Raw genomic sequence first — 138847 nt, forward strand, 5'->3', positions numbered from 1 at the left:
GGCCGTGTAACCCCTATTGCCTTCCCATGGCAGGGGCACGGGACGAGCTGAGCCCTCAGGGGACGAGCCGAGGGGCGGGGCCGCGCCATCACCTCAGAGCGCGGAAGGGGCGCACTGCGCCTGCGCGCGGCCTGCCCCGTACCCCTCCCCTGCGGGTCGGCGGTCACGTGACCCTCCCTGTGGGCCGCACCACTTTGCGGGGGTGGGGAAGCAGCGCCCCCTCCGGCTGTGGGCTCACAGGCGGCTCGGCCCGGCTCAGTTCTCCGAGGGATTCTCCGAGGCCAAGCACTGATGTATGTTCTGCACAGCGCGACAACAGCGCGGGGCTCAGCGAGGAAAAAGGAGACATCTTCCGGAGTTTCTAATGTCCACCCCCGTCCTTTGAGGTAATGGTTCCGCCCAGCCCTGTGCAGAGGGCGGCTGCGGGCCGAAGGCGTCGCCTGAACCATGACGGCGGGGCTGGGGGGGGGGAAGGCGGCGGCGGCGCCTGTCAGCAGCGGGGCTGCGCCGTGAGGAGACCGCCTGGGCGTCGCCTCACCACCGCCTGCCCCGTATCCTCTCCCAGGTCCTCGTTCCTCTCCTGCTGGGCGGCGGGCGGGCAGTCGGGGGGTTACCTACCCCCCTAACCCCCCCCCCGGCGTGGGTGGGGATGGTACAGGCCGGCGGGGCAGCGGCTGTCAGCTGCCCGCAGCCACGGGACGCGCCGGGGGGGCCGGGGCCGCGGTGAGCGGGGCCTGGGGGGGTGGGGGGGGGCCGGCGGGGGTCGGAACGGGGCCGGGCCCGCCAAGGGGGGGGAACGGGGCCGGGCTGGGGCCGGGCTGCCGAGCCGTGAGGTGTGCGAGAGCGGGGGGCTGGAGCCGGGGGGGGCCTCGACCCCGTCTCGGTGTGGGGAGGGCGGGTGGGCCTGGCCCCGGCCTTCCTCTGAGGCGCCCGGGGCCTTCCTCTGAGGTGCCCGGGCACAGGGGGGCCGCTTCTCTCTACCCCCATCAAGGCCCGAGGTATCAGAACTCCCCCAGGTAGGCTTGGGCCGCTTTCCCCCCTGGAGGGGATGAGCAGCAGGGTTTCACCCAGCCGAGGAGGGGTTCAAGGCCCGTTCGTTACGCTGATGTCCTGTGCTTTCTCCTTTACCCGCAGGAGGCCTTGACGGACGTGCTGAGCTCTCACTATGAATGCTATCGTTGCCCTCTGCCACTTCTGCGAGCTCCACGGGCCCCGCACCCTCTTTTGCACGGAGGTCCTGCATTCGCCGCTTCCCCAAGGGGCGAGCAGCGGGGACATCGCTGGGCAGAATGAGCAGGCGGAAGAGGAGGAGGGTGGCATTCAGATGAGCAGCAGGATCCGCTCGCACAGCCCAGCGGAAGGTGCCAGTGCTGACTCCAGCAGCCCAGGGCCAAAGAAGTCAGACATGTGTGAGGCGAGTGTGAATAGCTGTGTGTGGACATCAGTGGCCTTTTACTTTACTAAACCTATTACTTTTCTAAAAGCTCTTGGATTCTCTAATGCAAATTGTGTTGCTATTTGTTTGTTGTTTTTTTTAGCAGGAAAAAAGTGAACTGCACTTAAATTTGAATATGACTAACAGTCCCAAAAATGTCTAAGCCCTTACACAGTGCAGCTACCTGTGAGAGGACGTTAAAGGAGCCGTTGTTGAGGCTATCAACCTTAACAAGATTGTCTTTTGAGGTTTCTTTTAAGCCCTCTATGTGTTTTAGTTTTGTGAGGATGAGAAATGCTTCCCTCATCCTCCAAGAGTCACTGCTTCGTTAGATCAGGTTTTACCATTGATTGATAATAGTCTCTAACAGCAGTGTTGAATGAGAAATAAAAATGTCAAAGCAATGAAAATGGTGGAGAGGACGTATGTTCTCAGTTGTTCGTGTGCTTGGCTTCCCTTTAAGTTATGGCTAATGGTTTTGTTAGGCCAGACATTTTCAGTTGCTGTTAGCTGAATTATACCACTTGTAGAGCCATCATAAAGTTCATGATCAAATTAAAGAGTGGAAAGTTAGCATAGGCAATATATTCCACAGAGTGCTATTTGAGGAACTGGGTTCAAGTCCTGACCCTGACTCAAACTGCTTGCGTTCTGAATACTTGTGGTTTTATTTGTATATGTAAATAATAGTTCCATACATTTTGAAGGGAAAATGCAGAGGTGGTCAAAAACCTTAGATGACTGCATGTCCATTTACGTTGAATTTGCTTTTCTATCTTCAGGGTTGCCGCTCTCTTGCGGGAGGACATCCTGGGTTCGTCAGCCACGACAAGGAAACTTCGATCAAGTATGTCAGTCACCAGCACCCAAATCATCCCCAGCTCTTCAGCATTGTGCGCCAGGCCTGCGTCCGCAGTCTGAGCTGCGAGGTAACTGCCTTGAATGGGAACAAAGCCTGTGTAGGGCCCCATATATCGTTTCAAATCCAAAATACTACTTTTCTGATCTTAGCTGATCTGTGTAGCCTGTGAGAAGGATGGAATGGGGGTGGAAAGAAAGACACAGAAGTCTGTTTGTTCTTGGGTTGGTGGGGATTTTAAGGTTGATCTTTGATAACATTGGGGGTGCCTTCCTCTCGACTTCTGAGATGAAAAAATTGTCTTCCTTGTTTTCACTCCTACGCATTTACAGTTTTTTCTTTCTAAGATAAACTGCTTGTGTAAAAATGTTGGAGTCTGTTGCCTTTTATCAAGAAATGGGTTATCTTTGTAGACGATTAACATTCAGCATCTTATAGAAGTGAAGAGCCTTATAGATTAATGGTGTTTGTATGCCAAGATCAGCAATTTCTTGTGAATTCTCAGCAGTATTGTAGTTGAATAGATCAGAGTTTGTAAAATAAAGTTAAATTGAAGTTTATGTAGTATTTGTAGGATGTCTTTAGAGGTCTATTTGACCACAGGGTTTGGATAGCAGCCTTGAAAAGGCATGTTTTATTCATCAGATATGTTTTAAAGAGCAAGAAGCTTTATTCGAACAGTTCGTTACTGTTTTAGCTGCGTGATGTGCTGAGCTACTTTGGTGTATATGCCCTTCCAATTCAGGTCTGCCCAGGGCGTGAAGGCCCTATATTTTTTGGAGACGAACAGCATGGTTTCGTGTTCAGCCACACCTTCTTTATCAAAGACAGCCTGGCTCGAGGCTTCCAGCGCTGGTACAGCATCATCACTATCATGATGGACCGGATTTACCTCATCAACTCATGGCCTTTCTTGTTGGGAAAAATCAGAGGCATCATCGATGAGCTTCAGGGCAAAGCACTTAAGGTGGGTCAGCGCAGAGAGTCCATTTGGCTCAACATTAATCAAACATTATGATAGTTGTTTGGTATTTCAATCTAAAAGCTGATCTAGCTCACTGGAGCTGGAGTCTTTAAGGTTGACAGAAGGGACAAGAGGATAGCGTGTATCTGGGTGGGCAGGAGGGAGGGAACAGGCTGCCTCCGGCCTTTTAAGCCAGGCGTGATGTTTTTCACAGACAGAGCTGCTAGACAATAGCTCTGTTAGCAGTGTAATCAAAGCTGTGAAGGACAGTGTTTTGGGAGCAGATACATTGCTTAATAATTTTTCTCAATCTAGAATAAGATGTCCCTTCCCTTTCTTTTCCTGTAATTTACAGTGTATATTGGATGATTGTGTATGATACACAGTTTTCACTTCTTGGTGTTCCTTGGTGCGTTTTTATTTTTGATCTTTGTGTCAGTATTTTATCCTTTTCAGTGTCTTACACTGCCCTTCTTCTGTGTTGTAGGTGTTTGAAGCAGAGCAGTATGGGTGCCCTCAGCGCGCGCAGCGGATGAACACAGCCTTCACTCCCTTCCTGCACCAGCGGAACGGCAACGCAGCCCGCTCCTTAACGTCGCTGACCAATGATGAAAACCTCTGGGCGTGTTTGCATACTTCCTTTGCTTGGTAATGCCACTTGTGTTTCTAGCTTCTGGAACTCCTTCGTGAAGAGGATATTGTAATATTCTGAAAGGGTGGAAATGTGATTTGAGCGTTAGGGTAGTTCTTCTTGATGCAATAAGTTGAACTTAGCTCCTTCTAAATCAGAAACTACTTAGCAAAGCACAGAAGGACAGCAGTCTGATGATGCCTTTAGGGGAAAAAAAAATATCTGTCTGCTGATGGAAACAATGTATAAAAATAAGTAAGGAAAAATGCAAGAAAAGGTGTTCCTGTCCCGAGTGTGGTGGATGTGGGATTCGCACTTGGAGTACAGCAGCTGCTCACCTGGAGGTGCCTGTGTGTTGTGATAGGCAGCGGGGAGAGATGCAGCCATTTGGCACAGCAGCGCGTCCGTGGAAGTCCACGGCATGTTCGTCCAGTGCCTGACTTGCTCATCAGACTTCCCTGGAAAGCTGCCACAGAGAGGGTTGCAACACTGGCATGTGACTTGGATGGGGGATGAGTATGTTGCACAAGGTAATTGCAACATGGCAAAGTCACCGTTTGGTGACTTTGAATGGCAGTAGCTCTGAGACGCACTGATAGCTGAGGCACAGAGGAAAGCGTAGATGTGTTGATAGGGAATGCGTATCGGTTAGTGGTTGGATGTTTTTTTGAATTCATTACAACAGGTTTCTTTCTAGATTTTTGCACCTAGCAAGCTTAACGAATGCTGCTTCCACTTGTTTTGTTTTTTTTGATGTCCCCAGGCTTTTGAAAGCTTGTGGCAGCCGACTTACAGAGAAGCTTCTGGAGGGAGCACCAACAGAAGACACCCTCGTTCAGATGGAAAAACTTGCAGGTGAGATCAAAGTTTTCAGAGATAGAAGACCCTCTGAGAGTGCTTTGGCTGGTAAAACACCAAGTTCTTCTGTTATCATTGTAAGTGTAACCAGCTGTCCTGGACTGTAGTTTGCATAGGCACTTCCAAGGCAGTTTACATTCCTAGACAGCAATTTTTATAACAAATCTGCCCTTTTTTGCTAGACCTCAAAGAAGAGTCAGAAGGCTGGGATGGTTCTGAGGAAGAAGAGAAGCCTTCTTCCCAGCCGGATGTTGTAGAAGGACAGGAGCTATCTAAATGCTCTCCTGAAACCTCTCTGATGCCAGATTGCAGCAGCTGGAATGTAGCTCACAGAAGGTTGTCTGTCTTCCGCTCTCTCAGGCACATGAGACAGGTAAGAGAGGAACACAGTTCTTCAAAGCCAGGTGTTATTTGCTTACAACAAAGGTGCTTCGGGGAAAAAATTACAAACAAAACAAACGGTTCTGTGCAGATGTAGCTTGTCTCCAGTGCTTCCAGTTACCTGGCTGAAGGGGAAAGCACGGTGCGTCAGACCCACCGTCTCTTTCACGGTAGCTTGCTTTCCTGGACACTCCTGACAAATAGCTCTTATGTTTCTGACCTTGTGCTCCTTTATCTTTTTAGCTTCCTTTTGTTCTCCTTTCTTCTAATTTGGAATGCTTGAAGCTATGAAACTACAGCACTGTGTTGCAAGTGTGTGGCTTTGGAGGCTTGTCTAAGAATATAGTTTCATCTTTCATGACTGAATCGCTGTTGTGAACCTAACCCAGATCAGAGAAATGCCTCAAAGTTATCATCACCTAATAGAAGTCATTCAGTCCCATTCCAAACAGGCCTGTGTCCATCTTGCCAAAACCACTAACTCAGCCAACATGCAGGCTGATTCATGTAATCTTGCCAGAGAACTGAAGGATTTGGAAGAACCTAGGAATACAACTGTTCTCTTACTGTGCTTAATGCTGAATTGGATTGTTGGTTAGGCACGTTGGCGAGGTGATGCTGTGCTGCTGTTTTTGAAACCACAGGTGGGGGTGAAAATTACTTTGCATGACAGCGTGGCACCTTTAACACCTGTCAAAGAAATACTTGGTGCTGTGCTTTTGAACTACCATCTGTGCACACAAGTTGCTAAATTATTATGTTAATTTGTGCTGTTCGGTTCTAGACATTTTCTTATGTGGCAGTCATGTTTTTAACAGGGCAGACTGGACATTTCACCGATTTTCCTAATGAATGATATATGGTTTCATTTCAGGTTCTTGGGGCATCAGCATTCCGCATGCTGGCTTGGCACGTTCTGATGGGGAACCAGGTCATCTGGAAAGCTCGAGACATGGATCTTGTCCAGTCTGCTTTTGATGTGCTAAGGGTTAGAAACTTTTTCCTTTGTTTCCTGGCTGCTTGTTTTTCCATATATGTTCTAGTAGTCTGGCCTTCCTAATGACCTATCTCTAACATGTAATCTTGTGGAGAATGTGTTCTAAATTATGTGGCTGGGGGGGAATCCAACCTTTGTCTTGGTTGTCCACAGATAGCAACTGCGTAGTCTTTTAAGCTGAGTAAGATGCTTCTGATCCCCCAAATAAGCAGAATCTGCGTCAGCAGTTCTCCAAGTCCTGGCTGGTCCTGGAAGTCGTGGAGAAAAGTGTGCTTTACTGGTTTAGTTCCAGTGTTTTCTCTCAACATGTTTCCTTCCCTCTCTAGACTATGTTGCCCGTTGGTTGTGTGCGGATCATCCCCTACAGTGACCAGTATGAAGAGGCATATCGATGTAACTTCTTAGGGCTTAGTCCACATGTCCAAATTCCATCCCACATATTATCATCTGGTAAGAACCTGTAGCAGAACCTTTTCTTTTCCCTAAAAAAAATAACAAGGTGTTGTTTTTTTAATAAAGTATTAGCAGATGGTCTAAAATGCTGCATGAACTAAAACCTGTAGCACTTCCTTTGTTTTCCCTATATCCTTGTGTGATCGGTAGTTGAAAGGTGTGACACCTATGAGCACTAATTGTACCATAGCTGAAAGTCCTGCTTCCTACTGATTACAGCAAGGGATTCATGCTGGACCAAGTGTCGTAAGCTTCCAGAGCTGCGTTTTCCAGGAGCAGAGTATGTAGTTGTGTTTTAGAATCAGGGCCATTACGGTTAATGTTCTTTTGGTCTTTTCTTGCTCCAGAGTTCGCAGTCCTTGTGGAAGTTCGCTCTGCTACCCGGTCCAGTCTCTACCCAACTCTGTTTGATGATGAACAGTCCCTCAACAAGTACGAGTTTGTTGTCACCAGCGGTAGCCCTGTCGCAGCAGATCGAGGTGAGTGCTTTGAAAGCGGAAGAAACTCGTATCCCTGAGATTAAAACGAGCATCCTGATGTTTAACTGCTTTTTTTGCCACTCACATACTGTCCCTTAAGGAAGTCTGAGTAGAAAGCCAGGTCACTGTACAACTGGGGTTGAGAATTTACTGCTACTACTACCACAGGCTGTTCAATTAAATAGGGTTTGCTTTACCAAATCAGTGTTTTGCTTGTTAATTTTTCGGAAGTGAAAAACTAATTCTGTGACATGGGTATAGTAGCAATTGTAGGGAAATTCTTCTGTAACCCATGATGAACACTTTGTATCCTGAAGTACCTGTCTGTGGTTTTGGGTTGGTTTTGTTGGTTTTTTTTTGTTTTTGAGCGAGTCTAGCTTAAACTGGTAAACACATAAAGACCATGGCGTTACTCATCATCTCCCATACTCTACTTGATAGGCCAGTATGATTGATACAGACATGGCAGACCTTTTCTTGCCTTCTTTGTTCAAGAACTTAAACACTTGCATCTAGATGTGATTCTAGTCGGGCCCATCAATCTTCTGTTAATGGGAAGTCTTAATTTAGATACATTGGCCTCTGTCTATGACAGCACAGATAGCTAACCCTTTCTGCATTGTCTGCTGAAGATACAGGTGCAATGCAAAACAAAGGTTCGCTCCCTCTAGGTTTCTTTGTGTGCTCCAGCAGCTGTGTATCCTAGCAAGTATTCAGGCCTAGGTCATAGGATAAATGGACTTGTCCTTGCTATTACCAGTAAAGGTCTCAGTGGGTAACCTGCAGATTGCAAGTCCTGTTTCTCACCCTGTTTCCCTCCTTTCTGATCTTGTAGTTGGCCCTACAATCCTGAACAAGATTGAAGCTGCTCTGACCAACCAGAACCTTTCTGTAGATGTTGTGGATCAGTGCCTTGTTTGCCTGAAGGAGGAGTGGATGAAGTAAGTACAACTGTGTTGCTTTCAGAGAAACAGTTTTGGTGTTAATCCTGGAATGGTTACACTAGAGTACAGGCAAATTTGTAGTCAGGTAACCTTTACCTTAGCCTTGAGAGCAGTCAGCTTTACTGTTGGGAGCTGACAATATTGGAGTTATTCTGCTCTGATCCTCTCTGGCTTTCAGCAGTTCTTCACCTTTATGCTTCAGTTCGTGCATCTGGAGATTACCTACATGACAATACTTGTCTGCCTTATATACGTTATGAGGATTAAGTATGCAAATATATATAAGCCTGTCAATGTGCGCTATATTCCAGTGCAGATAACACGCCAAACAGATATGATGGTTGCACCCTCAGGCACCACATTTCAGAGATGCAAGCAGTTATAAAGGAAGGCCAAACAGTCATGTGAAATAATTCACAAAACATTCAGGTTTTGTAAATTTATCTGAAGGCCAGATGGGCACTACATGTGCCTCGCAGGGAGATTCCCAGTTGTCACAGTTAATCATTTCACTTTTCACTTGAATGAAAAAACAAACCGGAATTAGGCATGATACTGCTGAAACGAGTAGTCTCCATAACTAATCTCCCCTTTTCCTGTACTCTTCTTCTCCCCAGTTTCTTCATTTAAAGCTTGAGACTAGTTTCCTTGGAATATTGTTTGAGGCTTTTATTAACATGTAGTTGCAGTAGGTACTGAGAGAAGCTACAGTTACTGGTTGTTCCCTGCTTGATGCATGCAAGTCTATTGTAATAGTGACAGGAGTTGTTTTTTTTCTGCAGTAAAGTGAAGGTCCTCTTTAAATTCACTAAAGTGGACAGCAGACCCAAGGAAGACACACAAAAACTGTTGAGCATTCTGGGAGCTGCAGAGGAGGACAATGTCAAGCTTCTCAAGTTCTGGATGACTGGCCTGAGCAAGACGTACAAGTCTCACCTGATGTCAACAGTTCGCAGCCCAACGTCCTCGGAGTCCCGGAACTAAAGGGTGCCCAACCTCACTTGCTGCCTTCAGATAACTGCAGGGAACCCCAAGTTACCTCTGCTGAGCCTGCAGCATGTGTGTTAGGTGGATAGTGAAATTTCATCACTATTCTTGTGGTCCTAAAACTAACTTGAAGAGTGACTTGAGTCTTTTCTAATTGCTGTGAGTGAGACTGGACTAATAAGTGCTAATAAATATTGCTGCTGTCTGTCCTGAAACTCAACTCTAAATCTAGACCTGCACACTCAAGACTAAAATACAGCAACATTCAAAGAATCAGCGGGAATTATTTGAAATCCTGTGCTGTCATCCTAAAGTATTATGGTGCTTAATCAATTTTAGATTTCATTGGCAAGACTCAGATACCTGTGACAGCATCCAGAACTCCTGGGAACGGATGTAGCTAATCTCTCCGAATCTCAAATAAGTCTCTAAATGTCTGAGAGAAAAGAACCAAAAATAAGCGACATGTCACAGGGTATGGATCACATGTAAATTATTTAAAACCACTTCACGTTCAGATTTACGAAGAGACTATTTTCTGCTGTAGCGTTAAGTCAGGAGTATCCTGTTGGAGTCATGTCACTCCGCTTTAATTTATTTATATCTTAACTTGAGACATTTTCAGCATTTGCTTTGGAAATCTTGTCTGGGTGGGAGAACTGTAATACAAGAAGTCTCAAAATGCAGTCTGCTTGCCTCTAAAGGGTGAAATACTTGCCTTGTTTTGCCTGTGTTGCAAAACTTCCAAGTAATGAAGATAACCTCTCCAGGGTAAGGTCTCTGGTGTTCTGTCCTCAGATACAGTTTTCTAGCTTCCTAATTAAGCAGAAAAGATCCAACCTGTAGGTGCTCCATTCTTATATAATTCTATAGTAGCCATTTTGAATGCTTAATAGTTCAAGACAACATTGGTGCGTTTTTTAATTAACTAAATGGACGTTCCTTAACTGTATTGTAAGGAATTACTGTTTCTGTTGTGAAGTCATGTTTTTTTTTCCTCGATAATTGTTGGGAAAACTTGACGTTCCTATAAATGTTTTTAACAAGCTAGAAGCAGCTTTTACCCAGGTGACCTACTACACTCATTCAAACAAGAATCAAGCTCAGAGGGGGGTGTTCGAACTTGTCACGAGTTCTGTTCTTATGTATAAAATATGCAGGTTGCTTTTGTCTGTAACATCTGTAAAATGGAGACAAGCATTAAATCTCATTAAGAGCTATTTTTGTAAAATGGACAAAGCCTAATTCTGTCTTGATTTGTGTGTGTGTGTGTTGGGGTGGGAGAAGCAGCATCCACAAAATGAACAATTCATCCACAAGATCGTTCCTGCATCTCTTAGCCTGGATCTAATGTACAGCACTTTAACAGGCCTTTTCCTCTAAACTTTGTAGGTATTAGGGTTTTTTTATATATAGTTTGAGCAAGACATATTGATACATTGATTGAAAATGCTTGACTGGACATAACCACAGGATGTTCAAACAGCAAACCTACTTGAAAGAAAGGTGTTATTTAATTTCAGGGTTCACAACAAAGCTTACGTTTCCTAGTCCTCAATAAGGAAACGAGGGAAAAGAGAGGTGCTCCAGCTCTATCCACAGGGAAGGAAGCTCTGAAAAATGTATACATCTTGCTTCCTATGTGCTGGAGCCAGTCCTTGAGGGAGAAATAAAGATTAAAAAAATCACAAATAATGAAATAAAACTGACAAGTAATTAGAAAAGATCGGAATTTCAAGTGCTAAGTTGGCGCTTGCTCTTGGGGCTACCTTATATGTGATCCAGTATTTTTTATTTTTCTATGTTAAAGCTATACAGGTTCAAATCAGAGTTACATAATGTAACAGGTAACACATTATTGGGCATTTAGGCCTTCCTGGCTGCTGAACTGTTCCTTAAAGAATAGCTTATCTAAGCAATCTTGCATTAAAAGCTCATCTAAGTTCCTAAGCAGAAGTGTGGCTGCTTCTGAAATGGCAAAAGGGGTGATAAGGTCAAGTTTGAGGTTTTATGCTCTCCTTCCAGTGGAGTGCAGCACGAGTGGTAGGTGACAGCCATCGTTCTGCTCCTGTGAAACAGGGCAGTGTCACAGACACGACCACAGCCTCTGAATAACGTATTGTGCGTGAGCCAGGGTCTGGAACCCACTGACTTCACACTCCTAAAACGTCCCCAGGAAGGAAGGGGGGGAGTCGGTGAAGCCTGCGAACCCCAGGCTCCTGCTTTGCATAAAAGCAGAGCTGCGTGCCTGCCACAACAGATCTGTGCAGGGATTACCCAGCTGAGTGCCTGGGCAAGTTCCTGCAGCTCACGGCTTAGGCCACGGGCACTCATCTCGCTGTCAGTGGGAGCTGAAACGTGGGCAGTGCTCTTCGCAAACTTAATCAGCAAAAAGGCCACCTCTCAGCACCCTCCTCCCCTCCGAGCACCACCCCCTGAAGGCAAACCCTCAGAAGCAGGACCTCTCCTCGTCCTGGCAACACTTCCCTTGCCCAGGAACAAGCAAGCAACAAGCGCTGTGCTGACACCCGAAGCCTTTTAGTGCTGTTTGGGCTTAGATTCCCCTCAGCCGGCTCACAGCAGCCTAAGGGGAAAGGAGGAAAAAAAAAAAAATCGGTGCAGACAGCTGGTGCTTGGGTTGGGCCTCAGCCGTGTGGCCTGAGGGGGGGGGGGGCTTAGTTTCCAGACAAGGACAGCAGGCTGCCTGGGGCTGCTGCTGGGGGCGTCCAGCAGGGCCCACGCCGCCCCCAGGAGCCGAGCCCACCGAGGGAGCGATGTGGGCAGCGGGGGCACGGCGGCCAGGCCTGGTGCTGGCGGCCCTGGCAGCGCTGGGCCTGGCCCTGGAGGCGCTGGTGGCCCGGAGGCGGCGGCCGGTCCGCGAGGTGCTCTTCTTCCCCTCGAGGCCCAGCTGCACCGAGGCGCTGCTGGCCGAGGCGGCGAGCCCCGACGACACGCCGGGCCCCTGCCCGTGCCCGCTGCCCCACGGGGACTGCGCCTTCAGCCGCCTGCTGCGGCACCTCCTGTCCGCCCGCCGCTCCCTCGAGCTCTGCCTCTTCGCCTTCTCCAGCCCGCAGCTGGGCCGTGCCGTCCGCCTCCTGCACCACCGCGGCGTCCGGGTCCGCGTGGTGACGGACGCGCAGTACATGGCGCTGAAGGGCTCGCAGATCGGCCTCCTCCGGCACGCCGGTGAGGCGCGGGGCACCGAGGCCTCGCATGGCCCCGCCGTGTGCTCGGAGCTGCCCTGGCGGCCCGCTGAGGGAGCGCCGGTGCCCGTCACACGTCCCCGTTGTGTCGTTGTAGGGATCCAGGTCCGCCACGACCAGGAGAGCGGCTTCATGCACCACAAGTTCGCCATCGTGGACAGGAAGATGCTCATCACGGGCTCCCTCAACTGGACCACGGAGGCGATCCAGAACAACCGGGAGAACATCCTGATCATGGAGGACGCGGAGTATGTGCAGCCTTTCCTGGAGGAGTTCGAAAGGATTTGGGAAATATACGATCCCCTCAAGTACATGTTTTTTTCCAAAGAAAATCAATGATTAAGCTGCTTCCCTGAGCTGGAGGAGTATTGAGCAGATGGCATTCAGGGGTTTATTGTGTATAGACATCATTGTATCCCCCGCCTGGTTGTAATGTAGTTAAGCCCCTCCAGAACTGAAGTGCTCTCTACCCTGAAGTGCCACAGGTCCCTTGTGTGCTACGTTAGCAGGAGTGACCCAGCTATCGGTGAGTTGTTCTGCGAGGAGAGCTGCAACGGGGCTCAGTTCATAGAGCTTAAAGCTTCGCACAGGCTCAGTGCTATGCCCCGGGGCAGGTGAGATGGCATTTGTACCGTGCTGGGGACCTGAGCGGTGAGATGGGTGTTTTTCAACTCGTGATGCTGCAGGATGGAGTTTTACCAGTTTTACCCCAACAGCTCCCCTGTGTCGGTAACTGAAGGAAGGGGCTAGAGGGCTGTAGCAAAGCTGGGGCTTGTACAGAGAGAGTAAGCACCTCAGCTGCATTTCTTTTGTTGGCATTAATTGTTGAAAGTTTGTGAAGGGAAATCTGGGAAATAGGAAGTTTTGATTGTGTGTGTGTTTCCTCTGGTTTAAGATTAGTGGAGTTCCAGTGTGAATGTGTGAGAACAGATACCAGGGCCAGCTCATCTTCCGGCAAGCAAGGAGTCTCTGGAGCAAACAGAGAAATTGCTCTGCGGGAGCAGTCGGTCTTGTCCTAAAAGCAAACACGGCTGCAGGTGGGTCACCGACCTCAGAGAGGAGAGGCGGAGGGAGGCCCCGTTCATGCAGGTGGCAGGACCCTGTTCCGGTCTGGTTTGGTGACCGCGGCCACCGGTGTTGGCAGCAGCGGGGCAGGGGATGAGGAGGGAGCAGCGAGAGGAAGGCGAGGTGATCCCTGGGGATAGCAGGGCCAGGTCAGAGTGCTGCTGAGACCACCGCGTGTCCGCCCAGCGGGCATCCACGGCGGGGCTGGGGTGACGGTGATTTTCTTCTGGGACTGGCCAGCTTCTCGTTAACTTTTCTGTTTTACCTCTAGCGCATAAAACGAAGAGATTATTTTCGGTCAGCATAACTTGCGCCTTTATGTAGTCTTCGGTTCCCGTTGCATTTAGAGCTTTGCTGGCAGTGCCCCGGCGATGAGCCAAGGGCAGGTTGGGGAGGATGCTCGCGGCGCCCTTGCCGGCAGAGGGAGCAGAACATCAGATGTCTGCGGGGGATGAGGCTGCTCCCTGCTCCTGCCTGCCCAGTTGTACAGACAATTCGTAGAGGGAGGGTTTGTCTTTTGTTAGGCCGTTGAAAGTGGTGGGGAAAAAAATGTCTGTGTTTGACCATCCAAACCTGAAACACCTCTGTTTCAATCTGACTGCATTAGCTGGTCTAGTAAGAGATTAAACTGCTCCCTACAAACCCTGCCAGGCTAACCATGCTGTCCCAGCCTGAGGAATCTCCCTCCCTAGAATTTAAGGGGGAACAAAGGTGGATGGAAACTTGGGATAAATTTCCAAACGCTGAGTATTCAACTGTCTGTGTAAGAACTACTTTATACGGAATACAAAGTGATTTGAAATCTCTCAGAATGAAAAAGGGTCTATAACCTTCTGTAACCAGTATTGCGGGATACAGTGGTGCTGTGACTAGCAGTCTTAAACATGCCATTCGCTCACACAGGGTCAACATCATCCTGATTATTTTTTTTTGTACTCCAGTTCTTGTGGGTTGGTTGGTTCAAAGAGTCAAATAATTGAAAATGTGTTATTTAGGGTATGTGGAATAAGAGCCACAGATTACAGATTTGCTCTGTTCTGTTTGAGAAAGTAGGCATGGTGCTGGGGAAAAATCCACGTGTTGCTGTTACCTGTGATGTAACAGCTAGGAAGAAGCTGAGAAAGTTCATTCTGTAGTAAATCCAGTTCAGCAGCGTTATATTTATGCTATTTTAAACATTTTATTGTTATTCAAATGATACCTGTTGCATTTTGTTTGTGAAGTATGACTATAAAAGCAAACAGCGTTCTCGAGCTCTGTCCTCTGCTTCTTTCTTTCTGTAGCAGTGTCCTTGTTGAAACAAACACCTCACAACACAGCATGCAAAGGGTGGTGCAAAAATAGTTTATTACGATATAGTTTATGTAAAGTTAGGTAATTATATTTACAAAATTAAAATGATCAGCTACATCCATGGGAACCTAGCATGACACACGAGATTTTTTTTTTGTAAGGAATAAATACAGTGACCAAAAAAAGTGACGCTTCTATTACAGTGAACAGTTACCAGGAGCAGTGGCTCTTAAAAAAGCAATGAAATAAACTGGAGTGGAAGAGAGGAGGGAAGCAGAGAGGGACTCAAGCACACTGAGAAACAGGAGCCTCAAGCACACACCCCCCGTAGCAGAGGGAAATTAATCGCGTGCGATGTCTCATTTCCTGGATGGATCTCATGCAAGAAACGCCCCTGGAGAGAGGCCCTTCGGACCTGCAGATGGATGGGGCTTCGGCACAGCCGTGCTTCCCTGCCTCCAGCCACCCTCTGTGACCATTGCTGGCCTTGAGCCGCGGGGTTTTCCAGCAGCAGTGCGGCTGCAGTGGCCCCAACTGCACGGGCGCTTCTTGCGTGCTCCAGGGCCGCTGCTGCTGCGCAGCCAAACGCAGGTTGGAGGCGGCGAGCTGGCTGCTGCGCCTGCAAAACGTACCTCGCGCTCAGCTCCTGCTTTTGGGGCCACAACCCCTTTTTGTCATTTCCAGGAGGAAGGCAGAGGACCCCGAGTGCAAGCGGTGGAGCACGTGCAAGTGGTGTGTGCGCGTGTTAACCCAGGCGTCCCCTCTGGCTGCGGTTGGGTGGCTGAAGGCGTGCTGGAACACAGCTGAGGCCAGCCTCCACTTCTGATCAGGTCAGTGGAAGGACCGACCGCTAGTACTGACCACGAACGGCCACTGCCAGTTCTGTTACCACCCAAAGACTTGCAGCATCCCCTTCTCTTTGCCTAAAACTTTATCCCTCCGAATAAACGATTCCTTAAAATCGGGAGACATCCAGAACGCCAGGTCCCAGGAGGTGCACGTGGGTCAAAGACCAAGCGCTCTTATCTATCGCCTACCTACCATCACCTTTAGTATTTACGACATACTTTGCTCTCTCTAGCTTAGAACAAAGAGTTAGTGTTCTCCTCACATCCTGCACACAATCAGTGTGCGAAGAAAGCAGGAAGAATGAGAAAATAATTGTTCGTAATTGCACTAATTATTCACCAGTTCATGGCCAGCTGGCTTAGCTCGGTCGCTACCAACTTGACTGGCTTATCAGGTTTCCGTGAGCAGCTCCCACACCCTGGGTTTCTTTCAGTAGTCTCAAAGTGCAGGCTGCAGCGGAGTGAGCCACCCCACCCCTCCCAGTCCCCGCTCTGCGACCACACTTCTGCGTCCCCGGGGTCAGAAAAGGTTTGTGCTCCGTGGGAACTCAGTTTTACTTCAAATCGCATTCAGCATTTAAGCACCCTGCTTGAAATTGCTGCAAGGTAGTGTGCGCTTCCAGCCCGTTGCAGGCCGTGTGTCTGCACAGGGGTAAGTGGGGTCTGTCCGCCCCTTGCAAAGCCCACGCCGCCGCACCCAGCACCCAGAAACAGCATCGGCGCCTTAACGCACACGCCGCAAAGTCCTCGGGCTGCACCGCACGGCACTCACTGCTCCTCCAGCTGGCCCCTGGCGCACGCACGGTGTTAATGCCACCATCAAATACAAGATTAGCGAGTTCTCTGAATGGAAAAAAAAGAAGTTTATAGCGCAGGAAGGTTACAGGTCTCAAACAGGCTGTACACATTCTTTGGACACGGATCGTCAAAACTAAAGGTATAGGTCAGCAGAAAACGTCGGAAAAGATATTTATAACAGTCATCAGAAGCAAACAGTCTCTCCGGGCAGGCAGGGTGGGGTGGGCACATCGCACCCAGCGCACCTCTTCCAGCCCCCCAGCGGGACGGCGGTGTTAGAACAAGAGTTAAAAACCAAAACCACGACGTAGTCACAAAAAGAGAACCCTCCACTGATTTCTGAGTAATAAATATTTACATGGCGTGCTTGGAATACTATACAGGTTTTAAATTACTTCTGTTTAAAAGAGAATAACAAAGCTTTTTTTTAAAAAAATTGAAAAGGTTGCAGAGGAAAGGCAAGCTACGCTGAGCGTGCATGTGCTCGAGTGTTCACAACAAACTACATCCTGCATCTGAACCACGAAAAAAAATGCAGCAGTCTGGTGGCAGTCCAGTCGAGCACAGAGCTGGCACAAACGTGACACGGTGTTACAGGCGGGAGGGGACACTACTAACGCATTCCAGTCACCCTCTGTTACCGAAAGCAAACAGACTTTTTTTTCTGCTTTGCAAAGCCACGCACTATTCTAGTTTCGAAGGAACACAATTTGCGAATTTTATACGTGGGCAAAGGAAAGGTCACATAGAAAAAGACTGTTTTGGGGAAGACGGTGCAAAGGGTAGGAAAATTTTTCGCGAAAAGGAAAAGAAAAAAGCCTTGTAGTCAGTTTTTGCTGCACTTGACTTTTCCTAGCCCTCACACTTGGGAACTACGAGCAGTGCAGCGTTGTGCAAAAGGCAGCAGTGGCTTGCACAGCGTGTGTTGCACTGCGGCTGCAAGCGGGGAGCGCGCCCTCGCCTCGCCTTCCTCCCCTCGCCGCTCCCTGTTCTCATTTAGGTGGCCACTGATTTACTTTGGAGGATGGATGAAGCCCGGAGCAGGAAGAAATAGGATAACTAAGGAATGTTGCTATCAGCAAAACAATCTTTCCTGCCTTTTTTTTTTTTTTTTCTGTTCAGTAAAGCACTGCTCTCTGCAGAAATAACCCCGTTTTCGGCTCTTCTTGGTGCTGCCGGTCATCTCTCTGTCGTTAATGGGAAGGCAGGTAACGAACTGCCCCCTGCTTCGGAGAGATGCTTTGGCAGTTGCCACATAGCAAGTAAAGACCGACACCTGGAGCACAGCCTGCAGCAGCCAGTCAGAACCACCGTCTGCATGCGTTCTTCCTCCTCCTCCTGCTCTTCCTCCTCCTCCCCTTCCTCTTCGTCTTCTCCGTGACCTCCACAGCTCACAGCTCCCACCACAAGCACTTGTACACAGCGTTCCCATCCCCTGAAGTGCTGTCCCGGAGGGTGAAGTGGATCCTGAGGACGCCACGAGGCCACTTCTCAGCCTCTGACCCGCCAGCCCTCACAGCATTTTCCTTTATTTTGTTTTTATTTTTTTTTAATTTTTTTTTTAACTCTCCAGTGGGAGACGGCTGCTCCTGAAAGGTACAGCATCGAAGCCCACCACCAGTATGTTCATAAAAGAGCCTTTTGCTTAGTGATAAATATTTTAAAGCCACAAAGTTAAGCAATAAAACTAATTGATTTGGCTTGTTAGGCATTGCTAAAAGCACGACAAGAGTTGCCAGAGGCTGGTGCCTCCCTTCCCTCCGCCACACGGCGTTCCCACTGCAGTCCTCCTGCCACCCAACACTGTTTTTTTTTGGCCATCACTGTTACTTACTGCCAGCTGTTTTCTCAGTGAACCTGCTGCCTATTTTGATTTTAGCAGCCACTTGAAGGCCCCGAGAAGCTGGCCGACATGCATTAAATAAAGGCTCCCCAATATCAAGCCTCTGTCCCGCTGAGCCCGCAGGGTCTGATCCTGCTCGCACAGCAAACCCCAACTGCAAGCCTTTAACAGCCGATGCCGGGAGCCCGTAACGGGGGGTGATGAGAGCACTGACATCTGAACCAGGTAAAGGCAAACCAGAGGAAGGAGGGAAAAACCTCCAGCCTCCTTCCTGCCAACGCCAGCTCCCCTGCCAGCGCCCCATCGGCGAGAAGCCCAGCGCCGTGCGCGTTGCCCGGGGCGCAGCGCTGAGCCGTGGCCCGGAGGTCACCGCGGACGCCTCGCTCAGCAGCTGTGCGCCTATGCAGCGACGGAGAAAGGGCCGGACGAGGCTTCTCTTCACAGCTATTCCTGGGTGACTTCCCCCTCGAAGTTCCGAATGTTTTTATGTGTGTATAGAAAAGGAAGAACGCCTCTTAACCTCCCTACCCGGGGCAATTCAGCTTGCACGGCCACCGCATCACATTCTGCCTTCCCGCAGCCCACTGCCCAAGTGCTTCCACCTTGCAGCACCTTTTTGCCCCCCATCACCCATTTTTTTTTCTCCAAATCATATTAATGCGTTTACATACGCTGAGCCAAAAGCCGGGGACGGTCCCCCCTTTCCATCAGTTTCCCCACGCTGACCACCAGCCCTTCTGCCCGGCCACGCTCTGGGTCACATCAGCTGCACCGCATTTCCAAACCATTCTCTACGTTCAGAAACAAGGATCGAGGCAGCGAAGCAAGTAAATGCTCTTCCTCGGCTCAATACCTATTCCTGGGCAGGATGCTAAGCTGAAAGAGAGGATTTCTGGGTGTGATCAGGTGCGCAGCAGAAAGCGACCCTCCTTGGGGAGTCTCAAGGTGCTCAGGGGCATGGACTTGTGTCAGAAAGGGTCCGTCCTGCGTCCTCCACACCACCGACAGGCAAATGCAGCTGGATAGCAAGGTACATAACTTCTAGTCCTCACGGTTAAAATAACGAAGCCAGCAAAGTAAGATTTTCGAGGGGACACAAGAACGGTCAGAGTCCACGTGGTGAGATGGAGACCAGCACGTTCTGCTCAGTTGGCTGAGAAGGACAAAGTCCCACCACACTTCTTGAGAGAAGAGGAGGAGGAGGAGGAGGAGGTGTGCGGCCTCCTGCATCCCGCGCAGCCTTGGAAGGGAAGAGCAGTGACAGTGATGACGCCGTGCACCATCCTTGTTCCACGTCCCAGGAGATCAGAGGGCACAAAAGCAACCCGAGAGCAGAGCACAACCCGAACAAACCTGGGGCAGCCAGGGATGAAATCCAAAGGTTGTCTCTGCGAGAGCTGGACAAGTGACATTGGAAAGGAGCCGGAGAGGCACCTCGGCCAGGCAGCCATCTCCTGACGTGGGCAGGAAGGTATATAAAATGTACAAAATACAGTGGGTAGTCACCTTCCCACCAAGCCACAGCCTGATTTCAGAGAAACCTGGACCACAACACTGACGTCTCTGCTGGTCCGGCAAGGCAGGTGGCAGCGTCCCTGGTTTAGCTCGAAGACTGCTCATAAGTGGTGGTGGCTGCCACTGAGGTGTCAGGCTCCCAGCCGCTGTGGGCACGGGGAGCCACCACGCACCCTCCACCTGACCGTGGGGTTGTGCTGGGGAATCAGACCTCTCCCTGCAGTTAAGTGCAAGATGCCGACCGAGAGAGTAAAAAAAAAAACCAAACATGCACACGACTGATGACAAAGCCGCTCTTCCAGATGTGGACTTTGAAGCCCACTGGACGCACCCTTGAACAGGAGAAAGATGAACTTGGGAAGGGTGCAACTGTGAAGAGCTGCACTGATCACCTCAGCTGGAAGGGAAGCAGGATAACCCCTGCCATGTCTACAAAAAGCCATGGCTACACCTTACCGACATGAATGGCTTTACCAACAGTCCGTGCTGTAAATGGCCATCGGCTAGCTCAGCGTGGTGTGCCCAGGCCAGCACTGCGGTGACCACTTCCACACTGGGGCTCCATCACTTGCACTCCCGCCGTGCTGAGAAGCTGATGACGAGTAGCCTTGAGTGCTTTGGCCACGCTCCTCGATGGTGGGCCAGGAAGGCGACGTCAGGCTGATGGGTGAGAGCAAAAGAGAAGCGTTGAGACGCCTGGGAGTAGCCGATGGCTGGTGACCGGAGAGGAGGTTCAGGTGGGTCCTGCCTGGGATGGCTCCTGGCTGGCAAGGACACGGAGCTGCCCTGACACAAGGCTGCCAAGGCTCCTCCGACGCTCAGATGATGGAGAACACTACAGCGAGCTCAGGTTAGGGTGAGTGGCTGCACACCAGAACATCAGAGAGGGCCTGCAGCAGATGGAACAGCCTTCGTATCGAGCGGTTGAGGGTCCCTCCTGCCCTGCTCCCATCTCCAGGACGTCCACACGCACCCAGGTATGGAGTTACAGTGTCACAGCAGCAGAGCATCCCCATACGGCCCTGCCTTCTGCGCTGCGCTGGTGGCACCGCTGGGGCCTGCAGTGAACCCAGGGCTGGCAGCGAGAGCTTTCTCCTCACACTTGGACTTCTCAGCTGGCCAGAGACATGCCCTTAGGAACCTGAACTAGCCACAAAAGCACACAGACCTGCCTGCTTCGCCCCTGGGTGAAGCGCACAGAAGTCAATAGGAAGCTCGGATCCACCTCAAAAATATCTGAAAGCCGACGTGATGCAGGTTGCTTGGTGGCCACGTCGGGCTGGGGAGCGACGGAGCGATGCTTCAGCCCTGCTCCCAGCTGGGTGGCAGGAGCGGGGGGGTCTCCATGGATATCTCAGAGGTCTTTTCCATCCTAAACAATTCTATGGCTGTAAGCACGCCGAGATGCTCTCCTCACCCAGCACGAAGCCACCGTGATGTGGGCTGGCTGCGTGCGGCCTCTAGCGCTACCAGCTCTCTCCACTCAGCGAGCACCCATTTACTGGCCTCGTGGTGCTAAATTGTCTGCTCTAAACACAAAAGCTGTTGTGACTGAGAAGGTCTGAAGCACATACTGGTTTTGAGATTTTTATTTCAGGAAAAGATTAAGGAATTAAAATAGGAGCTGCCCTGCTGACAAGAAGAGTTGAATTCAAGAAGCCGATAAAAAAGGAGCATTATATGCATTGAGCACTGTGCATTTTCAGTCAATATTGGCTCTACTTTCTACTCTACTTTCCTTTGACTTGGAAAAGGGAGTTTCACATGCGCACAGACCCTAGGATACACGGGACTCAACGAGAGGAAGGGAGTAACAGCAAAAAACAGAGAGTGCTGGGCTTGATCGAGGGGAGGCAAGAAAGTGATCTCGCGGCTCAGCCCCAGGAACGCCTCCCTCCCACCGCGTGCCGCCGGCGAGGGGGGGGCCGAGGCCGAGGGGCCGCCGTCACGGTGCCCGTGAGCAGCTCCCTACCCAAAAACCACCACCCGCCGAGGCACCGCAGCTCGCCGGGCTCCGGCATTGCCGCCGTCACGGCACGGCCGGGGGCAGGAGTCACTTCTCCGTCCTCTCCCGGCCTGGCGTCAGCATGGCTCCTGCAGGCCGCTCGCACCCCCCCCGGCGGCGTCCCACAGGCCTTTCCCCCCCCCTCCTTGTAGGTGCAAGTGATGCAGTCGAGATCAACGGCTGATTAGGCTCCCGGTGTGCTCTGAGCACTGGGTCTCTTGACAGCAGTAAGAGCGCGGGCTGGCCCGTGCCACCCTGCCCTGCGCGCATACCAAGACGTTGGTACGACGGAGCTAGCTTATTCACAGGCTACTGAGCCTTAATACTGACACTTAGTGTAATGGTTTACAGTAAAGGAAGGATTCTCCTACAAAGCGCCGAAGAGGGGGAAAAAAAAAAAAAAAACAAACGGAAAAAAACCAAACACACCCCAATCCCTTCCTCTCCCTCTCAAGAGTCTCAGAAGCGTCTCACAAGCGGGGAAAGGAGCTGCGGAGGCGAGGGGGCGGCGGGGGGCCCGCCGCGGCGCCCCGAGCCGTCGGGAAGCGTCGGGCCGAACGACAGCGAGGACGGTCGTGAGCAACGAGAGACAAACGGTGCTGGTGCTGTGCTGCCTCAAGCCGGGAGGTGCGCGCGTGGTGAAGCGGAGCGGGGAGAGCTAGTCTTTCTTCAAGTCCCTGGATTCAAAAAGCTTCAGGCGTTCTTGCACGGTCAGGCCTTCCTTCAGGCTCTGGGAGAGACAAAAGACAAGACAGCGTGGGACGGGGCGGGCGGCAGCGGGGATCCGGGCGCCGGGAGAGGGGGACGTGGGCAGCAAAGGGCAGGGGGGTGGCCGTCCCAGAGAGATTAGTGGGGCATGCTGGAGGAAACACGCAGCCGTGGGGTGCGGTTACTGGTGCACGGCGCCTGGAGAGAGGGTGAGAGCGCAGGTTAGCTGGGTGGCGGACCAGAAGCAGATGAGGGAGGCACACGGTGCTGGAAGCGGGGTTAGCTCCACGCGGACAACGATCCCCGAGGCCTGCGGTGGCCGGGCGGTGTCGGCAGGGCCCCAGCGGCCCGGCTGGGACCTGCAGCCATAAACCTGCCTGCAGGGCTGCCGCACGGGTCGAGCTCTGGTCAACGCACTCACTTTACTCAAACAGCCCTGAAAACTCGTGTTTTGCTGCCAGCGACAAGCCCAGCCTTCCCCTCCCGAGTCGGAGCTGCCTAGTGCACGGGGTGAGACGCAGGCCTCCCTAAATGCTTGCTTCGGGGCTAGCAGGACCTGATGGCTGCCCCGGTTCAGATCCGGCGTCCAGATACAAGGCACAACACAGCCATCAAACAGAAAATCCTCGGCAATCGTATCTGTGAAATCTGCTGTCGTCTGTGCTTGGGGACCCAGGAAAAGAGCGGTGTGAGGCCTATGAACCCAGAAGCAAACAGCTGACCCAGGAAATTTGAAATTAGCCCTGGGAGACACACAAGGCTAAAGCCAGCCTTCCCTCCCTCCTGCAGCCCTACACTCTCAGCATGAGTTTCGGGGACCACAGCACCAGCCTGCGGCTGAAGGAGGCGCACACATGCCCCTGACCTGCCACCGCTGGCCAGGCCTCGCAGCTCACCTTGCCGCTTTCGGCCCACTCACCCCGCAGCCTGAACGGGATCCGTTACAGACCAACGCCTGGCAGCTTCGAAAGGCACAGAGCTGCATGCCGGAGCCTTACACTAACGGGCAACCCCGCTGCCTTTTGCCTTTATTTCCCTGACCGCGGTGTCAGAGGGCTGTCTGGTCATAGCAGCAGTTTGGGCTTTCGGGCCAGGTTTTGCTTAATACGTGTTTATCAGCAGGGCTGGGTGCGTACAAACTCGCCACAAGGCTGTGCTGATTCCCGCAGCTGCTGTTGTTTTTAAACACTCCTCCTCCCACAGGCTCACACACACAGAATGGCGCTGGGGGAGCAGCGTGGAAATGAAAGCGCCGAAATGGACTGCTCTGAAACTCACACATGATGTATTCTTTCTTTTCAGCCGACAGCAGAGCCTCTTGGGATCCGAGCCTCTGAGCACGCCCTTCCTGAAGGAAGTTAGCTTTGGGCCTCTTTATATTAGCAGCAACCCATGCATTCCAGTTTGTACATTTGATTTCTAATTATATGGAACCAGATACCAGAAGCCATTAGGCTGTTCTGCCTAATGGTACAAATTCCAGCAAATGCACCCCTTAGGGACTTTCACGACCCATTTGAGTTGCTGATGAGGGGAGTTTGATGAAGGGAGACTAATGTAGGGTGAAGTCTGTGATATGGGGATCCTCCACTAGAGCCCCTGAGGCTCTCAGCTCTCCCCCGTCACCATTCTCTAACCTCAGCCTTTACCACGGGCCAGTAAAATTAACTATTGCTCCGGTTACTCAACATCTGTGTCATTAGGATCGTGCTCATTTCTCATCAGCTCCCCCCTTCTGCTGGATGAGCTCGGAAGCCTCAGGCCAGCCTGTGGGATGGAGGTGTAGTGCTAAGGGATGAAGAGCAGCGGGGTGGGCACCAGGGAGCCTGGAGAGCAGGAGGAGGTCGTCAACAGGCGAGGAAAACATTTTGCTCAGGCACGGGTCAACCTAACGAAGCAGCAACTACGGGCAAAGGAAAATTCGGGGCAGCCTAGGACGTTCTTTCTGCAGCTGAGACTGGGGGCACTATTTTACATGGCCTAGGTGGGAAATGCGCGTAGAGGCATCACTGATCCACTCCTCCATCTGGCTAAACAACAAAAAGGTCTTTTTTCCTCCAAGACCTGGAAGTTGCTGAAGTTTAGTCTGAGGCATGCACAGTCACTCAAGCATGCACACTCGGTGTCCCGCGCTCCCAACACAGCAAACAGGAAAATGTGCCCCCACCGTGTCCAAATCCTCTCCGCGATGGTTAGCTGTGTTGGGGAGGGTGGGAGGAGTAGGAAGATGAGAAAGCCGTGTTCCCCGGGGAAGGGCAGAGAGAGACTGCATCTCATATAGCTCTCGGGTCTGCTCTCTTCTCCCCTCCCGTTCCCCCTCCCCCAGTAAAATCATTAGCCATGTATAAACCAGTCATTAAGAGAAGAAAGGCTCTCGTTTGCCATGGAGGTGTGAGCAGTGCATGCAAAAGTGGGCCGCTCCAGCGGGCAGCTGCGCTGTTTGGTGGGTGCCGGTTTGTTTACCTACGTGGCAGGGAACCTGGACTCGGGTTCATTTCAGTTATCCCATGAGACCTGCTCAATAACGGACTGTTGAAGGAGAAAGCAAAATAAAGAAAAACAAAACAAAAACAAGAAGCTCATAAATCCTAAATGCATTGGCATTCGCGCAGCCCTGCCCGCCCCCTCCCCGCGGCAGCAGCGCAAGCAGGCAGCGTGCCCCCGGCAGAGCCCGTGCTCTCCTCCTTCCCCACAAGACCTCCGGACAGCACACGTGGGGGACCATGAGATAAGCACTCCGAGTGGAAGTGGTGAAGGGCAACCAACCCTCGGAGCTGGGACAGCAAGGCTGCAAGCCTGGGCTGCACCCCGAAATGCGCAGAGCTGCTCCCTGCATTGACTCGGTGCAGCGCAGGCACCCCAAGCTGATGACCTGCCGCTTGCAGAGCTCGGCTGGTGACTGATTCCCCAGCTAGAAGCCTTTGCCTGCCTGGCTTTTCGCTTTGCCCAAAGTCCCAGCCACTTCAAACACCAGCATGAGATTCCCACTGCCCAGTGGGGAGAGGCAAAGCAAGTTTTGCCCATGCTGATCTCCTTTCTAACTGCCCTATGTTTAATGGTGGCTGTGAGCGGCTTTATTTGCCCTTTTTATCTCTGTGGTCCCACAGCAACAGCCAGCGTGTAGCATGATGCAATTCTGGCAGTCAGCAGGCCAAGCAGACGCACTTGGCACAGAATTATTGGGATCTGGGACCAAGAGCAAGTACAGAACGGCCGGAGAAACGCAGGGCCATCTGCACTGTGTTAACACACAAGAAAGTGTGTGTTAAATATGTCCAGAGCCAAGGCATCGCTGTTCCATATAAAAAGCAAAAATCTTGCAGTGATGAACACTGGAAAACCTGTAATGCTGCGTGCATTTCCACCCTTTGGTACCACCTACAATTCTACTAAAAACAGGGAGCAAGTTCTGGGAGAATCCTGTGAAAGACCAACGAACAGGGTGAAATTCCTCCTTGGCTCAAGCGAGGAGCAGCTCCACACCTACATCTCAGCAGGTTCAGTAACACGAGTGCCCCACAAGGCACCACCTGGCAGAGGGCTCTGCCTGGCCGCGCAGCAAACTGTTTCCCGTTTGAAAGCTTGGTTTTCTCCCAGTTGCCATCCAGGCTAGCATTAATGACCAGGGAATTCTCAGTTTTCTTCCCCTCCCAATTTCTCCCCATCTGCAACCCCCACTGCACGGTAACACTGGGCATCTGCATGGCAGGGGGAAAGAGATGCGGACTCACCTTTGACCTGATATTCCTTAGTTGCCGGCTAACACTGGATCTGTCTTTCTTCAAGAAATCAGGGTTGCTTTTTGATTTCATAATATCTGGAGAGAAGCAAAATGACCAGTATTAACGCAGTGCCCACGGATTCCTGCGAGGGGCACGGCAGGGGCTCTCTCTGCCTCCCGATGAGCCAGGGCAGAGGGCACTCTCTGGGGCTCCCTCGCGCCACGCACAGCACAAGGCTTTCATGATGCAAAATGGCAGAAGCCTTTCAAAACCACAAGCTTCCCATCCTCGGGCTGGAAGGAGGAGCTGCCAAGGGAGGTAAGCTCAGGCCGCCCGCTCCTTGCCACCTCTGTCAACACTGTCAGCAAGGGGCGGAGGTGGGATGCAACATGAAATGGCAAAAAAGCACCACGCAAAGTCCTACGCTCGGACCCGTTACTCCACGAGGGCTCGTACGCCAGGATGCACGTGCCAGACCAGAAACCCCAAAATTGCTTAGAGCAGCTGGAGGAGGACTGACCATATCCCGATACAGTGGTGTTCACAGGGGATTTCTCTCCCTGAGCTTCTGTGGCTGCTTTCAGCTGCTCTTTCAACCTGCTGATATCACAGTCTGCCTTGGCCTTCACAATGCTCAGCTCTGTGTAGATGTCTTTGTACTTGTCGCTGGCGTATTTCTTATCCTGGCAAAGGAACAAGAACAACCCAAGAGCGTAAGACAGACAGCTGGAGCCGAGGGGAACGCACCGAAGAGCAGCTTGGCACAAGCCGCCGGAAGATGAGCAGCGTGTTGGAGCAGCGCCCTGCACACCTAGCTGTATTTTTTCTCCTCCCTGCTCTGCACTTTGGAGTCATGGGCAGCAGGCAGCAATGCCAGCCGGGGCAAAGCGCTCATTTTACAAGCTCGTGAAGCCGCGTCGAGCAGCAAACGCAGGACTGGAGATATGCAGAAAGCTCCGAGCGCAGCAGCGAGCACACAGTGCTGCCCACGCATGTGGGTCCCTTTGTTACAGGATGACTTTGTAGTAAAACCTACATGCAAAGGCACTGGATTAAAGCAGAATTCCCGGAAATGGCCTTGGCAAAGAGGCTGTCCAGAGCGAACCAGATCTAAAGCTGGGAGGCTGGGCAGGTCTCTAACACTGACTATTTTTGCCATTTCAAATATCTGATGTGACAGGAATCAGGGAAAAAACACTTGCGGATATGTTTTCCCACAAAAAGGGAGAAGGGGTAAGTTCTGGGCTGACAGAGTAGTGGGGTGCTTTACTGATAACACCAAAACGGGTAGTCAGTTCAGTTAAGGGCAAAAATGAAATGTTGTTTCAAATCTGGGGATAAGCAAGCTGAGATCTAAGCACAGATATGCAAGAGATGAGCCCAGCACTCGGGAAGGTTCGCAGAAACGAGCCTGCACCCAGCATTACCCTCAGTGCTGTCTGCAGCTCGTCTTTGAGAGAGCTGATCTCCTGCTTCAGGTACTGGATTTCCGACTCTTTGACCCGCAGCAGGACCTGTAGGGACAGAAGCAGCGTGATTGCACCCCTGTGGACACCACACAGCCCCCAGACCCTCACCCGCTGCACCTGGGGACAACCGAGCCAGGGTGCCTGGCCCAAAATGGGGAAAAAGGAGGATCGGGATTCCAGGATCTCCTGGTCCCACTGCGTCCCCAGTGCATGATGCTGGTCGTGTGGAAGGACAGGGGCTCCTGGTGGCCCACAGGCTCTAAACCCCCGCAGCCGGGCTCACCTCTAGCTCGTAGGCGTCCTTGCCCTGGGTGAGAGGCGACCCAGCAGCCTCTCCTCCACCCTCCCCGGTCAGCAAGGTCCGCAACCGCGTGATCTCCGCAGCCAGGCGGTTATTCAGCTCCTGGAAGAGGGGGGAAGAGGATGTGGGATGGGGGAGCACGGCCAGGGCTCAGCACAGAGCTGGCAGCACCTCCCCGGCCCTGCTTGGTGCCTTCTCTGTGGCCTTCCGGAGCTGCAAGAGGGCATCTTTTACCACAAATCCTGCATCTTCACTCAGGCAAGAGATGAGAACGCCAGCTTGGGGCAGCAAAGATGTGATGATACCCAGCAGGGACACAGAATCATTCAGGTTGGAAAAGACCTCTAAGATCATCTAGTCCAACCCTTAACCTAGTATGCAAGTCCACCACTACACCATGCTACTAAGTCTCCACATTTCTTGAAGACCTCCTATTCCCATGCCACACAACAATTTTAGTAAAGAAATTTCTCCTAATATCCAACCTAAACCTCCCCTGGCACAACTTGAGGCCATTTCCCCTCATCTTATCACTTGGTGCTTGGGAGAAGAACCCGATCCCCATCGCGCTACAACCTCCTTTAATGTAATTGTGAAGTGCAATGAGGTCTCTCCTAAGCCTTCTCTTCTCCAAGCTGAGCAACCCCAGCTCCCTCAGCCGCTCCTCCTAAGACTTGTTGTTCTCTAGACCCCTGACCAGCTTCCTTGCCCTTGTGCCTTCATCCCACCCACCCTCACCCCTCCGTCCGCCCTGCGGCCTCACCTGGTTGTGGGCGTTGAGCTCCTGGTTCTCCCGCTGGCACTGGCGGAGGGCCTGCCTCTCAGCCTCCAGCGCCTGCGCCAGGTGGGCGTTCTCCAAGCACTTCTGCGAATACTGCTCCGAAAGCACCTCCAGCTCCCGCTGCACCGACTGCAGCTCCTCCCTGGCACAGAGACACCAGCCAGTGCCCTCCCCAGCGCACGCCTGCTCTTCCTCCCGCGCCTCCCACCCGCCCAGGACAAGCCGGCAGGGATCTAAGGACCAGCGGGGACAAGGAGCCCTGTGCTCCTTTTTGGAGAAACTTGGAGCCGGGAGCGAGCCAACCCTTCCTTCTCCCAGCATTTTGGTGCTTGGCCACCGAAAAAGACAGGAGGCCTTTCTCTAGCAGGTTAAATGGCAGGCCTTCCTCAGGTTTCCCAAACCAGAGCTGAGATCTGCCAGGCTTGCACTCGGGAATGATGGACGTGCACACCTAACAGGGACGTTTCAAGCTGCTTGGCTGTTTTGTTCAGCAAAAAGGACAGCCTTGCCACCAAAAGCCAAGTGCTTTCTTTCTCCTTGACTGGTCAGAGGTGGTTCAGCTGTCCTCACGTTACAGCTGCGAGAAAGGCAGCATTGTCTCTGCACGTCTGCTACTTCTGGTGACCATAAAGCAGCTGAAACTGGGGAAATTGAGCTGGAACCCCCAAACCAGGAGCCTACGGCTGCAGCTGGGTTGGGACAGGGGCAAGAAGTCCGGATCTAACTCCTTGCTGAAATCACAGAGGAGCAAGGGGTCTCCCACACGCCTAATCCCCCCACGAGACACAGGACAGACAGACAACGACGGTCTTACAGGTATTGCCTCCGGAGGGCCTCGATGTCGGCGTTGACGCTGCTGATCTGGGAGCGCTGCGACTTCTCCAGCTCTCGCTCCAGCTCCTCCCGGTGTGCGTTCTTCATGGCTTCGATGGCTGCATGGGACGGCACAGGATTAGTACCCAACACCGCTCTGCCCAGAGGAGGCTTTTGGACACGGTTTTCTTTTTTTTTTTGTTTGGTTTTTAAAGGAACAAGACCCCCAAGTCAGCCCAGTGAGCCACCCCACTGCTTCCCAGCCTGTGCCCCGGGGCACAGTGCAGCAAAGGGGCTTCTGCAAATCCTGCTGTTTAATAAGGTCCAAACAGCTGACCAGTTCCCATGCTGTTTCCTGAACTGCAGGGCTCCTAACGCAGAGATCCTGGGCTCCAGTGCTTTAAAACTCCCCACAGCACTGAGGAACAAGTTCCTTGTGGAATCAGCAATCAATTAACAACAGGAATGACTGACACCTTTCTGAGATGCAACAGAAAACTGATCTGACTCCAGTACAGGCAGGGAGAGGCGTACCAAGCCTGGAGAAGGAGCAGGAGAAGTGCCTCCATCCAAAACACCTACCCCCAGCTCTTCCCTGTCTCCTGATCCCCATCCAGCCCTCATCCCTCATCCAGCTCCTCCCTCCTGGAGCAAACACCATCCCCGTGCCCCATCAGCACCGGGCTGCCCCGCGGCGTGTCCGCGTACCTGAGATGGTGGCAGCCGTTTCCTCTGCCAGCAGGCGGTCCTTCTCCTCCCGCAGCTTCTCCAGCTCCCGCTGGTGCTGCCGCTGCAGGTCCTCGATCTTCTTCTGGTGCGTCTCCTCCATGGCTGCAAAGCCCCTTTCACATGTTGCCTGCAAGAGGGACGAGGGGAAGGGGTTGGCCCGGGAGCGCGGGGCTGAAATCACAGCGGTGGGGAGCCCCTCGGGAGCCGCACATCAGCGGGTGGTGGGCACCCAGCTTCCATCGTCAGGGTCTTCTCCCTCCCCAGCCAGGCAGGAGCTGGCCGAGGATGGACCCCACGAGGTCAGGGCTTGTCCTGCGGCCGCTCGACCCCTGGCAGCTCCAGGGAGAAGGACGGACAAGGGTAGGTCTGGGGTCAGATGTGAGCGGGGAGTGCAAACGGGCAAAAAAAAGACTGGTGTGCCCCTTCTGCTCTCCTCTGCAATCCCTGCTTCCAGGTGCGGCCACCTCTGGGTGGAAAGCAGAGGGCTCGTGACAACAGCAGGACGCTAATTCACAACTGAGTACGGCTTCAAATGCTGCACGGGAAATGATTTCCTAATTCAATTACTAGGATTGAATTTAGGCCAGGAAATAGGGAACAGTGCTCTAGGGATTCAGGAATCAACAACGGTGAAATCTCAAGTCCCAGCTGGGTTTTTCTGCCCCTGGCACGGATCCTGCTCGTGCCTTTGCAGAGGGCAAATGCAACCGTGATGGCAGGGTGGGGGCAGAAACCCACGCTGCTGGTCAGGGGCCACCTGAGCTCCCCGGGGCAGGTGTCAGACCCATGAGGGGAAACAGCCCCCTTGGGTTCCTCTTTCCTTTCCGAAGACAGCAGCAAGCCCCAGGACAGGCTGCATTAAGCCAGCCCCTCCGCAGGCAGTCACACACTGGACTTTTCTCCCTCTTTATTCGACTTTCCTATCTCAATGAAATTCCTGATTCACACTTGTGTTTTCAAAGGGGAGCAAGGGAGCCACAGGGACTCTAAGGGAGATTTAAGGGGGACAAAGTCACTCCCCCAGTGACAGAAGTCTAACACCCACTGACCTACACTAACATACACTCTTCGGCATCACCGCTTGGTTGTATAATTCTACATAACCTCTGTCATTCCCCCCAGTTTTCAGCTCTGGTGCTTTTTCCCTCCCCTCAAGTTTTAATCCAGAGGCATTTTTAGTTGGTTTTTTTTTTTTTTCTCAGCCTTGTTTTCTGAAACTTGCAGCTCAGTGCCAGAACCTGTCTGGGCTTGGCTTGCAGGATCCTTCATTATGCCTCTAACGTCAGAGGAAAATCACGGATACTCCTCGATAGGACTGTGGATTCAGTATTGAATGTATTGTAAATGCATTGCTATAACTCCAGGACACCTGAAAGGTACAAACCAGTGCCTAGTGTTATTACATTCTCCATCTGGTTCAGAAGAGAAGAATCTTAACCCGTGAAACAGACTGGTTTGCAGTTGCCTGGATGGCTTTCAAACCAAGGGACATTTCTATTTTCCTCTGTCCTTCTGCTCCCTCCAGAGATGCAGACACAGGCCAGCCGGAGCCGCTCTCCTCCCGGACCGCTCTGCCCAGCCGATGCTTCTTGCTTTGGTTTTGGCAGAGCCAGGGAGGGAGGGCAGGTTCTGTGCTTGCTATTAGTTTGGAGCCTCAGTTTTGGCTGTTTTTGCTGACTTCCACAAACGACTGCTCCTAGAAAGCATCGCCAGCATGGCCTTTGCATGACCGTCGCTGACCTTTTGGGCACCTCACCTTCCCCCTGCTGCTCAACCTGGCTGCTGCTGGGACTCCTCCATCACCCTAAAACCAGGTCCCAGCTGGAAACAAAAGCAGAACACCAAACCCAGGAGGTTTTTTTTTTCTTTTGTTTTTTTCTCAGAGCTGTACCATCTAAGGCTGGTTTTACAGCCCGCCCTGACTGCTGGAGCAATGTGAATGAAGGCATTTCATCGCCACTGGGTTTTCTGCACCTAAGGCTGGGGTCCCATAACTGTGCACTGTTTGTTACATGAAGAATTGCTGGCGTATACCACCAGTGATCTCCCTCTTAGCTACGTGCAGAGGAGACTGCTGTGCTACAGAATTTGGTATCCGTTTGCAGCTACCTGCCCCAGAAATGTACGTTTGGAGAGCGCAGGTTCCCGTTTCATCTCCCATTTTTGTGGGCAGCAGAGACAGACTGGAGATTTGGTCAGACTGGGAAAGACAGAGTTCAGGAATGCTTCTAAAGGGAAGTCACAAACAAAACGTACACCTCGGGTACGAGGAGAAACACTACGTATCTGAAGGAGAGCTTGGCAGTATCAAGCTATTTTGAAACTCTCCCTCTGGCTACACGACCAGCAGCCCTGCTGCTGAGACTGCCTCCGGTAATTACCTCTCTCCCCCACAGCAATGCATTTAGAATACCCCATCACAGAGAAAAGGAAGCATGGAATAAATACCATGCCTTACAGAGGCCTTTTAAGCACTTGGGGGCTTGCTCAGGCGTGCTGCCTCTCACAGGGGATGCCCCTAAGTTTGGCAAACCTCGGGACCAAAAGCACCCTCCCGGTACGCTCGAGCAGGAGAAAGCATAAAGCGTTAAACGTAGCAAAACCTTTAGGTTTTCAAAGTCTTTCTGGTATTTCTCCCTCAGCGTGGAAGCGCTGCCCTCCAGGTGCTTGTTCTCCAGCTCGTCCCTCATCACGTTCATCTGGGCCTCCAGCTCCTGGATGCGCTCCCTCAGGCCGTGCATGGAGTCCAGGTCACTGCTGGGGCCCTGCCCGGCGCCGCCCGGCTCCCCGGCCACCCAGGGGTCCCCACCGCCCGGTCCTGCCGCAGGGGACACCTCCGGGTGCTGCCGCTGGTACTCGTCGAGGGTCTCCTGCAGGCGCTGCAGGTTCTGGCTGTAGTGCTCCTGCAGCGCCTGCAGCTCCTGGCCGTGGATGACCTGCAGCTCCTTGATCTTGGCCTGGAACTTGTCCTCCAGCAGCTGCATCTGCTCCAGGTGGTACCGCTCCATGTTCTGCTTGTCGCGGACGATGGCGTCCAGCTGGCTGAGGCCCTCCGTCCTCTCGGCCTTCAGGGCATCCTCTGTCCTGTTCAGCTGCTCGATCACGTTTCGAATCTCCTCCTCATACCGGCCCTGTAACTCGCTCAAGCTTTTGCTGTGCTTGCGCTCTTCCTCCTCCAAAAGCCTTCGCTGACCGTCCAGCTGGGAGACCTTTGCTTTGAGATCGGCGTTCTCCCGCTCGAGCATGGCTATCACCTCGCCGTACTCCCCCTGCTGCTTTCGCAGCAAGTCTTCGTACTCGTCCCGGAGCAGAGAGACCGTCTTCACGCGCTCCTGGCAGAGCGCGTCCATGCTCTGCAAGGACTCCTTGTACGACTTGAGCTCTCTCTCGTACTCCAGTCGGACTTTGCAAGCAGCGTAACAAACCTGAGCCTGAACAATCGCATCTTGGACTAACAAAGAGGAATACCGCTCCAGGTCTCCCATGCACGAGTGATACGAAAGACTCTGAGATATCTTCAGGAGCTTCTGGCAATCTCTCATGGCCTCCTCAGGAGGCAGAGACAGTAAGGCAACGGATATTTCCTTAAGAACGTTTGATTTGTCCTTTAGCTGTTGGGCAAGATCTTCCTGGATGGAAACGAGAGCTTCGCTACTGTGGCCTGGCAGGCTGCAGACCTCCCCCACCTTGGCCGATTCCTGGTACGGCACCATTTGGAGACGGCTCCCGTCCCAGGAGATCTGCGTTCTTTCTGAAGCATCTTTCTGAATTTCAAGTGCTTCAGAAATCTGGTGCATAACTCTGTCAAAATCAGGAGTCCTGTATGCTTTGATGATTTCCTCCAGCATGCATTTATGCTGCTGGAGAGCTGTTTTGGTATTATGGAGGTCCTCTTCAATTGTTTTTAATCTCCGATGGAAAGATTCCCTCATTTTCTGTGCCACAAACCCAAGTTCTGCCTTGATCAATGTAGCATCTGCTACAGCACTGAGAAAACATGGAGAGAAACCCAAACCTGCCGTTTCTGTTTTGCCCTCTGCTTCTCCTTCCCTGGTGCTCAAGTGCACTCTCAGCTCCTCCACCTGGCTCCAAAACTCCCCTTCCAGCAGCAGCTTGTTAGACAGGACACCGGCCAAGTCAACTGCTGTAGGAGAAACATTTGCCGGCTCTATCAAAGCCACCTCAGCTGTCCCTTGGATCTCTCTGAGCAGCTGAGATATCTCAGAGCCTGCACTTTGCAAAGACTCTGCTATTTGGTTGATTAGAGAGGCCTCGAACGCCACTCTCTCAGAAAGCCATCTCAGCTGGCCCGCGTTGAACGTTTCAGCTCGCTGCTCCTTGGGGACGTGCTCCTCTTCACTCAGAAGCCCTCCCTCTGAAGCAGGGGTTTCCGCGATAAGGCCCTCGCCCTGCTGATACTCAGACGGGCCTGGCGCCCCTCTCAAGGCTTGGATTGCGCTCGATAAGGTTGTTTCCAGGCCGGACAGAGTAACAAGGAACAAATCGCCCTCTTTTTCCTCATCTGACTTAGGCAAAGCTCTTAGTTGCTCCCTGCACTTCTCTAAGCAAGTCAGCGCTTGATCGTTTTTCATCTGGAAGCCTCCCAGCTCGCTCACATGATTTTCTATGAGCTTGAACTTCTCCTGCCTCTCGCTCTCCAGCTGTGAGATCAGAGCACTGACTTGGGACAAGCTGCTCTGAAGCTGCTCCCGCAGCTGGGACTCCGTGCTGGCCCACTGGTGGTGAAGGGCGATGAGCGTCTCCTGATTATGGCCGTGCTGGCTTTCAAGCTTCATGGTCACGTCTTTGAGTTTCTCCTCTGTGATATACAGCTTGGTTTCCAGAGAATGGATGATCGAGAGATAGGTCTCGGAGTCGCTGGCCCCTGATGATGGGTAACCAAGAGCGGGCTCCGAGGACATGCTTTCTTCAGACAGTGACCTGTCTTGGCTCGTGTCTGAAGAGGTACTGCTTGTCCAGTTCTTCTCTGACCCATCCGGGTGGATATATTTTTGGCACTGGATGCTCGAGAAACGGATTCTTTGCCTCTTGGCCCCCATGATTCCCACATCAGGCTTTGCTAAGGCTTTCTGAACCAACTCTTGGTCCTGGAGCTCCGCAGCTTTGGACGGGGAGCCAAACTCCTCTGCTTGCCTCTGGCTGGTCTCAAGGACCTCCTCCTCCTCCTCCTTCAGTGCGTAACTCAGAGCTGGGAGGACATCGTGAGTTTGCAGAGGCTGCCCCAGCTGAGATGGATGACTTTCATCAGCCTCGAGATTGGGGCCAACATCTTCTGTCTCCTCAGCACATGGACCTGTGCCTATGCTAGCTAATTTCCTTAAAGCCTCCTCCTTGGCCTTCAGCTTTACTTTAGTCTCCTCTAAATTGCTATCCAGAGCAATCATTTTAACCAAAGCCTCGCTGAGATCTTGATCTTTCTTCTCCACGATTCTCAAGTGCATTTCCTTAACGTGTCTCAGCTCCTCTTCTTTTTCTTTCAGCACCTTCTGCACACCCTGGAACTGATCCGACACCTCCTCAAACGACTGCTCCAGATTGTGGTAGTTGGTCTCTTCCATCTTCAACTTTGCTTGCAGCTTTGCAACTTCGTTATCTGACTCGGCAACCTGGTTCATGAGCTCGTGGAACCGACATTTGATCTGATCTCTCTCCCTTTCAAGCTCCTCAATGTGCTCGGCGAGTTTCTGGATGCTGGCCTCCTTCATCACCAGCTGCTCCTCCAGCTGGTGGACAAGCTCGCTGCCTTCGAACTTGGCGCTCAGCTTCTCCTTCTGCAGAATCTCCATTTGCTGCTCGTTGTTTTGCAGCTGATTCTCGTACTCGTTGGCCTTATCCTCCACCTCCTTCAGACTGTGTAATAAAACCTGCTTTTCCCTCTCACAGCTCTCCAGCAAAGCCTCGTAGTTCTTCTGCAGCTTCTCCTCCATGAGGATCCGCGTTTGCTCGCTAGCGTTCAGCTGCCGGCTCAGGTCGGCGATCCTGTCCTGGAGGCGCTGCACCTCCTTCTGATGGTCCCTCTGCAAAGCCTGCTGCATTTCCAGGTCCCGCAGCTCCTGGGTCTTCTCGAGGAGCAGAGCCTCCGCGTTCTTCAGCTTCTGCTCGCTGGCCTTCAGCTGGGAGCTGAGCGCGGCCTCGCCGTGCTGCCACTCCTCCAGCTGCTCCTTGGCTTTCTCCTTCTCGCTCCTCAGGTCGCTCTTGAGCTTGGCCAGGGTCTGCTCCTTGATGGAGAGCTCGGCGGCCGCGTTGCTGAGCCTCGCCTGCAGGCTCTGAATCTCGGCTTCGTGGTGCCGGATCACGTCCTTAGCCTCGGCGTAGCTGCGTTTCAGCGACTGAATCTGCTGATTGATCAGCTCTTGACGCCGGCACTGGGCTTCCAGCTCGCTTTGGAGGTCTTGGTTGACTTTGTGGAGCCTCTGCCAGGCACCTGATGGCGAGGCGGCCACCTCGGTCTTAAAAAAATTGATTAAATATGAGATTAGTAACACTCTTGGCTCTCCCTTCTGAGTGTCACACCTCTGGCCAGGCAGGCCACGGAAAAGCTCCTCACAGCGATTTGGCTGCTACCCACAAGCTCCAATTGGGATGATTTGTTCTTGGCACAATTTTATTTTGTTTTAACCAACTTTTCTTTTTTTTTTTTTTTTAAGTGAGCGACAACTGCTTTCCAGTAACAGAAAACATGGACCGTAACATCAAAACAGCTGTACAGTAACAGGCTAAAAAGAAAACAACCAAAATCAAACAGAACCAAAAAAACAATGAAAAAAAGAAACACCAGCAGTAAAACAGAGACGGACAGACGAGAGAAAAACTGGAAGGGTGAGAAGGAGGAGGGGATGGGAACAGGCTGGGGAGAAAGGAATTGCTTTTTTAGTGTGTTTGTTCATTTTGTCATGAAACAAAAAGTGCACAGTTCAGGTACCACAGTCCTACCGAACAAAAGCAACAACAGAAAGTGAGGTGGCAACAAATGACATCACATCCCACCAAAACGCAGGGAGACAGGACAGCCGGCGTGGCGATGTCATTTCTGTGACTGCTAGACAGGACTTATTGGCTGCTCATCGCATTAGAGAGATGGTGTTATGCTAAAGTTTAAGGCTAGGAAGGATTCTAATTTCGCTACCTGCAAAAAAAAACAAACAAAAAAGGACAAAATAAAAAGCCCGACAAGTGAAGGGGGGGAACAGGTATGATGAGAATGTAAAATAAAAGAAACCAACCTTTGTGAGATTCAAACCAAAGCAGTGTAGCATGCAAAGAGAAAACTCACAAAGAGAGTCATGCAAAAGGCGACAGAAATTATGTATCTTTAAAAAAAAATACACAGACAGAAGAGGCAAGAGAAGCACAGCGTTAAGCCTAGGAATTTGGCCTGCCTTGCTGTACTCTGGTTGCTGGTAAGGAAAGCCCACAGATGTGACACTCAGTTACGTTAAGTTAAATTTCATGCTTTACACCAAAAAACCATGCAAGAACACCCGCCCGGGACAGGTTAGTACGTGACCCCTCCCACCCGCCGTGACCGGAGCTGGGGACGTCTCGGGTCGGTGTGCGCAGGGCAGGAGCCCCCGCCGTGCCCCCCGGTTGGGTTCGGCGTTGGGCACCCCGTGTCCCGAGGAAGCTGAGAGCGAGAGAAGGGTTACAGGAGGGTGGAGAGGCTGCAGTGCACGGCACATGCATCGGGGCGGTTATCTCGGCGGCTGCCTTACGGAACAGCGTCTCTCGTGCCGCGGCAGCGCTCGGGTGTCCGCCACGGGGCCGGCCGAGGGCTTGGTGGCCCCCTGGGGACTCAGGAGGGATGGGATGGGCTCCCACCGACACAGCTCTCCGAAATTAGGCGTGATGGAGGTGGGGGGCGTGACACGCTCAGAGGGTGAGTCCAAAAAAAACGCCATGATGTTTGCCCGCAGTTTGGGGCTGCAGAAACCCCTACATAATAATCAGTTTCCTTCCCTTCATGCTGGTGGGGTTTGGTGGGGTTACTCCTTCCTACAGGGCTTTAATCCCTCTGCTCCTGGGGTAACGTAAGGCAAATCCCTGGGACAATTAGACCGGAGCAGCAAAAACCCTCTGACCCTTCCAAAAATCCCTGCCCAACTTCTAGGTCAGAGGCTGGGTCACTTCTTAGCGCAGCAACGATTTGTCCAGCCCTTCTGCAGACTTCCCCTCTCGCCCCACCTCGCATCGAGGCGCCACGGCCACCTTCAGCACGGCCAGCCTGGCGGTGGATGCAGCACCTGGTTTTGATCCCCGTCCCCTGGTTTCCAAGCCCCAGGCGAAGCGGGGTCGGATGCCTTTGCTCCAGGGATGCAGGAGTTACTCCACTGTCGTGGAAACTCGGGCTGGTGCCAGGGCCCGCGGCCAGCGCGAGCTGCTGCCATACGGCAGATTAAATCCAGCCCCAAAACAGGGGCGGCAGCTGCGGACTGTGAAGTGGCAAATCCAGCAGACATTGGGATCATGACAGATGGGGAAACTGCTCGTGTTTCTCCTCCTCCTGCAAGATGTGTCCCTGCAGGAGCTCAGCCCTGCACCTCGGACAAACCTGGCCTCTTGCTGGTCTCGTTTAACAGCCTTACGGATGCTGAATCTGCCATTCAAAAGAGGATGGCGCTGTCTCTCTAGCACTGACTTATTTGCTAGCTCGATGCCATTTTCTTCTCCTTCTGGTCCCCAGGGATGTTTTTCCAGCATTGCCACGTAAAAATGGCACTCCTCCCAGCAAGCACTGTAGCTTGGGGGGCTCCAAAATAATACATTAATAAGTAACTCCCCCAAGGAGATCACCAGTAAGGAAGGCAAGACACACTCTTGCCTGGGCTGGCTCCTCTGCCTTTGCAATTTCTCCAGGGGAAATTCCTCCCTTCAGAAACAAGGACGTAAGGCTTGCTGCCGCGGGAGCACAGCATGCAGCCACACAAGGCCACGTGGATCCAGAGCCACTTGGGCCAAATAGACGTGAGCAGATCAAAACACCACCCCTGCCGAGCCAGAAGCTGCCTTCATGCCTCCTCCGGAGCACTGATGCTCTCACAGGAGGGGCTGGCGAAAAGCCCGCTGTTCGGAGGTGGGGAGGAAAAGGCTTCCCAAGAGATTCTCCCAACTCTTCGGCCAAAATTTCCAAACCATTTCCAGGCCTTGCTGTGGAAAGGCACCTTGCAACAGAAGAAACCACCAAAGCTCTCCAAGACAGCAGCCGGGCTGTCCCAGAGCGAATCACGCCCTGACTCCAGAAGGAACTGCAGGGCTACAAGACACGTGGAGAGCCTTACGTCCACCCCCTGCCTGAGGGGAATGCCTGGCACTCATAAGGGGGATCAGAGCTGTTGCACAGGCAATCGCAGTATAGGATGGATCAGAGATGGGCTTTGCTGAGGTCCTATCGACCTGCGTTTTGTTTTCTCCTGGGGAAACCAGTAGGCAGCGTTATCTTCTGGCTGCTGCATCCCAGATCGGTGCTTTTGGTAAGCAGGAGATCCTTTCCAGGTGACAACTAGCAACTTTTCCAAGAGGGTCAGATCTCTTGGAGCCCCTCCACCTCTGCATTAACCAGGATGTGCCCACAACAGCCCGGCCTGAAGCCCGACATGGTCCCCTTTGGGCGCAGAGAAGACAGCTTTCCCTCTCCCCCCAGCTCTCCTACCTGCAACACGTAGCCCTCCCGGGCACTCTGCTCCCGGCCCAGCGCCACTTTCAGCTGGTCCTGCAGGTGCCGGTTCTGTTCCAGGAGCTCCAGGGCCTCCTTCTGCTTCTGCTCCAGCTGCAGGGACACAAACAGAGAGAGCGTCCAGCGAGTGGGCAGGGGGTCGGCCATCAGGAGAAAGCAGCTCAGAGGAGATGCCGAGAGGCACAAACAGGACGTCCGATGGCACCGCTGCCTTGCTCTGCTCTGTGATCTGGATTTCATTTTACCAGGCCAAGTTCCACCCCCCAGAGAACTATGTTGTACTTTAGTTTAATTCGTAAAGCTCACTGCAGAAAAGGACAAACAGCACCAGCCCGTGCCAGGCGTGACCCAGGCAAATCCCACCCGGGTTCAGGCTGGCAATACTCACGGCTACTCCACGTCTGCACCCCTTTCATTCCTGCTGATACACCTCAATCCTGACTAACAACAGCCTTTGTTATCCCAGGCGTGGACCTCTTCCAAGTGAGCTGAGTCTCCTTTCTTTTCCTAAACTCCTGAGATCGTTTGATTCAGGCTCCACAAGAAGCGAACCTCTGTGACGTGTGCTGCAATTCAACCCTGCTTATAATTTTGTAGACATAATCGCAGACACAGATCTCTACAGGTGCAGAGGCAGGCAGAATTATGAGCTTCAATTCAGAGTCCGGTTCACACGCATCTATTGTGCTCATCTCGTCAGAGGAAGGCAGGCTAACAAACGTAATCCAGGGAACACAAAAGCTGGCAGAACAAGAACGGATGTGGACCTGTGCCCCAAGCATCCCCACTCACTGCTACCACGAAGCAGGAATAAATACAGCTTTTTAAGCCTTGCTCAGGCTTCCTACAGCTACCGCTTTACCTCCTTCTCCAACAGCGTGGTCAAGTGCTGCTTCGCCAGCCCCTCGTCCCGGTCCTCCGCGTGGGCGAGGTGCAGGGGCGCAATGGGGATCTGCTTCTCCTCCCGCAGCGGGGTGGTCTCCACCTGGTGCCACCGCTGCTCGATCTCCACGTGGACGTTCTGCGGTTTGATGTCCGCCGGGACGGGCAGGATCCGGTCCACCTCCATCCTCAGCGCTTCCTCCGGCCCTGCCCCGTCCACGGCGTCGATCATCTCGAAGCACTTGCGCCGCTCCTCGCGCCGCCGGGCCCGCTCCCGCTCCAGCTCTCCCGGGTCGGCGTCGGCGGTGCCGGTGTCCCTGGGGAAGGCGGCGGTGCCGCTCTTGGAGGCGTCTGCGGCGTTCGCACGCTCCTGGGCAAGGGCTTGCTGGATGGGGCGAAACTCAGCCCAGTCGAAGGTCTTGGAACGTCCTTCTCGTCGGCGCTCTCGGGCACGGCTCCGCTTCTGCTCCGGGTCCAGCTCTGTTTGCTCCGCGTCTGGCTTCTCGCTGGGCTTTGGGCTGGTCTCAAAGGAAGAGCTCGTTTTGCTTTTCTCTTCCGGCAGGGAGCTGCGAGGACAGAAAGAGGATGAAAGAAAAGCGTCAGCGTGCGCTCGAGGTGGCCAGGCGCTCCCACGCATGCCTTGAAGAGCCGGGTGGGAAGGGGCTGCTGAAGCCCAAGCCAATGCCACGTGGGTGCCCCCCTGCCCCTCCATCTCCCAACACCTCTCGGGTGCGGGAGCCACCGCTGCCCTTCCCCGGGTCGCGCTGGTGTGCAAAGCCTTGGTGCAAGCGCCCCCAGAAGAGCTCGATCCTGACCGTGCTCCTCGGCAGCTGCCCCGGGGCCGGCAGCAGCCCCAAACTGTCCTCATGGGCAGTAAAGAGGCTTCGAGAACTCCTCCAGTGCCCGCCTGCCCATGCACACACGCTGGTCGACGCGGCCACATCGCTTGCTCGCAGGGAGGGCGCCACCGGTCCCACCAAAAGCCAGCCCGGCTTCAGCACCGTGGGGTGGAGAAGCGCAGAGTGTCTGGTAACGGGGGTACAGTTTTCCTCGAGCTTTGGCAAAGGCAGGGCATTAACGGGGCGAAAACTTCTCCGTGCCACTATCTGCGCTGAAGGCACGGATCTCCCCACGGAAAGCAGCCTGGCGCGGGTGGCACAGGGCTGCATGGCACGGACGCCGTTGTTGGTGCAGCAAGGAGAGCAAGAGTTATTGGACACGCCGCGGAAATCACTGCAAACGCCAGTTTCTCAAGCAAGGGATGATTTTTAGTGCTGAGTTAGGGGGTGGTGGGTTGAGAGGGGAGACATACTCGTCAAGCAGGGAGAGTTAACAGGGGAAGGCAATACCGTTTCCAACCTACGGGTAATCCATAATGCAATATCAGCTCATTAAATGTAGACATGCCAGCCTTGGAACATGCAGATCGAAATCAAAAAAAAAAGGAAATAGCCGTGTTTAAGTTTGCAGAGGAATCCTGTCCCACAGGAACAGCAGGCGCTTGCTGACCCCTCTTTGCCACCAGAAGCCCCCCGAGACGCCTCCTGAGGCACAGCCCTGCTGCTCAGGCTGCCCCTCGGCTCTCCATGTCCAGCACAACCACAGCATCCCCCGGGCTCCAGCACAGCCTGGAAAAGCTTTCTAGAGGGGCGCGGTGAGAAAGAGCCAGAAAGCAGCTGTCTGGGCCCTTGGCTGCAGGCAAATCAATGCTACCACTGCTGCAGCCCACGAGACCACATGCGCCCAGACTGCCGGCAGCAGGAGCAGCAGCAGCAGCAGGAGCAGCAGCAGCAGGAGCAGGAGCAGCAGCAGCAGCAGGGCTCCCCCAGCGCTGGAACAAGCCCCGCTCCCCCTGCATACACCCAAAGACCGGGGCAGAAGGGATGACTCTGCATGGGGCCAGGTATCTTCCGATGCACTTCCATCCACCATCAAACCACGGGCTCAGTAGAGCTGGGTTTCAAGAAATTCCGGCAGTTACCGGCTAAAAACAGTTCTCGGAGATGACTCCTTCTTCAGCTCTGTTACTCGTAGCTAATAAAATAAAGCCAAAAGGCACCACAGCGAAACCTCCTTGCTCCTCAACCGTTAGAAGACACTGCCTGGCTCCAGAGCAGACGTACAGCCAGGCACTCAGTCTGGAGCCAGTTAGTGATCACAGTTGCACTTTAAATAAGTAAACCAGCGAGGAGATGGCGCCTTAAAACGGAGAAGAGCGCTAGGAAGAAAGGGAGCCCTGGGGCCCCCCGGGCATCAGTGGAAGACACAAATAACGTTGTTCTAAACACCACGGAGAAGAACCTCAGCATTTCTAGAGGTGCCATCTCTCGCGAGCCCACTCCTCCTCCGCAGCTCCCAAAGGGCACACGGATGTGTGCCGGGGCACGGCCGGCCGGCCGCGGGGAGCCGCGCTACGAGACCCACGGGGCCGCCCCAAAGTTTTGCAGTTCATCTCCCACGAGTGCCCCGCGGCTTTTAATTCCGCTCACACATTTCCCACCTCCTCCGCTGCAGATAAATTAATTCCCATCACGTGGCGAGGAGGGGGCTTTGCCTGGCGACGGTATTTATGGGTCAGGCAACAGAAAGATGGTTTTTATAGGGGCAGTCACCGTCCTCCTTGTGCGTGCTTTACATCCGCACGGTTATCGTTTGCACCGTGTAATTAGCGCCTCTGCAGATTGCAGGGTACGGCGGAGGGCAGGGAGCAGGGCAGCACCTGCCCCCCGGGGTGCTGACACACGCTGCAATATAAACAGTAATTAGGACTGGAGTAACGAGAAAGCGTGCGCTGGGCTCGGTGGAGACGTGGAGATGTGGCAGGGGGGTGAGGAGAGGCGGAGGAGGGCTGCGGGGAGCCAGCAGCACCGTCCCCAGGCTGCTGGCAGGGTGAGGGGGCTCACGACGTGCCCAAAGACGCCCCGACAGGCTGGGCTACCCCGCGCTCACGCCGCAGCAAAGGGCTTGCCAAAAAACCCCCGGTGAACGCAGACCTCCAGCTCACAACTTCTCAGCGAGGTGACCGGACCCCACGTGCACCCCACCCGAAATCAGCCCGGTGAAAAAGGAGCAGAGTGCACCTCTGAGTCCCTCGTCCCCAGCTCGGGCTTCAGCTTCGCCAGCTATTTAGGCGGCGTAACAAGTTACTGCACAACCGGCCCCTGGAGCGCCTCACTGGGGTAAGCCAAGTCAAACCACGTCGCGTGGGCTCAGGGGAGAAGCAGTGACAGTGAGCACAGGACTACTGTCATGCAGTAACCTGCTAGGCTATCAACATTTATGGCTCTTTAAAGGCTGGGAGGTCCCCTCAAATTTCCCGGGTCTTCATCTTCACATCTAGTCACATCGGAAGATACCAGTGTGGGGAAACCAAGTGTCAAGACCAGGTTGCTTCTTCCCTTCTTTCTGGCTTTTGTTTAAAAGAAAAGAAAAAAAAAATAAAGGGGGGAAAAAAAAAAAGAAAAGAAAGAAAAATAAATGAAAACTGCAGAACTTCCCATCCGAGGTGCAGAAAAGGAGGAGCATGCAGTGAATCACAAGATATACAAACCACAAAACGTTAATACAGGAGAGAACACAGTTTTCCAACCTGGGCTTCAGCACGGATAGTTTCAAAGAGAAGTTTTTCCTGGGATTGCATGGAAATCAAACACACAGAGGAGTGAGGAGAGAGGCGGCGACCCCGCGAGGCCCAGCGGACCTGGGGCAGGGCTGGGAACCGGCGGCCGGGTGCCAAGCGGGACGGGACGGGAGACGCCGGAGCATCCCCAGCCAAGAGCGCCGGGTGAGAAGAGCCATTCCACCAGGGGCAAACCTGGCCAAAACCTGCTCGCCGCAGCTACGGGAAGGACGGGAGACGGAGTTAATGGTGCGGCCGTGTCCAGGAAGCCTGTAAGAGGTGGCCCGTGGGAGCGTGGCTGGCGCGGTTAAGCTGTGAGGAGGTCAAACGCCCTTTTCCCCGCAGCAGCAAGCGCTCACGGACGGTTCTCTGCGAACCCAGGGGCCCCTTCCTCTGGCACTGGCGGCAGGAGGAGACGCGAATATTGCTAACGCGCAAGGGGAAGGAGCCGCGGCCGCTATCTGGAAGATCAAAAGAGGGAGGCGATTCGCTGGCTGCAGTTTAAAATGCATCGGAGCCAAACAGCTTCTCGTCGAGCCCTGGGCTCGTGCTGCCGTGACCCGCGGCGGGGACGGGCAGCTCGTGCTGAACAGTAGCCAGAGGAAAGGGGGAACCCAGCGCAACTGATTCCAAGTGCTTTCACAATACCTGGTGGGAATCCAGAGGAGCCTTGATATAGGAACAGTATTTCATATTCCTACGCACAAATTAAAGCCACATTTTCAACCCTCTTTGAAACGTGCACAGGTTAAAGAGTAACTCAGCATTATCAGCATCCCCACAAAGCGTATCCAAACCAAGCCCAGAGAGAGGGACGAGAGAAAGAGCCGGAGCTTCCAGGGACAGACAGGCTCAGCAAGAAGAAAGGACGAGGACGAGGAAAGAGGAGTTACTCCTGCGCAGCAAACCAGACCACCGCAGGGGCCGGGAACCCCCCCCCTTACCTTGTTACGTCGGGGGCAGTGGTGGGGCGAACGTGCTTCATGATGGTCTGAATCCAATTGCGGCGGATGCCAGACGTCATGGCAGAGAGGGTGAACTCCCCTTCCTTCGTCTGGGGAGAGCAGAGCACGGCTCAGAGCTGCTGAACATGCACCACCAGCACCTCCCCGTGCTCCCTGCAGCCACCCAGCACCCAGTGCCGGGGCTCTGCTCAGCCACCGGACTCTTCCTCCTCCCCACGTTGGCCTTACGTGGATCTGGAAGCCGTAGTTTCTCTGGACTGGGTACTCGGTGACATCGTAGCACGTGGATAAATCGATTTCTCCATCCAGGTCAGCTGCCTGCAGAGGGAGGGGAGAGGTAAAACACGCCGTAACGCTTTGCAAACCGAAAGTGCTGTGGATACGTGCAGGAGGTGCAGGGTTTGGGGAAATGCCCAACGCCCGCAGCACTGCGAGAGGCACACAGCAGGTCTGCGGGGAGCACGAAACCCCAGGAGCAGTGGGTTTCACGCCCGTGGGGGTGACACCTACCTCCTCCGCCACCGAATCCCGGTAGTATCTCAGGCTCTGGTCGGTCAGCACAAACCAGTGCTTCTTCCACTAGGAAACAACCAGCACAGGGTGGTTACCAGCAGCCTCTCCCCTCCCGGCTTCCCCAAGAAGCCCTCCAAAGGAGGAGGCAGCAGCACGAGGGCTGCTGAGCTGGTTCAAGCCACCGGGATTCCCGGCTGCCGCGCCGGCCGAGTGCCAGACCCCAACAGCACCAACCCCACGCCTGATGGTGAAACTCCACGCGAGCCCTGGGAACTGCTGGAGCCCTCCATTAGCTCTACTGGCAGAAGGGTGCTTTCAGTGGTTGCACTGAAAGCCTTGGAGGGATTAAAAGCAAAAAAAAAAAAAAGGCAATAAAATGTTCGTGTTTTATCTGCAGTACCTAGAAATTAAATTGCAGCCTGTTCCTGGCACGTGGACTACACGAACGCACCTTCTGCGGGCTCCCTGCACAGCACAGGCTTATCCAAGGGAGCTCAGGTAGCAAAGCACTCGCTCCAGCAGCTCGTTCAGCCCTGGCTGCCTGCAGACGTGCCCTCAACCCCTGGGCCCAACGCACCAGCAGGTACCCGCAGCTCAGCCCAGCCCCAGCTCAGCTGCGCCTGCCCCGGCTCCGTAGGAACCCAGGGCGTGACATCCAGATGTGGGGCTTGGCAACTGCCAGGACAGAGCACCGGCTATTCCCGGCACACTGCTTCTGCCTCCAGATTTGTCTGCCCAAGCTTCTGGCTTCTCCCAACCGCATCGCTCTGTCCCCACTGTCCCTGTTATTGCCACCCGTCCCCCGGGACCGACCGCAGCCGCGTGCGGAGAGCTCGCCCGGCCACGAGGCTCTGCTGGAGGTGGGAGCTGCCAGAAATGGGGGTAACCGCAGTGGGGAGATCTTCCCCAGACTCACCTGCCCGTCCTCGTACTGCTTCGTCAGCCAGCCCTTCTTGAAGTTCAGCAGGTCGGGCTGCAAGGAAGGAGAGAGGCGGTCAGAGCCGCGGGCTGGGCCGCCAGCGGCCGCATCCAGCCGGGGACCAGGCAGCGGCGGCAGCTTGATAAAACGCAGCACAGCACCCAGAGAGACCAGCCACAGCGAAATTGGATCACTGCGCTGCGTGGAGGCTAAACGTCTGCTCCGAGGAGGCGCAGGGATCTGCTGCGTGGTTTATTCGGGCTGGGCCCTCCCTAGCACTTGTGATTTCGTACTGTTGCACCAGGATTCAAAGGAAGGAGAAGCGAGGGGTTAGCAGGACTGCAAGCATTTTTGTCCCTCTCTTACCTACTAGGAGGGAAAAACCACACGTTATTCCACGCATGGATTCAACGCCAGGCTGCGTGCCCATATGCAGGGCCTGGAAATAGAGGGAATCCCAGCACCGCACCACCCAAACGACACCTGCTATTTCCTGCACCGGGATGCTGGAGCGACGAGAAAAGCAAGGCAGCAGTGTGGGCTGACTCCTGCCAGCCCTTACCTCCTCCCCAGCCCTGCCAGCGCACCGGGAAGGATGTGGGGGAAATGCTTTTGCTCCCTCGAGGCTGAGCTCCTCCGGCTGCTCCACGTGCTGCGGGCGGCGGGGGAGGAAAGGAGAGCAGCCCGCCGGTGAAATGCAGCTGCAGCGTCCGACAGGGGCTGCAGCAACGGGAACAAGGGAGAGCAGGGACTGGAAGCCAGTTCAGCCAAATCTGTGCTACAGGGGAGCTCATCCTGCGTTTGTGCGCCCCCACGGTGGTGGGAATCCAGCACAAAGTCACAGGGGAGAGCAAATGCAGGGGAGAGAAGCGGAGGAGCGAGCGGAGAGCCGCCAGCCTGAGCAGCCCGGCCGTGATGTGGCTGCATGCAACAAGCCCACCGAGCCCCACCAGTGCCTGCTGAAGAGGCAAAGAAACCAGAGAGAAAACTGGATTTGCAGTGACTGCATCCATCTCTGAAGCAGGCTCGGAGTGCTGGGCATCCTCATTTCAGCCCTGATTTACCCTCAGAGAGCAGTACACCATCTGCCTGCTTCTCCTGTGCCAAAGTGCAGGTGGGATCGTGCTCCCAGGGTCTGGGTCAGGCACAAGCCCTTCCTGGTACAAAAGGAGAGCTTCACAGGCTGCCCTAAACACAGAGGGCTCAACAGCCTTTAGAGGAGAGGCTGCAAGCAAAGCATCTGCATTTCAGATCAAAAACCACTGGCTCCCAACCACGCACTTTGCAGGGAAGGAAAACAGGAGAACGAATGCTACAGCTGCTCACGGGCTTGTTATTTATCAACTGGGAAGAAGCAAGAATCCTCTGCAGAAGAGACAAATCCCTCTTTAGCACCACTCGTACTACTTTACTACACCTCTGTTTCCTTAAAATTGAAGCCAGGGTGTAAAAGCAGCCAGAGAGAGCCGCAAAGATGCTGCTAAGCTGGCAGCACCGCAGCCCCGGGGCGGGCAGGTTTCTCCCAGCACAATCCTCTCTCTGTCTTCCCCCGAGCACGAGCTCGGCCCAACGCAGAGCTGCCGCGGCACCAAAAGCTTGGGGCCAGCTGCCGCCGAGGGGTGCAGACGTCAGAGAACAGAAAGAGATGAAGCACTGATCGGAGAGACACCCACGGGCGCGAACTGCAGCCCACTGCGCCTAACAAAGGATGAACTCTCCCTCGGTTTTTATCCTGCTGGATAACCGATCTGGGCTGATACTGCGAACCTGAGGGGCAGGGGAGAGTCTTGCAATCGTGGCTGCAAGCCAGCAGGCACGCAGGTTTTTCCCATGTTGCTAATTTTACAGCAGGAGTGGCACGAGAAGGGCGTATTGAATGCTTCCCACTGACTGCGTGATTTTCTTGCCTTCATTAGATGACGGGCATTGTCACTTGATACTCACTCCTTGCACCTTTTTATTACAAAGAATTTAAAAATCATTCTTTTGGCTGTACAATCTACATGAAAAGCTAGCACAGAAATGCTAAGCCACTGCATTTTTCTGAGAAGTCCTTGAATAGAAGCCGTCCGTCTATGAAAAATGCAGCTCATGTTTACAATGGCTGTGTAATCTCTTTGAGAGATTAGCAAGTGTATTTATTTTGTTCCTACAGCAGGGTGGAGAGCAAGAAGAGGGTATTTCATGCTTGTTTTGCACTGTTTGCCTCCAGGTCTGGTGAGCATTTGAAACATGCAAATGGCAGAAAACCGCGGCCGGCAGCTTCAGCCCTTCCTCGGAGACCTCGCTCCGCTGACACCGACTTGCATAAACATCACGGAAGCGTCGCTGGAAACTGGGCCACGCGTCAGCCCTCCTTAACAAGCCAAACGTGAACTTGGCTTCCTATCCATTACCTGAAAATGTTTTGATTTCTGTAATAGTAGAAGGGAAGAGACAAGAAGCGCAGCTCTTCTCTGGCTGAGCCCCTGGGACTCCCAGGAGCAGCCACACCTGATTCAGGTCACTGAAACTCAGCTATCTGCTCCAACAACGACCACACCGCACGTCCTGCACGCTGGCTACAGAGAAAGCAGCAGAGGACGAGGACCAGGTTTTCATTTCATCCGCCTACACGGCGGAGGAACACAGCCCCGGTGGCTCACCGTCATGGAGGACTCCGTGGACCTTCTGTCCAGCGACTTCGCCCGGCGGTGCGGGGACAGCGGGGACGCAGAGACATCCAGGATGGAGCCCACAGCCGCCCCTTCGCACGTGAAGTCCTGTGCAAAGAAAATGGGAGCCCAGATCAGCGCAGAACTAGGGCAGTGGCATAAAAATCCACATACTTAAGGGGCATCTCAAGCTCCGAACCAGTGTCATTTCCCTGGCAACACATTTTTTCAGGCCTCTCAGGCATTAAGCTGTTCCCAATTTATCTAAGCACAACTGGGACTCTGTAGATTGCCTGTTTCTTTTGTTATTTCACGCCATACGGTGGCGTCCTGCCGTGCCAGATCTGATGTTTCCCTCTTTCCATTTTGGAGGAAAGAGAAAAGACAACCTGATTTTCTGCTCTGATCTGCAGCCAGGCCAGGGGAGCTGAGCAGCGAGCAGCAAACCCGCAAGGATTGCAGCAATCTACCTCATGCACGGGCCCGCCGTGCTCCAGCTGGGGGCAAAAACCCTACAGCTAGACCCCACATCCTGGGCTGTGGGTGCCACCACGAGACCTGGGTCCGCAGCTCACCCGTTTCCGTGGGAAAACCCTCTTCTCGCTCCTGCCCTGCCGCGTCTCGCTGGAAAGGGCAGCTCCCGCCGACACGTTCGTCTCCATGTGCTCTGCGTTCTCGATATCCAGCGCCTCGAATTTTTCAATGACCTGGGATCGCCTGGAAAACAGAGAGAAAAGGGAAACCAGAGCCGGTTTAAACACAAGAGCAGCGACTGCGTGGAGCTGCACAATCCCGCTACGGTAGGGCTGCCTGGGGCAGCGAGGTCGCTGCACAATCGCTTGTTCATGCACCCCTGGCTTTTAGTCCCAGCTTCTCTCCTCGTTCAGGGGTGCTCAAATGCAGGGCGAGCACCCCGACTGACACGCATCGATTTACCTGCGGCCAGGGTGGGGAGAAGCCTCGCACCACTCAGCTCCATGAGCGGTACCTTCTTAAATATCTAGAAAACCTTTGCGAAACCAGCAATAACTTTTTACGTTTAGGTTTTACAGACATTTAAGAAGCAGGGATTATCGAACAGCTTTGATTTAAGCTCTGCCTTTACTCCCTAACGCTGCAGCTCCAAACAGCCCCCACGCCACGGAGCGGAAAGTCAGACCCAGCTGGGGTGCAGAGGCACCGGGCGGCTACGCGTCACCCTGCACCTTCTCTGCAACAGAAATCCTGCAAAACCTCAGCCCCACGCAGGTAACTTCAGCAGGATTGCACCGAATTAGGAGCATACGTAGGTGCATCCAGCCTCCTATCGCGCTGTGGCATCCCGATCACCCAGGACAGAGAACTACGATGGATCGTGGATGGAGCAGGAGCCCACCCCAGACCAGAGCCCAGAGGGATGCTCTCGAGGATGAGCAAACAACAGGCCTCTGCAGGTGGAATTAAATGCGCTGTTTCAGCATGAAAAGCTGTTCGCTGACCCACAGGAGAGGAAAAACAGGAATTTTCAAAGGACCTGCTGGTCTCAAATTTGCATGCCCAGGGGTTTGGGCAAGTATCAACCTCTGGTGTCGAATCACAGCCTGGGAAAAGTGAAGCAACAACCCACCACCACCACTCACACCAGCTGAGCTCCAAGCTGGGAGGTTGAAATCCCAATTTTGAACCTCCCCAGAAATCTCAATCCAGTTGAGTTCCTGACCCAAAATCTGGACCCACGCGTGCCGCATCTAAAATCAGGGCTGCTTGCTCTGCGCGAACCTCTAACGTGCATGAAAACCACAAGGGGAACCACATGAGGGGAAACAGGTTATCCAAAAACATTTTGTTTTAACACTTTCCACAAAAAAAGGAACAGCAAGTTAGAACTAAAAAAACACATGAGATGTTCAGTTTTAAACTAACATTTACACCAAATTCCATAAATAAGACAAAACAGTCCGAGCACATCACAGCCCAGGGGGGCTGGGGGCCCCCGCACTGCTGCTCAGAGCTAGGCTGCCAGGACCGGGCGCTGAAGCCCACAACCAAGAGGAAGGGACAGAACTGGTGGGGATGTCTTTGCTTTTCAAATTTAATTTTTTGATGTTTTTACAGGACATCCCCGCAGTTTGCAGGCTGGGAGTGGACAGATCCCAGTGCTCGTGCAGAGCTCCCGATCCCCCTGGGATGTTCTGCTCGAGTGAGATGTCCGTTCACATCAACCACAGAGCTTAAATCCACATCCTCCGTTCACCAACACACGGGGAACGGTTTGGGAGTCACAATTTTTTAAGCCAGCTGTCCCCTTTTCACACTGGCCCAGCCTTCTCTGAGTCTCAGTTTAGGAGGGAGTAAAAGGTCCATGAATTAACATTGTCTGTGCCCTATCAGGTTGAAGGCCTGAAGAAAAACAAATCAAGGAAAAAAAAAAAAAGAAAAAAAAAAAGAAAAATAAAAAAACGAAAACAAAATCAAAAGCAGGTTGATTTCTCATGAAAGGGGCTGCACCACCAGGTTGTTCTACGGCTTGAGATTGAGATGAGATGGTAGCGAAGCAGGCGAAGTAAAGGCGGACACGTCACACAGCAACACAGCAGGAGAAGGTGGAGAGCAACAAGACCTGGAAGAAAACAAGGCTGGAAAATGAATGAACAGAAGAGGAAATTATATTATCTGCATCTACATACAAAACAAAATCAAAATCATTCCAGTAATTCGTCATCGAAAAGGGAGGAGAAAAAAAAATAAAAAATCACGGCAACCAAATCACAGCCCCAAGGGTTAATATCATTCGGATTACAGGAAAGAATCGTTTCCCCCATTAGCTCGGCAGTTTCAGAGGTCACTGCGAGAGGTCCTGGGGGGGCCGGGAGGGGCTGGGCTCGCCTTTCATCCCGTGCTGGCTGCGGAGAGCTGGTCCCTGCGAGCGCAGCTCTGCGTTGGCAAAACGGCGCCGGTACGAAGCGTTGGAAAAGCTGCGGTGCCATTTAGCGCTTCCTACACTACAAAGCTGGTCCCAAGGAGTTCTTCCATGCAGGCTGTTAATCTTTTCCAGGCCACCAAACCCGAGCTGCAGGTGTCGGCTGTTAGGTGGAGGGGCGTGCGCGCTGGGGAGGAGAGCTCCGAGCACCGACACGAGCTATCATTGCAGACGTTGGCTTTGATTGGAAGAAAGGGCTTACTTTTTATTGGATTCATTCATTGTTTAGCAGCAAGAGGGACAGCGAGCGTCAGGAAAAAAGGAAGAGGAATTGCCCCAAAAGGTACACGAAAAGGAAGAGGATAGGTTTAAAAGAAAAAGAGGCCGTTCCTGGGAGAGCAGGCAGTCCCCGCCGTGCCGTGGCAGCAGCATTCAGAGCAAAGCCTCACATCTCAAGGAGCTCCGGAGAAGGAATTTGAGAAAGAAAAGTGGCTCTGCAACTTACTGAGGCTAGAAATCCTCCTCAGCCCCCTGACTATGCTCCGACAAAGGCCACAGCAGACTCTTGCCAGCGCAAGCAGAACGTGGGGTCAAAAGGAAAAGCTGCAGCCCGGGAAGCGTGCAAGAAAGGCCAAGGAAAGAGCCTGGCGAAGGATGGGGCCCCGGGTCCCTGCACCCCAAGAACACCCCATCTGAGGGTGATGTCCCTCCCAACGGTGCTGGCACCCTCCTGAGATGCGCCAGGATTTAGCCCTGCAACAGCAGAGCTCTGCTGGGACACGGGGACCTGCAGCCGAGGCTGTGGGATTTGGCTTGCAGCTGCTGCAGCCCCTTTTTGTCTGCAAAACGGGCTTGGAGATTCATCTTTGGGGTTTCCAAAGAGCTGCCTGGAAACGGACTCATCCTGCCTGGGGGGGTCCTGGCTGGGACGGGAGAGCGGGGACACGGCTCGGCCCTTCTGGGCTGCGGAGCCGTGGGGCCGGCAGCCCCGGGCTGCGTGTGCCAGCAGAGGGAACTCGCACTCTGCCGCTTCGCCACGCGCCAAAATGATGGAGAGAGATTATCTCCTGCTCGGGGCTGGCTTCTGAGTCATGTTTCACAAGCGGCTGCGAGCTCAGACGTCTGCACGGGGCGTGGAGCAAACGCCGGGTATAAATGGTCGGCACGGAAAATTTCCAGCACAGTCATGGGCGTAAGTCACGTAATATCTTTTACTATAGGGAACCAGGGCAAGAAGCCTGAAAAGCAGCTTTAGCTGGAGCTACGACCGCAGGTGTGCCTCTCGGGATGGAGTGCCAGGCATCTCACTGAATTCTTTTCCAGCCGGAGCTGGAACCACGCGCTGATTTACCGTGGGTTAACAGAAAACGGGAGGAAGAGCCAAAAATACCAGCAGAATAGGAGCGAGCCAGCTGGGCTGCCCTGAGACGAGAGGCAAATCTGAACGGTGCCCGGCTGGCGCCTGTGGGGTTCGCGTGTGGGCAAAGTGAGTTCAGGCAAACGCTCCCGGACGGGTTAGTGGGTTACTGAGGGGGAGGATTAGAAACGGTGTTAAAGCCGGGGGGAGAAGCTGACCCCGAAAGCACCGAAGTGAGTTATCGTATTTGCTAAACCTCAAAAAGCACGGCCTGAATTTGGAGGGGGGAAAAAAAAAAAAAATGATAGGAGTATGTGGACTGAGGAAACTCAAATTTAAAAAGCAGCCAAGCCAAGCTGAGCTGGGCAGATGGGAGCTCTCTGGTGCAACAACAAACTGCCTCTCCGTGCCCTGCCGACTCCACCTGGAACACAGGTGCCAAACGCATCCAAGCCCTCCGGTGCTGCCATCGCCCCAAAAACGCTGCACCCTGCGCTGGACTGGGCTCAGCCCCGTGGGCACAGGACCCCGGTGCCTGCTCCTCTCCCTGCAGTGGCACGGCCCTGCTAAACAGGAGAAATTTTGCCCACTCTGACACAGCAATCAAATCCTGCTCGCAGCCCCAGGAGCCCAGCTGGGCTGGGATAAACAGCCCTTCCCCGGGAAAAGGCACCCGCCAGTAGGAAACGAGTGGGGCTGACATTAAAAACGAGCAGTCCGTGGCAGCTGTGTCCTCTCCTGGTCCTTGCTATCTGCATGCACATCTCTGCTCCTCTCCGCCCTCGGCTGGCACATCCCAGCTCCCCGGGGTGCCCCGTGTAAGCAACCTAGCAGGGATCCAATGCCACCCGTGCCTGGACCAACGCAGCGCAGCTTTGCCAAGCGGCAGCTACCAGCTTCTCTCCAGCCCTGTCCCCAGCTGGGGTGGCCAGGGGACCCCCATGGCATCCTTCTCCTCCATCCCCAGGGGACTGGACTCCCGAGGCAGGGAGAAAGCCAGACCCCGTGCCCTGCTCCTCCATCCCCCGCTGCGCGTGCTGCCGGGATGGGTTCGGTAGGGGCAGGATCCTGCTGCTGACCCTGACACGGGCGCAGAGCCACGCTCCCACAGCCGCCCCCAGCTCCCGGGTGCCAGGCTGGAAAACAATCCTTCAGGGCTGTGAAGAAACGAGCTAGCAGCGCTGCTGAAACCACGCCGAGAGAGAACGTGCCCAGAGGAAAATCAGGGCAAGAAAATCAGACTGGCAGATAGCCCTCTCGCCCGGGGCCCGTCTCCTGGTTTGCTCTGCTGCCCTCGTTGCGCAAAAGCGTCTCTCCCAGGGCGAGCCAAGCCCGGCCCTCGCCTCGCCCGGGGAGAGCCGAGCGCGCCTGCGCCGTGCCCGCGCGCCCGCGGACGCCCTCCCCGCCCTCGTCCGCACTAAGCCTTTTTGCAGCCCGCTGCGCCCGGCTCTCCCCTCTCCCAGATTACTGCCGTGACATTTTGAAACCTCGCTCAGCTCATTAGGCAGTTGCGTAACGCACCCGGCTCTTAACGCCGTTTGGAGAGCTAACCTAATTCATGGTGCCAGCTGCCCGCCTCTGCCGCGCCGGGGAGGGGACGGAGAGGGTGCCCTGAAACCCACGAGTGCTGCGAGGCAAAGGGGCTTCACGTCGTGTCCGGGGCTGTGGCAGGGAGGGCGAGACCCAAACTTGTGGACGCTGCAAGCATGCAAGGAGGAGGCGAGCCCCCCCGTCCCTTACCTTCGCTCATTGCCAAAGAGCCGGGCCACTTCTTCTCTCCCAGGGCTACGTGCCCGGGTTCTCCGCTCTAGCCGCTTCCTCTCCACCTGGAAGGCCTCACGATTACTGATCCTAATGGCCTTGGGAACGTCGGCCAGGGTGGTGTACTGCCGGCTGGCTTTAAAAGAAAGGGGACGCCCCGATTTTTCAGCTCCCCTTCCTACATCTCTGCTGCTGGAGTCCTTGTGCATGGGGCAACTGCTCTTCGAGTCCAAGGAGTTCAGAGAGAAGCTGTGAATCATTCGGTCGCCTGATCGGGTACCTGGGGAAGGAAAGGGCTGGGCATGCTCCTGCGAGGGCGATTTGGGATAACTGTACCTGTTGTTCGGGGTGCTGGGGCTGGGAGGGCTCGGTGGGGGCGGCAGCTGCTGCTCTTCCAGCTTCGAGTCTTGCTTGGTCTTCTCCAAGGAGAAGTAACCGCTCTCGACACGTGTCTTCCGCCCACAGTCTATCCGGTCTCCGTTCATGGAGCTCTCATCTAAGGGACAGAAAAGGCAGGTTGGTTTCAAGCCTGAGCTCTGCTTTTACCAAAAACTGCCCCAATTCCAGGCAGGAACAGCGCAGGAAACGAGAGCAGGGACAGTCCGGTCCCCAGTCCCACGCTGAGTCCCTCGGCACCCTGGGCTCTCCCACCCTGACCACCCTTCTGGCCCACGTGGCAGGGGAGATGCTCTGATCCTGGGGACACAGGACACCCCAAGGGCTTGTGGGGTCCCGGTGCTGTGCAGGGTGGCACAGACAGCGTCCCCAGGTGGGGACAGCGTGCACATTCACACTCTGCCATATTAAAAGCCACAGGCAAGGTGTGAATTCTCACCCTTGTGCATGCTTTTTGCTTCAAAGAAACCAAGCAGGCCGTATATAAGCAGAGAAACTTCTTTTCTGGGGAAGTTTTGTGTGAATGCCTACAGCCATTTCCACCTCTGTCCCTCCAAGCAGAAGCCCCAGCTCTGAGGCAAACACGATGGACGCACGGCTCCTCGCACCGGGGCGCAGGAGGGAGGAAGGCAGCCCCCGTCGCTCCTGCTCCCATCGTGCAGATAAAGGAAACTTCTCCTCAGCCCGGGGCAGGAAAAATCCCCAGCCCCTATTGTTTCAGGGAGAACAATGCCGTGGCCCTGGGCGCCTTCCCCGGCCTAATCAGGGAGCCCAAATATAAACAAGCGGCCCTGGTGCAGGGGCCGGATGAGGAAGCGGTGCTCAGGGCTTGGCAGCCCCAGCGGCCGGGCTGAGCCAGCGCGGCCCCCACACCCCGTGGGTTCCCCCGGGGCGGTGGCAGAGGTGCTATAAAAGGCATTTTTCCCCCTCATTTTCCTCCCAGCACGAGGCCAGGCAGCACCTAACAGCCAGGTGCCAGCATTTAGATGTTCAAGCTTCGTCTTGGTGAGCTTCACGTAGAGCACGCTCACACCAACGGGACACGATCCCGGCCTCACAATCCCGAACCCCAGAGGGGCTGGGGCTGGCAGGGATCTCTGGGTCCCCCTGCTCCAACCCTGCCCCAGCAGGGCCACCCGGAGCAGGGTGCCCAGCACCACGTCCAGGCTGCTTTTGAAGATCCCCAAGGATCTCCACAACCTCTGGGCAGCCTGTGCCAGGGCTCCGGCACCTTCCCAGCACCGAAGTGCTTCCAAAAACCAGTGCTTTCCCAAAAACACAGGCATCAGCTTCTGCAGCATCAGCTCCCCGTCCTCCCCGTGCCCGGTGCTGCGACACAGGGGTGCGAGGACACGCAGGTCACCCAGCCCGGCCCTCACCTTCTTTGCTGTCCAACACGGGATCCTTCAGGGAGCTGGCAGCCCCGGCCTGCCCTTGCACCGGGCTCTGCGCCGGGCTGATGCCGCTGCCCCCGTCCGCTTGGTCTTTGCCCCTCATTTCTTCCTGCCAAAGCGTGGACTTGGTGGCAGGGACCTTCTCCGCGCTGGGGATGCTGCTGCTGGTCACGGCCATCTTAGCAGGACCGGGCTCCTAAAGAGAACGGGGGCACAACGGGGTTATAGAGGGGTTCACACTGGCTCCGCACCCGTGGTCCCCACGCGGCGCTGCCCACGATGCACGACGTGACACGACGGGGACGGGACGGGGCCGCTCGGCCCCCTGCCACCGCCACCCTCCCGAGGGGGAAGCCCAGCCCCACGGCAGCGCGGCAGGGGGGGCCAGGCCAGGACTTCCTCCGCCAAAGCGACAACCGAGGCTCTCGCAGCGAGAGAGGAAACGTCCTTCGCCGTCCCTCCCCGGGGAGGGCTCCCGAAACCGGCCGCACCTTCCCACGTGTGCGGCTGGAAAAGGCCCCAAAGCACAGGCGAGCCGACAAACGAAGGAAACCTTTGGCCGTGTGCTGGAGCAGCGGAACAGCTCGCCGGCTTTGTTCTCGGATAGGAACTGGATGGGAACTGCCCCTCCCGGGGCGGCACGCGGGATGCTGCGGCCACCAACACGGAACCCCTGGGAGAAGTCATCTCGCTACGTGTTGGGGATGCTCTGAGCTCATCCAGCCCTCCCCAAGCGAGGGTCCTGTCCTGCTCGGGGACCCGTGCAACCTCACTTAAGCTCCAACACAGCAGCTCTCTCCAAAAAACCCCAATGCTTCTAGTCTCTGCCCTTTCCCTCCCCGTTTGTACCCTCGGTAATTGAAGGACATAAGGCACAGCATCCCCCAACTCCCCCCCGCATGCCCCTGGTCCTTCTGCGGGCAGCCGCTGCCTTCACCAGCACACAGCAGCACCGGGCTTCTCTCCCGGGTCCCATTTGCCAGGGCTGAATTTGCTCAGTGTTATAAGCAATGTCAAAAAATAAAAACAAAAAACAACCAGAAATCAAGCTAAAGGATATTGGATGGGGAAGAAAATTAATTCCCTGCCACGAGCAGCTGCATTGTTAATTTGTCACAACTGCTTTGTTATGGGCCATTGATAAAAAGCATAGAAACCATCCAGCGCTGTATTCCTCCCGGGTGCTTTGGCTACGTAAAAGGACGCTTCTTTTCAAAAGGGAAATACGGCACTGCATCGAGCTTTAAGTTATTTTAAAACAATTGCCATCAATTTAAAAGCATCGCGGGCCAGGAGGGGCTCGGACGACGATGCCATTCCGGTGTGGGTGCCCGCAGCAGCCCGTGCTGGCGGCTCCCCGCGACCACGGCCACGGCAGCCCAGGTTCGATCCATGCCCCAGGAGAGGCAGCAGCTTTCACAACTCGTTTAGGGTTTGGCTTTGTTCGTTAGCAGATGTTTTGCTGTTGTCGTATTAAGCTTCTGCGTTACCAGATTATTTTCCTTAAAGCCATCAATAAATCAATGACAATTAACCCTCCCTCCACGGTCCTCGGGTTGCAGAAAGTTTCCCGGCTGTTTGCTCCCTTTCAGCACACCGGGGGAAAACCCAGGAGCGTGGGAGCACCGAGCTGGGAGCCAAGGGGACACGAGCGCTCGCAGGGGCCGCAAGCAGCATAAAATCATCACCTCCCTGCCGGTCAGCAGAGCCCCCGGTGGGTTTCAGCGCTGTGCCTCCAGGCGGAGATGCTGCGGGCACCTCGCAGGGACCAGCTCCTGCATCTGTGCACAGGCACCAGCTCCACGAGCCACAAATGACCTCTATTTAAAAAAAAAAAATCCCCTCGGAAATTTCATCCTAAAGGAATGCGACGTCGGAGGTAAACGATCCAGAGGGCAACCGGACGAGCTCCGAGGTCCCCTCCAGCCTCTGCCACTCTCTGATCCATTGATCCAAAGCCCGAAGCCAAGTGCCAGCTTCGGATATATATTTTTATATATTCCTTCCATCCACCCCCCGTATCATTATCTGTAGATATGTATTTAAACACAGAAACGAGGGCCAAAAAGCGGTCTATAACCAAGCAGAGCGGTTAACCCTTTGCCATCCGGAACGAACGGCTCACAAAACGAGCAAGCACCAACGTCACCAAAACCAACCTCCAGCTGCGCTGACCTTTCGGCACGCTCTCCTCGTACGAGCCCCGCGCACCCGAGTGCAAACCAGTCCTGAAACAGAGGGCACCTCAAATCCCAGATTTCAGCCCCAGATAACGCCTCCACTCCCCAGGACCAGAGAGCAGTCGGACACGGCAGCGCGCCCTCTCCCTCCGCCTGCACCACGCTGCCGGGGCAAACTGCAAGAGGAACTTCGTTTCTCCTAAGCCCTCAAGCTCCTTGCAAAGCAAAGGTGAAAACACCTCCGGGATTGCATCTAGCGACCCCTGCCCCAAGAGCAGCTCTTGGAGGAACGTTCTTAGCTCCGCCTGCATGGCTCCCACCCCGGCGTTTTTGCAGGGCGGGGGGATGTAAAACGATGAGGCGAGCTGAAAATGGTCCTGAGGCCCCGGGAGTGCCCAGGTGCAGCCAAGCCCTGCTGAAACAGGGAGGAGGAACACCGCACGGGAGTGAGAAAAAGCAGAAATATCCTTTTTTTTTTTTTAAATCACAAAGGTGTCCATCACGCCCCGAGCGGCTCTCAGACACGATCTGCCGCCGGATTAGCGTGCGGCCGTCTTTAGAAAGAAACCAGCCTTTCCCCACCGGCACACGGAGCGGGAGCCGCACGGCAGCCAGCTCCAGGAGAGGCCATTTCGCAGAGGGGGACGTGGTGCTGGTTCCCTCCCCAGCACCATCCAGCTGCCTGCACTGGCACCATTTGGGGGACAGAGCAAAGGCGCTTTGTGCTTTTTCCCTTCTGGCTTTGCGGGTTGCCCGTGGGCGCCTGAAGCAGCACAGCACCCAGCCAGAGGAGAATCCCATGTGGAGGTCGGGTTTGCAAAGTGAATTTCACCTTTTTTTCCAGTATTACCAGTGCACTTGCGGGGCTGGAATGCCCTGATGGAGAGGGTGGAAAGAGGGCAGCAAGAGGGATTAGGGCTCGGGGCACAGAATCCTGAACCCTCCCGGACGAGCAAGAACTCCCACAAGATGCTGTGCCCCAAACCAAGGGGGGAAAAGCGCCACCGGGCTCCTCGCTCACCCTGTCCCCAAGCACCTGGGGAGCACGGCTGCGCGCGTGGGGAGCCAGCGTCCTCCCCGCAGCCGCTTCCCTTATTTGGTGCTCGGCAGCTCGGATCCTGTAAGGTTTCCAAGAAGTTGCCATGGCGATAAAATGTAACCCAGAATGATGTTTTGCTGGCTCCTCGCCCCTTTCTCCTCCTCCCCCTTCCCCGTCCCCCCTTCCCAAACCCAGCCTGGGTTTAGGGCTGCGCCGAGCTCCGTGGCAGGCTGCGTGCCCTGCCCTGCTGCGCCAGCTTGTTGGGGTGCCCCAAACGCAGCGCACCCCACCCCGGGATGGAGGCCAGGCACTTGTAACGCGCCAGCTCTTGGCCACGGGAGGTGGCATCTCCCCCGCAGCATCGCTGGTGCTCGGGAGGCCGTGCTGACCCCATCCCTTTGCAGGGGGCAGCTCGGATTTCCAGCACGGCATGCAAAAAAAGCATCACCTTGCCCCATTATTTATTTTTTTTTCGGGTCCCCGTTGATCAGAGTCAGTGGAGCGGTGGAAACCTGATGCAAACGAGACACCCACAGCCTGCTTTGCACCATCCTGGGGACATCACTGCAGGGAAGGGGACTGGAAAGCTGGGGTTCGGGGGAACCCCAAAGTGACTTTCCCTCCCCGGGACCCTCAGCCTGGCTCAGCTGGAGGAGCCCTCCCAGCCGGTCCCCGCGGCAGCAGGACGCGCACCCGGAGGTCTGTTCTCAGCCCCGGCGAGGGACGAGCTCGGCCTCGGGGTCACGTTCCCAATCTGTGGGATTCTCCCCCAGTCTGGCCACGTGGGAGCCCGGCAGGAACGAGTGAGTCACGGCCGGCCCCGGTTTTTACCATTTATAGTCAAAGTGAAGGCGAAGCCATCGCCGGGTCCCTGGAGAGCGCAGCTCCGGCCCCCGGAGCTCCCAGCCCGGCCCTGGCCTTTACTATTTTCCTTTCGTTCCCATTATCTCCGGGGTCATCTCCAAGGGGGTAACCGGAGCCCGCTGGAATTTCGTCCTGCTTCTGCCGAAGAGGCCTGCGAGCGGCCGGCACCTCTCCTGGCCCCCCCCCCCCCGGGACCTCGTGGATTTGGGACAGCACGTGCAGGGCTGGGGCCAGGAGACCGCAGCCACCCCGATGGTTTTGGGGGGGTGTCGGTGCTCAGAGCCGTGGTCCCAAGCCACAGTGTGTCCCCCCCGGGGTTACCTGAGGAGTTGGGGGCTCTACCTTCCTCTTCTTCTTCTGGTTCTGCTTGTTCGTCCTGGGGTACACGATCAGCATCTCCAGCCACCTGTGGGTGAAGAACAAGCAGTGGGTGAGGTCCGTGCCACAGGGATGGCAGCGCTCGGGGTGCAGGGCAGCTTCCCACGGGGCACCGCTTGGTGCTGCAGACCCCAAAGCTGCTCCTGCTGTGGGGGGGCTCCGACCAGGTCACGCAGACACGGCCCCGTCCGCCTCAGGGACAGGCTGCCTGCGAGCCAAGGGCTCGCCCCCTCCGGAGACAGAGCCGGGGAGCAGCAGCGCTCACCCCAAACCCACCATGTCCAGGGGTGGTAATCTGGCCATAAATGTTCCCCCGAGCTGGCCATAAACGCTCCCTCCTCTTGCACGCAGAGGAGCTCAGCCTCTCCAAGCTGGTCGGGGGGTACCACGGTGCCCCAAAATCATCCCGGCCATTGCCTGGGGGAAAAGCAACTCACGAGGCAGGCCAGGAGGGAAGGAGGGATGGGGAACAGCTCCAGGGCGCTTCGGCTCCACACCGCTCACTGCGAGAGAGAGGTCGTGGGCAAGGGTGGCACCGGGCAGGGATTCAAGGATCCTAAAAGCCAGCCGAGAGCTGCCGAGCTAGGGGAGGGACAGAGCCTCTGGCAGGACCCTCTCCCTTCAGAGGCGCTAACAGCAGCACACAATGAGCTTTTGTCTAAGAAAGAGCAGCATGAACTTGGCATTGGGAAGCCCATCTCGTGCACAAGTCTCTCGTTCGGGGCACCCTCCCATGCCTTCCCACGGGCTGCCCCTACATCCCCGTGAACGCGGAGAGGATCCGCAGACCGCTGGAAAAGGCTTGGGCTTCAGATTTCCGTGCTTTGCCCTCCTATTCCTCCCACTTCGCACGCTGCTGCTGTAAAGCGCTTTGAGATGACCACATCAAGTGGGTTTTGGTTAAGCAATAAATGCCAGAAGCATGCAACAAACGTAAAACAAATTTTCCCCGAGCCGGGGAAATCTTCCTGTCGTGCTGCAACTGCAAATGAAACCCGCCTGGCTCGGGCCCAGAGTGGGACTGCTCCGGGATGATTAATGCTTGCAGTCAGGAGCAAACGCGCTGCTTCGAAATCCAGCGCTGGGGCCAGCGAACAATAAATCAGCCCCACCTTGCTCTGCAATGCCTCTCCCCTCGCGCCGCCGGCAGGGCCGGGAACAAAAGCTGAGCTGCGAACGGGAGCGTGGGGAGAGGGAGAAGGGAGCCGGGGGCGTGCCAGGTTTTGGGGCACAAACCATCGCGCCTGCCTCGGCTGGAGGAGAGGAGCCGGCACCGCCGTGCCAGCACCCCCGTGCCACGCTCCCCTCGTGTCTTTGTCCCCTGGCCCCGCAGCCCCCCGCTGCTGCACACCGCGCGCGGAGCCGGAGTCACCCGTGCCCACCGGTCTTGGTGGGGCAGGGCAGTTTTGGCCCATGAAAACACACGTCTGATCAAAATCCCAAGCTCTCGGCAGGAAAGCGCCTATTTCAACCGCTACGTGCTAAAACGGGGGAGGCGCAACCCACAGAGGCGCTTGGAAATATAAATCTGTTCAGCAGGAAGCACCAGCTCCGGCGGTGCCAGGCTGGGAAGCACGGAGGAGGTGCCGTGCCTCGGGAAGGAGCGGGAAGAGGATGTTTCCAGGTCACCATCCGACACCGAGGCAGTCCCCGAGGCAGCAATTACGGCCCTGGGGCGGTCCCCGCTGGCGCATCCAAAGCATCGGGCTGTGCTCCCTGCCCTCCTCTTCCTCCCAGCTGAAGAGCCCCGCGGGCAGGGGCTGCGCTCACCCGCTGATGATCTCCTTGTTCTCAGCCCGGATGAAGTGCTCCTTCTCCGGCGTCAGGATGCACAAGGAGAACTTCTGCCCCGTCCGGCTCTCCCCGTCCACCACGTCCGTGCACTGGTTCATGTTGATGGTGCCCTGCGGGAGGGTCGTGGGCTGCAAGGGGAAGGAGAGAGGAGAACGCGTAAGGAGAGAGGGGCAGATGGGCACAGCGCTCGCCCTAAACCTCTCCTGGTAGCCACCGACTCCCTGCGCACCCCGATGCTCTGCCCACGAGTGCTCGGAGCCGTCCTGCCCCACGCTGGTACGTGGCAAAGCCCCGTGCTGCACGCCGGGGGACGCGGAGCACAAGGCCCAGGACTTCTGCCAGCATGACACCACTTCTCCTGCGCCGAACAGCCAGGGCAGGGTCACTGCCCCGTGCAGCACGGGGACACCAACCCAAGGCACCGAGCGGCCGGGTTTGGGTTTGCAGCGACTGACGACGCGCAACTGCTCATCCCAGGGACTGTGTGATACCTCAGAGCGCTATTTCCACCCTGACGCCCCCTCCCTTGCCCAGGGGATGCTCCTTTCTCGGCCCCAGGGCTGCAAGCCCAACCCCAGCACAACGTGATCACTTCCAGGGGCTGCCCGAAAGGGACAGAAGGGGTGGCACAGGCGCTACGATGCTCCCCGCCACGTACCCGCACTGCTCCGGGCCTGACCTTCGCTGGAAGAGGCCGAGCCGGGGGGGAGCGGGGAGGGGAAGAGGGGGCGAATCTGCTTTTCCATCCGGCTGGGCCAGCAGCCAGCCGGGCCACGGGCACGCACACGCGCGCAGCGGGTTTTTCCCATTACCGTAAATGAACTGTGGGGTTTGCCGGCATCATCTCCCCCCGGGCAGCCCCCGCGTGCCCGTCGTGCCCTGCAGGGCAGCGGCGTGGCAGGGACCCCGCTTACCCGACAGGCTCTGCAAGCACGGTGTCACCGCCTGGTCCCCCTGCTCCACGGGGACGCGGAGGGACCCGGAGAGGCGTCAGCGCTGACGAGAGCTGACGGGTCCATCTGGAGCAGCACCGGCTCATCCGATTACAGCGGCGATGCCACGTCCCCGTCGTCCCCATCCCCAGCCTGCTGTGTGTCCTGCCGGCAGGGCACGGTGACACTGGGGTCCCCCCCCGGCACGCCAGCTCACCGGGGGCTGGCACAACCCCGCACCTGGGGCACAAAGGAGCTGGGCACAGACCCCTCCGAGTTGCAGATGGCACCAAAGGAGCACCCGGCACCATCTCCTCGCCCCGGCAAAGCCTCCTCTCGCCCTCCAGATGGCCAGGCCAACAGGGAGACGGCTTTTTGGCAGGCGCTGTTAAGATTTCTCCCATGGAAACAGGCTCCCCTGCCAGCAAACCACCTCCGAAACAGCCTGCGGCGTGCAAAGAAGAGGCGAGCGGGGAGAGCTGTGACGGCCCCAGCCTGTGACCCCAGGAAATTCAGTTCAGCCCCCTGAGCCCCCCGGTTCAGCCATGTGCGGATGTGGGCAACATCCCCCTTCCCCCAGGAGAAAGCTTTCCCTGCAGCTGTGCCCCCGAACAGACCAAGGAGGGAGCGTGAGCATCCCGCGCAGGGAGCTGTCGGGGACGCTGCGGTGTCGGTGCCCCCCGTGCAGGCACACCGACGGGACCGGCCTTACACCAGGGACACCAAAACCTCCTCTTTTTGTTCGTGAAAACCGGCACCAGCGTCCACAAACCCCGCAGGGGGAAGGGGAAGAAAAGCCGAGCGCAGCCCCACACGTCTCAAGCGCAGCCCTCCCCGCTCGCTGCCGCGGGAAGTCAACTCCTAAGAGGATTTTTTTTTTTTGTCTTAGACAACAAAAATAAAACCCCGCTTTCCGGTAGCTATAAAAACCCTACGGAAAAACTTTCTCCGGCTCCAAGCGGAGTCTTGGAAACGTTTTTGTCTCCCTTGCCATTGGCTGTGCCAAGGCCTCCAGGACCATGAACTCCGGCCGGCCGTGTGGGTCTGACCCCTTCCCCACCCACGGCCTTTGTGCACCGGGAAACACGGCCAGGACGGGGGGGAAAGGGGCTGAGGGTGGCTCCACGAGGGAGCCCCATGGGAACCACAGGACGCTGACTTGCTCCCTGCTGCCTCGTGCACCCCTCAAATCCCCGGGAGGCCCCGCAGGTACCTGGCACGGGTTTGACACATCCAAGCTGAGCACAGGAGAGGGCTCCCTGCAAACCTCGCCTGCCCTCCTCCCTCCCAAACCTCAGGGCAGCTTCCCCACGGCTCACATCCAGCTCCGACCCGAGCTCGCCCGCAGCAGAGGAGCCAGTTTCGGGCTCCCCCCTCCACCAGTCCAGTCCTGTGAAGTGGTTTTGCCACGCACCCCTCCTTGTGACAGCGAGTGTTTGCATCGGTGCCCATCCGAAATCACGCTCAGAGCCCCGCAGCAGGGACACCGGGAAGGGCACCCCGAGCAGTGCCGGGCACGGGCACCGCGTCACCCACAGCTGGGGAGAGGAAAGGCTCCGTGGCCAAACCGGCCCCCCAACACCCCTGGGCAGGAGCTGAAACCTGACGGACGAGCAGCCTCGCTCGGGAGGGATTTAAATCCCTTTACATCTCTTTTATTTCCTTCCTCGCAGCCAACGCAGGCGCTTTGAAGCCAGGCGAGATGCAAATGCTGCGAGGTGGAAGCACGCACGAGCACGAGCCAACGGCTGAGACGCGGCCCCCCCCTCCCCGGGGCAAGGACGCAGCTCCCTGGGGAGCACCCAAAAACCGAGCGGGGCTCCCCAGAGGGGCCCTGGGCTGCTGCCGGGCCAGGGCAGGGCTGCACGGCTCCGGCAAGCGGAAGGGAATAGCTAAATGCAGGAGAAGGGAGGTGTCGCTCGGCGCAGGCACCAAAACAACAACAAGGCAGGGAGTTCAACCCAGCCCTTTGAAGAGCAGACGCTTTGATACGAGGTCAAACGCCTGCGTGCCTGCTGGGCCTGACCCCAGGGCCACGGGAAGCTTTGCACCGGGGTGAGGTGGGAGCAGACACCCGGCTTCTGCCGGTCCCACCTTGGGGACAGCCCCGTCCCCAGGCGCTGGCCTTGCTTTTGCACCTTCCCACCTTGCCATCAACGGGACACGGAGGGCACAGCTAACCCCATCCAGCGCCTGGGGGGGTGTCTTTTAACGGGGAAAACTCGAGGCAGGGGTGGAAGCCCCCACCCGAGCAGGGCGAGCAGCAGCCCGGGCGTGAGCGGAGCAGCTCGCAGCGTGCCGCCGCGGGGAAGCAGCGCCGAATGAGCAGCCGCGGCTCTCCGCGCTGCCAGTATCAGCAGAGGAACCGGCGCCAAGAAACAATCGCAGCGCTGTTTCCCTGGGGTTATGACAGATCCATATTTACACACGCACGTGTTCGCCGCGTCCCCCTCGATACCAGCGCAGCACCCACAGGGCATGCTTCCTCCAACCCGCCCTCCCCGGGTACCCGGGATGCCGGCCTCTCTGCGCCGTGCCCTCCGCAACGCCGGCAGCCCCCGGGGCTGGGACGAGGCGCGGGGACTTTTGGAGGCGTCCGCTCCCCGCCTCCCCTCCGCCTCCCCTGAGCTGTGAATCATTTCCTGACGCAGCTCCATCTTCTCCGAAAACCAGAAACGTCAGAGCCGAGGTGAAAGGAATAAAGCGCCCCCAGTTCTGCGCTTCGAGGAGTTAATCCAAGCAGCTTTGCTCGCTGCCCATGAATTCATTGGGGTCAGAGATGGTCCTGTGTGAGCCACCCGGTGCCAGCCCCTGCCCAGCCCTGGCACCCCAAAATGGCAAACCTGGGTACCAAACGCTCCCTACCTCCTTCCCCCGGTGTGTGAGTAACACGGGAGGGGGAACAAATGGTGGAAAGGAGGGAGAGGAAGAGTCAGGACCTCTCACAAGCCCCGTGGAAGCAATGCCAGCAGGCATTAAGGAGGAGACCCAGGTGCTGCGGCAGAGGGTACACAGTGCTGGGTGCCGAGGCTGTAAGCCCATGGGGTTTGCCTGCATGAGGCCCTCGTTTCATACAGTTTTGAGAGGCTGAGGTAGAACCACAGGATTATTTAGAGTCAAAATTAAGTTACAAACCTATGTGGTCAGAAATCACAGGTCCTGCTCCAAGCCTGGCTTCCTCGAAATACTTTCCCCATCATTTCTAACGCAGGCACGGTGTAGGAGCTCGACCCAAAAGACAGTGGAGGTTCGCTCAGCACCTGCACACATTTTCGGAGCAGGAAACCCCCTGGTCAAGCACCCTGGGACCAGCAGTGCCACGGCCTCGGGGGCACAGGGCCCACGGCCGCGCCGTGCTCCCGAGCCGTTACACAACGCGCCTTGATGAAATCTGGAGCACAACCTTTAAAAAAAGGCGATGGGGCAGGGGGAGGAGGAAACCAAACAAAAGGGACATTTTACTTTCTGCCAAGAACCAGGAGGGGAAAAAGAAAAAAAAAAAAGAAAAAAAGGAAAATAAAGAAAACCACCATTTGTCTATCTCGCATGGCAGGCTGGTTGCCTTGGCACCGGGGTCCGGCCGTCCCGGAGGGAAGACGGAGGCTGTCGGCTCCCCACGGTCCCGCTCCGCTGCAACGGCCCCGATGCTGCATGGGGAAGGGCTCGGGCTCGGCTTTGCTCTGCCCGGGCTCCCAGCGCTGCCCCAGATTAGCAGCGAGCCGGGCACGCCTAGGGAAGAAACATCCAGGCCGCCTCCGTAAATGCTTCTTGACAAATGTTCATTCTCCGAGCTAAAATATTCATGAGGGTGGCTGCCGAGGAGTGCGCGCCGCACGGGGAGCTGCCAAAAGCATCGCCCGTGCCTGGTGCTCGGGGCGGGGAGGGAGCAGGATTGCTGGATCTGGGGCTGGATGCACTGCCTGCCCCTGGGACGTTCGGCCACCAGTGTCCTGGTGCTGCTTGAGCAGGGCTGGGACCACAGCAGGGTTTTATTGAGCGCTGCAGGCATCCTGCCACTAGGCACAGAGCTATCGATACGGCCACAGTGCGACCGGAGCTCTGCCGCGGGCGGATTTTATTACACATATAGATCATCTAACAGGTCAAGCAAGCGGGATTTAGACAAAGGAGCTTGAAAACGACCTCAGCAAGCTCTGCAAAAGGATGGATTGGAGCAGTCACCCATCAAAGGGGAGTGAAGGTTGGGCTCTACCTCTGTACCTCCCTGTAAGTGGGAGCGCTCCCCATCCTCTGCTAACCCCCCGGAAGCTCTCCTCTCCCCGCACCAGCAGGGTGGGAGGTATCTCTTTTTGGCCACCCGAGCACCTTCCTCACCTGCAGCCTGCCTGGATCGGCAGATAGTGCTCAGGGAAGCTGCTGAGAAACCTCTGGTTTTCCAGGGCGTGCACCAGGCGATAGGGAAGGAAGGACGTTGTTACCGTACCATCCCATTCAGAAAAGCACTGAGCTGCTTCCCACCGGCCTCGTCACTCACTGTCAGCCCCTGCTTCTTCATCACGGATGCCGACAGCCAGCTCCTTAAATGCGTTTTGCCGGAGGAGCTCCCCAGGGCCCCAGGTCACCCCCCAAGGAACTGGCTGAAGGCTCAGAGGATGGGTGTGCAAGCCCCTTGCATGCCCGTCCCTGCACACCGGGCCCCTCCAGAGCCCCCCCAAAGCCTCCACCAGGAGATAAAACAAGTCCCTCGCCGCTCTCGCCAGGGGGAAGGAATTTTCTTCCCCCGGAGCAGTTTGGGGAGGGGGCGCAGCGCAGGGGCTGGGCAGGAGAGTTCAGCCAGGGGCCGCTTTTCAGCAGAACCGGTGTTTACGTCCACCGACAGCGAGTCTAAACACGGAGCGAGGCCGCGAGCTGGCCGCGAGCACCCTCGGGCTCCTCTCCCACCCGGTGCCGAGGGCAGTGCCGGCACCGCGGAGCACCCTGGGCATCACGGTGGGGGCCACGCATCCCCTCCGCGTCCCCGTCCCCACGGGCGCCCGCCCGGGGAGCGAGCGCCGGAGCGGAGCAGGAGGCTGGAATTGGCTCGTCCTGGCCTTATAAGGCGATTCTCGCGCTGAGCATGCAGCTCCCAGCTGCTCCCCACCCCAAAGCGGGGTCTGGAGCTGGCAGCCAGCGCCTCGCCTGCCTCCTTCCTGTTAACCTCTTTCCTGCTGAAGGGCCTCCAAAGGGTCCTGCGGGGCTGGGATGGCCGCGTCCTGGCCCCGCGTGCGAGGGCACAACCGCCTGCAGGGGTAGGGACGGTCGGGGAATGCCCCTTGTCCAGCTGGGATGGCTGCGGTCACCGGGTGGGTACCCATGTGCATGCTCTCCATCTCCAACCCTGCTGGAGGGGAAGAAGGACAGAAGAAGCAGAAGAAGGACAGAAGACGCAGAAGGACAGAAGATGCAGAGAACATCGGCACCGTGCTGGGGACAAAAGCAAGGTCCCAGGTTTTCATGGACCAAACCAAAGGAACCAGCATCGCCCGGTGCAGGCACACCCCCGGCCAAAGCCGCCATCTCATAGCCCTGCAAACTCAAAGCTATTTTTCCCTCCTGCTCTCCTTACGGCACGGACACATGGCAAGGGCTAACGGCGTTTCGAATGCAAAATGTCCTCCTCCCTTAGGAGCAGGAGGGGGGCGATGACAGCGATCCGACCCCATCTGCTCGCAGCTGCCAGCATGGCATCTTCCCCGCTCCCCGCTGCGCAGGCACCCGCTCAGAGGGGAAGGGAATTGCTGTGGGGCTGTCACGGCAAGGAGCCTGACAGCAAAAACCCAGCGAGACCATGCTCCGGGACCCTGCACACGGTGAGGGACGGAGCTCGGCGCAGGGACAAGTGGCTTGGAGAAGGGGACCGCAGCCACCAGGGGGTGGGAAGGACAGGCGGGATCCATTTGCATTTGGCTGTTTAAATTTTAAATCGCACGGCTCCGAATTGGCCTCGTCGACTTTGTTCTCCGCCCCCTCGGCGTGAGGAGACGAGCCCCAGGCGGGCTCTGCCATGCCCGTGACCGCCGCGTCCCTCCCCATCTCCCAGGAGGGAAGGGGGCTCCCCAAAAATGTCACCAACCAGGTCCCCGCAGCAGGACCCCCCCGGGGTGACCTGCGCACAGAGATGGCCGCAGACACGGAGAAAAACTGGCAAGGGGGCGATTCTTTAGCTCAGGATCCTTCAGGAAGCCCCAAAACGGTGCAAAAGACTAACGAAAAGGGCTCAGCTCCTTGGGAAAAAGCTTAGGAAACGAAGCCAGGGCGCAGCTCGCTCGCTGCTTGTTTTTGGAGCCAGCCTCCTCGCGAGGCAGGAAAATTACCGCAGCCGATGTAGGCCCCAACGTTATTTACAGCAACAAGTGCTGCTGGAACGACTCCCAAGGTCTCCTGTTCAGCGCCGCTCTGACCCAGGGCACCCGCCGTGGCCCGGGGCCACCCGTGATGCCACCACCCTCGCTGCGCTGGGATGTGCTGAAGCGGGCTGAGACAGTAAAACCAAGCCCCCAAACCTCCCCAGGGGAACCCATCTCCCCTCGGGCCTAGAGGTACAGCGGGCCCCGTCTCCTGGTCTCCAGCCATCCCACAAGCTCTCCTACAAACACACCGAGCGGAGGAATCAGAGCAAATGGTGGCAGCAGACTGAGGAGAGGTCCTCGTGCTGGCACCGGACCCTCGGCACCATGGCAGCCGCGTGAGGCCGCCCACGGACAGCCATCGATTCGAGCCCCGCTTCGTTTTAGGGCCTAGTTAGGGCCTTGCACTGCGCCGGCCCGGGAAGCACAGCGAACTGCACGCCACGGCGAAGGGAAAAACCAAAAGTGCTTTCCACAAGAAAAGAGTACATAGAATGGCAAGGCATTTCCCGGCGTCTCAGGAGGAAAAGAAAAAAGCATAGAAAAAAAAAATATCTTTCAGTTCCACACGAACTAGAATTTTTCTGTTTTTCACTAAAAAATAAGGGAAGGGAAGCACTGCTTTTCAACGGACAAAGTCAGCAGAGGCCTCCCACTTGACATGACACAGGGTTAGAGCTGCTCGAGCCGATGCCATCCGACCACGGCCCAGCTCTGCTGACCCCAAGGCGCAGAGCAGCACCTCCATGCCCGGGCTCCCGCTGCGGGTTCCCAGCACAGACCGCAGGGCCGCGGACGGGGTTTCTCTCCCGTTTGGCTTCTTTGGGGCCACAAGGAGCCCCAGCACAGCCCCCCCAGCACCGCCAGACCCTCACACTTCCACGAGTCACAGCGTTCCCAGCCGCGGCCCCCCTAAATCCCACCTCCACCGAGCGCTGTCAACAGCAGCGCCCGCAAGCAAGGCGAGGAGGACGAGCCCCTGAGAGCTGCAGCGCCAGACCTACGGAGGCTGGGGCAACTCCCGCAGGCGCAGATGCTCGGGTGGAAGTTGTTGAATCCTGCCAAATTAGCCTGGAAACCTCATTACTCCCCAGCGCTCTGCTTACGAGCTTTGCAGAGCTTCCTGCGGGGCTGGGAATACCTCGCGGCCGGGCTCCCAGGGCGCGCGGGGGTCTCCAGCTGGAGGGGGAGCAGCAGAGCCCGAAGGCACGTGCACACACCAAGCTTCGGGGATTGCTTTCAGCCTGCCCGCCTCTCTGCTGGGAGGGGAGAGGGATTGCGGCCGGGAGCTGCTCCTGGGAGCTCCTATGGAGCAGGGAGAGGGCCCCGGTGGGCAGAAAAGAGGTGGCGCAGGGCAGGGACCCGAGCCCAGGGAGGTTTCTTCTTCCCCCCTGCATCAGCCTGTGCACGGCAGCAGCAGCCATGCAAGCCAAACGTCCCCCTCCTGCGCACATCTGCTCCGTCCATAATCCCCACGTCCCTCCCCTAGTGGGAAAGCAGCCAGAAAAGCGAACCAAAACCATCATTACATCCCAGTACCCCCCCAGCGCCCTGGTCATCTGCTAGGACTTTATCGATGGAGGAAACGAGGAGGAAAGGGTCAAGGTGCCCCCAGATCCCACCCTTTCTCCCCAGCTGCAGCATCGTAACGGGCAGAAACCCCACAGGTGGTGCTGGGGGGGCACGTCCAAAACCGATCCTGTCCTGCTGAGCCTTTTCTCCCCAGGGACCCCAACAAGGCAGGGGAAAAGCTTGAAGCGCCGGCGCTCGGGGACCGACGGCAACCCTCCTGGAAGCAAAGAGGTGGCCGAGGAGCAGTGCTGCTCAGCAGAGCTGCGTGCAGGCTGACTCCGTTAGCAAGAAGAAGAAAACCCGCCTGGGGATTCTCTTTTTTTTCACCACCAATGCCTCAAACAGCACTGACCAGCGGCGCAAGCCTTCAGCGATCCCCCTGCCTGTGGTAACAGCGAGCAAGGCCGTTTACAAAACCCCACCGAAGACCTCGGCTCGCCTCCACGCAAGTTTTAACCTGACAAGGTCCCTTTCACACAGCCTCAAAACCGATGAATAATGCACGTCTGGGGCAAACCAGAAATCTCACGTTCACTAATGGTTACCAGAACAGAGAAACACGGGGCTGCGAATAAGTCATTTATTAACCCCGAACCGTGTTGCTGCTTGAACCGAGGACACGCCTCGGCGTCGGGCTCCAAAAACACCGGCGCAAAGTTTGCTCCTGAGCCACGGTGGGTGCGGTGCCCTGCCGAGCCCCCTGCTCTCATCACACAGACCCCCAGGAGCGAGGATGGGGGCTGCCTCCTGCCTCCCTCCTCCTCCTCTTCCTCCTCCTCCTCTTCCTCCTCGGGGGCCGCCGCGAGGAGCAGCGGCGGTGAGAAGCCCCCAGGCTCGCCCGCGGCTCCGGCCGCTTTCTCAGGCATTCCAAAATTTGGCCGGAGCCTCTTTTCGCAGTGCTCCCCCCCGCGCCCCCCACGGCTGGACGCCGGCCTAATTGTCTATTTATTTATTTCTGCATTTTCCCAGCTCCCCGCACACACACTGGTGCGGGGCGGGGGGGGGACCCGAATCAAAGAGAGGTGGGGGCGCCCCCCCCCCCCTTCCAGCCCCCCCCAATTCTCCAGAGATCAGGAGGAAGGGGGGGGGGGGGGGCAGGAAAGGGGGCCGCCGGCGGCATCGCCCACCCCCTTCGCTTTGTGCGCGCGCGCTCGGGGAAATTAAAAATAGCTGTGTCCAAAGGGTGGCTGCAAGCGCCACAAAGAGCGTGTTGAGCGGAGGCAGCTGCAAGCTATTTGCTGCCCCTGGTAATCAGCATCTCGGCTTGCAGAGCCCCCCCCCGGCCCCTTCCTCCCCTGCCAGAAGCTGCCGCCGCCTCCCTCCAACCCACATATGTCATGTCAACAAGCGGGGATTGCAGGATCGCTTCGGAAAAGGGGGGAGGAAAAAGAAAAGGGGGGGGGGGGGAAACTTGCTTTGATTTTCGGAGCGGCTTCGCCTCGCTCGATTCACGTCCGCCCCCCCCCCCCCCCCCCGAGCTGCGTTTCGCGGCGCCGAATCCCACCGGGGCGGGCCAGGGTGCCCCCGGCAGAGCCAGGACCAAGGCCGTGCTGGCCACCAGGACGCCGTTCTCCCGGGGACTCCTTTGACACAAGAGCGCCACGGGTGCCCCTGGTTACCCGCCCCGTAGCCCACAGCCTCCCGGTGGTCCTCAAGGACCTCAGGCATCGGCCCCGCTGGGGCTGGGAGGAATTACAGCCAGCCCCGTAATACAGCAAAACGAGCCTTCTGCGTTCCCTGATACAGCCAGGAGCTCCCCGGTTTGTTTCCCACTGCAATCTCTCGATTTTTTTTTTTAATTTTTTTTTAAATAACAGCAGCTGGAGCAGCTGCCCACGGTAAATAGCAGCGCTCCCATCTGTCGCCTGCTGCTGGAGGGCTGCGCTTTTTGTCAGACGCTTTGCTCGATGTGCTCAGCGCGGTGGGACCCGGAGGAAAGCCAGGTCCGAGGCCACCAGGGGATGCGGAGGGTCACATTTGGGGTAAACGCGTGCTCGGCCACTGGTCGTGTCATCTCCCCATCACCCTGACACCCCCGCTGCTCGACGCCCTTAGAGGCGGGTTCGGTTCCTGCGGTGCCGCCTCCCAGCACATCACGACTCGGCTCCGCCGAGCTCTCGCAGCCAGGCTGGAGGCCACGGGGGTGAAGCCCAAATTTCCAGGAGTCCCGAAGAAACAACCCCGGCTACGACAAGCGCCCGTATCGCTCCGTCTCCCGTGAACTAGACACGGGGGATTTAAAACCCAGCTCGTTTCCCTCATCGCTCCTGTACGCGTCGTCTAAATAAACTGCTTTGCTAGCCGGAGGGGTAGAACAAAAAGCAAAAAAAGGACGGAGCCACTCGCACCCGGGCCCGTTTCTCAGTGTGGGAGCACTTCCAGCTTTGCAGCGAGCCCTGCAGAAGACAAAAAGCGCAGCATTGTTTTCAGGAAGGAAGCACCTGGGCCAGGCCATCAAAGCTGCTGGCTAATTAGGAGGCCACTGGCTGTATCCCGCTCTCCCAGCTCCACTTTTCGTCCTTTCTGTTAACTCCCCAAACCTCCCACCAGGGCCTTTCGCTCCGGGACCCTTCCCAGGAGGCTTCTGCAGGCACCCGGTGCAGGGCCAGGACGTGGGCACAGGGAGCAGCTTCCTCCACCCGTGCTAGGGAAGGGGAAAACATGAGCAGGAGCAGCCAGCTCAATCCGCCAAAGCTCACAGAAATCCCCAAAACCTTTGGGGTTCTGGCAGCAGACCCATCACTCAGATTCAACGATGCCCCACGCAATGAGTTCGCAGGGCTCCTGGCGGATTCACGTGGGTTTTTTTTTTTTTTCCCCAAAAGCAGTACTGAAAATTAAGCGCAACGTTCTCCGAAGACCCCTGAACTCAGTCGGGGACCACCAACACTTCCACATCCTACGCGTCCCCCAGAGCCACGGCAAGGCTGCGCTTTGTCCCCTCTCCTTTGCACCCCAGCACCAGGGGGCTTCTTCCCTGCGGCCCTGGAGGAGCACGGATTGCCGCTCCCCTGGTTCTTCTCAACGCTTCCCTATTTCTACTGCATCAGCTTTCACACAAGCACTCAGCGTCCCGTGCAAGGCCTCCCTGCAGAGCATCTTCCTCCCCAGCAAACGCGTTTCTTTTCCCTGCTCTTCCCACCGCCGCTGCCCAGCTCGCGGCCGCTCCGCTCCAGCCCCTTTTTGTTCCAGCTTGCTTGAAATCTGAACCGCGCTCCCGCTTTGAGCCAAGAGCTTTTTATGCTAAACAGAAACTGAAAGTCTCCCAAGATCTGGCGAGCAGAAGACGGCAGCAAAACCGTGGCTGCAGGGGTGGTGGGGGGGAAAAAGCCGTGCGCGCGAGGGAAGCGCGGGCTCGCAAAGCCTCGTGCTGCCCCTGCAGAGGGGGCGGGGAGGGTTTGGAAACGCTTAAATGGCGAAACGGGTGGAAAAAAAAAAGAAAAAAAAAGTAAGGATGGAGAAGCCAGGATGTTTAAGGTTCGTTTTTAATCCCTGCCAATGAATTTGCGTCCCGTGCCAAGACTGAAGTAAACTGCTTTGATCTGAAGAGGAGGGGAGGAAAAAAAAAAAAAAAAAACACACGCAGATTCTTGGCTTCTTGGAACAATGTAGATGACAAAGGAGGGAGCTACGATGAGAATTATAGCACGGCGCAGATCTGCTGAGGGTGACATTTTAAAATCTGTCCCTTTCTGCTGAAGGAAGAGGAGTTTGGAGGGGGCTCGATTAGGAAATAATAACCACACGCGTCTCCGCACCACGGCATCCGCGGGCACGCACCCCTCCCTCGCTCGGATCCCCCGCCAGCCGCCGTTTTTCCTCCTTTAACCGTCTCCCAGCCCCTCCACGCAGGCTTCCAGGGGCAGGGAGCTGTGCGGGGCTCCAGATGTGACCCCAGCAGCCCTCTGCGTGGTGCCAGGCCTCCTGCTTCCGAGCTGGCCCCTCGCCTTCCATTTACGCACCCACCCGGCGGTGCCGGCGCCCCCCCGACCGTCCCCTCCCCGCTCCCATCTCCTTCCCCACCACCCAGCCACCCCAGGCTGGAGCGGAGACATCGGCTCCGTCCTACTGAGGCTAACCCCATCATAAACAGGCCGATTTGCTGATTTAGGAGCCCGGGATGCAGCCCCGTGGCCGTGCAGGCCCTCTTCTCTGACCCAAAGCCACGGGGCAGGATCCGTCCCCCAGGCAGGTGCGGCGGGGAAAGGAGAGCGCTCCCGGTCCCCCGCGAGCCCCGTGCGCAGCATCCGCGGCGTTCCCATGCAGCAGGGCTCTATTTATAACCTCGGCAGCTAATTATAGAGAGCAGCGAGCGCAACAAAAGGAGGCGACCGCTCCGCGATCTGCCTGCATCCGCCACCACCCCGCGGCCCGGATGCCGTCCGCTCTCCGGCTCCGTCCCCCTACCCCGGCGCTGTTTTTGTGGCACCTCCCGTGCCTCGGCCAAAACCTCCCAAAATCACCCCGGCATCACGGTGCTGAGCTGTTCTCCTGCTGCAAGCAGCGGCACGGGGCCCACGGGGTGTTTTACCAGGTGGGCTGACACCTCACACAGCAAGGGGCGAAGTGGGAGGGTGCAGCCACCAGCATCATCAGTTTGGGCATCTCCCCCCTGGAAGAATCGTGCCGGGATGGAGCTGCAGGGAGAGGATTCGCTGCCCACCCTGGCACGGGTCCCCCCTCGCCCCCGAGCAGCAGGGCAATCCCTCCCTGCTGGCTGCTTCCCCGCGGGCTGAGGGCGTTGGGATATCTGAAACCGGAGAGGATAAAGTACTGAAGGACTAAGCTCCTCCTGGGCGACTCCTGCACCTTCAAAACAAGTCTCTGGATGCATCTTAGCTTAGTTTTTTGTTTTGTTTTGTTTTTTTAAACCGGGCTTTAGCCTCAAACTAACCACGGGGAAGTAACTAACAACGGGGAAACTGGGGAATGCATCCCTTGGGAACAACACGGATGGGGCGGCTCGTGGCACTGCTGTGCCCCGGGACCGGGGTGCGCAGGGGGCGGTGCGGCAGCTCGCCCTCTCTTCTGCCTCTCCTAAACTCAACACAGGAGCGGGTTCACCACCCACCGGCTGCTGGGGGGAGGAACATCAGCCCCTCCACGCCACCCATCCCGCACAGGGCTCTACGGAACGGGACAAGCAAGCCGAGGGGTGACACTGGTGGCTCGGCACGGGACCCCCGAGCAATCGGGTGGCCGAGCCCCCCGGCAGCTGCAGGGAGGGCGGCAGGAGGGGTGGGCGGCCTCCGCATCCGCTGCCGTTTGTTTGGGAGCGAGGAATTTGTGCACGTCTGAGCAGGCTCGGCTTACCCAGAGCTCGGCAGAGCTGGGAACAGCCCCGCTGGCACGCTCCCTGCTCGCTGGGGCGGAGGGGAAGGGGACGCACGCTGCTTCGCCCGCCCTCGGGGGTCCCGGTGAGCCATGCAGGGAGCGGGGTGCTCGGGGCCGGCTGCTTTTTGCAGGTGCCTTACAAGCACTCGGTCATAAAAATCAGCACAGAGCAGCACGCGGCTTCCAACTGTAAAAGGAAGGGGAAAAAAGGAAAAGAAAAAAAAAAAAAAGCCAACAGCCCGGCCAGCGGCTCAGCCGAGGAATGCGGTGCCAAACCAGGCTCCTCCGGAGACCTCTCTGCTTCCAAACTCGGTGCCTTCCCCGCCCGCGCGCCCCGTCCCACCGACGGGATTCAGGCACGATTTCGGGCTCCCCGGGGCAAGGAGGAGGCCGCGGCCGCTTGGACCGTGCCCGGAGTTTTCCACCCGCCCGGCAGCGAGCCGTGAGAACCGCCGCAGCACCGTGCCCGGAGGCCTGGATCCGGCCCCGCTGCCAACTACGGCCCTTCGTCCCCTCCCAGCCCGCTTTCAGGGCGGCAGCTCATTAGCTGCTGACCCCAGCTTGCAAACAGATGTGCCCTTTGCTGACGAACACGCCGCTCGGGGAGGGGGGGGGAGGAGGAAGAGGAGGCCGGGGCTGCCCGTGGGTACCTCAGGCCTGGCGTCTAAGCCACTGCCGCCAGCCCGTGGGCTCCCCTCCCGATCCCACGCCTTCCTCCCCTCCCCGCTTTTAATAAGAGCAGAAATTGCCAAAAGCCGCAAAATTAATGTCTAACAGGTTCAGGGCAGAGCGATTCAATCCGCTCGCCCGGCTGCCTGGGAGGTCTCCGGCCAGCTGCCGCCCGGCTCCCGGTGCGCTGCGGCGGCCGCCCCTGGGGGACCCCCACCCGGCTTCCAGGGGCACCCCCCGGGGGAGCGCAGCGGGAAATCGCCCCTGCGACCGGGCGAGGAGAGGCTGCAAAGCTGATCCCTCCCCGTGCAAAAAGCCAGCAAAAACCTTGGTGGTGGAGGAGGCGGGGAGCCCCGATGGGCTGCAGCGGCCACCGTGCCACAGGCAGGCGGCTGGCGCAGGACAGCATCTCGGTACGGAGAGGTAACGCTCCTCCCGTGCTCTCTTTTTGTTGTTTTTTTTCCCACTTTTTCCCTGCCCAGCCAGCCCAAAGGGTGCCAGAGAACCGCGGGATGCTCCGCCAGCCCTCTGCGTGCCCCCTGGTGATGGTCCCCTGGCTGTGGGGCCACAAGATCCAAAGGACAGGGCACGGGGCTGGGGCACTGCCTGTCTGCTCCTGCCCCAACGCAGCGGTGCCTGGGGCAGGTCATCCTCCCTGGGATGCAAAGCAGCAAAAAAAAAAAACAAAAACCCATAAACCTGACATTTCCCAACACCCTTCCACGCCTCCTCCTCGTATCAGGGCATTTCCCCACAGCAGCCAGCTGCACGCTGGCTTTCTTTCGCAGCACGACTTGAAACACCGGCCCAGCGCGTGGCCAGGTTGCTGCAACACTAAAACCGTACCGAAAGCCTCCACGCCTCCTATCCGAGGCGTTTCAATCATCCACGGGACTTGGACCGGCCCCAGCAAACACCACAAACAAACAAACAGAAGCGGGACTCTGCTCCATGCACCCTCCGTGCCCCGCGGTGCCAGGGCTGACCCCACTGGGGGCTTGCAACAGAGGGGAGAGTTTCTTTCCTCCCTCCCTCCCTCCCTTCCTTCCCCAAGCTCTCTTTTTGCAGCGATGCTGCTCCCAGGGAAGGGCGAGCAGCGGGCAGGCGTTCCAGCTGACCTGCTTTCCACGGGCACCGCTGTCTCCTTCCCGGACACAGCCGAGGCGATTCTCCAGCACCGAACCCCAGCGAGCACCGAGGGACGGGACGGGAAGGGGGCACGGGGCGCCCTGGGGACAGCACGCCGAGCCAGATGACCCCCCCACCTGCACCAGATCCGTCAGCATCGCGCTCCCACTGCAGGGTTATACCAAAAACCAAGTTTTCCCCAGTGCCCTGCGATGCCTGGGCTTGGCCACAAAGCTCCAGGGGACGACAGGGACCTCCCCACGCCACGCACTGGGTGCGCCGCCGCCGCAGGTCCCTGCCACCAGCGACGCCCCCCCGGGTTTGCCGGGCAGCACTCACCATCTCGTCGAGGGCGTAGCGCAGCAGCCCGTGCTCGTAGAGGATGAAGAAGCGGCGCTGCCATTTCTGCAAGAGAAGACGGTGAGGAGGGTCATTCCCGCCCGCAAAACCGGGGTGAGAGCACGCGGAGATGGGGGAGAAAAGGTACCGAAATCCCCCACAGAGCTAAGGGAACGCGTGACAGCGGGGCACGCACCCCGGTCCCGTCACCCCCCCCCGAGCACGGGACTGCAAAGAGCAGCAGCTGCCAAAAAAAGCAAAGAGGAGCCCCCAGCGCTGCGGGGATTGATCCTGAAGGGCGACGAATTGCAGAAGGGTTTGTGCTCAGCCCCACGGTGTCCCACACGACCCGTTTGGGGTGCAGAGGTCTGCTCGCGCCAGAGCGCATCACTCGCTGCGCCATCCACTGCCCCGGCTCTGCGGGCACCCAAGAGGAGGATGTTTTGGGGTGGCTTCCCCACATGGCAGCCCCACTCCTCCCTTCCCTGGGGCTGGCCCCAAGCCACCCGGTTTAATTGTGCAGAAAAATGACCAGCGGCGCGCAGGGAGCACCGCCACGCACCCCCAGCAGCCCCGGCCCCAGCCTCAGCGCCGCTGTTTGTGCAGCCACACGGCACACCAGATCGGAGAGCTGATCTGGCTGGAAATGCGCCTTTTTGTGTGTGCCAGGCTGCTTTCAGCCCAGAGCAGAAACTGGTTGAGCAGGCTGAAATAATAAATAATAATAATAATAATAAAAAAAAAAAAAAAGGTCCCAGATTCATAGCCCCAGTGCAGCAATTCTTATCTCGCTTTTCTCAGCCCGTCGGGCAAAGTCCAAGGTGCTCGGGGACAAGCAAAACTGCCAAGGATCTCTGCTCCTGGGGGGGGAGACAGAGTCCCACGTCCCCACGGTGTGCAACAAACAGGCCTGCCACCAGCTGTGCCTCCAAATAATGACGCACACCCCGGGCTGAGCGCAGAACCCGACACGGGGGAAGGTTTTATTATGGCTAGCAGCAACGAGAGCCTTTTCGGCATGTGGCGGAGGGGCTGCAGACCTCTACTGTCCCTCTCGTGCACAAGACGGCCGTGTCCTGGTGGCCACAGCACCAAGCTGTGTGGAAAAACAGCCTGGGGACAGGCTGGGAGTCCTCGTCACGAGCTGGTGGTGCGAGGACAGCAGCCTGGCCGTGTCCTTCTGCTCCTCACGCCCCCCGGGGCAGGGAAGCGGGATGTGCCGTGACCCCGCAAGGATGCTCACCTCGCCTTAAGGCTTGAACCCTGGCAGCAAACCCCTTTGGGGCAGGAGACATCCGAGCACCGAGCAGCAAAACACAACCGCAGCCAGCAGTAAAAGCGCACGGCACGAGCCGCAGCGGCCTCAGCGGCACCCCAGCACGCTGCCCAGCCCCGCGTGCCGCACGCCCAGGACAAGGCAGCCGAGCCCTGCTCCCAGGAAAGCCCTCCCGGCTTCTTGCCTCGCACGAGGGGACGGGTGCCCCGAGGTGGCCGGCAGCCTGCGTCACCCCCCGGGGCCGCCCCCACACACCCCGTCCCTTCCCACCCGCGGGGCCGTGCTTACCCGGGAGCGGTGGACGGGGTTGTCAAAGTCCGTTCCTTCGGGGGCCAGCAGCAGCCAGCCGCCGTAAATGGGTTTGGCCTGCAAAGAAACAGCAGAGAAGCGTCAGCTGGAGCCGCGGGGGGGGGGCATCGACAGCGGGGGGCACGTGGGAGGGACGCGCAGGGAGCACGCGCTGGGACACGGCCAGGGTGGAGGTGGCTGCACAAGCCCCGGCTCCTGACCACGGGCAAAGCGAGCCCAGGCTGACTTTTTCGACGCTCGATGGCAACTCATGGCGCGTGCGAGACCGAGACGCGGGGTTCGCCAAGACAAAAAAAAAATCCCCCGCCACAACCAGCCACCCGGCCGCTTCTGCGAGGCGGCGAGCCGAGAGCAGCGAGCGCCGGGCTGCTGAGCCCGTCCGCAGCCACACCAACCCCTGGCCGTCCGCAGCGTGCCTCTTGCCCCGCAGAAAAAAAAAACAACAAAAAACACATGCTCGGAGGGAGAGCTCGACGTTTTCCTTTTATTAATGAACAGAGGAAAAAACCGCGCGGACGGACCTGGTCCCCCCCCCCCAGGCCGAGAGCCGAGCGGGCAGGAAGGTCAGAGCCAGGCAGGGGAACGGAGCTCGCTCCGCCGGCCGCGGGCACAAAGGGAAAGAATACCCGGAAAGAAATGCTGCACGGCACCGCCATTTATCAACGGGGGGGGGGGGGGGGGAAGAAAAAGGGCTCTTTCCAGCAGTGGTTTCGGTGCAGAAGCTGCTGGTGAGCTCGTGAGGATGCTGTGCGCCCCCCCGCCCTCCCCGGACCCACAGGACGGCGGGATGGGGACGGGCACCGGGCATGCCACCCCCGCAGCATCCCGCGGGCACCGCTCCTCCTTTCGGGACGCGAGCCAGCCCCATTCCTGGCAGGGGCTGGGGCCAATTCCTAGCGCAAGAGCGGCCCGGCATTGCCACACCGGCTCCGGGGAGAGGCCGGGAGGGAGGAAACCCAGGGCAGACCCAGCTGCAGGAGCCCCCCCGGGTCCGAGGCTGCTGCTTTCCACCACGAGCAGTCCATGGCCATCCACGCAGCAGAGGGAATTTGTGTTCCCAGCACCTCTTGAAATGACTTGGTTACTTTTTTTTTCCTTAAATCTTAAAACTGTTTCCAATTCGGTACCTCCCCTAGGTTCCTCCTGCCAGTTTCTGTGGTTTTGTAATGTTAAAAAAAAAATAAAATAAAAAAAACAGAAGTTTCCCCTCTGGAAAAATCCCTGCAAACAATAGAAGAAACTGCCTATGCACCAAAAACTGTCAAACGCATGAAGCACTGAGTAAGCAAACTGGAAGCGAACCGGAGGAGTCATTTTACTGTTTATAAAGTGGGAAGAAATAACAAAAATCTCTCACCCCCCCCCCTCCGCCGCGGGACGTATCGGCTCTAGGTGCTGCTCTCCCGACAGCTGGGAAAACACGGTTTGAGCGGAGCCACCTCCCCCCTCTCTCTTCGGAGGGGAACAAAATGGGAGCGGGGTCCAACTTTTGGCAGAGGCCCCCCCGCTCCGTCCCGCGGCACCCCGGCACCCACCTGGCTCCAAAATCCGGGGGGGGGGGGGCTTTGCTGCTGCAGGGCAGCACCCGCTGGCACCAGTCCTAACGGGGTCTAGGGACCCCCAGTGCCCCCCGTCCCGCTCACCTGCGTGCCGGAGCCCTGCTCGCCCCTGGTCCCCATGGTCCCCGGCCCCGTGTGCCGCTCCCCCGGCGCGTCCCCACCCCGGGGTGCCGGTGACGCCGCCGAGCCCGTGCCCACGCCAGGACTTTGGAGCGGGGGCTCCGGCGCTGTCACGGCCGCTCCCCAGCGTGCCGGGCTGTGGCTGCGTCCGCCCACACGGCCCGGGCTTGCAGTGGCTTTTCCCGAACGCCTCTCGTGGGCCGGGGAGAAGCAGAATTGTGAAATAATACGTTAATCCGGGCGACCCCGGTCTTGTGGAGGTGGGGCGCGCGGGCGAGGGTTCTCCGAACCACCACGGAAAGCACCCGAGGCGAGCCGCTGAGCAAAGCCCCGGTGCTTTGGGAGGCCTCACGTGCGCCCTTCGCTGCCGGCAACGAGGAAGAGGATGACAGCGGAAGCAGGACGCGGCATCCCCGACGCCCAGCGCCACCACGCCAAGGAACCCACGGTGGCGATACCACTGGGAGCCAAACCACCGGGGCGCAGCCCTTTCCCGTGCCCCGACCTTTTCTCTCCATGCCTCTGGGGCACGGCCAAACCCCAGAAAGCTCAGCCCCGTGCACAAACCCCCCCCGTACCAGACCCCGTAGATGGCACGGCACCCCCAGCACGCCCACGCCTGACACCGGGGATGAAGCAATCCCGAACCACCGCCACCAGGGCCAGCAGCGAGCAGCCTCCACCCAGGCCCGACGCCCTGCCCTACCTGCCCCTCAGCAGGCATCCTTTTGCCTTAAAACGCTCCAATTTTGGCTCGGCCGGCTGCACACAAAGCGCCGAGCACCTGAAATACATGACCTTAACACAGAGCGCGGTCGTCTCTTTACCGGCATGATAAAAAAGCACCCGAGGACTATACTTATTCCAACAGAAGCGTCCAATTGCAGATATTGAAACCAAAATAGCTGAAAGGTACGAATTAGAGGCAGCCGGCGTGGGCAGCCCGGTTCCGTCTCCCCGCGGATGAGCGCTCGGCAGCGCTTTTTAAAGCCAAACCAAAACAAGCCACTGCTAAAAGCCAATGCCCAGGGAGGGGCGAGCCGAAATGGAAAGGATACGAACGAAGCGCGCAGAGAAAAGTCTGAAATAAACCCGTCGCACCTGCATTGAGACTGCCCTGCCGGAGCGAGGCTTGGAATAAACCCGCTCGATGCCGCCGTGGGAGCGTTGCCGTGCCAGGAGCCTCCGGCTTCCTCCGGAGCTCAGGAAAAGGAGGAAACAACGCCCAGCACTGAGCACGACTCGGAGCAAGAACTTCCCCCGGCCGAGCTGATCCGCCCGACCTCGCGCGGAGAGATGTAAGAGCGAGGCTGGGATTCCCGGGACGCGCCCCGGGATCTCGCGGGCCGTCGGACGGGGAGCTGCCGGCTGGTTTACCGCGAGGCAGCGGCCGCGCGCGGTGCTGGGCGGCTCTGCTCCCAGCGCCCGGCGGATCGGCGAGCCGCAGCACCGCACACGGAGCCGAGCGGAGGGCAGGCGCTGACGGCACGGCGCATCCACTCCCGGGGTGGGGCGGCGCTCCCAGGGCGGGCAGGAAGAGGAGAGCCGGTTCCTCCGGCACGGCTCGCGGTGACGAAGCCGAACGAACGCCCGCCGTCACCCGGCACGGGAGGTGCCGAAGCAGCCGCCTCGCCGCCCTGGGAGGAACGTGCAGCCTGGAAAAGAAGCGATGTGTGCGTTTGTGTGTGTGTGCGCACGGCGCCCTCGCCACGGGCACCACCAGGATGGGTGTACGGCCGGGCTGGAGCCCCGCAGCCCCCCCCCCCGTGGTGCTGTCCCTGCTCAGGGTGACTCAGGCAGCAGCGTCCCTGCGCAACCTCCGGTGGCACCTCCGGGGAACGCCCAGGTGACCCATCCTGCCTCCGAACCCGGGCAGGCTGCCCAGGATCGTGCTGCGGGTGCCCCCCCCTCACCTCCTCTCGAGTGTCACCATCCTGCCACCGCGTCCGTCCGTCCATCCGTCCATCCAAGGGTCGCGTCCAGAGGCAGGGCGCTGATGCAGCCCAGCGTGCCGGGCCGGAGCTGGCAGCAGGACGGGCGGGAGGAAGCGGAGGAGGAAGCGGCCCCAGCTCAGTTTACACGAGGCTGTCAAGCTGACGCTGCCCAGGCGCCCCTCTCGCCCCGCCGGCACAAATCCCGGCAGCCAGAGGTTGGAGCCGATGGACGCGGGGAGCTACTCAGCACCTCTCGAAGAGTGGAGCGACCCCCCCACGCACCGGGGCGGAGGGAGGCAAGGCGACCTGCTTCCGACAGGCAGGACGGGTCACCGGAGCGTGCCAGCACGTGGGGCAGCAGGTGACGGGGCCGGAGGGGGGCTGTGACACCGACCTGCACGCCCGTTTGGCTGGCTTTGCGCCTGCGGTGCTGGCGGGTTGTGCCTTCGCTCCTCCCTGCCCCGTGCACGCGTGCCGTAAGCCTCGGCCCACAAAAGTGCACGCATTTCCCCCAAAAAAAACACCTCCTCCAAACACCAGGAACCACCTTCCAGGAGGCAGAAGCAATCCCGTGAGCTGGGGATCAGCAACCACGTCTCCCTTCGCGGCCAGCCCCGTAGCAGAGCACCCGGGTGCCCATCAGGGTGCGGGGATGCCGGGCAGGCTGGGGACGGGGTCCCGGCAGCCGGTCCCAGTGCACCGAGGGCAGCCCGAACCCATCGCCGGGAGAAGCCTCCTGGCTCCGAGCGCGTGGCGGGAGGGATAATCTGTTTAGGCTGCCGGCAGACGTAATCAGCCTGTCTCGGGTGGAGGCAGGGCTTGTTTTGTTCAGGCTTGGCAACTGAGTGGGAAGGGGGGAAAAAAAAAAAAAATTAAAAAAATGGACCATTGCTGGAGAGCTGTAACCTCCGCCCGCAACGCTGAGCGCCCAGAGCCTCGCACGTGGAGGTAGCCCTGCGGTTCTGAGCAGCTCTGCGAGAAAATAACAGCCCCAGCCTGGTCCTGGCTGTGTGTGAGCCCACGGTAACTCGTGCCCTGCCACCTTTCGAGGCTTAGCCCCGATATTCATCGAAGGGGCCTCTCCGCAGCGGTGCCCGCTGCTCCCTGCGCACCTCTGGGTCTCAGCTCCCAGGGCCACCACCCCCTGCGCACCACCTCCCAAACCGCTTGGGGCTCCCCCGAGGCAGGGACCCGTTTTCTGGCCAAGCTCAAGGAAAACGTCACCGCCAGCACCGTGCTCGCAACCTCAGAAGAGGAAATCCGGGCGGTTTCAGCTCCGCTCTCGGTTCTGCGCACCTCCGAGCCCAGGAGAGCGTCGCTGGCGGATGAGCTGGAGCGGCCGTCACCCCGCGGGAATGGGGAAGGTGTTCGGGGTGGGAACGGGGTGAGATACCCGAGCGGGTTTCCAGAGCACTGCTTCTAGGAATAGGCGTTGTTTAATGCTCTGCGTGCTCCCAGCAGGACGCTGCACGAACCACGGAGCCCTGCGGCCCCCAGCCAGTGACCCCAGCCGGTGAGCACTGACGTTCTGCTCCCCAGCAGCATCCCCAACCCGCACTCCGACAACAACCCCGCGGGCCAGGGAGGTGCAGCCCGGCCTCGGCAGTGAAGCTGCTCACCTCTCGGTTCCCTCCTTCACGCAGTATTTCCCCCCCTGCCACACGCCACTTGGCAACGTGCAGAGGAGCGGGGCCAAACCCCAACGCTCGCCGTGCCCCGGGCAGCTGGGGCCAGCCCCGAGAGAGCAGGGCCGGCACCCTCCGGCCGCCCCTGCCACAAAAACCCATTTGCACAGCACGCCTGTGGCCAAAGCTGCAAATCACCCGGGCCAGGCTTTAACCGCCGATGCGGGAAGAGGCCAAACCAGGCTGGGCTGCCCAGAGCTAACCCCAAAGCCGGGCGCTGCCCGGGCAGAGAGCTGCGTGGGCAGCGGGACCGACCGACCGACCGGAGGAACAGGAAGGGAAAGGCTGACCTCGGCCTTTGTGCGAGTACCTGAGCCCCGGCCCCAGCCGAAGCAAGATTTGGGGGAGGCCGGCTGCAGTTCGCACGGGCAACTTGCCCAGGGGCAGCAAAAAGGGAGCGGTGGGGGGAAGACGACGGCCCTGTGAGCCCCCGATCCCGTTTCCAGAGCACGCCCAGCGCGCGGCGGCGTGCCCGCAGCGAGCAGGCTCAGAGCCACCTCCCACGACGGAGCTCCCCCCCCAGCGCCCTCGATGAAGCCGCAACATCTCTCCAGAGTGCCGAGGAGGGGATTTATCGCTTCCTCGGGTGCCGGAGGAGATAAGGTACGGCGCCATGCAGAAACACAGCAGCACACAAGCACGCAGAGGGGCCGCTCCTCTGGCGCACGAAGGCGCCCGCAGGCAGCGCTGGGCACCGCCGTGTCCGTCCCCAGGGCCACGCAGAGGGTCAAGAGCACCCAAAGCTGGCCCTACACCCAACCCTGTATCCCTCCCAAGTCCCCCCTGGTTTGCACACTGCTCCCCAAGGCCAGGACGTGGCCCGCAAAGGACAGCCGCCCAGGGACACCGGGGCACGCCGCCCCAGCTCCCCGCGTCCCCCCGGTCCCGAATTCCTGCTTGCTGCAGCGGCCGGGGGAGGCGGGTTTGACATTTGCAGAGAATCTCCCCCTGTTTGGCCCTAATAATTAGTCGATTAAAGGCGGATTTTTGCAGCATGATACAAGCAGCCGGCAGCGGGGGATGCAAGCGCGGGGGCTGCTTTCCAGGAAAGAGGGGGCTTCTCCTCCCCCCAGGAGCAGGAGGAGGAGGCAAGAGGGTGCCCTGGACACAACCCCTCACCTCTGCTGCCCTTTGCACCACCGCACGGCACCAGAATACGGCCCCGACCCAGGGCCACGCAGCCCCATCAGCGCAAACCACCCCAAAGCCCCTCTGGTTCCCCGCTCTCTTTATGGCCGGCGGTGCTGCGCGGCACGAAGCAGAGCTGCTGTAGGGCCGGCACGTCCCGCAGGCAGCACCCCAGGCTCCTGCCTCAGCCGTGGCTGGACACGAGGCCTCTCCCTCCATGGCCCTTAGAGCAATGCGATGCCCCAGAGCAAAGCTCGGGGCGCTGGGGTGAAGGGCTCAGCTGCAGGGACGATGCTCGGGGCGAGGTGGCCGGCAGCGGGGATTCACCCGCTGCACCCAACGCCGCCAGTCGCCAGCCTCGGGGCTGTTTGCAGCCAGTTATTTGGTGGCCAGAACGGGAGGAAGGTGGTAACGTCCGAAAGGAAAATGGAAATAACCAAACTCGCTGCTGGGGCGTCACGGGCCGGGGCAGGAGGAGGCGGTGGGAAAGTCTGCAGCGCCATTTTCTAACTGGGTGGTCCTTCGGGCATCCGTGCCACGATCTCACAAAAAAAAAAGGAAAGAAAGAAGACACTGGTAGCTGGAAAGGCGTCCTCAAATTCCTCTATCTGTGCCAGTCCCCATGCCCCGAGAGAGCACACGCATGGAGAAAATTAAAAGCAACTGCTTTACGCTCTGCTCTTCTTCCAATTCAGGCCAAGCGTAATTTGGAGGTTAATTCCCAGCCTGTTCCTGTTGCGGGGGGGCTTCGTTTTCCCTACGACCCAAATGCACGGACGCTCACACCCGCCTGGTCCTGGCCCGGTGGCGTGGTGGTACATCCATCCCCCCGCGGCCCTGCCAAGCCCCGGGTAGTTTCCTTGGGAAGAGGCTCCCATCGACGGGGCTGGGCTTTCTCCTGGCGATGGAAGAGGGTCACCAGGAACCCCAGGAACCGTCCATCCTCCCCGGGCAGGCCGATCCGCACGCGGGGTTGGCAGGAGGTTACAAAGGTCCGGGCGCTGCCGCGGGCACAACGTGCCAGGAAAAAGGGAATTCCCACCAAAAGGCACCACACATCGGCAGGGCGCCGAGCACCCACACCGGGGCGCCCGCAGCAGCAGATATTCCCTGGGGAGGGAGCGGACGCAGCGCCTGACCCAGTTTTTTTTTTCCGTGCCACCAGGGCACCCCGGAGGCTTGAACAAGGTTTGGGGGCCAAGGACGCCTCACCTGCAGCCCCGGGGGGGGACAGACGGGACCCAAGAAGGTGGTAGGACCGCACGCAGCCACCTCAAATCACGCTGACCCCCCCGGCAGCACGGTCGCACACGAAAACAACTCGTGAACGGAGCGCTCCCGGGATTTGGGACTTAGCGTCCGCGCAGCCCTTTGAAGTTGGACGCGCTAAGTCCGATTACCATTAGAGAGCTGCAGCTCATTAATCCTGATGTTTGGGGCCGGGTCGCCCCCGGCCCCGGTCCCGATTCTGTTCCCAAAGCCAGCGCCACCACGAAACGTTTGGGACGCTTGGCACGGGGACGCCGGTCCCGAAGCCCCGGAGCTCCCAGGAAGCCGGAGGGGCGGCTCCCGACGCCCACGCAGGTATTTTTATAGGATAAAAAGCCAAAAGGGACACGAGTGCGTAAGTGCGAAGTACCTTCACCTTTCCTGCCAGCCAAGCGGAAAGGTCAGATGACTCAAAAGGACTTTTCCAGCCGGGCTCCGGGTGAGCCCCGACGCGGCCCCCTCCGCACGGGGCGAGCGCGGAGCCCCCTCCCCAAACCGGGCTCATCTTAATAAATAAATAAATAAAATAATAACGACAATAAAAGACGATCCAGAGCCGGGAAACGAACCGTTATCCCAGGGGGTGCACCCCGGGGGCCAGCGGGGCTCCCGGTGGACGGGGCGGGAGGGTGCGCGTGCACCACCGGCTGCCGGAGCCTCCATCTTCCCTGCAGGAAGGGGGGCTGCTTCTTCACCGGGGCCGCGAGGGAGAAGCCGTGCGGGATCGCGGCGTTCTCCCCCCCACCCCAAGCAGGGCCCCGGGCCCCGATCCGGCCCGCGGGGTTTGGGGTGACCCCGTCCGTCCCTGCGGGGGCTGCCTGGGGGGCCTGCCCTCACCGCGGCCCCCAGGGGAACAAAGCCACCGAGGGGCTTCCTCGAGCCGCCTCAGGCCGCCAGTCCCTAGGGAAGCCATCGGGCCCTACGCAGCAGGCGCTACGGGGGGGCAGCGTGCAACGCTTTGACCCCCCCCAAAAAAAAAAATAATAATATAATATTATTGCACCCAGGAGGTGGCGAAACCCCACATGGTGCAGCACCAGGGGGTCGGCCGGACCCTGTTGGGGGGGGGCTCAGCCCCAGCACCCTCCGGGCCGGCTCCTTTGTCTGGGCACGGGCGCGACGCTCCCCGCCCGCCCCTTCCCGCACACACCACGGCATTTTTTCCAGTTACATTTTTTCCATATTAGCCCTCAGATTTCATTATGTCCCGCTCACCCCCCCCCCCCCCCCAAGCAATATGTCTGATCTCATTGCCATAATAGGATCGGCGGCGGCGATGGCAGCCCCCACCCCGGCGCGGAAAGGTGCCGGGGGGAAAGGGGGAACGCGGTGTCGTGCCTCCCCCCCCCCCCCCCGCACCCCAAATCCCTGTGGTGTCGGGTGCTGGGTGGGGGGTGTCACGGGGGGGCTGCGTGAGGCCTGGCAGGAGGAAGAGGAGGGGAAGGAGGAGGAAGGCCCATTCCCGCCCCAGCCTGCCCAGGAACAGGCGGCGATCACCTTCCGCTCCCCTCCCCAGGAAATGTGGGGTGCTGTAGGGCAGGGGGGGCCGTGCCCACAGCACCCGGGGGGGGCAGGTTTGGTTCTGGATTAGTTTTGTTTGTTTTTCCCCTCCCCCCCCCCCGGGACTTTCGGCACCTCCCCATAGCACCCACAGGACCCTCCCCTACCTGCTGCCACCCGTCCCGCACCCCAACAGGGGCTGGGGTCGCCCCAAGTGCCCATGACCCCAAAGGGAGCGGGGCACCGGGGTGGGCCAGGGGGACCAGCGGGCGCCCCTGGGGTGCTGGGTGCCCCGTGGGACACCCAGGTATGCGTAGGGCCTGCAGGCACCCTATGGGACCCCCGGACACCCTATGGGACTAGGGATCTGTGGGCCCCTGGGATACCCGTGGGACCCCATGGGGTCAGCAGGTGTCCCACGGGACCCGTAACAGCCCGTCACCAACAGGAGCGGCAGCACCCATGGGACCCCGAGCTATCCATGGGGCCAGCGAGCACCCTGTGAGACCCCCGGAGATCCCATGGGTCCCTCTGCCAACAGTGGGGCCAGCAGAAACCCAGAGCACCCATGGGGCCGGGAAGCACCGACGGGACCCTGCAGAACCCCCAGGAGCCTGGGGGCACCCATGGGTGTCCCCACCACCCAGCGGGTACCCATGGGACTCCCCACCACCCAGAGAGCACCCACGGGTGTCCCCACAACCCAGGGGGACCCAGCGCGGGGTCCGAGCCACAGGGGCAAGCGGGGAGGTTGGGCGCCGAGCAACAGGGGGCAGCTTTTGGGGTGAAAAGCGTGGGTTTTGGGGTCAGCCCCCACCTGGTTGAGGTCCTCGTCGTTGAGCAGGTGGGACTCGCGGGGCTTGAAGCAGTTCTGGCACTTGCTCTTGTTGAAGATGTTGGCCTGGAACTTCCTGCACGGGTTGTCCTTGGCGGCCATGGCGCGCGCCCCGCGCCCGCTGCGCCCCCCGCTCAGCGCCCCGCCGGGCGCCCCCCTGCCACCAGCACCACCGCGCCCATGGCCAAGGGAAGGGGTGCGGGGGGGGGGGGGGGGGAAGCAAAGGGAATTGGGGGGGGGGAGGGGGCCGGGGGGGGGGGTCTCAAAAAAAAAAAAAAAAAAAAGCAAAACCAAAAAAACGACAAAACCCCAAAATTCGAAATTACCCCAAAAAAGGGAAATTGCAAAAAAAAAAAAAAAAGGGCAAAAAAAAAAAATATTGCAAAAAAAAAATGAATTGCAAAACGCGACCGAGGCGCAGCGGCCGCCCCCTCGGCGGGCAGCGCGCAGCAGCGCGGGCCGGGAGCGCGCGGCGGGAGCGCGCAGGGCCGCGGAGCCCCCGCCCGCGGGGCGGGGCTTGGGGGGGCGGGGCCTGTTCGGGGCGGGGGGCGGGGCCTGTTCGGGGCGGGGGGCGGGGCCTAGAGGGGCGGGGGGCGGGGCCTAGAGGGGCGGGGGGCGGGGCCGGGAGGCGCCGCCGGCTGCGCGGGCTGCGAAGCGTCCGGCTGGCGGGCCCGGGAGGGAGGTGGGCGGGGCCTGGGTGAAGATGGACGTGCGCTGTCGCCAATGGCGGCGGGAGGAGGCTGCTAACAATAGGGCGCTCCGGCCAATGGGCTGCAAGGAGAAGGGAGGGCGCGCGGCGGGCGGTGCTGGCAGCCGGGGGCGGGGCCACGCGGGGGGGGGGTGTGGAAGGCGGGTGCTGCGCTGTGCTGGCCCCCCCCCCCCCGCTCCGTGCATGGCCCCCCCACACTGTGCATGGCCCCCACGCTGTGTGCACGCCCCCCCTGCACCGTGCAAAGCCCCCCCACCTTGCACAGGCCCCCCCGTCGTGCACCGAGCCCCCCCACACCGTGCATGACCCCCCAGTACCATGCACGACCCCCCCGTACCATACACGACCCCCCCCATACCGTGCAAAAGCCCCCCCATACCATGCACGAACCCCCCCAATACCACGCAGGACCACCCCATACCATGCACGACCACCCCATACCATACACGACCCCCCCCATAACATACAAGACCCCCCCACACCATGCACAAGACACCCCCCCCCATTGCACAACCCCCCCAGCACCATGCCATGCATTGGGGAACCCCCCCCCCACGTACAGCCCCATGCACAGCCCGGACCACCCCCCCCCAGCCATGGAATGCAAGGAGCAAGGGGCTGTCCCCCAAAAATTGGGGGGGGGGGGGGGGGGGCACATCCCAGCAAGGCACCCCAGCCCCCGGGTGCCACCCTCCCCCCCCCCCAGCAAAAGCCCCGCTGTGGTAACCCCGACCCCGTCCAGGTGGGCACACAGAGGGGTCACCACCCACCTGCCCCCTTCCCCCCCCCCCGGGGACCACGGCGGGGGGGACAAATAGGGGCAAGGGTGCCCCCCCCGCCCCGTGCCACCGCCCTGAGGCCCTTGGGGAGCTCCTGTTTGCCCAGCCCGCTGTTATCGGCGGGTAAACACAGCCGGCAGGGCGATAAGGAGCCCGGCCTGCCATGGCGGGGGGGGCGAGGGACCCATGGGTGCCATGGTTGGGTGCCAGCGCTGACCCCAGGGGACAGCAGGGACAGTTGGGGACAACGGGTGTGCTGGGGGTGGGGTGGGAGGGGACACCATCAGGAATGGAGATTTGGGAACGCCAACCCCACGAGGCGTCGAGGCGAGCGTGCCAAGCGGCACCTCCACACCGCGCCCCGACCCGTGTGTCCCTCGGGACGGCACGTAGCGGCCCCCGCGGCCCCCGCCGGCACCGGACGGGGCCCTGCTATTAGGAGCGGCCCCGCCGACCTTCCCGGCCTCTGTGGGGACCAGGAAAAACCCGTCGGAGGAGAGGCCGCGGTCCCCTCGGCCAGGCGCTGCCCCGCCGTTTGATGTGGCACCCGGCCTCGGCGGCCTCGCCGCGCCGGCACCCGCCAGTAAATAGAGCCCGGCACGGCTGCGAGCTTGTTTATTAATTTTTCCTTCATCAAAGGCCGCTTTAATCATCCCTCTCCCTCCTGCCACTCTTAGCACGCACGGTGCGACGTGCCGCGGTGGGGACGGGACGGGGAAGGTGTGGGGATACCCACGGGGAGCGGTGGCACCGCCGTGCGCCCCCCCCGGCCCCATATCGCCCACCCGGGTGCCCCCAGCCGTGTGGTGCTCCCAGCTCCCAGCCCTGTGCCTTGCTGCTTTTGGGTGGATATCTCACCTTTCTCTTGACCCTAATGCCCTAAAAGCGACGCGGCCCTTCTCCAGGCAGGGAGGGATTTTCTCCTTGGGGATTTGCAGTCCCTGGTGCCATCACCGTGGGGCCAGCATTCAGCACGACCGCAGAACACCTCTCTTTGGCTATCAGTTTCCCCAAGCAGCAGTTTTCCTGCCCCCGATCCCACCTTTCCCTGCTCCCCCCGTCCCCTGATGTTGCTGGGTTATTCCCCAGCACATCCCCGGCCAGCAGCACGTTGCTGGGGACCTGGCACGCCCCGCGCCCCGCACACCCCCAGCACAGCCGGCATGGGCAGGGCGATGCTCCCCGGAGGGGCTTCGGCTATGGGGCCAGGGGAGAGGAGCACAGGGGGACCTCCGCATCCCCAGCTGATGCTCAGGGGACTCCGTGGGCCGTGCGGCCCTTCCCCAGGCACCGCAGGGCACTGCCACCACACGCCGGGCAGAGCCACGGCACGGAGGAGCGCGGTGCCAGCGTCCCCCCGAGCTGCGCCACGGCTCGGGGCCGTGACCTGGCGCCGGGGCCGGCAGCACTCGCGGGGAAGCGGCTGGTGCCGGGGCTGGCTTCAGTCTTCCCAAAAATCCAGCCCAACGGGACGGGCCTCTCCGTAAACCTGTCGGGCCGCATTCAGCCATGCAGGAGCCAGCGTCCGTGCGCCGCCGGCCGCCCGCCTGCTGCTGTGGATGGGTGCAGCGAGCGGGGCCACCAAAAACTCGACTCCCCGCACGTGCCCCCATGCCGGCAGGCCCCGGCATGGCCGAGGCACGAAATGCTCCCTTGTGTGCCGCTGTGATGGGCAGCCCCCCCATCCCGTCCCCAACGCCCCCGCTGCGGGGATGCCCGGCTGGGGCAGCTGTGCGTAGCAGCCCAGAGCCAGTCCGGAGCAGTTTTCTCCAAGTAGGGCAATTAAAGTAGTGGGAAAATGGAAAGTATTCGTCAGGGAGCTGCGGTGGCAGAAGGGGAAGGTGCTGCGGTGAGTCAGCGATCCCAAGCGAAGCCCCAGCGCCAGGTAAACAAGCTGAAAACCAGGAGGTGTTAGTCACCGGGGCTGGCTGCACCGGCCCCGGCTTGGGAAGGGCACCACCGACCCCTCCTGCCCCACAAAAATGCTCAGCGGCACCAAAAACCCCGCCACAGAGCAGCACCCCTCCCCATCGCGGCATGGCGGTCCCACCAGGAGCGGCCACCTCCACCCGTCACCAGGGTGGGGACGTGGGACTTGTGGCCGTGCCACAGCGTGGGACCCCAGGAGCCACCCCGTTTTGTAGGAAAACTGCTATGGGACGTTTCTTCCTGCGGGGCCGGGCGCTGCCGGGGCAGGAGCAGGACGCCTGGGTGCTCCTCCCGCGTGGCCATCGCTCCTCGCGTGACCTCGGGCGAGTCATTTCGTCTCCCTGCGCCTCCACCTCGCCGTCATTACGCTGGAGCCAGACGGACGGATGCCCAGGGGAGAGGGGAGGATTCGGTGTTTAAAGCCCTGGGATCCCTGCCGGATCCAGGCTGCGACCGGCTGGCGCCTGCGAGGGTTCCCCTTCTCCTGCCCGGTGCCAAACAGGGCATGGGGTTCTCCTTCTCCTGCCCAGCCACGGGGGCTGGATGCAGCCAGGGGCTCGGGTGCCCCCATGCTTCTGATGGCGAGGGGGAACCTGCAGGTTAGAAATCCGGGGGGGGGACAAACAGCCTGATGGAGGGAGGAGAGCCCCCTGGCTGCCCCGGTGCCATCTCCTTGCCCAAAAAAGACCCAAATTACCCTCTGGAAGAAACGCCGTGCTCAGCTGCAGCCGTTGCAGGCCAGAGAGGAGAGAGCAGCTGGGAAAGACCCCGCAGGGGGTCCGGGGCAGCGCTCTGCTTCGCTGGGTGCACACACACGTACACACGCACACGGGCCTGAGCTAGCCCCAGAAGCTGCCTTAAATCGTGTCCCACCAAGCAGAGATTTCCTCTCATCCAGAGCCTCCCATGCCTGCGAGTTCATACCCTGCTAAAATTGGGCCAAATGTTAATTGCGCTCCCAGCCGGGCTATCAGCGACCGGGTCCCATGGCTGCTTCCTGCCATTAGACCTCGCTGTGCTTTGGGGGGGGGAAATCTGGCTCTTTTGTTCCCACGTGTGCCTCCCCCCAGCCTTGTTTGGCCGGGATCACCCCGTGAGGTCCCCCCACGTCCCCCCCACCCTCCTGCCCCCCGTCAGCCCCAGCATGGCACAAAGCTGGGTGCCCCCAAGCCGCCTCTGTCGCCAGCCCCTCGCCGCCGCAGCCGTCGGGTGTCTGCTCCGGTGGCTCCACATAATGCAGGTTTTGCGAATGGAAACGTCGCCTGGCTGTAAATTAAATACTTGGGAGAAACCCATTATAACGCAGCAACGCAATTAGCTTTATCAGCCAGCCCAGAGTGATGCCAAAAAGCAGAGCCGACTCACTTGACAGGAGCTGCCATCCATGAAACCGAGCTAACGACCTTAATTATATTTTTAGCTTCTAATTTTTGGCTGACAGGATCCCCAATTACCCAGCCCATAATTTGCCCAGGGACTGCCATCAGCCTACCTGGTCTGTAATTCCCAGGGTCAGCCCTTTTATCCCTTTTACACGTTTAGACTCCCACTGGCCGCCCTCCAGCCCGCTGGAATTTCCCCAGGGTTTCGTAGCGCTAAAAATTAACAGCGCGGCTCCTTCGGCAGCCTGCAAGCCTGGTCCTGCAAGGGTCCCAAGAGAAAAAAAAAAAAACAAAAAACCCTCGGCCTGACAAAACCCAGCCCCGGGGTGGTCTCTCTGGAGGTCGTGCCTTGGTGGAGCAGTTTGGCAGCGGGACAGCCCGCAGTGCCCAGCCCGCCGCGGCCTGGCGCGACCGCTGTGCCCGATCCGGAGCAGGGGCGATGTCGGAGGTGGTGACGGGGTGAAAAATCCTGCGTTTATCCCAGCAGCTGCTCCGTCCGAAGGTTGTTCTTTGACTCATAGCCCCTATCTGCTTCCCACACGTTGTACCACGGCACGCAGCCCCGGCACCGATGCCGTCCCCTCCCTCCCCGCGGCAGGCACTGGCAGTGTTGTACTCTCGGTGCCAGCCCTGCGCCCCAGCAGGTGCCGGATTTGGGGCGCTGGCCTCGAGCACAGCCTGATTTCCACACCACTTCCCTTCCCTGATCCACGCCGGGTTTGGGCAGGGCGGCTTTGGCACCTTTGCCCAGCCACCAGACCCCCCCCAGATCCCACGGCACGGGGGCTGCAGCAGCGCCTGGACCCCGATGGGTGCTGAGCATCCTTGGGGCGATGCCCTAAGGCGGGGTGGCAGGATAAGGCCAGGGTGCAACGCAGGGAACGGAGCAGAGTGGGCCGATCGGGGGCTGTCTGAACCCCAACTTGTGTGCAGGGCTGGTGCAAAGGGATGCTCGGGAGCGGGGAAGCAGCCTGGGTGCTGCCGAGCCCCCGGCCGGGCAGGGCAGGAGATGGAGGGGTGGTGGGCTGCAAGCAGAGCCCCCAGCACCCAGCACCAGCCCCCAGCACCCAGCCCCCAGCCCCCAGCACCAGCACCCAGCACCAGCACCCAGCACCAGCCCCCAGCACCCAGCACCAGCACCCAGCACCAGCACCCAGCACCCAGCACCCAGCACCAGCACCCAGCACCCAGCACCAGCACCCAGCACCCAGCCGGGCTGGGCGAGCCGAGGCTGCCACCTCCTGGGCAGAGACACGAAGAGCCGGGCCCTGCTTCTCCGGCCCCCCCCGGGCTGCAGGAGCTGGGCAGAGGGGGCCGCAGCCCTCGATTGTGCCCCCCCCGGCCCTAAATTGTGCCCCCCCGGCTCCCGGTTGCGCCCAGCCGGGGGGTGGCAGCATGGGGCTGGCACCGCTGGGATGCTCGGGGCTGGCACTCGCTGGCGGTGGCCTCCCGGGGACGTGGACACAAGCCCTGGTGGCGAATTTATCTATTTTATTATTTTATTTTATTTTATTTTATTTTATTTTATTTTATTTTATTTTATTTTATTTTATTTATTTTATTTTATTATTATTATTTTATTTTATTATTTTATTTTATTTTATTATTTTATTTTGGTGGATGGGGTGGATGGCTGCAGCTCTGCAGCTGGGCTTGCCCATACCCCAAAACTGGGGGGGGTTTGATCGCGGAGCAGCTGCTACGAGGCATGGTGGGATGCACGATGGGCAGGCGGCACGGGTCATTGGGTGCATCCTGACCCCAGCACGCTCGAGAGCAGGCGTCCACGGGGAATTAGGGTGAGAGAAATGAGTCCCCCAGCAGCCAGCTGTGCTCAGCCCGGCCTCACGGTTTCAACCCAAAACGGCTCCTCTTCCCCTTCCCCCTCACGGCCCCTCTTTTGGGGTCCCAAAGGGAGCACACGTGCAAGCAAATGCCTTGGCCGAGGTTTCACGAATCGGAAGGGGCCGAGAGCAGGCTGGAAGGGAAATATCCCAGGAAAGCTGCCGCGAGCACCAGCGGGAAGGCAAGGCTGCCCCAAAAAGTCTGGGAGCCAAACGCTGTTCACACTGTGCGCCCGTGCCCTGCAGCTCTCCTTGCAGCAGCAGCACTGGGGCACGAGCCCAGAGGAATAAAATCATTTTCGTGTTGGGACAAAACGGGGCTCCATGCCCCCAAAATGGACCTGGGCACTGCTGGAGCCGTCTGCAGGCGGGTGCTGAAGGACACGGAGCCACGCTGGGAGGGTGCACGGGGAGCAGCCATATGATGCTCTCCCTCCAGTACCATACAGCAAAGGCAGGATTTAACCCAGGAGAGGGCTAAGGCACCCACGGCAAGAAAGCAGCAGGCAGGAGACTGCATTTGGAGGTCCCTCAGGGCCACGCAGCATCCTCGGAGGCGGCAGGAGGCGTGATGCCACTCGCGGTGCCCGGCCGGGATACGGGGGCGCAGCCGCAGCACCCCCCGAGGATTTTAGAGCTGAGCTCACACGGCCTGGTCTCTGCTCAGCGAGGAGGGACAAACCGCCCCCAAGTGCTTCTCACTTCCCTCTTGAGGGCACGCGAGGGTGGAAACTGCAAGTCCCCCGCTGCTATTTACGGGGGCAGGTTTCCCCTGCAAAACCCCGAGAGCCGGCGGGCAGGGCTGGGGCCGTAGCTCCAGGCCCTCGCCGCGCCACGCTCGAGCAGCACAGGCAGACCCCGAAATCACGATTTCCTTCGTCCTGCAGGTGAACGAGCCCTGGGCTCTGCTTCCCCCTGGGGCACGGAGCTTTGTGGGCTGAGGCTGCGGCGGGACGGCCGACAGCGGCACGCGGCCAAAGGCGCGTTTTCCTCCCAGAGCTCCCACATTGGGATTTCCACCCCGCAGTCGCCCTCTCCCAGCCATGCCTCGGCCTCCCTGCTCCTTTCCAGACCCTGACCCCCCTCCGTGTGTCTCTCCCCAGGCGGAGACCCGAGCCCGGCAACGAGCCCGTCCGTGGCATCGGCTGCGAGTGCAGAGCCGCGACCGGCGGCACAGCCTCGCTGCTGCGGTGTCACCGCGGGTCACATCCAGCTGCTGCGGGGCTGAGCAGCCGCAGGGTGCTGGGTTTCTCCACTCCGGGCTTTGTTTGCTGCAGGCAGGTTCAGCCTCGGATGTCCCTGCGGCAGACGCAGAGCGGGGAGGGGAAGACGGCCCGTCTGTAGAGGTTTGGGGTTGGAGGCAGAGATGGAAATGCCAGAGCTCCTACAGCAGAGGGGCCACATTGGGTCAGCAGCTTCTCCGAGGACCCGTGTCCCAGCCCGGGATGCTCACGGCAGAGCTTTTCCCCTGCGCCAGCCTCTGCCATGAGCAATGTGCTCGGTCAAACGCAGCGAGTGGCCCCTCCTCGGTCCCTCCCTGTGACACCGTGGCAAGTACAGAGCCGGAGTTTTTTTAACGGAGCGGAAAAACCTTGACACTGCCCCGCTGATGTTTATAGAAAGTATCAGGTATTGCTTCTTCCTTCCCCCTCCTGCTGCTTCTGCAGAAAACGTCCCCGGGGCTGAGCTGAGTCACCGTCCCACCGCACTCGCGGTGCCCTCGCACCTTCCCGGCCGCGTGGATAAGGGGGAAAAACTGCCAGAAGTGAATGCACCAGGGGAAAAAGGGCAAAACCAGCAGCTGCCCAGTCTGGTTTGGTTTTTTTTTGAGGTGCCACGGGTCGCTGTGGGGGCCCGGGACGGCTGCTGGGGCTCGGTGACGGCAGCCCGCTCCCTCCCGTGCCAGCTCGGCGAGGGGCCCCGCGGCTCTGCTCCTTCCCTGCTCCGCTGACCAAAGCCATCCCACTTTCAGGGTGAGGTGAGCCCTAAAAATAACCGTATAGCTTATCCCCAGGGGCTGCCTGCAGCTCGGCAGTGGCCCTTCGCCCCACGCCACCCAGGCCGTGTGACTGAGGCTCCCGGCACCCACTGCCAGCAGCGAGAGCGGCGCCGAGCCCGGCCGCGACCCGCGGTGCCCACGCTGGGCAGCTCAGCCCTCCTGCAGCCCTCCTGCCCCCGAGGCACAGGTGCACCGGAAAACAGCAGCGGTTCCAGCGTGCCCTCGGGAGCCACGAGATGCTCTCCAGACGGTGAGCAGGAGACAGGCAGGCCAGCAGCACAGCCCGAGCCTCCTGCAGATGGAACAGGATGGGGGGGGGGCGCAGGGCAGTGCTCGCTGCCGCAGGGCACCAACAAAACACTCCCGAAGAGGAATACCCCGATTCGGGCGTCCCCAAGTGAGGGTGACAGTGCTGCTCTCTACTTGCATCTTGCACAGCCTCTTGCTCAGCCAGAGCCGCTCCTTCTCTCGGCAAAGCTGGGAAAAAAAAGTGACCCTCTCCTGCCCCAGCTCAGCTGCTTTCTCTGCACAAGAAAACCTCCCGCTGGAGGTGGGCGATGCAAGGCTGCAGAGCCAGACACCCATCTGGGAGCTCTCCCTGCTGCAACGTGGCCACCAGGACCAGCACACCGTGCCCGGTGGCCCTGGGAGGGGGCCTCCCCCCATGCCCCCACTCCCCCGGCAGCCCTGGAGCCAATGCAGCGCGCTGCGTGAGCGGCCGATTTGCATCGGAGGGATAAGGGGAAGCCCCAGGAAACGCATGGCCCAGGCATTAATCAAATCTACCTCTAATAATAAACCTCCCGAGCAATGCGCGGGCTCGGAGCGCGCAGTGCGATGGCAGGAGCCGAGGGGGAGTAGCCGCCGTGCCAGAGCCAAGCGTGAGTTGTGCCCGCGGAGGGGCTGCAAGAGGGCTGGGGGCGAGGGGCTTGCCCGTGCCAGGGCTGCGGGGACGTTTCCAGAGAGCTGGCAGGGAGCGGAGGGGCTCCTTGGAGGGCTGGGGATGAAATGGTCGCTTCATGCGTTGGGTGGAGGATTCAGGAGGAGTTCGGGTGCTCTGGTGGGGCATCCTGGGCAGGGAGCTCAGCCACCGGGCAGGGGTTTTGCCAAAAAAAAAACAAAAAACCTCCTTGGACCTGCCCTCGCTGCAGAGTGGGCATGGGGAAGGAGCTGCCCTGCCTCCAGCTGCCTCAGCTGACACGGCCCCAGCTCGCCGTGTCCCATCCAGCTGTCCCACGCCAGAACCCGCTGTACGTAGCGCAGGGATGGCCGGGCTCACGGCCGCCCACGGGGCTCGCCTCCCTCCCTGGCAGTCTTCTCTGTGGGGACAAAAAGTCTCCAAAGTGCATCGGAGGAGAGCACGGGCCTGGGCCTCGCAGTGCCCCAGGGATTGTCTTCAGCCAGCTCGATAGAAAGGAATTGTTTAATTTCATAGCGGCGTTAATTGAACAGCAGGGACTAGAAGGGCCGCATCCCTGCGCGGAGCGGATTTATCCTTTACTTCGCGAGGATGGGAGGGCTTCACCCACGCTGCCCCGGGTGGGATCCAGCTCACAGCCAGGGCTGGAAGCCCGTCCTCAGCCCCTCAGCAGGGACGTTGCTGCTCCGGGCAGCGGCAGGACAGACGGACAGACACACAAAGCCCCCGATTGCCGCGTGCTCCCAAGTACAAGAGGGAGTGAGCCGTGTCCAAGTACGAGAGGGAGAGCACGGGGGCATTTCTATACCAAAATCAATGTTTGGCTTCGAAAGGCAGCACCACAGCGGCCCCAGCCGAGGCAACAGGCGGCTCCCGGGCACGCGGAGGAGCGATGGCTTTTAATTGTTTCGAGCCCCTCGGCACCGGCACCAGCCGCCTGCACAGGAAACAGCTGCGCTCCCAGCTCCGCTCCGCAGAGGGATGCGGTCGCCCACGAGCCTCTCGGTCAGCAAATGGCTGCTAACAAGTAAATGCTTATTAGCAAGCTAATAATTAAATTTTGATTCGTTCTGGACTTTTCTGCTGCTTAGGGCTCCCAGCAATGCCCCTGCCACTCATCAAACCCCTTCCCTCTCCCCAGCCCCCGAGCACGGGACACGTCGTGGTCACGTAGGATGGGACAAATGGCTCCTTGTGGGGACAAAAGTCCTTCCACTGCCATGTGTCCCAGCTGGTGCTGGTGGGAGCGGTGCTTAAAGCTCTCCCAGAGAGGCCTCTCTCCTTCTGCTGCTTAGGGACGTGTGACACATCAAAACCTGCTTTCAGGATGATGCCAGAACACCGCACAGAGACGTCAGAAATTACGCGCAGCATGGCAGAAACTGCCCCTCTGCCACAGGGGAGCTCAGAAGTTTCCAGAACTAAAAATCATTTCAGAAGATGGTGCTGGCAGTCATTCCGGTTGCATTTCTGTTCCTTTCAGAAAAGGATGTAAAGGCAGAAGCAGTTCCCTGCCCTCACTGCTGCAGGCAGTTTTGCACATCCCCACGCCCTCGAGGCACAACAAGGGGCCAGGCAGAGACCTGGGTGCTCACCCTGCGTGTCCCCGGGGTCCAGATTATAACCCCCATGAGAATGTCCTGTGCTGAAGTGCTCGCTAAGCCCGAAGCAGATTTTGCTGCACGCTTTTAGCCCAAGCCTAGGGCCGGGGCAGAACAGGCGTCCCCCTGCACGGGGTCCCCAGGGCGGCCGCAGGGTCCCCGGCAGCACCAATTTCCCCGTAGCCACTTTCCTCCCGTTCTGCAGCCATGGATGGGACGCACCTGGGCTGTGATGCCATGAACAACTGCACCGACCAGCAGTACTGGGACGCCCTCGTCTGCCAGTGCATCCCCTGCAGCCTCATATGCGGCCGGTCCGCGGTGAGGAGGTGTGCTGCCCTGTGCGGTGAGTGCGGAAAGGCCCTGGGAGGGACCACGGGGCAGGCTCCAGGACGGCTCGGTTTAACAGCTTCAAGCCCAAAGCACTGGGGGATGTGACAGTGCTGACCGGGATCAAGTTGTCCACATCCCCATACTGCTCCTTCCCGGGGTCCGAGGGAGCCTTCCCGGAGCTGCATTAACAGAATTAGTCCCCGTCTGTGACACCCTGCCCTCGGAAGGGATGCACCAGGCCCTGCTAATGTGGGTAATGACAAACGGGAGCAGAATGTGAGCCCCGTGCTGTGGCAGGCGCCGAGGCTGGGTGCTGCAGAGCAGAGGCGCAGTGCAGTCGAAGCCTGCACTCAGTGAGGTGTCGTGTCTCCAAGGGGAGTGAGGGTGGGAGATGCCGTCCCCATAGTCCCGAGCCCGTGCTCAGGCAGGTTTTGGTGTGCCCCAAAAAGCCACGCAAGCCCCAGGGGCCAGGAGCTCTAAGAGCAGCACCAGGAGCTCGCTGCCATGAGCAGGCACGGCTGCACCCTGTCCCCTTCCCCATGCAGCGGCCAGCAAAAACCTTTCCCTGGTATTTATCATCTGGCCGAACACCTCCACCTGCCAGCCCCAAAGATGTTTTCAACACTTCCAACAGCATCAAACAGATCTCGCCCTGCGCCCATGGGAGCTGCGGACTTGTTCCAAGCGGCCGTGGGCTCGTCCCCACGTGAACCCAGGCAGGGAGGGCCCCGGGCTGGGAGGTGACGGGGAGGCAGGAGGAGCCGTGCAGGCAGAAGGACGTGCTCAGGGCGAGGACGTGCTCAGGACGAGCCCTGTTCCTTTCCCTCCCTTCCCGCAGAGTCCATGGTTTGCAACAGGAAAGCCGGCTTCTACTACGACAAGCTCCTGAAAAAATGCATCAACTGTGCCACGGTCTGCGGGCAGCACCCGAAGCAGTGCGACCCCTCCTGCGGATGTAAGGCTGCGTGCGAGGGCAGGGGGAACGGGGGGGCCGTGGGGCAGGGTCCCACAGGGGCTGGGCTGGAAGAGGAGCCGGGTTATGGGGTGGAAGCCAGGGAAGAGGCAGCAAACCCTGCTCTCTGACCCCAGGGGTTGGTGCATGGCCTTGGGGAGGGGGAGAGGGAAGGGACGGGCCCTTTCCCCTCAGATCAACAAGTCCCGGCTTGGGGTTGAGATGTGGGTGCTGGAGAAATGGGGAGAGAGGGAAGATCTCCTCTATTAGCCGTAAAAAACACAACCAAACAGAGGAGCTGCAGCTCTGCTTTCAACTCCTCCCCAAGCGGAGCGCATGAGTGCCCTTAGCAGCACCCTGCCCCTATCAAAAAGTCACTAGGGTGAGCTGCTTGCCGGGGGGGGGAGGGTCTAAGCTCTCCTTTCTCTCTGCCTGGCCCCCAGCAGGTGCCCTGGCCACCCCCCAACCTCCGCCGGCCGCCCTGGTCACGGCGCTGCCTCCCGCGGCCGCGCTGGAGCAGAAGTCGTGCGCGGAGCAGGAGCCGTGGCTGGTGGTGTACCTGCTGCTGGGGCTCTGCCTCTGCGCCCTCATCTGCTCCCTCTTCCTGGGCTGGACCCACCTGCGGAGGAAGGGAGAGGTGGGATCCTGCCAGGCCGGGGCCGGGACCTGCCACCGCAGGGAGGACTCCTCCAAGGGTGAGTGCTGGGGGCACTGGGGGCACCGGGAGGGGACGGGGAGCTGGGGCAGCTGGCGCCCAGGTTCCGCCCGAAAACAGAGCTGGTGGGTACGCAGGGGCCGGGAGACAAAGTGAACCCAGCGAGGTGCTGCACAGCCCAGTCTGAGCCTGAAAAGATCAGAACTAGGGTCCTGTGCCCCAATTCCCCCCCTGTCGCCCTTCTCAGGCACTCATGCAGGGCTGGGCTGAGGGCAAGAGCTGTGCTGCTGGCCAGTGACTCTCCAAGGCATGAAGAAGAACTGCAAAAAGCTGATCCTCTTCCCCAAGGAGCCGCCATTGTGGCTGTTTCCTTTGGTTTCCCACAGAACCACCTTTGGGAAGACCCCGGGGCTTTCACAGCAAGTGCAGCTCCGGGTTTATTCGCTCGGGGCTGCCCTGGGGCTGACTGCTACCTGGCCAGGACCACGCTCACACGAGTTTGTTCCTTCGTTACAGGCGAAATGTTGCAGCCCAGCAGCTGAATCAAAAAGCTTTGCAGCATCAAAGCCCAAAGTTTAGGCCTTGGAGCCAGGGGGGCTTCACAAGTCTTTGCCGTAGAAAGAAAAGATAGGGAAAGGTTAACAGGGAGTAAGCCAACATAGAAAAGACGTGTTGACTTTCCCCCCTCCTCTTCTCCCCTGCCTTCTCTTAAAAAAAAAAAAATATATATATATATATATATACTTACCTATTTATGTATACACGTATTAGTTTACATACATAAACTTCAGAGCTGGATGAGGAAAATCAGAAAGAGCACACGAGGTGGTGCTCCAGTCAGGCTCAGTCCCCAGCGGCGCTGCAATCTGAGCCACTGTTGGCTTCATCCCAGGGCACTGGCACTGGGCGCTCGCTTCTGAGGGAAGCTGACAGGTTCAAAGAGATTTACTGCACGCTTCTTCATAGCCCCGGCCTAGCCGTGCTTATCAGGCCTCCGATGATGGAGCAGAGCCCTCTGACAGCCCGCGGAGCAGCGTGCGGCCCTTCAGCCTGCCCTGCTGCAGCCCCTGCGCCTTGCAGAGCACCGCACCATTTCATTCGCGCGTGCTACAAAATGAGCACTTAATGAAAAGACAATTTACGTGCAATGCTATAAATATTAAAATTACTTCAGTGCTAAAGCTCCAGCCTTCCTGCTCGAGGCACTCACCCGTTCACAGGACGGGCTGCGTGCTGCAGGCCGCCTCGCGGGCACGACGCAGGGGTTTTACCGGAGGTGGAGGGAGGTGGGTTCCAGCACTGCCTCCCTGCAGGCCTCAGGGCAGCACAGCAGAGCCTTTCCTGGGTAAAAGCTGCTCCTAAACACCTCAGGCTAACCCCCCGGCGTCCATTTGCAGATCGCCTGGTGGAAGCGGGCAGCGTTGGTGATGGATCCACCGGCAGCAGGGTCCCCGAGCCAGTAGAAACCTGTGGCTTCTGCTTCCCCGGACACGGCTCCGCGGTACAAGAGAGCAAAGCGCACCACAGCCCCTCCTGCCACCCGGGGGAGAGGGCCGCGGCCGCTCACACCGGGGTGTGCAGCACGGGAAGCACCGGGGCGATTCCCAGCCCCGACGATGGCCATTTTAAGATCATTTGCTCTCCTTCGCAAGAGAAGACGCCCATGGTGTGACTGCAGTGAATGCTCCTGCATGAAGGGAGGGCTGTCCCCTCTGCCCCCAAAACACAGCTGCTTCTCCCTCCATCCCCAGCCCCAGCTCCTGCCAGGGCAGGTGGACACAGCTCAGCCTTGGCTCAGGGGCTGTAGGTCACGGACTGTGCTGTTTTCTTCTTGGAAAGCCAAACTCTCCTTGTTCCAGTGATGGACGTTGCTCCCCGTTCAGCCATGCCTCCATGCTCCGACCTGACCTCCGCAGACACCCCCGTGCTTCCTGGCCCTTGGGACCGGAGGCCCGCGGGGGCTTCTCGGCCCGGTTCCTCCACCAGCATCGCTTTGCCCCTGCGAAGGGCACCGATGCCTGTGGCAAGCGCCAGGCCCTCGCCTTTCCCCGTTTGAAAATTCTGCCTTGCACCACAAGTGGCTTCCAAGCAGAGTTGTGCTCGTCTGGGACACGCTCGATGGACAGAAGGCGGACGAAGCGGTGGTGCCAGGCGCCATCTCGAGAATTAGCCGGGTAGTGACGCCTCGCACAGAGCCCAGGTGTGACAGGGCAGCCTGGCCTCAATCCATCGCCCCCGGGCTGCGGTCTGTGTGACTGCCTCCCCCACCGAGAGGTCTTCTCTCCTCAGGACTACGGGGAGTTTTCCAGAGAATCAGGTCAAAGTGTTTTAAAGCATCTCAGGCCTTTCAGACAAAGCTGCGGCCTGGCCTACTCCAGCCTCCCAGGGCTGGGGCGCGGACTCAGACCCAGGACTTTCCTCACAGACGTTGTGACGACCGCTGAGTGCCACCACCACGCTCCCAGGAGGGGCACGTTTTCTGACTTCAACAAAGTTCCTTTACAGCAAGAGCATTCAGTGTGTGAGCTCCGCAGGCAGCTTTCAACGCTGCTTTGAGGGGAGGAAAGGACAGGGGACGGTGAGGCTTTGCCTTACACCGGGATACGACGCTGCACGAGAGGAGCTCCGGAGGCACCAAAATCACCGATGGAATTGGGTGTAGGTGCAAAAAGTCATCCAAAGCTGGGAACTTTCTGAAAGACTTGATGCTTTGATGTACTCCTGGTCTGGATTACCTGAAGTAGCTGGTAAAAGTGACGGGCTGTGATGCGGCTGATTTGAGGAAAAGTTTTTGTCTGACCGGTATTTGAAAGCTACTATGGAAAAATGTGGGTTTCAACATGTAACGTCAAGTTCTCATGCTCATTAAAGGAGAGAGTAGGAATGTTTTGCTTGGTGAGAAATGCCTCCTGATAGGAGATCGTTGCCACAAGTTTCTCAGACCAGGCCTTCAAACTTGAAAGAACGCACAGGGAAGGGGCAACAGATGCACAAATTGGTGATAGGAAAGTGCAGCACTTAGAACAGGCCATGGTAGCTGAGGCCATGCGAGCCTCCCCACCCTCATCCTCCTCTCTCTCTCCAGGCTTTCTCTTCCTTTCCTTGGTTTCCTCTCCCAGAGCCTCCCCCTCTCAGGTTCGGCCGATGAAGGGGCTTTGCACTTACCATGGGGCAGCTCTTGTGCATTTCCATCTGTGCCACGTCCCCACCACCCCGAGCACTTCCCCGCGAGGCCGGGGACTCCAGGAGGACACCTGTAAGCAGGCGCAGCCTCACCTCGCGCTGCCCGGCCCCAGCACCGAGGGGACAGGCAGCTTCAGCCCTGCTCAGGTGTCACCCGCGGGGACAGAGGGACAGACCCCCCCCCGTGTAATGGGTACTCCCCCACACCGCCTGTGCGAGGAGCCAGAACCTTATTTAAAGCAAACAATCAAACAATAAACCTGAACACGCCACCAGTTTTGCAATTAGAGTATCTCTCGAGGCTCGGGAAGCATCAATTATTCAAACCAAGGCTTTAGGAAAGCTTTTACACGAGCTGCCACAAGAGCTCACCCTGCCTGGCCCTGGCAAGCCGCAGCTCCTGCTCCTGCTGCCCGTGTAGGTCTCCTCCAGCACTCGCTGCAATACACGAGGGAAGCAGCACCCTGCAGTTTTCCCCTAGAAACAGGGGAAAACACCCATCAGCCGCCAGGTCCCTCCTTCAAGCCCTGATAAGCGAGAGGGGAGCGTTCAGCCAGGCGCGGCCTCCTCTCCTTCGGGGAACGTAAATACTGTTATCAGCAGGGAGAGGAAAAGGTAACACGGAGCGTCACGGAGGTCAGAGCAGCAGTAACACGCAGGCTGCCAGATACAGCAGCTGCGTGCTGGGGAACCAAAAGTCGGCGGGTTTGGTATCATGTTTGCAGCCCCTGGCCAAGAGCTCTGACAGAGCACACCTGGCCAGATCCCTCTGAATAGCAGAAGGAAGCGTGGGACGCAGGCAGTCACCACCTGGGACAAATGCTTTCGGTAATTAAGGGCACTGACTTCCAAGCCAGAGCATCCACACGGGGGCTTAAGCTGCTTCTAACTTTCCTGCTTTTGCTCAGGTTTTCATTAGGCACCAGCCTCAAGCAAAGCTTTCTCCCCAGTCCAGGGGCTGTGATGAGAAGGTACGACACCGACAGCCACCTTCTGGCTGGTTTTGTGTTACACACAGAGCCACGTTCAACGCTGGTGTACAACCAGAGGGTATGCTCCGGTATCGACCCATGTCCTGGTACCAGGCTTTGGTTTCGGTCGTTTCTTCAGATGCTTCCCTGTAACAGAGCAAGCCATGCCAATAAAAAAATCGTGCTTCAGAATAAACCAGTCAGCCCCAAACTGCTCCCCGGCACGAGCAGGGTCAGCAGCTGAAGCGATGCAGCAATTGCCCCTTGCAGCAGGCAGCCTCTTGCTGCCGCCAGCCACTGCACCGGGGAGGCACAACTCGATCAGGCCTTCCTTAGCGTCTCACTGCACAGCGAGGACTTCTGGGGTCGGCGTCTTCCTGAAGGTGACGCTGAGTTCTGCCAAGAGCAGCCTCCCAGTTCTGCAGGGAATAAACCTTGTGTCTGAGCTCCTCGGCAGATGAAGGGAAAGAGAAGGCTGCGTTTGGGGGAAAACATAATGAGGGGTAGCGCTGATCGTGTGACAGCAGCTGTCCTTCCATTTTCATAGGAAGAGGGAAAGGGTTCTCTGCTTCTCTATCAACCTGTGCTGATTTACTGTTGCTGGAAATAGAAACCTGCCTGGTACAATTCAGGGGGAAAGAAGAGCTTTTAATACACCAGGAATTCTGCTTTGGAAGCCCAAACCAGAGCACTGAAATCTACCTTGCTCTCCATCTCCCACCGAAAACCAGCCGCGCTGGTGCAGTTGCACAGAGCGCAGCCCTCTTCACCGGCTTGAGAGGGGTGGGTGTGGGTGGGGAGAAAACAAATAAGGCTGATTTATGTGGCTGGCCTTGTCCCTAAACAGTTCATTTCTGAAGGATTAACAAAACAGACCGCATTAGCTCCGGTGGCCAAGCGCGTGCTAGCGGAAAACAGAATTCACTTGTTCAGGCTCCAGCTGGAGACCAGCAGCCAAGGGCTCCGAGCTCAGCACCACAAAGCGCCAGCCCAGCTGCCGCGCGGTGGCACTGCTCCTCCAGCACCGGGGCGAGGCAGCGACGCGGGCTGCAGCAGCCATGGGAATAATGAAAGGCTGATTCTCGTCTTCCTCTGCAAGCTTGCTGCATTATTAAAAGGTAGCAGAAAGCGTCGTCAAGCATCTGCACGATGCTGCGCCCAATTCCGGGAGGGAGAGGAGGGCCCCCCCTTTCCTGCGGGTGTGCCATTCATCCGCATTTCTCCAGCAGTGTTACATTTGCGGCAAGAACACTCAGGTTAAATTTTGCAGTACCCAATTACAACTGAAAATTATTTCAAGCATGACGATAGAGAAAGACAGGTTATGAAACCAGAGTACGCTATCGCTTCTGCAGAAACCGCGCTGCCTAGGTAACTCGCACACTGTGCAGTACGTTTTCTGTGTCTGATTTGGTATTCAAGGAGCTTCAATTAGTCGGTTCTCCTTCCCTCCTAGTTGCAAACTGTCACAGAGATCTCCTGATGCACAAAACCACCTTGTACTCTCCAGCTTGCGTGCAAATCAAATGCGATTCCACCACCCTTTTGTGTAGCATCTCTTGTAAGACGCTCATTTAAAAAACAAACAAACCCAGGCTTCACTTATTTTTCCTCCTATTTCTGTTGTTACACAGACTGCTTTCCACCCCTCTTCTCTCAGACAGGTTAGAGATGGCCCATCCCCATTTCTGGAATACTGATCTAAAAGACAGGACCCATCCATGTTTTTAAGCACTGTTTAAGTCAAGGATCAGCTGTTTGGATATACATCCAGAGCTTAATGACCTTTTTGGTGTGGCCCTTACGCCAGTTTATACGGTGCCTAACTCTTAACACGACTCTCTCCAGGCTCCTTAAGGGAGAGCAAAGTTATTTTTTGCTCTTTTAAGCTCTGTGTTCTGAATGGTTTCTCTCATGGGCTGCAATTCAATCCACAGCCCAGCCTCCTGAGAGCAAGACAGAGCACACGAGCCGCTACCGCTGGTATCCAGGCAGGCCAACGAGCTGCTTTAAAAGACAGCGACGAAGGGAGAGAAAAGGGAACAAAACTGCATTTGTGACAAAGCAAAAGCAAGCTGATACACCAGCTGCTGTAGGCTAAGGACATGGATACGGAGGCTGCAAAGAGGAGAAGAGTATGTGAGGAGTTAATACATGTGGGAGGATACAAGGAACCAATACCAGCCTAGCACATACCAGGAAAATGTGTTGTTTACTTAAAAACCTAGTGCACTGCAGAAGTGCTCAATAGCAGCAGATCTATCGCTCAATGCTGCCCCCAGCAGCAACCGTTTCTAACAGATGGTATATTTTTCAATACCGAGGTTCTTTCAAGTATCAGCTATATATGCCTTTGGAAGGCAACAGGGGGGGGAAAAACAAAACAAAACAACAAAAAAAAAACCAACAACAACCCAAACCAGCAACAACAAAACAAGCAATTCTGAGGAATTCGAACTTATTCACAAGATTTAAAAAAAGAACCAAGACCACTCTTACAGTATAAACACGCCAATTCATTCATTTTTACTGATGGTTGCATTAATGAATCTCATTCTCGTGAAAAAAGGGAATAAAGGAAAAAAATTAAGAAAATAGCTATTTATAGAAAACAAAAAAAAGGGCTCAAAACAGAAAAGAATCTGTGCTGATGCTTTTGACGAGCAGTCCGATGGCATTGAACATTACCTGTGCAAGCAGGCATGCTTGAAAACCTGTCTGTACTGTAGCTTCAGTTCCACAATCCAGGATTTCTTTTATTTGTTGGAAAAAAAAAGAGCCTAATAGTTTCATACTGTATTTATTTAATAACTAAAATTCACAAATAAAAAGATACTTGCAAAGTCCTTTAGTTGTGTCATCCCATCCTCCTCCACTTTACTGCTTTCAGACCCATATGCATAAAAAATGGGCTTGGATTTTTAATTTTAACTGTTATATGATTGGTCGTTGGAGCTGAAGCACCAATGGAGAAGATGCTTTATGGAGATGAGGGTACACCCCCTTGCCTTCCCACACACATTTTGGAGGAACATAGGAGATGTACCAGTGCCTGGACTCCTCTGCTCCCATTTCCCCCACCCAGAGCATTCCTTTCATTTTATATTTCCTCTGTTAAGTGACTGACTGTAGCCTCCTTTTTCCCCCTTTCTGTCCTTGCGGGACTGCATACACGTTGGACATTGTTCGTTTCTTACTCCGCCAGGCTTTGAGCCAGTGTCAAGTAGGTCCTGTTACAGCTCAGTGCTAGTTGTTTTTTAATGGGTCTTTTCATTTCAGGTAGGTTTGTGTGTCGATTCAGAAGGCTTGCTTATTTTCTTCCTTGTTTATATCTGACAAGCTGCTGGATAAGGCTATTCATACTCCAGGAACTGTTTGTGATAGAACAGCAAATACCTGCAAGAAAGCAGAGATACAGTTTCAGCTTTCTGCTGTGCATCATAGCAGATTAGTATTTCCATTGATGCAATTGTGAAAAATGAGGACTATTAATTTTGTTTTTCTTTTCAATTTGAAGCAATTCCAGGGACATGCCAGCTCCCTACAGTAACCATGGAAGAGAAGGAGGGAAGCCAGCTGAAATAATTTTACCAGTAACTCAGGAAACGGAACATTTGTCCATCAAGCAGTCAAACCCCTCTTGTTGTACAATCGACTTAGAACCTGGAAGCTCTGCAAGATTGGACTGTGTTGATGTCCAGACAGGCAGCATCCCTTTAACACTACCATGACACAAAACACAACCGTGGTGGCTTTAAGATGCAACTGTTGCTTTAGACTCGTATAACCACAGCATCAGACATTTGGGATTACTGCAGACTGTCTGCCATTTACTCTGACAGAAACAAAATGAAGAACCAGGCACATGGGTGAAAACTCGTGTGTCCCAATCAAATACAACTCATATGTCTAATGTCTCAATCTGTACTCAAATCTGGTGTTTTAACAAGATGAAATTCTTCCTGTCCTTAATTACTGTGTGTGTACTGCTACACAACAGAGCCCAGCCCTCAAGCAGTTACGTGTAGATGGAAGCAGAGTGATCTCTACGTACCCTTTACACACCACACACTGACAGGGTCATTGCATGACTCCGTTAAAAAGCTTCAGCATAATTTTTAGACTTTCCAATTATTATTGTTATGTTTCCAGTCCTACAAAGCTTCCCTCGCACAGTGCAGATCTACTCAGTGCCAGACTTAATCCGAACCAGGGAAAATGAATCAGAGATCAAACTAGCCTTTACTGAGACGGATGTGCAGCAGTTGTGTTGCATATCCTCCCCTCCTTGCATATGGCAGGTTCTTCTACAGACATACCCCATCCCAGGTCCAAAGCTAGCCAGTTGTTACTGAAGAAAAGTTTATTTCTTCTGCTGACCTCAAAGCACTCGTTACTTTAGTCAAATCATTTAACACTAAAATTCAGGTATCATAGGAGAAATTTTGCACTTCCCGGTTGAAGTTCAAAAAAGGAAAAGATGGCAAGATCTGTTTTAAAAATTGCTAGCTGAACATCTGTGCCTGCAGAAATCAATGGAAATGTCATGAATAATTAAAACAAAAACAAAGCAGGCTTATCTTTCCAGTACCATGCCCACAGTTGAAAATGCCAAAATGAAGACTTCAGTTTTTAAGTTACCTTATTCTTGAAATATATACCAACCCCCAGTGCTTCCCTCAAATGAGGAACACCAAGATGCTTCCCTTGCAAACTACTGCTCTGCGCTCCCACTGCTTGTCTAACGCCAAGCATCTGAAATCATGATGTCAACCTGAAATCAATTTAAAGACATGAACTAAGAAACAGCTCATGTTCTATGCCTGCCTTCCATATAGCCTTGCAACTCTGCCTCGTACTATTTTCTTAATGGCTTTTCCTCAGATCTTTTACACCCACAATAACCCAAAGGTTATGCAAAGAGCAGAGTGTGTCAAGGAGATGAATATTCAAATAGTATGCTCCTACACTGGGTGACCACATCACTTTGGCTTTTAGATTCCCCTCCATGAGCAGCCAGTTTGAACGTGAGCACCAGTTACAAACACTGCTGTGTGAGCTGATGCTCCCTTGTCCTTCCCCGTTTCTTCCTGAAACCAATTCACTACTATAAAGCGACATTCTGAAGCACCGATACACACACAGAGAATCATTACATATTCAAAGAGAGTAATTAAGTCTTCTCAGAGGTTATAGGGTCTTTCACCTGTAAATAAGAAAAACCCAAAGGACAATTTTCCTTCTTTCTCCCTTTTCAGTTCGTAACTTACCCTTCACTGTCTAGTACATCCTTAATGCTAGCCTTGGTGATAATGGCATCATCACACTTGAACCACTGGTCCTTGTGCTGCCGGATGAAGCTGGTATAGTGCCCGCTCTCCAAGGTTCCCTGGTGATTAACTACTGCAAACAAGGAATACCTGGTACAGAAGAGAGTTAATCAATACGTGGATCAACAGGGGAAAAATAAATGACATTTTAAAGAGGCAAAAGCTTGTGTTCGTAAGCACATACAGAAATGGTAAAGGATCAGATCCATCAATACAACACCAGCTCTTAACGCTGACTGGAAACAGGGCACCCTTGCCCAGGGAAAAAGAACCACATTTTTCTTTCCCTGTCTTGCCATTACTGTAACATTCCAGTCTGATGACAGCCATCAGCTTCACCAATACTAGCTACTGAAGATTTTTCTTCTAAAATAGATTGATCTTGATGCATTCCTGTAGAGGACCGCTGATTATCTATTCTGACCTCTTATTTCTCCTATTTCCCTCTAGTGAACTAGCTACTCTAGTAAACCAGAAAAAAAGTATTTTGGGGGCTAGGGAAGGAATTAATCTTAAGTATAGCTAATTTTAATTATTTCCAGCGATAAACTGCTGTACTGAGTAATTGTCCTTAATCTGGAAAGTCTGTACTTATTTTGAAATGCAGAGTATTTTCAGCCTCAACTTCCAGCTTTCAGATGTTGCTGTGCATTTGTTTGCTAACCTGAAAACTACCAGGCATCTCTGCTCGAAAGAAAGGTACTGATATACTAAGTTAGCTTCAACTTTAACGGGAAAGACTGAAGTCCTTCATTTTTTTGTTCAAAGGTAAGATTTTGTTCCCAGTTATATTTGTGGCTCTTTTTGTAATGTTCTCCAATCTTTGTCTCTTTTTAAAATGCTATCCCCCAACCTGGATGCAAACACAGCTACACCATGGTAAAATAATCTCTCTAATCTTGCTTGATGTTGTCCTACTTATCTTTAAAAACCACAGAGCTCTTTTGACACAGTGGTGCCACAACAAGGCTCTTAATTCAGCTGACTGTCTACAGAGCCACACGTGTAAGAGTCACCCTCTTCCTAGATGGAAATCTTATTAGGCTGGACAACACTTCAGTCCTAGATGCAGGATTCTAGGACTGCCCCAACTGTTTACTGGCATCCAGCACACCGAGCAACTCAGACATCTCTGCTGTTACCTAATTACCTCATCTTTTTCTGCATTAACAATTACTTCAGCCTATGTTGTGTGCAAACCTCAACAGTGATCGATTTTGTTTTCTTTTAGCTCTTTGCTAACAGTTATTAAACACTAGACATCTCACAAGTCAATCCCTGTAGGAGCACAGGTTGCACACCTGATTGGTATCTGCTTCTATGACAACTGTGCTAAGACCTGGGTGGTTAGTTTTTCAATCTGTTCTGATTCCGGTTTCTTAATGAAACTTTTAGTGCAAATGAAATGCCTTTAGGAATTTAAATACACTACATTAACATATGACTGCAGCAACCAAACTGGTAACCTTAATTAAAAAAGAAGTTTGTGTGACCATCTCTTTTTCCATAAAGCTCTGAACGTTAGTTTCAATTACTCTCCTTTGAATTCTTGAGCGAGTCATGTGTCAGCCACTCTGTTATTCTGACTGGAATTCGTGCCTGCCCAACAGACCCCACGATTACTGGGGTCATCTAACTGGGACTTACTTTCAGTCCTCTGGAACCTCCTTTGCCATTGCAATAGAAATTGGATTATTTAAAGGAAACACCCATCCCTTTTACTACCGGAACCATAGCTTTTAATTTTGTCCACAGACCGATTGCTGGGGTTACCATCTTCAGATTAGCAAGTTAGCTGCCACAGAACCATGAAAGGGTATGCAATCAGAGCAAACGAAGCTTTATTTTGCAACAGTTCAGACTTACTGTGCTGTCATCAAACACGGTAACGCACTTCGCACTGCAGGATATACAGCAGCCTGTATATCTCCTTCTAGAAGCCAACTACCTTTCACAATAGGAGTCACGGAATGTACCACTTACTTATTATCATTGTTTAGACTATCCGTCGGCTGCTGGTATTGCCCGTTCATTCTGCTCTCTTTACTGCAACACATACACACACAAAAATCCAGTCACTTAAAGCAGTGGCTTCCCAAACCGAGGAAATAGGTTTTACACGACACAGCCTGTTAGCTGAATCCAGGTCCTAATTCAAAGGCACGATGCTGCTTAGCAGCAGAGAAGGGCTGCTGATTAGGATGCTAAAAGATGCTTTATTTGTTCTTGCAGCAATGCTACATAGGAAGCAGCATTTCTCCTGCCGGTCAAGGCTTCAGAGCTGCAAATACAGATCTGTTTACGTCAGATCCAAAAAGCTTTAAAAAAAGGTTAAGAAACGATTTGTATTTTAAACCTGCAAAAATATCTAATTACATCAATCCCTTATCCTCTGATGGGTCAATCATCCTGGCTCTGACTTGTAAATTCATTTTGTGTTTTGACAGCAGCAATAGGATTAGGCTGTTGATTTCATAGGCGATGAAATTCAGATTACTGAGCTATGCCTCCTGATTATCCCGTCTATATTCCATTATGCTTGATACCTTTCATCAGCAGAGCCTGTTCTATCCAGGGAGAATTCACCACAGAGGAACAGAAAAGTCTCAAAATCTCCAGAATATACTGGAATAAACCATATATTCTTAATATAACACTATTTAACAGAGCTGCAGGGCTCTCCTTTCTCTACTGGCAGAAGCATCTACTTTTCTCCAGGGAGAAAAAAAAATGTTTGAAATTACTTTTACAATTTTAGCCTCAAATAGAGCCCCTGTGTTAAAAGATGCCACGTTTTGGAGCTTTCTGCGTTGCTTCAGATACAGATTAAATCCGAATACCTTCTTGTATAGTTGAAGGGAATACCTGATAGATACTTGTTTAACTGAGCTGATCAAGTTCCTTTTATAAAGGTACTTTTAATATAAATGTTATGTCTTTCCTGAACCTGGGAGGTGGGAGAAGTCTTACTGTTTGTTTAAATGCCGAATAGAAATGCCGAATAGAAATTTTAACCTATTTTAACTTGGATTATGTGCTTTTCTGGCAGCGTTGTTTAAACAGAAATTGAATGTACAAAACAAACAGAAAAACAGTTTTGTATGTGCACAGGAATAGAGAGGAAGGAATTTTACAACCTTGGAATTACTAGGTTGGACACTAGTTTAATGTCTAATCTGCCTACTAACACAAGATGACCCGGTGGGTGTGCATTCAGGTGATGCTCAAAGCACAGATCTTTAAAATCTGAAGGCACGATGGATGTGAATCTACAAGTTTAACATGCAACCAGAAACATAACACACATTAAGAAAAAAGGTTTAAATATCAAGCCCTTTCTGGCACACGAAACTCAATAGTGTATCTAAAATTAGTTTAGAAAAGATGCACATTTCAAGGAGAAGCTTACAGGAGAAGTACCATTATACATACTGTTCTATAACCTTGATTCAAGGATGTTCCATGTTTCATGCTGCACATTTATGGAACTGGTAAACAGTTCTGTCCAGGTCTTTGGGGATTTTGAACTTGGTACACACCTGGAAGCCATGAATGGTGTCATGTCCAGCTCCAGCGGAAACGAGACATACGTAGTGATCTTTCGCCTCAGTTTGGCTGAGTGTTCAAACCGCTGGAGACAAAGTGGAAGAATTTTTGTTGTTTTTTTTTTTTGAGATACACATAAAATTTAGCCTGTTATAAGTGTTCTAAGCTTAGGTACAATGACATGAAAGCATACTAGCAGTCAGCAGCTAGGGACACTCCCAGTTTTTTTTCTACCAACTACTTGGTCTGGGATCCCCAAGTAAATGATAAAACACGATTTCTACTAGGAAAGTAAGTCACAATTTGTAGAGGAAAAATATAATATTAATTAGATTGTTTACCTTAGTACTTATCCACACAAATGTATTCCCAATTGATATTAAAAAATACATTAGACAGCACACACAGCCTTTAACCAGACCCACGTTCATTTGTACTGTGTAATATTTGAATGCAGGGCTGCTGCCTACACTAGCACACAGAACTGGTGACAGAGCTCTAGCTATCGGATTCACACACTTAATCCACCCATCCAATCATCTCAAATGACAGAAGTCAAGACTACACAGGAATACCAATTCAAATTAAGGCAAAAATGGAATATGACAATAAAAAAGCCTTGTCCCTCAGCCAAAAGCAGCCTGCAATACCCACCACCCTTTCTACATCTTGTCAATTGAACATTTAATGGTAACAGGAACAAATAACAGAAAGAGATGAATGAGCTGCTATTTAAAGGCAGCTTCTCTCCCCATTTCTCAGAAATTCTGCTCTATTTACACTTCAAGTTAATTATTTTCCAATTGTGGTGCCATAACAATTCCCTAGCAACAGATCCAGACGTGAAAAGCTGAGACTTTTGTAATTCTTACCTTTTGTATTCCTTTTTTTTACTTTAACACATGAAATTGAATTTGCATTTTGGATGGATGGGACAACACAATCATTTAGGAAAAAAAAATTAAAAAAAAAAATCTTCAATCATTCTGCATAACGCAAATATTGAACTGAGTTAGCAAAGGGGTTTAGCATATTCACACTGCCTTGTCCAAAGAGCAATCACCTACACATCTTGCCAACTGCTCTGCATTAAAAAAAAAAAAAAAGCCAACACCCTCAAACTTCTCTCCCTCTCTCTTAATTAAAAAAAAAAAAAAGGCAACCAAGTCAGCCATGCAGGAACATCCTTCAGGATGACCACAAAGAGCAACAGGAAAACAAAGGAGCTGTGGAGCTGTGCCTCTGCCTATTCCAGGCAGGCTACTGTCTTGCCTTACCACACTGCAGATCACCTTGGTTAATACACAAGGTGTAACCGAGGAAATGTTGGCATATATATGGGGTGAACATCTGAAGGCATGATTGTGCCAAACAGTCTCAAAAGGCCTCTAAGCTACAGGACTGGGAATTCTCTCTGCCTGTAAAACCCTTCTCTAGTAGAAAGCAGAATCTGCCCTTTCTCATGAACACAGATCTTCCTATGGCATTCCCTGTTTTCATTTCAAGACTTCATTTCATTAGCAAGCTTCTGTACAAGCCAGATTTTTAAAATAAACTTTGAAATTGCTGCCACTCTGGAAATGGAGCTGCTATGTTATTCAGCAGTTCCAAACGACAATCGTATATTGAATACAATACACAGCTTGCTCAGTGAGACCGTGACAACGCGGTTGCACATTATTAGATTTTCCAGTATGAACGTACTGAACTAGCTTAGAGGACTATCAGAAAATAAACCAGAAAAACAACCTGTTTGCTGCAGCAAAACTCCAGACTTTGCCGTGACAAGTACAAGACAAAGGTCTACTTCCAAAACTATTAAAGTTACCCAAGTGTTTTACCAACGTTCAAAGCCTAGAAACCAAGTAAGTATTAAATAACCAAAAGTAGTTTCTGGTGCAAAAGGTGGGAGTGTGTGTTCTTTCAATACACTAATTTCCCCACTGGAAAAGGAGAAGCAATGCAAGCCTTCACTGGTGCACAGCACAGAGGTTGCTGATTTGTGTGCTTCCAGTCGTAAGTAAAACGCTGCTATTCTTTAGGTAGTTTATGTGACACTAGTATCACCAGATAAGCAGTTTCCTGAAGCACTGATCATAGTCAGAGCTGAGGACAGTGACCGTCAGTTGCTGCCTAGCAATGAGAGGACTGTCATTCTGACCCAGGAGACACTCGAAATATTAGAGGGCTGCATCTGTTCAAGCAGATCAAAGATGCAGTTAAGTTATAATGGTGGCTGCCTCCATAAAGGCCTGTGGCATCACTTTTCAAGGACCCTTTGCCTCTTGACACAGAATGACAGTCATCTTCTGTGATAGATGCCTGCTTTGCACCACAGTCACACTCTTTAAGACACAAATCATACAGGACTAAACTATCTGAGGGCACCAACTCTGATGTAACTCCCATCATTGCACCTGACACAATTTGGATTGGAAATGCTGAAAACTATCTTGAGTTAATTAGCTGGGAATATAAAAGAATCCTTTGCAACTGCTAACTTTTTTATATCTTCCCTTCAACGCAGAGCTTCTCTGTTGTATCCTTCCAGTAGAAACGCAGGGTAAAAATGTTACCGTGCAGTATGAGTAAATGTTATCGGAGATTGGTTTTTACACTGGTTCAGGTATTGTACTAACCTTCCATTTTGTTTCTAGATTCTTGTTAGGTTCCCAGAGACATGCTGCAAAGCTACATTATATGTAATGTAATAATATCTTAATAGAAAATCTAGCTAGGCATGCAAGCTGTTCCTTATATTAATTTATATCATAAAAGAATAGCCAGTGAAAGCCAAAAGATATGTCCAGGAATTTAGCTCATCCTCTCGAAGAGGAATGTATGTTCCCTGCTCTGTCTGCCCCCTGTGAACTTACTTTGAGATGAAAACAGGCCACAATGGGTAATTTCTTCATAGTGAGTTGTTTGGTAGATTCCTGGTAGCTATGGCAACCACTACATTTGATTTTGGCACTGCTTCCTAGATGTTCTGGCCTTGTAAACCTGAATTAAAAAAATAAAAAACAAAAGGATGCACAACATGATCAGACTATTTTCCACACATGCTGAAATTGCTTCTTTCACTTTTACTTGTGACTCACTGACACCACAAGAGAAGTTGCTCATGTCTTTTATGTCATAATTCAGGAAAAAATATGTATAATAGTCTAAAGTGTTATGGTTCAGATATCCAAACTGAACATCTATCATTACTCTACTTGGGCACATTGCACTGGAGTGCATCAATAATTGAGAAAGAAGCTAAATGTTTGCTCACCTCCTAGAACCGAACAGCTAATTTTCAGACAAAGATCCTTCATTTTCAAACCCAAAAACATTGATATGGAAATTATGAAGCAGTAAGACAGATTTCTGTGCCCGGTTGCACATTAGTCTGCAGGACAGTCTTGCTTGTAGCCTTCTAAGGGGCTATGGTCAAAAGCTCAGATGACATGGAGAGAGATGCCAGAGGTTTCGATGATATAAAACCACACTGCCTGGCAGCAGGCAGTGTAAAATTTATTTTCTTTTTGCATCACATGTCAACTGGGTTTGACTGCTTATTGTTAAGCCTACTGTTGCTCTGAACCTTCTATATCTTTCTCATTTTGTCTTATGCAAAATCTAAAACGTATGGAATGTTGTTTGCGGATAATGCCATGACAAAGCATCACTTACTCCCATTGCTCAATGCCACCTGTGGAAAACAGAATGAAGCCAAATTCTTTTTACCCCGCCAAAATTGTATTTGTCTCAATTCATACCTTCGCAAGCAGTCTGTGAGAGTGGTGGTGCCTGATACATGGCTTTCCCCATTTACGACACTGCCATCACTCCCTGGACTCAGTGGCCAGAACGGGGTGGAAGAGCCTGGCAAATCCAAACTGATGTCCCAAAATGGGTCTATCGTTGTGGAAACGCCACTATGAAAAAGAAAGCAGTTTAATACATATTTAAAGGAAGTAAAATGAACAGATTCTCTCACTTCAGAGTGCACACCAGATACTGTACTTTAAAAAACTATGGGATTTACATCACCCCTAGAGGGCACTCAAAGATGACAAAAAAATATAAGTTGCTCCAGAGTGTCTTCCCACAACTGATTGTTTTTCTGCATATTTAAAAGCCGTATGTTTTAGGAAATGTATTTGATAGAGTGGATGCAGAAATATGTTTGTTGAATACACTCTCCCACCTACTGGAGCCCCGTGACTCCAAGTGAACCAGTTGGGTGTTGCTTGGAGATAGAGGTTCTGGTCATACTACCAGCTAACATCTACGAGAGTGACACGCAGTCCAGCTAGTTCAGAAGGCTGGTCCTCTGCTCAGACATGGAAGACAGTGCTTAAAAGTACTTAAAGAAAAAGAGAGCCAAATACTTCTGCTACACAATACTGCAATGAATTAAGCATTGCAGTTCTTATAAGAATCCCTTGCAACATTTGGAATTTGAGAGGCCAAAGAATAACTGCATCAAGAAGTGCATGTTCTTGATCAGATTTCTCTGCAAGACAGCTGAATATAAGTCATCAGCTAGACTACGGAGAAAGCTTCTCAAAATTTTATCTTGTACTGACTCAAATCCTTTTTCTTCTACCATTTACATATTAATGGGAACCTTAGTTTTGGGTTCTACTTTAGAAACATTTTCTGTTTGTGGTCATTATGCTTTTTGTTGTTGAGTTCCCTCTTCCTCTAAAACTTTTGTCTTTGTCTCCAAGATTTCACTAAGCATACAATATTCTGCCTTTTTTTTTCCATCTCCATTTGTGCAAGATTTGTGAATTTTCAAAACAAACTTGTTTTGTTAAAATTGCTTCAATGTTAATACGATGTCATTACAAACCAAACTTTTTATTATGATTCTGTGGCTCTACCAGGCAAAGAACATAACTTCGTACTTTTTCCTACAATGAATCTTCTACAAATCTCTCCAGAAAATTGAGAATAAAAACAAATTCAAATAAAGAGAGCACAGTAGTCCATCTTCAGGACACCGTGGCTAATTATAAAGAATGCAAGACCAAAAAAGCCCACACAAGAGCTCTAACTTCTGAACTATGGCAACACCAAACATCTTGAAAGAGAAGTCAGCTTGCTCCAGTACACAGTAGAACAACAAATACAATTTTTCTTACTCTTGTAAGACATACTTGCTGGTACCTGAGATTACATAACATCAGCCTCTTTCAAACCTCTCCTGATGATACACAAGGCTCTTAACTGAAGGAAAATACGATTACATATCAGAACTTTCCTCAAATGCAGTGGCAATTGCATGCTTCCAAAACCAATGAGATCTGGGAAGTCTTTTTCTCACAAACTTGGAAATTAAAAACCTTCCTCAGAGTAGTAAGAAGTTTACATTCATAAGCCTGTGATGCTTTCCAGATAGCTTTTATTTTTTTTTAGCATGTCTTAATATATGATGGTTAACTAGTAATTTATTTTATTTAGCTCATGTTGTCTTTAAACTGTTGTTGTCTTGCAGGAATTTATTTTATTCAAGAAAGAAAAGATTCAAACCACTGTTGCACTATAGAGTGCAGCTTCAAATCAGAGCACAGATTTAGAAAGAAGAAAGCACTTACTGGCAGACTTGACAGGTAACATCAGACTGCAGTCCGCCTGTGAAGATTTGGTCTATGATGCAGTTACAGTGGTTGGGGTTGTTGGCCTTCTTCCCATTATCATCACCTGGAGGAATGCAAACACAGACTGAGAAGTCGAAAATCTTCCTGGGGAATAGTGGTTTGTCTTGGACTGCCTCTCCAGTAACTCATTATAATGCATGCTCGTAAACATACTACAAATTCACATAGACAATTCAGACAATCCTGAAAATGCTGTGCAAAGAAAAACAAGGAAACAGAAAGAACTTCTAGCAAAATACAAAAGAGAATCAGAAGGTGACCAAATGCAATTAACTCTATCTACAGAGGTGAAGCTTTAGGCTGTAACAGCAGTCAACAAACCCCCTTTCCAAGCCATAGCCCTGCCTCCCTCTGCAGAGATTTACTTTGTACTATGTGGTATGAAGATCAGCCCCTAAGATGAAGGAGCTGCCAAGGTGGTTAATGAAAATAACTATTTAAACTTCACTAAGAGGGCCACCGTGCAACATTTGTATCTACAGAAATGGCCAGCACTTCACCACAGAAGCACTAATTTCTGCTTAGGCAGAGTATTCAATAGCACATTATTTTCCTAAATGAACACAGAGGAAAAACGTCAGCAAATACTACTTTTTAATTTTAACACGGCAAACTTCTGCGAGTACAGCAAGGGGAGGAGCTTTGTTAAGACCCTTTAACCTCCAGCCTGTTGCGTGCATCGTGTTCTTCCAGCATTTGCTTTCAGATCAAGTTTTCACCAGTGAAAAAATGGAAGATGTCCTTATCAGGAGTGGGAAGGTGAGTGCTGTGTCTTCCTCCAGCTTCTTCACAGAGACACAGCAACCCTCTGACTTCCCACGGGGCAAGATGAACACATACCTATCTTATTATACACTGTCACCGTGGGTCTCAGGAACGCAGCAATTCATTTTTAGGATTTGAGTGTCAAGATTAGGCCAATTCAACTTTCTGAGACTAACCAGAGCATTAAATAAATAACCAAAACCTTCTTGGCACAGTTCTCAGCGTTGAAGCATACTCCTTCTACTCCCCATAGGTAAAATAGGAGTGATACACTTTTCCTTTGATTTCTGCCACTTATGCTTTACTTCCTTACGTAGGATAGATGCAATTAGTTTTGCTTTGTAAACAGAGATGCACACACAAAGTATTTACAGCAGCGGCTAATTATTTTGTAAAGCACATTTTCAGGTTTCTTCCAATATCCTGTAAAATAGAAACTGCTAAGACAATTAAATTCTGACAGCTTTCCTGGTATATTTAACTTAGTAGTAAATATTTCACTTTCAGAAATTAAATACTAAGCTGCTGACTCCTCAAATCACAGTTATCACTCTAAAATAATTATTTTCTAGTCAAATGTGTCAAGAAACACCAAAACAAACTAAAAACACGGGACCAAAAAAAACAACAACACTTTTCTCATAAGGTGATCTTGCTGGAGTCTTCTTGCAGCAATATCAAGAAGGGATGAGATTTTTTCCAAACAAAGCTTCAGAAGTTTGTAAAGATGTTATATAAACTGACAAAGGTTCCACCTCATACTGGATGTGGAAAAAAAAAAGATACAGGTGATATCTTCTAAGCTGCAATTGGCCACTTGAGTCAATTAGATCCTAAATGCCTCAGAAAAGCTCTCAATTGCCTGCTTTAGAAACGTGTTTGAATTGCCAAGGAAAGCATATTGTTTCCTTAAAATGCCTCTTGAACAAAATGCTCTAAAATAAGATTTCAAATATACGTGCTTTCAGTTGGGGGTTTTCAGACTCAGACACTTCTTGATCTGAATTACAGCTAAATCTTACCGAACTCAAGATCCTCAGAAGGTCTATGACGATGTGTTAAGCTAATAAATAGAGCGTATGCATAGAGACGGTACAAGACATTCTTCACCTTTACAAAAAGATAACATATAAGCTTTTAAAAAAGTAATTACTTTTTTTTTTAAAAGTAATTCCTTTAAAAAAAAAAACACCTTTGTTTTTAAAGCTCCACTTTTTAAAGAAACAACACACAGCTGCTACATTCCTGTAGCCTCACCGTTTGAAATTGATTCCCTCCCTCTGTTTTGTTTTCAGGGGGCAGAAGCAGAGATAAAGCATCCTGAGACATTCACTGGACCACAGGTTAACATCCCCGTCGGACACCTTTACTGGACAGCCATTTCTGCCTAGAGGAGAGCACCAACGCTCCCTTTTCAATTACACAAGTCAATCAGGATCAGTTCCAAGAGGGTCTCAAAAGAATATCCTGCAAGCTTGTTCACAGCAAAACAGAAGGGCATTACCCACTCAACATTAGTTCCCATGACATTTGGTTGGAGAGGAGGGGGAAAAAAAGTAAGATTACCACCTACTCACACTTGTCAGTATGTAACAGATGCTGAGAGGAGGTATATTATGCAGCTGAGAACTGGAAGCTGCTAGGTTGTTGTGCTCAAGTTAAGGTTCTCTTCAACATTTCTATCTTACCAAGTAGGTTTTACTTTCATAGTTACATTTTTAAAGCTGCTCACAATTCCTACTAGAAAACCAGCAGCTTATTGTAAGAAATTTGTGAGCACAAGACTAAAACTAAACTTGAAAATACATCAATATACACATTAGTGTAATTATAAATGACAAAAAGAGAAAAAAAAAAGAGTATAAAAGCTTGGATTCAAATTAAATGAAACTTACAGAGATATTGCTACTGGGCATCTGCAATAATGAAGCACATTAACTTGTGCTCAAATGTATACACATTTGAAATACTTCTAAAGGTAAATCACAAATATCAACAGTAAAAGCAGATTATTTCAAAACCAAACTCCAAGTTAAAGACTAATAGTAAGTATGTTTTGTCGCCAACTTCCACCGTGTATTTTGCAATTGGATAATACTGGCTGAATAAAGTTTGGCATCAAAATACACCATTACTTCAATTTTTCTAACCCGCTTTTCAAATCTTTGTGTACAAATGCACATCATAGCTACTGCTCTTTGCTGCTTAAGTGGTGTTGCTCTTGCAATAAAAGGAAAAAAAAAACACTGGGATTTTACTGGGCTGAATATTAACTTTTGAAGTGCAATCTTGCTCCCTGTAAGAAAGCAACAATTGTGGTCTGAGTTTCTCCCAGTTTGAGGATTCCCATGACACGCTGTAAAACACAACGTACTTGGATGACTGAAACCTCACCGTCATGGGAGTCTGCAGAATCAGAACTCTTGAATTTCTTCCACAGCACTGGTAATTAGAACTTGCTTGTCATATTGAGCATTACTCTGGCAAAGAGGCCAATATCTGACTGTAGAGTAAGCTCTGAATCTCATTTCGAAGCTTTTGTGGGAAGGAGGACCACAAATGCCAACGTAGAATGACAACGTAGAACTTTAAGCATTATCAAACCAGCAAGAGACTGGAATAGCAAGCTATGCAGGTACAATTGTAAAAGTCATTTTCAGTAGTAATGCTTGAAAAATAATTCAATATTCAAAAAAAATCTTGTTTTTTTATTTGGAGTATGCTTTTAAGAACAGATCTTGTGCAGTTTGGTGAATGGGAGCGCAAGGAGGAATTAATAGCTTAGCTCCCCCCCATACTACTTTTCAGTTAATCCATCCTTCTCCAGCTGTTGGAATGAAAAATAGTGATGTATATGCATAACAGACACAATTCCTTTTTATTCAGACACATTTCATATCACTCCAGCAGCACAGAGAAGCCCTGGTAAATGCTCAGAATATGCCCTGCCTTGATGCCACAGCTGAACACAACAGTGCTATCACAAGAAGAGCTATCACCCCTGGGACACGATTTTACGTGGTATCCCGAGCTTCCGAAATTTCTCAGAGGCCATTAAAATTTAGTATATATCCAATCAGTGTTTAACAAAAAAGAATAAAAGTTTTATTTAAAGGGTGTGTATACCTCTGCATATACCTTAAAGATAATTAGAAGTTTGCTGAAATCAGATTTGACATTCAGCAGGTGCTTTAAAATGATCTTATGCAGAACCATTTCCAAAGGAAAAAATAAAAAGGATCCAGAAATAAGAAGCTCCTGTTTTGTTCACACACACTGCCTTAAAGCCATCTGAACAACCCTTCCCTAAAAAAGATCAGCATACTCACTTTCCCCTTGAAAAAGAAAGGGTGGCAAAGCAAAAGTCAGACAAACACTCAAGTAAATCCGAAGATAAATAGAGCTTTTCTTAAGACTGTTTGGGCCAGTCCATACATGAGTCTTGGGGAAGCTTATTTTGTGCTTTGTAAGATGCAGTATTACAAAATTATCTTTTAATGGACAACTAAGTCTTCTATTTTTCCTAATTTAGGCAACAACAGGTATCAATAACGAGAATTCACAGCATTCTGACTTGCATTAGAACATTTCCTCTAAAGAAGAGTAAATGGAATGGAAAAGGGATAAATGACTCAAGTTAGCCAAACAAGTATCACTGGGTATTTATATAGGTCTTAGCATAAGGAGTACTTGCATTTATTTGCATCCCTAAATACTTGATAATCATGAATCGAGAAGCTGGGGCTTTCGGACAAACTTTTCCCCATGATTATTTTTTTCTTGAATGTGTTTCAATTGCAGAACTTGATTACTGTGGATTTCTTTTTTAATTCAGTAAAACAAGTATTTAATACTGGCAGGGGAGGCATTATTTGCTTATTGTAGCTTTAGGGCATTCTTATTAGTAGTAATAATATTTTTCATATGTATACTTTGCATGTGTGTATCTGTATGTATGCATAAGTATTTAAGTGGGAAAATGTTCTCATTATAGAGCTAAGTAACTAGTTCATTCCAGAAGTGGCTTATCTTGACCGTACTTGAAATTCCGGTTTAGATGAACTGCTTTGGTTCCCACACAACTGCTCAACCACTTCTTTTAAACTACCTTGATGTGGCATAGATAATTTACCTTAGTTCATTAAAAGCCTCTCCATTTCTTCAGAAACTGTAGTTTAAAAACCTGGGTGCACAGATATCAAGGATTTAGTGGTAACACCTTCCCACTGGTAGCGCTTTAACAGTTTAGTCCCGTTCATACAAATAGCTCAAACTTAGGGACATCCATTAAACAACTGAACTTCGGTCATTGCATTGAATGCAAATGGTGCCCACGAGCCAAAAAAGCTCAGTACTAAAGATGCAAAAACCTAATTCAATCCAGCTGAAACCGCTATGAAGTTTGATAGTGAACGAAAAGTCAGTGTTCTCATCAAGTCTGAGATACCCAAACAACTGTAAAATAATCCACACGTATGCACATACCCCTTCCAACAAGGTATGCCTGACACATCTTCTTTCACAGTTTCAGTTGGGCCAGAGAAGCCAAACAGAACCAAGAGTAAACAAACAGTTGGGAAAGCTCAATTTTGTTGGTAATTGCAGAAGATGCATAAGATGGAGTCTTCATTTAAAGCCAGAACACAAGAAAAAAAAAGTCTTTTCAGATTATCAGTTTCAAAAGAGTGAAGGACCTTTATTGTTGCAAGGTGGTGGTTTTTTTCTTCAGTTCTAAGGAGAAAATACTCCTTCATGAAGTGATCATGAAGCATACAAGAAATGTGAGCATCATTTTATATCAGAGAAGATGAAAAAGCTTCAAGATTTGTTAGGTCAACGGTTCAGAAGTTTTACAGGAACCACACAGTATTTCTGTTCGCAGCAGAGTTTTTTCAGTGTTAACACAAAGTAAGAGAGAGGTCAGTATTTTGATAGCAATTCAGTACTTCAACACTAGTTTCATTAAGGTTATTGAATTTCTGTTAGTGATTATCAACTGACAGATATTAATAATAACAAAAGAATTGTCCTACATACTCTTTTCCTTGGAAGTACTCTTTTTGGAGAAGACTCTTTTGGAGGACACCTATTATGAATCTGAACAAGCACATCTGCTACCGTGTAAGATTATCTCGAAGATAAAAGCAAGACTTCAAAATGTTTCAAGGAACATTAGCAGCCTTCCCTTTGAAAGTCCTCTGATAAGACAGAAAACTAACCTCTAAGTGCTTATTCTAAAAGCACTAGAGGAAATTTGAGTGCTTTAAAGCTTATTTTTAGTGACGAAGGATTTTTTTTTTTTTTGCTAGCATCAACCCTACTCTATTTCCCTTACTTTCCCAGCGATTTTTACTATGCTTGTAAGTGAATCAAGCTGGATCAACCACTGGCAACTTGGAGAATTTTCAGTTTAGATTTAATTCAGTTAACAAACATTAAAATATGTAATTTCATACGGTATTACCAAATCCACTTATTTAAGCCTTAGATACTTCATTCCTAGAAGAATGTCATTGACTATTTTTTACTGTATTGTGCAATTATGCATTTTATATACAGAATAATAAAACATGGTATCAAAAACAAATACTCTTTTTCTTATTCACATTTCTGTAAGCAATTGGGCAGCATGGAAACAGCGGAATACTATTTAAGCAAAACCACAGCCTCCTCTATATGTTATTTTCATCAGCGATGACACACTAAGAGTTCCAACTACCTCAAGTATAAATAGAATTTAAATGGCAATTTAAAAGAAAAGACAGTGACTCACAACCAATAACAGAACACGATGGTGATTCAAACCAATGTAAAGGCTTCTCGGCTTCTAACTCTAGGTAATTTTTGACAGTAGGAATAATTTATTTAAGTCTTTTCCTTTAAGTCTACCAAATGTTTTAAAAGGAATTTGTTAAGACTGCTATACTGGAAGACACGCACTTTGTTCTACCTCCTTTTGATCCAACACTCCTGGTTGATTGAAGACTCAGCACAAGCCTTACCTTTGCAGTGTCTGTGTAGCACATCTAATGCAGCAATGAGGAACTCGTGTGCATCTTGTTGCTCGTACCCTGCTAAATGCCGTGCATGAGTCCATACCAGGTGCAATAACCTATATGGAATGTGAGGAGATCGGTGCCCAGAGTAAAACTGCTCAAAGCAAAGAAAAGGACATGACTGTTAACAAGTTACACAGCCTCAATGCATTTAATTATTAAAAAATTAATGAGTGCAATTAGTCAAATAAATTTAAACCATTTAACTCTGATGGCCTTAATAATGAAATACATAGACAGCCTTTTGTCACAGACTACCAAAGGAGTGATCCCGGAACTGAGCACTTCAGTTTTCTCCCTTGAGTTTCTTTTATTTTATGATGGATTAGCGTTAAAAAAGGGGGACAAAAACTTCCTTTCTGATACCACTGCCTTTTATTAAAACAGTCTGAAAAAAAATACTGTATTTGCAAGAGATCAGCAATTCTGTTCACAAATTACAGCCTTCAAAACTGGGGACAAACAGTGAGAATAAGAATATCAGATGTCAACTGCCATCCAGCCCCTGAACCAAGACATGGTAACGTACTGCATCCAACGGCTGTGCCCAGTCCTAGCTCACGGAAAAAACCCAAGCAGGATAGCAGCCTCATGTAGGTATTGGCCTTTCATTGTATACTATGGCAGTGCAAGGCTTTGGGAACAAATTTACTCAACATCTACCCCACTCCCCAAAGTGAGCTGCCTGTTACCACTCCTGCAGGGTCCCGCTGCCCGAAGTTCTGCTCCTGGACCAGCTCCTGCATCTGCTTCCTAATCTGCCTCAGTCAAAATCTGTCGAGTTGGCCACAGTAGCAACCGAAATTGCCCCAGCTGATTTTGCCAGAAGCATACTAGGGAGTGCACAGACAAATTATTCAGTCTGCAAAACTGTGATGTGAAACACCACTGGTGAATGGTAGCACACAGCTGGGGAGACACAGTCTTCTATCAGCACGGGAGGGCCTACAGAAATTTGTGGACTTTTTTTTGCTTTTTGGTTTTAAATAAAAAACAAACAGCCAGGTCCTGCTTAAAAAAAAAAAAAGGGTAATGGTCTCTGCTCCCCTGGATTGAGGTTCAGCTCCTTCCACTCCCCTCTCCATTTCCATCCAAGTGCTACTGCTGCAACTCCTTTATTCTCATCTTCTCGAGTCTGCCATCACCTGTTCCTTACTTCTGCCGTCAAGTCTGGCATCCATAGTCTGAGGCTAAAGCTAACAAACCCTTCTACAGCAAGCTGACTGCTGTGTTTGTTCAAGAACTCCTGCACCATGATACTGGTTCCAAAAGGAAGGCAGGGATCCTTGTGGTGCCCCTGCAGGGAGCTGGGAAAGGCCCAGAAGAGTTTATTCACTTGGGCTTCAGGCTCCATCTGGATTTGGAATCACTGGTCTGCAGCCTGATAAGAACAGAATAACTGCAATGGCAAATTTCCCCATGGCACCGTACCAACACATATTGATCACACTGGTATTTAACTGAGAAAGTTTAAAATAAAGAAGTATTTAAAGGGGCAATATTTTATTTTCGACAAGTGGAAATTCATATGGCCTTTTGCCTTCCCTAACCTTTCAAAAAGATGCTTGCCAGTAAAGGGTGCCTGCAGCACCACGATTACATTTTGCCAAGATCCTATCATATCGACGGCCATTTATTTTCAGTTCCTTTTCCCAAACACAGAAGACAGTAAGCAACAAACACACATAACAAAAATAAGGCTAAAAAAAAACCAAAACAACATTAGTTTGAAATTTCTCACTCTTACTGGAAAAAGGGGCTTCCTTTCCCAGCCCCATGTTTTTCCCTGCCCAAGCTGAGCATTTCGTATCAGTACAAGCACAGGTCTGGTGCTACAAACCTCCCTGGGTGAAACAGATTGTCTTTTGAGGGATGAGCAGGCAAAAGGTAGTACAATTTTCTCATCTAGTCCTCACGTCTGCTGGGATTTAGTATATTTCCTTACAAAGAAATTTCTTTACTGCAAGCTCCAGTTTTTCCAAATAAGAAGATACACCTCTGCAGCCAAACACCACAAAATGCTTCTATAAATAAAAAGATCAATAGTTAACTCTGATGCCAACAAGAATGACACCAAGGGACTGGAGCAGTGGGACGGTAATTGAAATCTGCTGACGCAGCTGCTGCTCAACATAATTCAGGGAACTGCAGCAATAAAACTTCTCTGTTCTGTCACTCCTTACAATTAGTCCCAGAGCTCTCTGGTCATTTTAACCAACAGCACTCTCCGTAATTACTCCACTGCAGACACTAGACCTGCCAGCAGATTTTACATTCTCTAGTGCTTCATTAGGATTAGAAGAATCTAACAAGAAGTTTTATCACATTATTAGCTATTATCACAAGGAAACTAGAAACACAACTAGTAAAAATGCAATTGAATATACGCAGAGGGGGTAGGGAAAGCTTCCATGTTCTAATACATCAAAAATGAAACAAAAGGATCTGAGCATATTCAACAGCCGTATTTTAACTGAAATGTATAAAACATCCATCCAATCTATGCTGTTTCCTTGCTGCTGGAAAGACCAGACTATCAGAGCTGATCCCATTCATGAAAAGGAAAAAAAAGAAAAAAGAAGTAAAAATGTCCATTTAAAGCCTTATTAATTTGCTGTTATACAAACCTTTTCATTTAAGTGTGCAAATATAAACAATTATGTCTTTGCAAGTCACCTTTAAAATACTTCAATGACACAACTCTTCCCAACAGTTTAAAATAATCTTTGTTTTAAACTGTCTTCAATCCAGTAGTATTAGTTGCTTATTTGGAAGAGAACTAGTTCAAACGATTTGAAAATGATTGGTGAGACACTATATAATTGCTGTTCTGGGACAAAACAGGATCCAAAGTCCCCATTCTTACATACAACCCAAGTAGCCATGACTTCCCTATCCCACCCTGCCCCCTTAAATATTTGACTTGGAGGATTTTAGGCTTTGTAATTTGCATTATTGTTACCAAAAAATATATCTACACCAATGAGGAAGAAAAAAAAAAAAAACAACCAAGCATCTGTACTTTTTTCTCCTCCTCCTGCCAAAACCACATACAAGGTAGTTTCCCAATTATGTGAACGGATACATCTGATCTATCCTGCATACATATCAGCTTAACATTCTCCTGGCTTCGTAATCAAATTCAGAGGCATAAATCCTGTCCCAGGCTCCAGTCCAATCTGAGAAGCTAAAAGCTCCTCTTAGAAATTGGTTCTCAATTAAGACTTAAACGTACGGAAAATTTACAATGGATACAGGGATAGGTAACACGTATCTCTCAGAATACAGGAACACCTACTAGAGGTTTTCCAACAAATAGTAATGCTCCAAGGAATCGGAAAAACAGCTGTGCTTGCAGGCACTATGTAATATTTTCTATACTTATTTCAGAGTCAAGATTTTACTACATAGGCACAAAATCTGCATTTTCCCTTACAACGTGCAATGCCTATGTTAAGGGTCACAACTACTTCTTCGCCTTCGTACGTTTGTTGTAACTTATTTTATACATAAGCTGTTTCAACATTGTACCATCTTAAGATACCAAAGCCATAAATCTTCTCATTCTTTTTCCTTTTTGTCCTCGCTTCTCAACTCTCCACATAGTTCTGCTGCGCACTTTGATAGGCTTGTGAGGATGAGTAATGATGGGAATAAAAAAGGCTTTGTTCTTTACGTTTCTGAGTGGATGTACTGCATTCTACTGTATTCTCAGGTATTCTTGATATTCCAGCCACAGAGTGCATTTCCACTGATCTTAACATACTGAATGGTTATTCTGTGAAAGAACTGCCATAAACCTCAGGACATGGACCATCTCGGAATTAATTTTTATTGGCAAAACAAAACTAAAGCACCAACACCAGTAGGTAGAGTAGCGCACAAACCCTTTCAGCCAAAAGGCTCGATGAACGGTTTGTGTTCTATCGTCCCTCCATCCAGTTTCACCACTATCTGTTATTCCCAAATCCTTTTCATTCCCTTTCTCATGCACTGTAATTCATGTCATGATTCTATTGAGAAATAGGTTTCAAGTAGCACAAATGAGAATGCTAATTGATGCAGTTAGATATTTCTTAAAACAAATGGAGATTCAATGCTTGGCATATTTGCAAGAAAAGCTATTAGGCAAGAACTCCGTTCTGAGAACCATCTGACACTCATTACTCACCACCAACCTACTTCAAGGTAGAAGAACTTTGCGCCTCCCTGTTTATCAAAGAGAAGACACTGACACAACCTACATAACTAAGTGACCTTCAACAACAACAGACCTTCATTTTCTGTTTAAAAAGCAAAAGAGCAAAATGTGCTTATTGATGTACAGTAAGTTTTGTTTAATGTTCAAAACAGTCTCTTTCTCCCCAGGAATTCTTACTCTCGTGCATTCACTGGATCCCCCTAGCATTCCTTCTGCCTAAGATCACACCTTCAGAAAAAAGGGTGGAGGGGAGATGAAATTAACCCTTGCCCTGATCATCTGTCACTGGGCAAGATGCCTTGGGATAACTGCATCAGTTAATTCCAGTGGGAAAGCTCCATAAAAACAAGCTAGAACCTGACCCAAAGTTTCCCTTGTAATTCAATTAGGAAGGAATTCTTGAGAACCAGAGCACTGCAGTCTCCACCGGTTAGCTGTCCTTCCTTCAGATCGCATCTCTGCAGAGATGGCGTAGGAACATTTGCCAAAACGACTGCATGTAGCTGAGACACGAAAGATAAGCAGTCCAGAACTGCAAGATACTGGTTGTAATTCTGAACGTGAAAAAAATCAAACTGACCGGGAAACAGAATTTTACAATGAGCGCTCAGAGAGCTATAAATGTAACATAGTAATTACTGTTTGCATGTTGAAATATACGAAGTTCGATGCGACCCTACCGTTTTGCTTGTGGAGGACTAAGCTCTAGTTTTACTTCAAAGTGGTTGAGTCACTTTTTGTTGTCCTCCCACAGCTCTTAGCTGCAATACTTCAACATGAAATAAGGACACAGACTACTGTACTGCTATCTTCACAGTCTAAAATCAGAGGTGGCTCTTCTCTCATTTACATACCCTCAACTTGCCCAGCATTAATTATTAGAACTTAATTCAAGTGTAGGCATGAATTTTGATTGGGGAAATGAAGGCTGAGATTCCCAAAGTTGTGCACGAAATTAAACCTGATTACAGTTGAATTTAACGAGAACACTGCGTATAAACCCCATTATGGATAACAGCCCCATTCTTCACCACGTGCTTGTACATAGTCTAGCAAAAGGAATCCTAGCCCATCAACAGAGCTCCACATACAGAAAGGGAAATACAGATCATTGCCTGGGCAGTCTTGATCTTTCCTCCAGCCCCTCCATCTGTAATGAAAAATTCATTTCCTCATTTCCCAAAGGTGTGTTTTGTTTTTGTTTTTTAAAATACAAGTGTATAAGAAAAATGTGGTGACATTCATCAAAATGAGACTTTATACTACAACCTGATAAAAGATTTTAACAGCAGCTATTTTTTTCAAATAAGCAAATAGTATTTGTTTTTTTTGTGTGTTTGTTTTTATATTAACAATCTACAGAAACTAGTATTTCTACACCATAACTGAATTTTTATCTAGGCAGAGTAATATTTCCCATTAACAGCACATCTGGTATGAATAATCCTCAGCTACAACCTATTGGTATGTCTGTCTCTTGTTTTTACCTTCGCTTCTGACAGACTTGGGAATAATTGAAAAATACATCAAAAAATAAGTGTAATATGCAACTAATGACTGATAAGTAGCATGAAAAGTTGCAAAGTGACACGAGTACTGAGCATTATTAGAAAACAACTTCGTACTGGAAAGGCTAAGGGGGACTTTACCTTTCACATAAGTTTAACTCACCTGCAATGACCTGCTCTGTGTACAGACGTCTCCAGGTACCTTAAATGCTCTGTAAGAGCATATATTATGGCCCTATATATTTTTTTTCTTTTGCTTACCAAGAAAGCATATCAGTCACTGAGGGAAAGGCAAAGGACTACGTGCGCATGCACATGTTTTAAAAAAAGACTCCTTTTAAAACTAGAAGCTCATGTCTAGCCATGTAGTCCTTACATTACTCATGTGGAATTAAGATAGTAAAGCTCTTCTACTATTTACTAAGGAAAAGAATGCACCCGTCATATCCACCACAGATTAGACCTAGGGAAAGGCACATCACAAAGCTATTCACCTGAGGGAGAAAGTGAAAGAGCAGGAGTTCCTCTATGCAAGGTACAAACTGTACCAACGCATTCGATTGTCTACATTCTCCTAGTTATTAACGTATTTCCACCTAAGAGATGGTAACAAAGATATTTTCGCCTTAGAAAGCACTGAATCAAGATCCGTAAAATATTTATACAAACCTACATAATCCAGTGTCTAAAACCGCAAGGCTATATATCACTTTATTCCTATTCCCATTATAACCTGAAGAGCCTGTGACACGTTTTCAAGTTAAAACTTGCACCTTTAATTAATGCACACATTCAGCCTTAAGACTAAGGACTGTAGGTCAGTCTCAGAAGAGCAGGCAGGACTGTAATTATGTCCAATAGCAGCTTTTCCTAAACAAGGATGACTTAAGTGTAGGACTTAAAGGCCAATAATTTCATTTTCAGCAGTCAGGTATTTTTGAGAGTGGGATCCAAGTCTCTGTTTTACCACCTTGAGGGGAAACAGAATTTGCATCCCCTTTATATTTGCAAATAGAACACAATTCCTTTTGGAATACAAAACAGCCAATGTCTGTGGAACGGTGACGTTATCGTGGCAAACAGCACTCACCTCCTGAAAAAGCGTAGACATTTCACAGACCAGACATGAGCTGGGGCTTTGCATTTCACATTTGTGCCTGTCGGAGAGGAAGAAATCTCGCAGCAGTGGAGTGTGGGTAAGTGCCTGGACAATACAGTTCATAAAACATGTGTTCCCAAGATTGATTAGCCCTCGTAGACCTATAAAGACAGAAGGGGGAGGGGACACATAAGCATTATCAAGTTAAAAAAAAAAAAGGTACATTTAACTTATTTGCATTTTTATACAGTCTTCACAATGACACCAAAGATTTACTAAGTATGTGTAGCTCCAAACTTTATGTTGTTTTAGGTAGGCTATTGGTTTTGATGTACTTGAGTCACAAGCTGCCACAAGCTCTCACAAATACACTACAATTTATTGTTTTTTGTTTTAAATTCTTAGCAGAATGTAAAACTCGAAGTACAGCAACACCAACAGCGTTATTTTTGCAATGGCTGTTTTGCCACAGCTCACCAAAACACGCCCCCTCCCCAAGCTGATACCAAATGGCAATGACAACAAGTGATAAATCACTACGGTATGATACCAATACATTAAAATAAATCAATAAATAAGTTTTCAGATTGCTTAAAAGGCTTTCCCTCATGCAGGTCACAAAGCCGAAATAAGGGTTTTATACTGTTAAAATGCAACAAACATCTTCCTAAGACAGGCAGCAAAGGGAACAGCCTCAACATGAGCAAAACAAAAAGTCAGGCTGTGACGTCCAATACAGACTTAGCGCATCCTTCTTTTTGCACAAAACCTGAGATCTGAACAAAACGACCTTAAAGAAAAACTCTGAACAATGCTAGCTAAAACAAGCAAGTGGAACTAAGTTAAACATTAATCTACAGTACACATCACAAAATTTAACTTGGCATAAGAGGATTCATCACACCTTAAGTCAAACGTTCAGTAATGCCCAGAGACGATTTCTTGTGCTTGGAAACCAAGATGCTTAAAGGAAAGCTCTTTTGTTGCACAACAGAAGAGAGGTTAGGAGTGGGGAAAGCTTTTCAGTCATTTGCAAAGTCTAAGTGAGAAGAAAAACATGCTCAAATCCTTGAGTACTCTTCCAAAATGTTAACATACTACCACCATACAGGAGTGCTAAACGAGAAGATCATCAGGTGGACAAGAATGCTTATTTTTTAATCAAAAGCTTACTTTGAAACACGGAAAAAAATGCACTGATACACGTACACAATTTTGATACTCATTTCAATTTAACTCGGTCCTCTTGTGAAATATAAATGGGATTACTACACAAACTGTGAATGAAAAAATGGATTACTTGATAGAGAACAAAGAATATCCTTGCGATTCCATGAAAAAAAAAAGCATCAGCTGGCAATGCCGTGGTAATTAAAAATGGTGCAGTTCCCTTGCAGTACACCAGATAGTGCTCAAAGGGCTCTTTAGCATCTTTCAGCAGGAGGAGGTGTGGTCCAGTTGCTATGTTACCGGAGAGAAACGGCACTACATCAGCTTGAGCTGCATACTGAGCTGTAGGCGATGGACACAGAGCCCTCTGAAATTTTCTTTTGGTACCTAATGAAACACAGTCCTCCTTCCAACAGCTTCCTGTCGCTTCTGTTTACTCAAAGTACAGGACAAAGTTTCTCATTTATATCGTAACAACTTCTACTGGGCAGAAAGCTTATTGCAATAATTCCCTTTATTTTCATGCTGGGAGTCAAAACAAATGTGTGCACAACATTAGCAAAGTGTTAAATAGTTAATTTGTTGTAGCAGCCTGAAATATGGTGTGATGCTTCGACTTTGTACACAGTCCTAGTTGAACCCCCAGCCTACACATCTCTGCAAACATTATCACAACAGAAAGGTGGTCACGCTGTGCAAGTGGAGAAATGTTTGGTTGGTATCTCCTGCCTACCTCTCCCCTGTGTTCTCTATTTAAAACTTACTGCTTTTTATTTAAATCAATCGGTGCCAACAGAAGCTTGAGAGGCTCTCTGGACATGCCCAAGATGCACGAGGGCATTTTGAGCAGAAAAGTCTCTCCCTATTTCTCCCTGGAAAACTTGGTCCCCCTGGTCAGCAGCAGAACTCAAAGTCAGCGTGCACAGCGCAGAAGACTAGT

The 138847-nt window shown here is 54.1% G+C and overlaps 5 protein-coding genes across 27 annotated transcripts in view; 3 read left to right on the top strand and 2 right to left on the bottom strand.

Moving 5' to 3' along the window:
* Window positions 1–247: 247 nt before the first annotated feature.
* FLCN (folliculin) lies at window positions 248–10227 on the top strand. Of its 4 annotated transcripts, none has more exons than XM_083799745.1 (12): window positions 248–386; window positions 1135–1414; window positions 2218–2364; window positions 3040–3261; window positions 3746–3906; window positions 4653–4744; window positions 4930–5120; window positions 6003–6116; window positions 6452–6575; window positions 6926–7057; window positions 7893–7998; window positions 8784–10227. In XM_083799745.1, the coding sequence occupies exons 2-12, from the start codon at window positions 1166–1168 to the stop codon at window positions 8983–8985; spliced, it is 1740 nt and encodes a 579-aa protein (XP_083655871.1). In that variant the 5' UTR covers window positions 248–386; window positions 1135–1165; the 3' UTR covers window positions 8986–10227. The 4 variants fall into 4 exon arrangements, with proteins under 4 accessions (XP_083655871.1, XP_083655869.1, XP_083655868.1 ...); XM_083799743.1 differs by lacking the exon at window positions 248–386 and adding an exon at window positions 424–565; XM_083799742.1 differs by lacking the exon at window positions 248–386 and adding an exon at window positions 456–723.
* Window positions 10228–11619: 1392 nt separating this feature from the next.
* Window positions 11620–12669, top strand: PLD6 (phospholipase D family member 6). The gene is made up of 2 exons (XM_083799749.1): window positions 11620–12174; window positions 12289–12669. Exons 1-2 carry the CDS (start codon window positions 11763–11765, stop codon window positions 12528–12530), a joined length of 654 nt encoding a protein of 217 aa, XP_083655875.1. The 5' UTR covers window positions 11620–11762; the 3' UTR covers window positions 12531–12669.
* Window positions 12670–21127: 8458 nt separating this feature from the next.
* On the bottom strand, window positions 21128–91784 carry MPRIP (myosin phosphatase Rho interacting protein). 13 transcript variants are annotated; one of them, XM_083799740.1, is made up of 25 exons: window positions 91305–91709; window positions 81272–81349; window positions 79708–79773; window positions 63363–63514; window positions 61536–61620; window positions 57117–57327; window positions 55678–55837; window positions 49900–50041; window positions 49316–49432; window positions 46668–46724; window positions 45749–45817; window positions 45467–45556; window positions 45218–45327; window positions 40635–41220; window positions 39749–39865; window positions 32685–36551; window positions 30061–30208; window positions 29354–29471; window positions 28522–28681; window positions 27741–27860; window positions 27416–27502; window positions 26509–26671; window positions 25998–26083; window positions 24734–24795; window positions 21128–22288 (listed from the first exon to the last, which is right to left on the bottom strand). In XM_083799740.1, the coding sequence occupies exons 1-24, from the start codon at window positions 91422–91424 to the stop codon at window positions 24763–24765; spliced, it is 6942 nt and encodes a 2313-aa protein (XP_083655866.1). In that variant the 5' UTR covers window positions 91425–91709; the 3' UTR covers window positions 21128–22288; window positions 24734–24762. The 13 variants fall into 13 exon arrangements, with proteins under 13 accessions (XP_083655866.1, XP_083655860.1, XP_083655861.1 ...); XM_083799734.1 differs by having other exon boundaries at window positions 55321–55837; XM_083799735.1 differs by having other exon boundaries at window positions 24730–24795; window positions 55321–55837.
* Window positions 91785–97745: 5961 nt separating this feature from the next.
* Window positions 97746–110941, top strand: TNFRSF13B (TNF receptor superfamily member 13B). Of its 3 annotated transcripts, none has more exons than XM_083799768.1 (5): window positions 97746–100845; window positions 102690–102830; window positions 103656–103772; window positions 104216–104464; window positions 105822–110941. In XM_083799768.1, exons 1-5 carry the CDS (start codon window positions 100263–100265, stop codon window positions 106094–106096), a joined length of 1365 nt encoding a protein of 454 aa, XP_083655894.1. In that variant the 5' UTR covers window positions 97746–100262; the 3' UTR covers window positions 106097–110941. The 3 variants fall into 3 exon arrangements, with proteins under 3 accessions (XP_083655894.1, XP_083655893.1, XP_083655895.1); XM_083799767.1 differs by having other exon boundaries at window positions 98159–100845; window positions 104213–104464; XM_083799769.1 differs by having other exon boundaries at window positions 98161–102830; window positions 104213–104464.
* A 132-nt stretch (window positions 110942–111073) lies between these two features.
* Window positions 111074–138847, bottom strand: part of USP22 (ubiquitin specific peptidase 22) — a 100028-nt gene continuing 72254 nt past the window's right edge. For 5 of the 6 annotated variants that reach the window (XM_083799752.1, XM_083799750.1, XM_083799753.1 and 2 more), the window contains 9 exons: window positions 136729–136898; window positions 129876–130023; window positions 123046–123151; window positions 121219–121377; window positions 120331–120457; window positions 117448–117539; window positions 115892–115954; window positions 113849–113998; window positions 111074–111974 (listed from right to left, as the gene is read on the bottom strand). In XM_083799752.1, coding sequence (XP_083655878.1) covers window positions 111932–111974; window positions 113849–113998; window positions 115892–115954; window positions 117448–117539; window positions 120331–120457; window positions 121219–121377; window positions 123046–123151; window positions 129876–130023; window positions 136729–136898 — 1058 coding nt within the window. In that variant the 3' untranslated portion in view covers window positions 111074–111931. The remainder of the gene's footprint in view (window positions 111975–113848; window positions 113999–115891; window positions 115955–117447; window positions 117540–120330; window positions 120458–121218; window positions 121378–123045; window positions 123152–129875; window positions 130024–136728; window positions 136899–138847) is intronic. The other variant, XM_083799751.1, reaches the window with a different exon arrangement.

This window comes from Anser anser, assembly GCF_964211835.1.
Source record: "Anser anser genome assembly, chromosome: 15".
In the NCBI taxonomy this organism is placed as follows: Eukaryota; Metazoa; Chordata; class Aves; order Anseriformes; family Anatidae; genus Anser; species Anser anser.

Bases quoted from the DNA above. Each gene is read 5' to 3' on its own strand.
- FLCN (XM_083799745.1), top strand. From the start codon at position 1,166: ATGAATGCTATCGTTGCCCTCTGCCACTTCTGCGAGCTCCACGGGCCC. The intron at 1,415-2,217 runs GCGAGTGTGAAT...TTCTATCTTCAG, and splicing joins AGAAGTCAGACATGTGTGAG to GGTTGCCGCTCTCTTGCGGG. The intron at 7,999-8,783 runs GTAAGTACAACT...TTTTTTCTGCAG, and splicing joins CTGAAGGAGGAGTGGATGAA to TAAAGTGAAGGTCCTCTTTA.
- PLD6 (XM_083799749.1), top strand. From the start codon at position 11,763: ATGTGGGCAGCGGGGGCACGGCGGCCAGGCCTGGTGCTGGCGGCCCTG. The intron at 12,175-12,288 runs GTGAGGCGCGGG...GTGTCGTTGTAG, and splicing joins CGGCCTCCTCCGGCACGCCG to GGATCCAGGTCCGCCACGAC.
- MPRIP (XM_083799729.1), bottom strand. From the start codon at position 91,424: ATGGCCGCCAAGGACAACCCGTGCAGGAAGTTCCAGGCCAACATCTTC. The intron at 46,725-49,315 runs GTGAGCCACCGG...CCTTCCTTGCAG, and splicing joins CCACGGAGTCCTCCATGACG to CCCGACCTGCTGAACTTCAA. The intron at 29,472-30,060 runs GTACGCGGACAC...CGTCCCATGCAG, and splicing joins AACGGCTGCCACCATCTCAG to CCATCGAAGCCATGAAGAAC.
- TNFRSF13B (XM_083799767.1), top strand. From the start codon at position 100,263: ATGGAACAGGATGGGGGGGGGGCGCAGGGCAGTGCTCGCTGCCGCAGG. The intron at 100,846-102,689 runs GTGAGTTGTGCC...CCCGTTCTGCAG, and splicing joins CCGCCGTGCCAGAGCCAAGC to CCATGGATGGGACGCACCTG. The intron at 103,773-104,212 runs GTAAGGCTGCGT...CCTGGCCCCCAG, and splicing joins GTGCGACCCCTCCTGCGGAT to CAGGTGCCCTGGCCACCCCC.